Here is a 121,896-nt window from a genome sequence, read left to right on the forward strand (position 1 = left end):
ATTAAAGACTAAATTAATATTGAAATTAGTATTCATTCAATGTTAAGAAAATATAAAAAATAATAATAATAATTATTATTATTTTTTAATATAATTCAATTTTCAATTTTAATCCTTGAAAGCTTATAAGAGATAAACATCACATACACTCACGCAACACAAATGTAAAGCGTATTAAAATTTAAATTTTTGGATTGTTTTTATGGTCCAAGACCAAACTTTTGACTGCCTTTTTAATGGGCCCGGGGCCGAACTAAAAACTGTTAGCCCAAATTTACATCTTAAAGCATATTTAATATAAAAAATTCAAAACTTGGGGTGGGCCCGTCCGCATGTAGTTCCGTCTCTGGTCGGGCACCTGTCACAAGTTTTGAACCCAATAGGAAGGTTTTAGGCCAATTGTATTGCTAAAACTTTTCTCAAACTTACCCTGAAATGAAAACATTGAAAAGGCCTTGTCGAAGCTTAACCCAGCTTGGTTATAAGGCCATCATCAAAAGCCCGACAGAGCCCATGATATTGAACATGTTATGGGCCGAGTCTACGCTAATCCAAAATCCTTCAACTCCGTGGGCGAATCATGAAGGCCATTCGTTAAAAACACTAGGCCATCAACTCTTTTTACAGTAATCCCTCAAAAGTAAAAATTTGTAAGAGCTCAGAATTTAAGAAATCTTTCTTCTGACAAAATTTCAATCTTACCCTTACTTAATTATTGTTAAGATTTTATCATTTGAGTTAATTAAATATATTAATTTTAAAAAAATTTAAAAATTAACTTCACCAACCTAGTATTTGATAAATCATATATAATTTATTCCACTCGTCCCTCTTTTTTTTTTTTTTTTTTTTTTTAGAAAACAATATCCATGTAAGATCAGAAAAAGGCCAAGAGAAACCGTAGTATTTCTCATTAGATACACAAACTTTAACTAATCCTTATCCTAAAATAGATATTTTCGATTTCAAATGAAATAGAAAGGATTGGGATGAAGTGGACAACCCACCCCCATGGGGTATTATAGTCCATGGCCAAGCATATATACATCCAATAGATACCTAAATAGCAACATAATTAATCACATTGATTAATTGTAACCAAGTTTGGTTGCTCATAAAAAATCCCGAGTGTCCACATGGGTGGTCCAGCCGGAGCAGCCATTGACAGCTAATTAAAGATCACCAAAATCTTGTGAATTAGCACCTCCTTTTTCATTTACTGATAATGACTAAACATTTTGTGAGAGAAGGTTGAGAAGGAGGTGTCTGTCTCACCATTAATTCTAATGTCCACATTTTCAATTAATCTTCAACCACTACCTTCTTTTTTCCCCTTTATTGCAATTTGCATGAGAAATTAACTTTTCTTTACCAATAAACAGATTTTTCAACCATTTGCTTTATTGGACTCAAAAACATTTATGATTTCTTTAGCAATATGAATTAAGGCCATTGATCACCCAGAAAACGAAAAAAAAAAAAAAAAAAAAAAAATCCGACTCCAAATGACACCTCTTCAAATGTCTAGGTGTTTCACAAAGATTATATAGAATAAGATCTAACCTAACAGTTAATATTCAACCAAATACAAATATGAAATGAACATTCAAGAACACAGATATTTGGTTTCGAAGAGGAAACCATTTAGAGAACTCTGTAAATGTAAAACCTTTCCGAGGCAGCCAAACCCAGGAAATCAATCCACTATAAGAAGAATAAGGAATACAAGAAAGATTACAAAATATTTGCAATTGACACTTTCTTACACACGACAAGTGACCCACTTGACTTCTACCACAGTATCCCTTTTCAGAACATTTGGCACAATTCTTCTATATGATTTCCTTTTACCGGAACTCTAATAGACTTTTCAACCGTAAATTTATCAGAAGAATAACTAAAATTCTAAGAGATTCAATTTAATTCTCACCACATATGATCTCTCTTAGCATAGCCTCCGACGAATTCTTCGGGGTGAAAATTTGTGCCTCTCTCTTCTATCATAATGTATAGATATTAGTACATCAAACCCTAGACCTAAATCCACTAAAAACACGTTTTTTGGCATAATAGATACGGGGTGTCCGGACAGGTTAATGGGCTGTCCGGACAGGGCCTTGTGAAGCAAAAATAGAGTTTCTAGAAAGCTTTGTTGGACAGCATAGCACCGTGTCTGGACATGGCCTGCTGTGGGGAGAAAACAGCATTATAGAAATGTTGTCCAGCCTTGATCAACAGCTCTGATTAATGGGCGTTTGTGATCCGATTGAGTTAAAATTTTGCATTCATGACATATGAATCTACATTATGAACGGTGGAGATTGGATTCTGAGCATTCTATATCAGTGTTTGAGTCCGTGAACAGTGGCCTCTGCATTTTAAAACTGAATTAAGCCAACACAAAAACTAACAATTTTAAGAGCACTTAACTTAAAATAGGAAAAAAAAAATCTAGGATTTCTATAAGCAAGTTAAAGGTTGCTTATTTGAAAAAGTGCGAATTTAAACCAAAATCACGATTTTACATAATAAATATTTGATAAAAAATAATTTTTAACATGTTTTACCAAATGGCTTTACGATTTTAAAAAAACATTTTTTAAAATCACACTTATTAAAATCGTAGTCGCAAACAGACCCTAATTAATTTTTTTTTTTTTTAATTTGCTAAATAATAAATTATCTCTTACCTCTGTAAAAGTTAAACACGTGTATTGTCAAAATATTCATATAACAAGGATACACCCCGACCCATAGCTTGGCTGTGAGTCACAAGATGGTTTTGAACCCATAAGAGCTCTTTGTTCAGTAAACTTATTACAAATAAGGTAAACACATGTACTGAATCATAATGTGACCAAATGCAAAATTATGATCTTTCAATTCTCATCACCCAATTGCTGAACAGAAAACCCATTAAAAAAAAAAAAAAAAACTATAAAATAATACCTTTGAGTATCATAATTCATAAATACATAAAATTTGTTAATTATCATTAAAAAAACTCCCAGCTTAATCTCTTGGCTTGATCATGGCTCTAAGAGGATTCTTCATCACCACAGTAAACTCCAATTTCCCAGAAAAATCCAGCTTGCTATTTGGCGGGTAAGCACTCCATTCAAACTCCTGCACCATTCTCGCAAGCATCAGATGAACATGAACAGTGGCCATCCCCAAACCAGGACATATCCTCCTCCCAACCCCAAACGGCGTCATTTTCACCCCGCTTACCCCCGTAATATCCGCGTCCTCTTTACCCGAAACGAACCGTTCCGGGTCGAACTTTTCCGGGTTCGACCACAGCTTCGGGTCCTGGCTGATGGCCGGGGAGAAAAAGTCAACGTTTACGTCTGTCGGGATGTCGTACCCTGCCAACGTTGTCGGCTCCGTCGCCGCATGTGTCAGTAAAAAGTAGGTCGGCGGGTGCTTGCGCAGCAATTCCTTCACCACCGCTTGGAGATACGGCATGTTGTCGACGTCCTTCTCGTCCACTTTCCGATTGCCGACGGCGAGTTTGATCTCTTTGTAGAGCTTTTCTTGAACTTCCGGGTTCGCAATGAGCTGCGCAATCCCCCATTCAATGGCCGTGGCTGTCGTGTCAGTCCCGCCGTTGAGGAATTCCGAGCAAAGTGTCACCAATTCTGGGTCGGTAGGTGACGATTTACGCCCCTCGACCTGAAAAAAAAATATATATTTGTTGAATAATTAAATTGAAGCTTTTATACCAACAAGCTCGTTAAAAAAATAAAAAAAATAATTAAGGGTTGATTTTAATTATCATATCGAAATAACAATTTACTAAATGATTAAATTGAAGTTTTTGAGATAAGTTGTGATTTAACATGAAATAATGTTATACAATTGATATACAACTAGAATGACGTGACAGTGAAAATAAACTTTTAGACTAACTTGGATTTGTAAAAAAAAAAAAAAAAAATCAAATGATTTTTACTGTCATATTATTATAGTTGTATGACAGTCATATAAGAGTCTATTAAATAATTAAATTGAAACTTTTGAAATAAGCAATGATTTAACGTGAAATAATGATATTACAACTCGAATGACGTGACGTAAAAATATGCATTTAACAAAGGCTTATTAAAAAAAAAAAAATCAATGGTTGATTTTTAGTGCCACATCATCCTAATTGTATAGCAAGATTATATAACAGTTTATTAAATAATATTTTTAGCATTTTTCTATAAAATCATATAAAACCAAATACTTAACCATACAATTGACGGTGCCCAACTTTTAATTAATTTATTTTAAATAAAGGCTAATAATCTAATAGCTAAATGATAAAATTGAAGATTTTAAAGTAAGTGATAATTTAACATGAAATAATGATATACAATTGTCATACAACTGGAATGATGTAACAATAAAAATAAGTTTTTAAAAAGGGCTTGTAAAAAAATAAATAAATAAATAAAATCAATGGTTGATTTTTAATGCCACGTCATTTTAATTGTATGACGACAATCATATAACAATTTACTAAATAACAGTTTTCCATAAAATCATTTAAAACTAAATACTCAAACATAGAATTGAGTCTGCCCAACTTTTAAATTATATATATATATTTTTTAAAATAAAGGCTAATATTCTAAGAGCTAATAAGCATTGTCGTGTCAGCCTAGTTGTATGAGTATTATTCCATACTTAGAACTCGTGAATTTGAATTTTGACTCCATAATTTTTTTTTTATTTTAATTAAATATTTTAGGTATTAACTTTTTTTAAAATATATATATTTATTATTATTTTTTATTTTTTAGAAAATATATTTAATAATTTGGTTACAACTCGGAAGATAAACAGATATATGGCTACCTTGAGGTCGAAGAGGGTGTCGAGGTAGGAAAAGGATGTTGCAGTTTTATCGGAACCGGGGTTTTGGATTGCCATCCTACGCTTCTCGATCAAGGAGACCATAAATTCAACTTGCTCTTTTCTCACTTCCATTACTCTCTTCCTCTGTTTCGAGAAAAACACGCTCAAGATCGGAAGAAAATCGTCGATTCTCGGGTCCAGAGTGATCAACACCGTTTTCATCACCTGATCCATTTTCTGCACCGTCTCATCATCCATTTCGAGCCCGAAACACATGGCCAAAAGTATGCAGAAAACCGCGAACCGGGCATTTTTCAACACCCAAACGGCGCCGTCGCCGTTGGCCTTCGCCTCGGCTCGGAGCCGATTAACGAGCGTCTCCATTGCGGTTTCCCTCACGTGCCGGAACTCCTTCAGCCTGCTCGAGCTGAGCATGTTCTGCACCATGTTCCGCCTCAGCGACCGCCAAACGGGTCCGTAAACGGCGGCGTTTACGCTGAACTTGTTGCTGCTGAAGATGTTTCGGGTCGGGTTTTCGCGGGGCCGGGTGGCAAAAATCTGACCCTTTTCGATTAAGGCCTCGTGGACCAGTTTGGCGTCGGTCAAAATAATCAACGTTCGGGTTCCCATTCTTAAGGTGAAAATTGGGCCGTACTTTTCCCGGAGATCGTCTACATACTCGTAGAAAGGTTTTCCCGACCGAGCAACTTGGAAGAGATTTCCGACGATTGGCCACCCGGGTGGCCCGGGAGGAAGGTTGACCCGCTTCGACTTGGGTTTTTGTGTGAGGAACAAAATTAAGCAGGAAAGAATGAAGGCCAGTGCTGGGAGAAGGAGCTGGTAGGAAGAAGAAGAAGAAGAAAGGGAAGCGAAAGAGAAAGATAGAGAAGCCATTGAGAGAAAGAAGGCAGAGAGAAAAAGTGGGGGAGGAGGAAATGAAATAAAGATGTAAGCTTGGATTATGGTATTAAAATGAGAGGAGCATGAAATTTCAGTTGGGTTCAATAAAAGCTGTTCATGGTGGGTGCAATTTGTAAATGAAGAGATTTTTAGTAAAATTAGCTAAATATTTGTTAAGCGAGAGCACTCACATTCGGGTCAACAAAAATTATTTTGACTTATTTTATAGCAAAAATTTCTCATATAAGTTTTAGGTTCAGTTCAATTAAATGACTAAAAATTTGTTGAGTTGAAAGCACTCACGTTGTTGGGCTTTACGAAAGCTATTTTGACTAGCTTTGTAGTAAAAAATTTTCAAAGGACTTCACATTCGGCTCAATAAAATGATTATTTAACTAAAATGTAACTAAATATTTGCTGAGTGTTGAGCAAATAGTTCAACAATGCATAATTTATATCAATAAAAAGAATAAATCTGATTTTTTTTTAAAAAAAATAATTGTGAAAGTAGATAAAAAAAATATTAAATCTATATAAATAGTTAAAAATGAATATAATTTTTTTAAAGAAATTCACTAACTAAATATAATTTTTTTTTTCTCTTTGCCACTGTATTAGGCAAAGAGAAACAGTGGGCAGGAGTGGTTGTTAAGTGGAGAATGGCACTGACAGTTGCATGCAACTAATTAATAAATATGAAAATAAAAATTAGATTGTTAGTAAATTCAGAGCTGAGGACAGCAGTGGAAAAGAAAAGAAATCAGTGTGGCTCAAGGTCAAAGCAAGTAGAAATGAATTAAAGAGTAAATTTATTTTTTTAAGTACTTCTAGCTATAGTAGACTACTCTTTTTCCGATGTGAAATAATTTATTTGGATGAGTGTGGCCTTAAAAGATAATTATTTACTCAATAATTCAGTATCTTTTTTCACACGTGAGATGTTATGATTCATGGGTAAACTTTAATTTTAATTATGTGTATATAAATTTTTGAGTAGTTTTTTTTTTGGCAAACCGATTTTTAAGAGTGGGTTTTATTTAAAGTTTATCTCAAAAAAAATTTTTTGTGTCTCACTCGGGTTAAGTTTAATTTAACAATGTATAAGATTTTAGACACCATTTTCTAGCAAACCCGTTTTCAAGAATGAATTCTATCTAAAATTTTGTATCAAAGGATGAATTTTATCACGAAATTGATCCACTTTTACATGAGAGCATGAAGCACTCAGGGTATTGCCTTGTTTGTTAAACAACATGACAATATGGCACTATTTATTTATTTTAAATTAAAAAATAATAATAATGATATGTATAGAAAAGTGAAAAAGTGGTATTGAAAATTGAAAAAAAAAAAAAAAATTGTTTTGTAATGAATTTTTTTATTTGAACAGTAGTAAAAAGTAATTGATGTGATATAAAAAGTGAAAATATTTTGATGTTGATTTTTTTTTTGTTGAAAAAATTAGCTTTCTCCCTCTTGAATAAATATTATAAATAATTTACTGTCAAAATTGTTAATAATTTAGATAACACTTGTAAGAGTACTAGCAGCAGACTCTCTATAGGAGTAATTTTAGATGACCTATTTGTGTCCTACTAAGAATGATGTGGCTATTAAAATCATCATTGAGCTTTTGATTGATCATTATTGAATTTTGATCAAATGGTGATTTTAATAATCACATCATCCTTAGTATGACACAAATAGGCTACCTAAAATTACTCTCCCTATATGAGTAACTCTAGGTGGCCTATTTGTGTCCTATTAAAAATAATGTGGCTATTAAAATCACCATTGAACTTTTAATTGATTATTATTGAATTTTGATCAAATGGTGATTTTAATAACCACATTATTCTTAGTAGGACAAAAGTTGGTCACCTAAAATTACTCTCCCTATATGAGTAATTTTAGGTGTCCTATTTGTGTCTTACTAGTAATGATATTACTATTAAAATCACCCCGATAAAAATAAATAGTATTTAATTCATATAAAAAAAAATAAGGAAATCTATTGTGAAATGTTCATTTATAGGGAATTAAAAAATAATTTTATTTTATAAATAAAAAAAAAATAGTTAAAAAGCTGCTGCTAGTGCTCTTAAAATATGAAATATTGGGTCAAGATTTGCCTAAATTGTTTGCAATTTTAAACATTTAAAAAAAAAAAAATGCTCCTAACTTTGACTTAGTAAACTAATAATGTCACCTGACTGGCCTATAAATCAGTCACATCAGTCCTGACTCATCACCTCAGTTTCCATAAGTTGTCAGTCAAGAGAATTTAACAAATTCAGGCTCAGACAAAAAGGCTCTGTTTGCCAACGGAACGGGCCAGCACTGCACTGTTCCAGCTACAGTGCTGGCACTGTGTATCAGGAATTCAGTCAAAAAAATATACACACATTTCAAAAATAATACTTATCTTATTCACTTGTCAACCAACCGATAATTACAACTGAATTTTTTTTTTTAATATAAAATAAAAAAAAGAAAGAAAATGAAAAATATTAAAAAAAAAAAAAAAGAATAGGAGAATATCGGGGTGGTTCCAGCCACCCCTTGGCCAAAGTGGGGCTGGGGGTGGTCCGGCCACCCCCAAATGCACCCAATCTCTTTTTTTTTTTTGGCCAAGGGGGTGGCCGGACCACCCCCTTGGCCATGGGGGTGGTTCGACCACCCCTAGATCGGCCAGGGGGTGGCTCCAGCCACGCCCGTGGCCAAAAATGGGGTGGTCCGGTCACCCCACTTTGGCCTAGGGGTGGCTAGAACCACTCCGATATTCTCCTATTCTTTTTTTTTTTTTTTTTTAATATTTTTCATTTTTTTTATTTTATATTAAAAAAAAAAAATCAGTTGTAATTATCGGTTGGTTGGCAAGTGAATAAGATAAGTATTATTTTTGAAATGTGTGTATATTTTTTTTTGATTGAATTCCAGATTACACAGTGCCAGCACTGTAGCTGGAACAGTGTCGTTCCAGCTACAGTGCTGGCCCGTTCCGTTGGCAAACAGAGCCAAAGACAACGGCCTCACTATGAACAATTGAATATTTACATCATTTGGAAAAGTAAATACATAGAAGGTAAACAAAATTAGATGAGTTTTATCTCTTTGGAAGTGAGCAGGCAAAATAATTCTTTCCCGTTGAAGATGGGCATCAATCAATTGCTTACTTGCCTGTGTCAAGCTGATTTCTACCATAAATGGTTAAGAGAGGTTAATGCATTAGTGGTGTATCTCAATTTCTTCAATGACAAGGCAAGGCATAGAGATTTAAAAAAACAATCCTATTTAATATACCGTTATATAATTGTTATACAATTTGGTGATCTGTTAGTAAAATTCAACTTTTAGATCAGTACTCGTTATAAATAAATAATCACGACATCCGAATTGTATGACAATTATATATTAGTATATTAAATAGTATTAGTCCATAAACCCTAAACGTCGAATCTTTCTTTGTTGTGTTGTGCCGGGGAGCTTAAAGCATCCTTTATCATTTTTTGTCCATTCTCTTTAGCAAAAAATAAATAGAATGAAAGAAAAAAAGAGTCCCATCTTTTTTAAATAAATAATGTTATTTAATAGACTCACTTAAAATGCATTTGGCGTTGCGATTTTATAGACAAAAGTTCTAATTTAAAACCAAATTGCAAGTAAGGAGTTTTTTTTTTTTTTTTTTTTGGTAAAGAAATGCAACATTTTAAAGGATAAATTACGATTTTAAAGGTAAAGTTGCGATTTTCCAAACACTTAACTGCATATTTAAAAAGATATTTTCAAATTGTACATTTTAAAATCATTATTTCTTAATTGCACTTTTTAAAATCACAAACCCAAACAAACATTTAATAATCATCTAACGTGTACTAAACGAATTCCTCAAAGGGATTGCTTCCAAGCCTTCCATGAGGCATGAACTTCCATTCCTATTTTAGAAGCATTGTCAGTTATTCTCCCACTCTTCTAATCTTTGGTTTCACAACAAAAAGAAGTCTTACCATTTTCTCTCTTGCTTATAAAAAGCAATTATTAATTTTATTTGCACCACGTTTCAATTGTATGGCTATCAGATCTCAATTTATTAAATAGCATTAGTCGATAAACCTTAGGCACCATATCTTTTTTTGTTGTGCCGTGAAGCTTGAAGATTCGTCCATCACTTTTACGTTCATTTTCTTTAGCAAAAAAATAAATAGAATGAAAGGAAAAAGAGTCCCATCTTTTTTTAAATAAATAATGCTATTGAATAGAATCTAACTTGTAGTACATGACCTCCTCATGGGGATTGCTTCCATCAACTTCCATTCCTATTTTAGAAGCATTCTTCCCTCTTCTAATCGTTGGTTCTAAAAACAAAAAGAAGTCTTCCCATTTCTCTCTTGCTTATAAAAAAAGAATTAATAATAATAATGATCATGGTACTAGAATTCAATCATTTTCGTCTTCCTCAGACATTAATTAATGTTGCAAACCAACAATTACAACATAGTCAAACATTGAAATCATAAAACTATATATCTAGAACTCTATTAATTTATAAGCCTATTATATTTGAAGACTTTCGAGCATAGTCATCAAAGCTATTCCAACCATCGATCCATATGAGAGTTGATTTCGGTACGATGGTTTCAACCAATTAATTTGGTTGTCGGCTCAATGGTTAGTTTTTCTAGTTTAACAAATACTTATTTATTAATATCTAAAATAAATAAAAGAAACATAATATTTAGTTGAATGACTAAATTTATAACTTAACTTTAACTTTTTTCATAACTAATTTACATACCTTTTGAAGAGAAGTTCAAGTATATTAAAATGGTTGGGAAAGTAGTAAATCAATCGGATTTGACATAAATCCTGACGATTTTTCAATGGAGATTTCCTCTTAAAAAATCAATTGATAAGATTGTTTCTAGTGAAAAAATAAGTAAAGTTTTCCTCCAATCCACTAATTTGTAATGATACGCAAAAGCTATTAAAGGATAAAATCTCCTCAAAACAGAAATAAAATAAGGAAGTGGAATATAATAATTATGAGAGTACTTAGGTACAAAGGAAAACTAAAGATGTGAATTTTTTTTGTTGGGATTATCTCATATCGGTTGTGGAATGGGCTAATTGTTAGTTTATAAGTGTGAAAGAAAGTCTCATCTCTTAAGTTAGCTTTTGGGGTTAAGAGAGGCCAAATACCACCAAACACTGGTATCAGAGTCTCGGTTTACCAACAAATCTCGGCCCAATAGTCCACAGAAAAAACGGGTTATCGCTACTCCGACCCAAGGCCTGATGTATGAGGGAGAGATTGTTGAAGTTATCCTACATCGGTTGTGAAAAGGGGTTAGTGGTCAAATTATAAGTGTGAGGAAAAGTCTCACCTCTTGAGCTAGCTTTTGAGGTTGAGATAAGCACAAGACCACCCAACATTGGTATTAAAGTCCAGGTTTACCAAACATTGGTATTAAAGCCCAGGTTTACATGTTGCGTGGTCTTGGGCCTCTCTCAACCCCAAAAGCTAATTTAAGAGGTAATGATTTCTCTCACACTTATAAAGTGACCACTAGCCCATTCCACAACTAATGTGAGATAACCCTAACAATCTTTCCATCATACATCGGGCTTTAGTTTGGAGCAGCGACAACCCGTTTCTCCCATTGATTGTTGAGCTGAGATTTGTTGGTAAACCTAGGCTTTGATACCAGTGTTGGGTGGTCTTGGGCATCTCTTAACCCCAAAAGCTAGTTCAAGCATCAACAACCCGTTTCTCTTGTAAACTGTTGGGCCTAAACTTGTTGGTAAACCTGGGCTCTGATACTAGTATTAGGTGGTCATGGGCATCTCTCAACCCCCAAAAAAAGCTTAAAAGGTGAGGTTTTCCTTCATACTTATAAACTGACCACCAACCCCTTCCACAACTGATGTAAAATAACCCCAATACTTTTAGATGGGAAATAAGGAGAATTAAATAAATTTAGGGTTAAATACTAAATACACCCATAGGGTTTTACCTTTTTTTTTTTTTTTTTTCCCTAGGGTTTATTTTGTATTACATGAGGTCCTTGTGGTTTTGGTAAAAGACTAAATTAGTCCTTCCGTTCATTGACTGTTAGTTAACCTAACGGAACTCCACATGGACCAATTAAAAACTGACATTTGGTATAAGTGGCCACGTCATCATTGATGACATGGCACCTAATTAATTAATCTTTTTTAAAATTAAAATATATATATATATATAAAATTGCCTAATGAGTTGGCCAAAACCACTCCTAGTGGGTACTAGGGTTGGCCAACCCTAGTACCCACTGGGGGTGGTTTCGGCCGCCCCCATTTGGCCAGATGGGGGTGGCCTGGCCACCCCTACGGCCAAAGGGGGTGGCTCGGCCACCCCCAATTTTTTTTTTTTTTTTGAGCCACCCCCATTTTTTTTTTTTTTAATGAAAAAATATATTTTTTTAAGTTTTTAATTTTAATATTTTTTAAAAAATGAAAATTTTAATTAGGTGTCACGTCATCACTGATGACGTGAGAACTTATGCCGAATGTCAGCTTCTAATTGGTCCACATGGAGTTCCGTTAGGTCAACTAACAGTCAATGGACGGAAGAACGAATTTAGTCTTTTATCAAAATTACAAGGACCTCCTGTAATACAAAATAAACCCTAAGGAGAAAAAAAGAAAGAAGTGAAATCCTAGGGGGTAATTTAGTATTTAACCCATAAATTTATTATGCATAATATCTTCCAAATCACAATGGGTCAATTAGTCTCCTATTTCCTTCTTCGGTTTCAATCTTGTTAGCATTTAGCACATAACTAATTAATTAAGAGAAGTGTTACACATCCCAAATTTTCTTCTTAAAAGTTAGTTTCCAAATGATGTGTTGTCATCTCATGAGATTATTATTTTGGGAAGTGTGTCACCAACTCATAGGATAATAACACATTATTTGGGAATCAACTTTTTGAACAAAAATTTGGGATTAATTAAATACAGTCAGGCAATACTAAAGGGCCCAGTAGACCAGACAAACCATTCATCCTATCAACCCATATATATATATATATATATATATATATATATATATTTCTCACATACTCAAAAGACATAACTTTTTCAGAGACAAATTATTATTATTATTTTTTTTTCCAAACTTAATTAGGAGAAAATTTATATCCGGCAGGCGTAGTATCCCATGCAAATTCCTTCCTTCCTTAACCCAGCAAAATTTTGCATATTAATGGGGTATATTAATTATTAGCAGCACAAGTTGTTCGCTGACTAAATGCATCAAAAGTGGGCATATCCACATGTCATATTAGCAGCACAAGATGTCGGTTTGAATGTGCTATTATAACATGTAACATGTTGTACTTTCGATGGCCCTTGGGCAGCAATTCTTGGTAAATGTCTTGTATCCATGAAATTGAAATTGAAATTGAACATTTATGAATCTAGATGAAGTGACCGTTGGTAGTTAGATGTAACACGGTTCTATTAATTAGAGCTCAAAAGGACGTGGTATTTTCAAAGTTGTCATTTGTCAATTCAGTATTTTCGATCAAACAGGGCATTAAATAGGCTAACGGGTTTGAAAAGGGTTAAAGGACATTTTTGAGGTTTGTGTTTTTTTCGTGCCCCTTTTGGTTTAGTTTATATAAGATTTAGTTATTTTGTAGGAAAATTTTTGCAAGGTATTTTAAATTTTTACGCGTTTTAAAAATTCCTTTTTAAAGTTTTAAGGGTACGAAACTTTTAATTTATTTTAATTACTTTATTATATTAAAATTTTTTGTTAAATCTTTTAAAATTTATGAAATATCCATATTTTTTATTATATAAAAAAATTATAAAGATTTATACGTTTATTTATTTTTATATAAAAAAACATCTCTGTAATATTTTTGCATCTTTGTAATTTTTTATTTTATTTTTTTTATATATAAAAATAGGGTATTTTAAAAATTTTGATAAAACTTAACAAAAAATATTAATGAAATGATGTAATTAAAACAAATTGAAAGTTTGATTTATTTAATTGAGAATTTTTAAATTTTGAGGCAGGATCAAAACAAGGAAAAGTTGATCGAAATCTTGTGAAATTTCTCCTATTTTTTTATTATTTATTTGTAATTTTTGCACTGTATTTATGTTTTAGGTTTTTTCCTCGCTTTGGTTTTGATTCCAGGTAACCTTTTCCACGTTTTGCTTAGAAAAAAGAGAAAAGGAAAGTACTTTTTTTTGGAGAGAACCTTAGATTCTTATGGCTTCGTTCTCTAACCTCTCTAGACTTTGTTAAATCACATGAAAAAAAATTTCTTATAAACCACCAGAGTTTCGAATTGTGGAGCTACTATGTTAGAAGACAAATAGATTTTATGTTGGGTATAATTCAGGTTTACTTTAAAGGTTTTGTAAGCATATATAACTAATTGTAATTTTAATCTTGTATATTGAGTAAGTTTCCTGTGGTTTGGTTGCTTCTGGAATTGTTTTATTTGAAGAGTTTGTCAAAGCATTCTACTTTGTCACCAAAAATTTTATTTAATTTTTTTGAGAAAAATTATACTTTAACCCACTAAATTACTACCCAAACTACCAAGTGTGACACTTTAATATGTCAAACTTCCATATATATTTTTTTGACAAAAAAGCCCCTCTTTTAACATCACATTAAAATAAACAGAAAAGTCGTCACGTGTTTTTCTTCCTAACATATCTCATTTGTTTTCTCCTTAAAAATAAAAATTAAATACAACTAATACTAAAATTAATTTTTTTTTAAAAAAAAATTAAAAGTTTTTTAAGCTCATTTGAATGTATGTAAGTTTCTTAGCATTATTTGAAATATAGTTTATGATTCTCCCTTTTGTGGGCAAGTGGATTAACAGCCACCTTGTGGTCTTCACTGCCACTTCTGTTGTCTGTTGTCTCGAGAATCTTGACTCTTGGAAGCTCAAACCATGGCTTGTCAGCTAAACACCCCACCCCCCCCCCCCCCCCCCCCCCCCCCCCCGCATTCGGATTTTGTAGAATTTTTAGGAGAATTTTAGTTTTTGAATTTCATATCGAAGTCATTCATTTTTATTTAAGAGCTATTATCCTGCCATGTGTTCCATTATTTAATATCATTAATATTATTAAAATTTTATTATTATTTTATTAGTAAGGACATGTGGTAGGATAATGATTCTTGGATGAAAATGAATGACCTATATTTGAAATTTCAAAAACCATAATTCTCCTAAAAATTTTAGAGGATCCGGATCCATTGCATTATTGTTGCAGTAGCAACTTCTAGACAGTTAATTTAAGGATGATTCAAATAAGGCAAAACCAACTCCCATGTTGAAAAGTGTAAAAGAGGAAGCAAGATGGCCATCTTTTGGACAGCTCATCATCAATCTGTCCAAGTTTGCAGTTGAAGCGTTGGCTAACAAGTAATGTTATAAGGAAGATTAAAATTCTCGTAAAGTCTTCTCAAATCTGACATAGCTTTTAAAATACCTTTGAATTTGTGATTTTAAAAAACACGTTATACTTGAGAGGACTTTAAGAGAAATCTAATCTTCCTTATAGCATTACTCGTTTTCTTCAACTTTTTATTTTTTATTTTTTTTTATTTTTTTAATTTTTAATAATTTAATAATTATAAAGTGGCAATTCTAGACTTCTAGTATTTCAAGCGTCAAAAGAGGGGTGGGTATTTTGAGAAAAAAATTTCCGTCCATTTTAATGTCTGATGTTGACGTATGAATTTTTTGTCAAAATATTGTAGTTTAACGTATTTAAGTGTCACACTTAATAGTTTGGAGGCGCAAATAAAAAATGGGTGGTAGTTTAAGTGGCCCACTATTTTTTATTGCTTTATTTAATTTTGGTGATATTGTATGTGGTTGTGATTATTAAAAAACACCTATGTAACCATTTAGGTATTGTTCGGAGAATTTCAAACATTTTATTAATGCATTATATTGTGTAGTGGTTAAAAAAAATAAAAAATAAAAAAAATAAAAAAAACAGAAAAAATTACGCGGGTATGGTATTGTCTTTGTAATTAGTTAGTATAAACCTAAATGAGGGAAATGCATTTTATTATTATTATTCCTTGACACAAAGATATTTTTTTTTTAAAAATGATATGCAATTTAATGACTGCTGAGCCCTATAATTACCAATGTTTTAATTAATAAATAAATATGAGTAATGCTAAGTACCATATTTTTATCTTCTTAAAATTCTCTTAAAGCTGATGTGGCTTTTAAAGTCACAATTAAATTTGAGATGAATCATATTTGAATTTTGATTCAATGGTGATTTTGAAAGCCACATCAATTTTAAGAGGATAAAAAGATGGCACATAGTATTACTCAATAAATATAAACAAAATACGGGTGTGTTCGTGTGTCTGTTGCATGTGTTCTACATTTCAAATTAGGAGGTCTCGGGCAATCTATCTACTTGTTATAACAGGTAAACCTTATAAATATTTTCTTAGAGTCGGCTGCTCGAATTACTAACAATCAAAACAATGACTTATTAGAGTTACGAGTTCCTCCCAAAACTTGAGGGGTTGACACCAATAAATAATAAAGAGGGGCGGTTGCCAATTGGTTGGATAGGTGAAGAAAGGTGCTTAATTAATAGCTAGGTAACTGGAATTTGTGGTCCAACTTTAATTAAAAACTTCTGGATTTTGGTCCTTAATTCCCCCTCTCCTCAACCGAAAAAAAAAAAAAAAAATCTTACAAGTAGATATGACTAGTCTTCTTCTTCCATTTTTTTTTTTTAATATAATTTTTATAATTTTTTAAATATTCTTTTTTATGAGTGGCTAGTCTCCCTCACACACAGTTTTCAAGGTGCAAGACTTTTCTTGCCTCCAGAATTGTAAATAGTAACTCATGACATGATTTTTACCAAAAAAACTAATTAGTGAGTTATTAGGTATTGGTCTAACAAATATTAATTAGATTTACATGGTCCTCATCAAAATATTAAGGAAAATGCTAAGTGTTCTTTTAATATTTTTTTGGTGTCCTCTCAATTGTAATGTGACTTTTAAAATCACCGTTAAATTTAATACATTATTGACTTTTAATCTATTAGTAATTTTAAAAGCCACATCACAATTAAGAAAACACCAGAAGAACACATAATATTTCCCAAATATTAATTAGATGACAACCTTCAACTGATTCCTACTACATGGTTTCTTATTCATTGGAAAAACATCTCAAGAGATTCATGCTCCTAAATCCTGGAACAGGATTCTTTTCGGTTTATTTGAATTGGAGAGCATTGAGTTAATTATATTAGAGAAATATTTTTGTCTTTTCACTTTTTGAGAAGACAAATACTTTTCCACTATAAGATATCAAATTCCTAAATCCTGACTGTATTTGTAGTAGGACAAAGTCTACAGTTGACAGAAACCATTCAATACAAGTACTAGATAATTTAATGTGGCTTGGAACAATTCTGATTAGGGCAGAAGTAATGCATTGTAATTATAAGAAAATTCTTATAGCGTCCTTTTACGCTAATAATTGAGGAGGCTGTTCGAAACTTGTTTAGCCTAATGAATTTCATAGAGCCGCCAAATTTATTTGCAATCCGAACAATTAAACTGTTAAGAATTTGTATCCATGTCAACATCTAATTGTCCTAGTCTCTTGACAAATTTGAAAATCAATAAATGTACGAGGAGATAGATTTGAAAAAAGGGAAAGGACCTAATGTAGCAAATTATTGTAAGTCATAATTAGTTTTTTTTTTTTTTTTTTTTTTTTTTTTTTTTTGAGTAAGAGAATAAGTTTTATTGCAACTTCCTTATACTAGAGCTAATTGCTCTAGCAAAATGGTATCACGAATACATTCAGGAGGCTCACTCCAATCATTATCAATTCCCTGTTTTACAGCATACCTCGACAGAAGGTGTGCCACCATATTCCCTGCTCTCTTCACAAAACACATATGCCATTGGGTAAACAGTTGAAGCTTCACCTTCAAATCAGCCACCAAATGCCCCAGACTACTCCCATCATTCTCCTCACAGTTGACAGCATCAATAATACCTTTGGCATCCCCTTCCAACTGGACATGAGTAAAGCCCAACTCGTAGCAGGTATCAATAGCCAGCAAAGCAGCCTTGGACTCGGCTGCAGCGGGTGAAAGGTACCCCTGGCGCGAGATGCAGCTGGCCTTAATCAGACGACCCTGATCATCTCGAATGACTACACCACAGCCTAGGCGACCAGAAGCACGATCAATAGATGCGTCCCAATTGGCTTTCACCCATCCAGTACCCGGGGCTGCCCAACGAACCATACCTCCCTCGTCGTTATCCAGTGTAGGTGCAAACTGGTCTTCGTGCGCAGCCCTGTAGTCTTCTTTCGCCCGAACAGTCAGCTGAATCAACGTTGCAGGATGAGTAAAATTACCTCCATGCAGAACGTCATTACGCCTCATCCAAATTCGACGAGCTAAGCCCACAAACAGAGCCATCTCCTCTTCTGTGCATTTGCTGAACATATCTTCCACCACGTCCAGGAACATTGGGCCTGCATAGTGGCTCTTCTGGAATTTGACTGGCCCCATGCCCCAGACATCCATAGCCGCAGGGCACTGCCATAGAACATGAAATCCCGTCTCCACCATGAAGCCGCAAAGAGGGCATATTGGGTCTCGAAGGATTTTACGTTTGAGCAGATTTTCCCGAGTGGGTAAAATATCATGACAAGCCCGCCAAATAAAATTTTTCTCCGCATTTGGAATCGCCAAAGCCCATAATTTTTTCCATACCTCATTGGTGCCCCTGCTCGATGAATTCTCAGCCAGTTTTGAAGCTTCCAAGTCTACTTGCATATGGTACGCGCTTTTGACAGAGAACATGCCATTGGCCGTCCCTCTCCAAATCATAACATCTGGCTGATTTGTACTGCTAATAGGAATGGAAAGAATGGCTTGAACCTCCTCCTCAAGGAAAATTCTCTTCAGTTTTTCCAGATTCCACCCATGCTGCTCTTCATCAATTAGCTCTCGCACTGTCGCATCCGGACTTAGTTCCCGCATAGGAGAAGCCACATGGAATGTAGATGGTTTCGGTAACCACCTATCCTTCCAGATGCGCACAATGTCTCCATTCCCAATGCGCCATATAAGGCCCTCCTGAAGAACTCCACAAGAGCTATGAATGCTCCTCCACGCATAAGACGGCCTGTCACCCAATCTAGCCTCCAAAATAGACCCATTTGGATAATACTTTGCTTGCATGATTTGTGCAACAAGACTAGTCGGGGACTTCCACAAACGCCAGCATTGTTTGGCCAATAATGCCTTATTGAAATAGGTAAAATCCCTAAAACCCATACCTCCAGCTGCTTTGGCCTTCCCCATCTTTTCCCAGCACATCCAATTGATACGATTCCCGCTATCTTGATTGCCCCACCAGAATTTTTTCATTTGGGAATTGATCTCCGAGCATAGGCTTTTTGGTAAGAGGAATATACTCATACAATAGGATGGTATCGCCTGAATAACCGCCTTAAGCAAAATTTCTTTTCCCGCTTGGGAGAGAAATTTCAGCTTCCAGTCCTGCAATTTCCTCCATACCCTGTCAATGATACCCTTAAAAGCTCCTCTTCGGGATTTTCCAACCAAAGCTGGAAGACCCAAATAGTTATCGTATCTCTGAGTAGCCGGGATTCCTGCGTTTGCCAAAATTGCCTGCTGTTCTGCTGCAGGCGTATTTTTGCTGAAGAATATAGAAGTTTTATTACTGTTGAGTCGTTGGCCCGACGCCGCTTCATATAATTGGAGAATAGACGTTAGGCTCTCCCACTGTACGATATTAGCTCGACAAAATAGGAGACTATCGTCCGCAAAGAAGAGATGGCTTATACGAGGGCCCCTTCGGGAAGTTGGAACCCCCGTCAAGGCACCGGATCCATTAGCATAATTAAGCATGGAGCTCAGTGATTCTGCACATAAAAGAAATAAATATGGGGAGATAGGATCCCCTTGTCGTAGCCCCCTCTTCGGAATAATGTGCCCACATGGAGTCCCATTCACCATCACTGCGTATTCAACCGACGTAACGCACATCATAATAAGTTGGATCCATCTCGTAGCAAAACCCAACCGACCCATAACAGTCTCCAAAAATCTCCATTCAACCCGGTCGTAGGCTTTGCTCATATCCAATTTAACGGCCATATAACCCTTTTTTCCTTGCATCCGAGAGTGCATCGTGTGTAGCGTCTCATACGCCACCAATACATTATCCGTTATTAGTCTCCCCGGTATGAAGGCACTTTGAATAGGAGATATTACATGGGGCAATATCTTTTTAAGCCTATTTGCAAGTACCTTGGATATTATTTTATACGTTATGTTGCATAAACTTATTGGACGGAATTCAGTAACACAAGTGGGCTTAGGGACTTTTGGGATGAGAGCAATATTCGTCGAATTCAAACAGGAAGGCATCATACCCGAATTCAGAGTGCCAAGAATAGCTTGACAAAGGTCATTTCCCACCGTACTCCAATTAGCTTGATAAAACCCTGCCGGGAAACCGTCAGGCCCAGGGGCCTTGAGAGGGGCCATCTGAAATAAAGCTGTATGAATTTCCTCCGCAGTAAATGGTTTTAGTAAATCGTTGTTCATTTCCGCCGATACTTTCCTCTCCATATGTTGTACGCAAGGCTCCACATCTGCAGTGTTTTCAGAATTAAATAAATCTGAAAAATATCGAACAAAGCCCATTTGTACCTCCTCTGTCGTTACCCGTTGACAACCATCGGCATCAATAATATGATTAATCCGATTAGACTTCCTGCGCGAATTTGCGCATGCATGGTAATAACGGGTGTTACGATCCCCACCCCGCAGCCATTCTATTCTTGCTCGTTGTCGCCACTTTAGATTTTCTTGATCGAGCAGCTTCTGGAGGTCACGACGGACAGCTTGCATCTCAATCCCACTCCCTAGTTCATCGTCACCCTGAAGAGATGATAATTTGCTTCTCAAGGAATTTATGGGCCCATGTACAGTCTCGTGTTGTCTGCGCTGCCACCTCAACAACCCTTGTCGACAGCGAGTAACCCTTTGAATAAACGCCTCCCACCCATTCCTTTCTCCCACTGGTGACGACCAATTATTCTTAATTACTTCAGAATAATCCTCATGCAACCGCCACTTGTCTTCATATCTGAACCGTCTTCCTCCTTCACGCCTCCTACCTTCTTCCGTCAAACCTAATATAAGAGGAGTGTGATCCGAGCATGGCACCACCTCCACTGAGATGTCAGCCGACGGAAATAAAGTCATCCAGGCAGCGTTGGCGACTCCCCTATCCAACCGAACTTTTGTGAAATCCCCGCCATCCCTACAGTTAGTCCAGGTAAACTTTGGGCCAAAGAAACCCATATCCGACAATTCACAAAATTCCAATGTTTGTTGAAAAGCTATCATTTGGCCACTAGGTCGTCCCCTTCCACCCCACTTCTCCGATTGCGTCGTAATCTCATTAAAATCTCCCAGGCAAACCCATGGGAAAGGAGTGAGTCCAGCAAGGTGCTTCAATAAAGTCCAGCCTTCATGTCTTTTGGAAACCTCTGGATGGCCATAAAAACCGGTGAATTTCCATGGTACATCGATATCTGAACAGCTTATCACCCCATTGATATGACGTTGGCTATAATTCTGAATTTCCACCGAAGCTCCGTCACCCCAAAGCAAGGCCAAACCTCCACTCTTCCCCACACAGTCAACCACAAGCATATTTGGGAACTCCAATTTTTGTCGGATAGCCTCCATACGTTCACTCCGTAACTTGGTCTCCATGAGAAAGACCAAAAAGGGTTGTTTTTGCCTCACCAAGCGATGAAGCTCTCGAACTGTCCGAGGGTTCCCAAGCCCTCGGCAGTTCCAGCTTAGTATCCTCATTGCGGTCGGCGGGGCTGTTGCACAGCCGCCGCCATCCCCGAACCGTTTTGAGTTTCAACCTTCCCACTTAATTTCCGATTTTTGGATGCTTGACCAGACTTTGTTTGCTCCCCCAGGACTTCTCTTCGCTTCCTTGGTTCGTTAGCTTCAGAATCATCTTGAGCTTTCCGCTTCCAGGTCACCATCTCATTCCCATGATCTTTTGAAGCGTACGACCCTTCCTGGGTTGCTTGCATTGTCTTTTCCACCTCAGAAATGAGTGGGCCAGTAAAAGGAATCCTTGGGCTCCCATTCAATCCACCCAGGCCCAGTGAGACCGGCCCCACTACATTCTGACCGTTGGAGGTCCCAATTCCAGGTGAGTGACTTTTTAGGCCAGGTTCATTCAGAGGCGAAGTCGAAGCCTTGTTTGGAAACTTTCCCATACAGGGTTTCCGTGGATCACTCCCTCCTTGATTAGAGTAACGCATGGATCCACTATAATCCTCCGGATTCGGTGTCGCCCCTTCCTTATTCTTCATTCCATAACTGGAACCAGCTGGATTTTTTCTAGATGTCTCCAGACCCGAATCTCCTCCTGAGAACCCGCGCTTTCCCGAATGGGAATTAGGGTTCCGCCTCCGTGTGTGTTCTCCATCCCCGCCCTCCGCCCCCACCGGTTCAGCTCCAGCCGTCTTTTGATTTTCTCCCTGCTGAAATTCCCATGCACGTCTTGTTTTCTTCCCTTTCTCTGGTGGGGAGGGGTCACGGTGCCGCCCATGTAGATTCTGAGATTTCTCCAATCTCCTAGTAGGTGAAGCCGCCCTTAGCCATGGACCATACTGGGGTTTATCTCGATGGCGATAAACACTCTTTTGCACACATCCCCCTCTGCCATGCCTAATGGCTCCACAGGCAAAACAAAATTTTGGAAGCCTTTCAAATTGAAAGGTGATCCAGAAAATTTCACCTTGGATATTAATTTTCCGGCCGCGTGGGAGTGGTTTTGTTAACTCAAGAACGATCTTCACCCGTAGAAATTCACCCCAGCCAATTCCCTCATCGTCCGTATCTACCGCTTCCACAGCCCCAATCGTCTCGCCAATTTTTCGACCCATCTCAAGCCCCATGCAACCCAGTGGTAGATTATTCATTCTTACCCAAAAGGACGCCTTTTCAAAAGTGTATTTTGAAGCAGGTGTAGTGCCGTCAAAATCCTCTACAAGGAAGAGACTTTCTTCAAAGACCCAGGGTCTCCCCTCCAGTACACGCTCCTTATCTCGTGAATCAGTAAAATCAATGAGAAACAAATTCTCTCCGAGTACTTTGAACGCCAAATTCCCAAACGGTTTCCACCATTTCATGAGAGTCGTGCGGATAGTTTCTTTACTCACTAAGCGATCGGCAATAAGCTTACCAACAACGCATGCTCGACCTCTTGACACCACTCCATCTAACTCCGCTTGTTGAATGTGCACTTCTACGTCTTCATCTTCAGTCAAAGAGAGATGTACCCATGGTAGGTCCTCTGCCATCTTAAATCCTTTCACAGGTTTGAAACCTTGAAAAACCTTTCCTCCTCTACTAGTATAAACTAGAGAGAAAACTTTAATTGAATGCCTCTCTTGAAGAGACAAACGTAATAGGGAATTCGATCCTGCCAAGGCAAACCTCCGGCAAAAACCCCAATCTCTCCCTAATGGCCTCAACGGACAACAGGTAGCGCCACCACAAAGGCTACACCCCCCATTGCCCCCACTAGTTTCTGCGAGATCAGAATTTTCCGGTCACCGGAGATGTTACGAGGCCGTCGTATGCCCTGACAAGTCATAATTAGTTTAATTATAACATAATGCTATACGCTACATTTTTATCTTATTTTATTAATATTACTTTCAATCGGTCTATGTGTTATTCTTTATTTGAAAAAATAAAATAAAATTAAGGATTAATTGACGGTGTCAAATCAGTAAATGAGAAAAAAAGAAGAAGAAAGTATGAAATATAGAATTTATTTTTACAACTATATTCAGGATTATGGTAAAAATTAAACGAACTTGGGGACATGGCCCACATGTGGCCATGTGGGCACTGGATGAGGTGGCAAATGGGCAATGGTTTAAGGTTCAATTTTGATGATGTTCTGATAACGTAATGGAAATAACAAATTTTGAAATTTGCCATGTCATCCCGATGGGCCCGAAAGTCATTATATATTTTTCTCAGCGGCCCAAAAAAGTATTGGCCCAACGTTTGATGATAATCACTTTAAGTAATTGTTTCGCACATTTCACGTATATTTTGAATAAAAGAAGAAAATGTAAAGACAATTTTGCAACGTAAATTTTTGTTCGAGCTCGGTTTGGTTTCTAAACGAACAAAAATTTAGGCTTATGAATTAAACTAATTAAACTTGTAAAAGTTCGCTTCGATTTATATAGGCTTGTATAAGCTGATATATCTTCATTTTCATTATTTTTATAGTATTATTATTATTATTATTATTATTATTATTATTTTAAACTTTGTAATCAGAACATGTTAAGTATTTTGAAAAGATAAAAATATTTTTCTTCGTAATATAATAAATATAATTTTAATTATTTTAATTATGAGGATGAATATAGATATATATGTATTTGTGTGAGTTTATGTGTGTTTAATAATTGTAAATATGTACTATAAGATAAACATATAAACTCTGTTGGGCCATGGATCCGCTCCTAAAGCCCAACGGGTCCCAAACCCGTCCTAAGCTAAACGAAATATCCGACAAGGCCTGGGACAAGCTTTCCCCGAGGAGGCTTCGTATCTCGAGGAGGTCCCGGACACGAGTCCGAGACTACTCCTCGGGAGGTAATAGATGCCAAATCCGAGATGTAACTCCGAAAGCAAATAAGTCGAGCCAAGGGTAAAACTGTTATTTTACAACTAAGGATACGCAAGTATTCAAACTAGTCCAAGTGATCATTATCTCACATTCAAAAAACTCTACAACGTAGATGATTATCTACTTACAAACAATCCCTACATAAGCGGGATAAGCTGTTATTCAAATTCAAAAGGTTACCTAACCCAAACAAAAACCTTATCACTTTGTTCTAGGATTCCTACCCTTATCAAATAACTGCAAAACAGGAATTTAGGGATAGGAGTCCCGATACGTGCGGGAAACAAATTCTACTCCATGCCTATAAATACAAGTCCCGATTTTCATTGAGGGTAAGCGCAATCCTAACTCTGAAAACTTTGGTTGCTTAGATATTCTTTTCTCACATTATGACTTAGGCATCGAAGCTCCCCTGCCGGAACACCACCGGGGCTCTAATCCTGTTTGTTCTTTTCTGTGTGTAGCCTAAAGTTGTCAGCACCACCTCTAGGCGTGCCACGTCACCATCTCGAAAAACTGTGTAACAACAAACTCAATATTAGATTGTTTAAGATTTGATTTAATTTCTCCAACTACTTAAATAATAAATCTTAACCACAAATAAACAATTTATAATTAGTAAGAATTTACACCAAAAAAAAAAAAAATTGTGTTAGGGCTGGTTCCAAGTGGATGGAAGTAAAATTTTGGACTTTTCAGAATTTCCTGCTTGGGCCGAACGTTCGAAATGGGATAGAGAATGATCAGGACCAAATGTTCAAGGTTAGATTTCGAACATTCGAAGTCCGTGAGAGCTATTAACTTTGGCACCACAACTTTTATGTATGTGTGTGAGCTATTATAAATACCCCCTTTACACCCTTAGCCTCCATTTTCGTCATCTTTTGGTTGAGAAAGCCCTAGTGTAAGAGAGAAAGTGAGTTTGGAAAGAGAATGTGCTCTCTTGTAGCTTTGTTTTCCATGAGAGGTAATCTTTTAGTATAATCTCGATTCTAATACTGTTGTTAGCATAGTATATCATTATTTAGATACTGTTTAACTATATTTTTGTAGTTAGAGATTTGAGCATCTAGAATTAATATGCTAGTTTAGATAATGGTTATTGCTTGGAAAGTTTATGCTTAAGACCTTGATATCTTGTTGGTTTAATTTGCAATAATAACTTTATGCTTAAGAGCTTTTAAGGTAAACATGAATTATGATAAGAACGGTTTCAATAGGTAAATACTCTATTATATTTATGTTCCTTTTGTTTCAACGTAAAATATTTTGAACATAAATTTTTTTTCTTGAAAAATGATTTCTTGAAAGCATTTTCTAGTGCTTGGCGCATACGGAAAAATCTCAATTATATATATAAAAGCAATAATAACTTTATGCTTAAGAGCTTTTAAGGTAAACATGAGTTATGATAAGAACGGTTTCAATAGGTAAATACTCTATTATATTTATGTTCCTTTTGTTTCAACGTAAAGTATTTTTAACAAAAAATTTTTTTCTTGAAAAGCATTTTTTAGTGCTTGGCGCATACGGAAAAATCTCAATTTTTTTTATATATATATATATATATATATATATATATATTTGCAATAATAACTTTATGCTTAAGAGCTTTTAAGGTAAACATGAGTTATGATAAGAACGGTTTCAATAGGTAAATACTCTATTATATTTATGTTCCTTTTTTTTTTGACATGATATTTATGTTCCTTTTGTTTCAACGTAAAGTATTTTTAACAAAAAAATTTTTTCTTGAAAAGCATTTTCTAGTGCTTGGCGCATGCGGAAAAATCTCAATTATATATATATATATATATATATATATATATATATATATATATATATATATATTTGCAATAATAACTTTATGCTTAAGAGCTTTTAAGGTAAACATGAGTTATGATAAGAACGGTTTCAATAGGTAAATACTCTATTATATTTATGTTCATTTGTTTCAACGTAAAATATTTTTAACAGAAATTTTTTTTCTTGAAAAATAATTTCTTGAAAAGCATTTTCTAGTGCTTGGCGCATATGGAAAAATCTCAATTATATATATATATATATTCATTCAATCATAGTAAATTTTAAATTACGAAAATGTCTCGACCAGGTCTTAGTGGTGATGTAGCTTGGTCCTAATCGGGTCCCAAAGGTGTGCCGACAGTGTTCCGGTTGGGTCCTGGTAGGGTTTCGAGGTCTGTCAATTTGACAATGTGACGCTCAAACTCGAAAATTGGTTTACGGTTTTTAAAAAAGGTCAAATACTTTTTTGCCCCTTGTGATTTAATAACTTTATTTTTTGCCCCTACGGCTTAGCTTTTATCACAGAAGATACCTCAGGTTTATATAAATACGGAGATAATACCTCTGTCAAACTTTCGCTCAAAAGTTGACGGAACTTCACGTTAATGTTCCTAAAATCTTGACATGTGTATATATATATATATATTAAAAACATTAAAAAAATTAAATTAAATTAAAAAAAATATATAAAAAAAAAATTTAGAAAGGGGGGCCGGCCACCCCCATGTGGTGGCTGGCCCTTTTTGGGGTGGCTCGGGAAACCACCCCCAAGTTGCAGAAAAGAAGACAGGAGGGGAGTGAGTGATGAACGGTTTCTTTTTATTTTCTGCATTTCCCTCACTCCCCTCCTGTCTTCTTCCTCAATCCACACTCTATTTCCCTTCCACTGCTTCACTGTCACGACCACAGAAAAAGCCTTCAAATCCTTCTCTTCTGTCACATACCCAAATGAGAAATTAGGGTTGGGGTTTGATCGATCAATCTCTGCAAAACCCCAATTCATGGCGACTTCTCTACTTTTGCCTGAACTCATTTTTCTCTCTCCGCAAACCGTTCCACAGCGCCGGCTTTGTTTCTCTAAGCATTCTTTCTTTGTATAAAATGGGGGTGGCCAACCACCGTGGCTTCCGGCCGCCCCTTTCCAATTTTTTAATTTTTTTTAATTTTTTTTTAATTTTAATTTAATTTAATTTAATTTTTTAATGTTCTTAATTCCATTTTTTTTTTTTTTTTAAATTTTGTATGTGGACACGTGTCAAGATTTTATGGGCGTTGACGTGAATTTTCATCAATTTTTGGACGGAAGTTTGACGAAACTACCATTTCCGTCTTTATGTAAACTTGAAGTACCTCATGTGATAGAAACTAAAATTTAGGAAACAAAAAATAAAATTGTTAAATTACAGGAGTAAAAAGATATTTAACCATTTTAAAAATATAAACCATTTTTAAAAATTAAAAAATATTTTTTATTAACTATTATTTTTTGTCGCACAAAATACCAATATATATATTTGTTGAAAAATATTATTTTTTTTGGCTTTGACTTAAAAATGATAAGGTTACTCGTCTCTTTTCTTTTATACAAAGGAGAGAAATAGAATGATGGAAAAAGAGAATCTGATTTGTTGAGGAAAGTAAGCCCAAGCCCCGTGAGTAACATTACCATATTCCAAATCTTTACTACAAGACAAAAATATCCCAAAACGCAACTCTAAGAACTAGTTTTTATTTTGTAGTTTTGCAAAAGACAAAGACAAAATACATATTTATTAAAAGTTGTTATGTGTTTTGAGATGTTTATTAACGTATTTATTTTGAGAACATAAATAAAAAAAAAAACAAACAAACAAAAATATTGACAATCACATAACCTATTAAATTCCGACAAATGAAAAGAAGCTACATATGCTTCTTCAAGGGAAGGGGGTTTGCAAAGCTCTTCAAATAATTCTAGTTATACAACTGAAACTTACAAAACTGCCAATGCTACACACTGTCAAAGGGAGAAGTGAGAAAGGTAAAAACAAATCACTTTTTTGCAATATATACATTAACCCACAAGAGAAAAGTAGAAAACAATAAACTTCCTAGGTTACACTTCCAATGGATTCAATTCCAAATCTTCAGACATACCCATTTGAATCTCCAACTAATCCTAATTCCTGATTAATGCAGCAGCTTAGATTCCAAGAAATTGATGAATTTAGGGATTTGAGGGGCTTTCTACATGCTTGGTTACTGAGTCTTTTGTGATCTGATCACCCTCACTTAATGGGGAGATGTTTTCCCCAGCTTCAGCTCTATTACCCTCAGGCATACAACGATCCTCTTGAATTGGGTCCATCCCACGGCTGCCATGGGTTCTCAGTGGACAGTGAAAAGAATGGGAGTTGAAGGACTCCGCCCTGTAATTGGATCGAACAGCTGAACTGAACAAGGGCTGCATCAACCGTTTTCTCTCGGACAACTCACGCAATGATATTCGACAAACAGGACATGTTGAATGTTGCTGCAGCCATATGTCTATGCAGGTAACATGGAAGAAGTGCCCACAGTAGGGGAGGATACGCAATGTATCTTCACCGCGGAATTCTGCAAGGCAAACAGTGCATCTGCCACATATGTAAAATTTCATTAGTACGGTATATGAGCAGGAAATGCAAATGACTATGTTGAAGGAAAATAAAATCCCAAATCTAAAGCACTCCTACAAGCAACCAGCTTATGAGAATATCACAGCACAGATGTCTTCGCATAAGCTACCAAACATTTAACCTTCAACTAATTTCTGTTTTTTAATAAACCAAAAAAAACTAAATTTTAATAAACTGAAACAGAAAAGAATCAAACAGAAACAAAGAATAAAAGAGAAGATGCTAAAGAGTGCTTAGCAGATGAAGTCATATACATTATTAAAAAATATATATATTTCTCATTCTTCCCCAGAACTAACCAGATTGTCAACCTTTTTCTTCATTTAAGCTGTAATTTAAAGGGCAAGGCATCACGTTGTACCAAGAAGAGATAAAAACTGCAGTCTTTGATTCATCAAAACATATATGGCAAGCAATTATGAGGAAAACAAGAAGAAAGCATGAAGGAAAGAAAACCCTTAAACATTGAATGATATAACATACAAACCTCTAATGGTACCACCACATTAAAAAAAATATATATATATATGTATTGCAAAACCAAACTGAAATGACGTCATGGATTAATGCCAAGATTATTCTGCATGGCCAGACTTAAAGCATTATAAAAAGGTTTGTAAGTGAGTTCATCATACTTTGTGGTATGACCAAGAGATAGTTTCTTTTACTCAGCTTTGCCTATTGCATAGGGTCAATGGATTAATCAACATGCGTTTACAACACTGCTACATACAGAAGTGGATGACTTCTCAAAGGGATGGCCTTCGCAAAAGAGCCTATCCCATATTGGCGTTAAAAAGAATGGAAAATAGTGCACATGACCTACACGTGCGTATTTTGGACTTGAAATACACAAATTGCTCTAAACTACCAATTTGACACTAGACCCCTTTAAGCTACCATTTCATTGTGATTTGGCTCTTCCTTTAGATGTTTGCATTAATATGAACGGAAAATGCCGTATGTGACATACACATGCGTATATTTGATTTGAAATAGAGAGAGAGAGAGAGGGCAAAGGGGTGGTCGATTACCATTTGAAGTGACCAAACACCCCCTCAAGGCTGACAGGGTAGTCAACCATCCCCTGAAGGCTTTTGAGGTGAGCAACAACCCCTTAAAGTTTGATGGGGTGGGCGATCACCCCTTGAAGGCTTTTAGGGATGGCCAAATTAAGGTTGAAAGATGGTTCAACCACTCCAAAAAGCCTATGGAGTGGTCACCTCTTGTTTTGAGGGTGGTCGGATAGTAACACCCGGGTCTCATATTGGGAAGAGGAGTTGCCCACCCAAAAGCTAATGAAGGGGCTCTTTTGCAACAAAATGGTACTTTGAGGGGATCAAATTCACAAATGGTAGTTTGATGGTGTCTTTGCAAAACAGGTATGAGTTTGAGGTAAGTATATTTTCCCTAATTTGAATCATCAAGGTTAAAGACATTAAGTTACAAATTGACAAAGAATATTCTAGGAGATGTCAAGAATAATTCTTAAATATGAGTTAGCCGTCCTCCTAAAACTAGATTATCTTTTAATCCAACCAAATTCTTTCAAAAATATCAACTCACAAAATCAATAGATGTGTGTGTCAGAGAGAGAGAGAGAGAGAGAGAGAGAGAGAGAGAGCATCAAAGGTAGGTCAATCAATGAGAAAGTTGATGCTTGCTTTATGCAGTTAAATCTAGGTATGTGCATTGGTCTGCTCAAATTTTTCGCTGGAAGGAGTATTGACATAATTAATATAAGATATGGATGACTATATGCAACTTTAGTCCCAAAGATCAATTTTTAAGCAGCCATTTATTGTTACATTACAACTGCTCATCATTTTCTTCAATTTACCTTCATTGTCTGAATTATATTGTTATTGATTGCTCTGTCCTTTATGTCTCTTTCCATCTCCTTAAATTATCTATTTGATGGAGAATGCACTTTTGAAGCCACCTAACGACAAAAACTTGTCCAAGAGAATTTTTCTATGTACGCCAAATAACTACAAAATGTATTGATATAAGAAAACAATTGCCAAAAATTTGATTCAGACTATTATCCCAACAGTAACTCATTCAAACTCCACATGGCTCACCCTAATGCTAGATGAAGCCGAAAATGATGAAAGAATAATACAGGTACTATATTGTATATTTCACCCACACTTCACATGGTACATGCTTTTAGAGTAGGAAAAATAGCAAAAATATCAGAACTTGAAAATGCTAGATACATAACAAACATCTAGAGTGAAGAACATTCACCTATATATAATAGGATTTGAAAGAAACACATAAAAGCCAGTACATTGAGGAATTCAACAAGAAGACAAATAACATACTGAGTATTTTCTGAAGCCGAGAAATATTCATCGCTAAACTTCCTTGTAGGAAATTTTGCTACAACCACAGGTTCAAGACCATGCAAACCTCGCTCCAGCTGTACGATAAAAAAGTGAATGATGGCAAGTGCATGGCCAAGGCAGAGTAATCTATATAAGATAGTTGAACTGCTAGAAAGGAAACCAATCATAAATTATATTACAGACAACCCAATAATTCAAAACATATGGCGTAGCTCAACTAAAATGGTCGGTTAAGACTGTCGAGTAAAACACAAACTAGTATGAGACCTATAAATGCAAGAACTGTCAAAATGGCAAGATACCAAATTACATAAGATTGACAGCAAACACAAATAAAAGTTGAACGAAAACTAGAACCAAAAACCCTGGTAGTTCCTGTGAAACCCACATCAATGGTTTTCCAGAATACAGAAGCAAATTACCAAAGCCCTTGTATAGATAATCATTCTCTTTTTGCATTAATGGGATTTGGAATTCCAATTCCACCAACAAGGGAATATGCCAACATAAAACTCCTAGCTTGTACAACCAAACACGGTAATCAAATTACATAAGATAGACAGCAAAAGCAATAAACGTTCCAAGAAAACTATAACCAAAAGCCCTGGTAGTTCCTGTGAAACCCACATCAATGGTTTTTCAAATTACAGGAACAAATTATCAAAACCACTGTATAAACAATCTTTTTTTTTTTTTTCCTAAAAATTAAAAAATTTAATGGGAATTGGAATCCTCTCGCATTCCAGACTATGGAATATGCCAAAATAAACTCCTAGCTTGTGCAAGTAAAAACAGACTAATTCTTTTGAATACACCAAATCAAATAAAAATAACACAAAGACAGTAAAAAAGAAATGGCTTACGATACTGAGATCAGATCTATAAGCGACTGGTAAGGAGCGCCTGGTAGCATTCAAGTGAATCCGAGCGCAAACGAGTCGCGTGCATACGAACACGATGAACATGGTGCTCACCCCGAAACCAATCACCGTCATCACCAAATTTATCCCCGAAGATATCATTTTTCCCAAACAACAATAAAAGAAATTAATTCTTCAAAAACCCAACTTTCCCAATCCCACTTCAAAACCAAAAACGAAAAAGTCACAGAGCTATCATTATCTGACTTCTCTTCCCATAGAGTAATGGAACTTAGTCTTACAAAGACTAGAACAGTAAAAAATTTCACACTCCGAGAGCCAGAGCTGGCTTCACATAAACACCCAGATCAGACTTCTACCCCTAAGAACTATCATTCTTCAGAGTTGTTCAGAAGTGGGTGTTTCTGAAGAAAGGGTATGGAGGTGACTGTTTCATTCTTGCAGAGAGTAGAGAATCAGTGGAGAAGATGACAGCCATGGAGGGATTGGACAGAGCCAGTGAGTGAGAAAGCCCATAAAAAGGAAATTGTGGGATTATCAGGGAGATAGCGATAAAGAGGGGGAGGTGTAGATTTTTAGGCGTCTGAGAACTGGATTCATGGGGGAGAGATTTCGGAGTGTCAGATCCAAGTCCCTCTGTAAGCCTGTAATGTTCGGAATGGAGTCAATTTTGTTTATTATTATTATTTTTTTTATGTAATTTTAAAATTTTAGTTTGTTTTTTTGCAAGTTTACTTTAATTTATAACGAACTATAATATATCTAAAAAATATAATAGTTTCCTGAATTTATTGTACTTAATATCATCATAAATATTAAAATAATAGATTCTGAATTTTTTGAATTAAAAATATATCCAGAATGATTTGATGGATTGCAGTTTTTTTTTTTTTTTTTTAACGTACAAATCGGTATAATAAAGTTACATGTAATCTCTAAGAATTAATTTAATCGTCTAATAAAATAAAAATCATTAATTTAAATTATTTTACCTTTTTGTGTGAACATACCAAAAAAAAATAAATAAATAAAATTGCATGTATGGCAAAAAATACATGTATGTTTGTTTGTTTGTTCATAAATTAGCTACAAATGAGTTAGTAGATAATTTATGCGGGTATTTTTTTTATTGAAATTTTATGTAATTTATTTATTATTTTTTTTTTTCTTGAGGGGTGTAATTTGTTATTTAAATTGTTAGTAATTTAAATAATAATATAAGATAATTTTATGAGATTCACCTTCTCAAATAAATTAAAGAAGAATACCATGGTTTTTCTTGGTGTTTTCCTAATTTAACGTAAATATATATATATTTTTTAAATTAGAAAAAAACTTACTCCACTCGTTCCTCATATTATTATTGTTATTATTATTAAAAAGTAATATCTATATAAGATCAAAAAAATACTAAAAAAACACCAAAAAGAGCCGTAGCGTTTCTCTAAACTAAATTATCTAAAACATTTGGAACAAATAGTCCCATAAAAACTCTCATTAATTTTACTTGGATATTTTCTTACTTTTCCCTTTCTGGAGAGGTAGAAGTTACATTTTTTTAATACTAAAAATAGAATGGTGAGCAATAATAATAGGGTACAAAGAGGTATCTTTCACTTCAGATTTGGTTTAAAAAAAAAAAGAAAAGATTTTTCACTTTCAGATCCACTCTGATATTGGGTAAAGTAATCCACTCGAAATTTTGTCTTGTTTGGCAGGAGAAATAGTACAATTACATGATTAAAAAAAATTAAGGAGACCATTACCCAAATCTTCACTAAAGTCTAAAGCTATTGCTTAATGACGTATTTCAAATTATAAGCTCCTCCTCATGACAATGTAGTTGACTTAATAAGTTAAGTAAAAATCTTAGACGAGCAAAGATTCTATTCCCATCGTATTGGTTAATGTGCTGTATTTTTAAGTGATTTTTTTTATATTAATTATTTTTTAAAAAAATATCATCCACATGAAACAGACTATGAGTTGGTGTGAATTTAATGTGAAGAGTGACATTTTTTGTGGGTAAATGTAAAGAATATCATTACTTATAAGTAATGTTACTTTTTACATTTATTTATCACATTTATTTTATATAGGTTGACAACTTGACATGACGTATTTTAAGTGTAATATATCGGTCTCATATTAAGAAGATGAGTAATCCACATAGAGAGTAAATGGTTTATACGAGATGTTCATGGTGCTAAATCTCGCATTGTTTATTTACTATGTGAAATTGGGTTTTATAAGTAATTATAGGAAAACTTCAAATTGATTAATATTTTTGGGGTGATAACATAAATATAACTAACGCTTTTTCCTCGGTCGTTACATTAATTAAAAAAAAAAACATTCATATAAGCCAATGTAAAATAAGTACGAAAAATATCATTACTTATTAGTATATTGTTTTTCTTTGAAATTTAGTAGGGGTGGTAACTATATATATATATATATATATATATATATATATATATATATATTAGTGTATTTTGTTAGTACTGTTCATTTTGAACAAAGAGTTGAACATATATTTATAAAATTGCCATGAATTTCTTACTATGTGACAAATATATATATTTTTTAATCACATGTGTGAAGATCACGGGTTTTTAATAGCATTAAAAGAGTTAGAGAAAATTCTATTTAAAAAAATGTGTTTCTCACATGTTTAAGAGACGTGTGACAATTTTATAGAGTGAGTTGAAAGAACTTTCTCTAATCAAATTTAAAGGAAAAATTTGCCAATTTTGTTGAGAAGAGATCGAGTTATAACCCAATTAAAATAAATAATGATATTTTTCATACTCATTTTACATTAGCTAACATAGTGTATTTTAAGTGACTTTTCATGTCAGTCATTTGAAAAAAAAAAAAAAAAACACTTAAAATACATTACGCCATTTGATATAAAATATTATTTCATCAAAATACATGAACAAGTCAAGTCAACGGTATTTGTAAACTTGTAGGCAGATAAGTATAACACATAAGGTAGAGTGAGCCCTCCAGCCGTTAGATTAAAAATTCATCTGATCTAAAGTCAAAGAATATTTAGGTGAGTTAGCTCAATTAAAAAAGAAAAAACAAATTCAAAGAAAATGTCAAGTAAAATTAATTTCATGATGTTTTGTTTTTAACATGAAACTTAACAAATATTACAAAAGCAACCTAATTCAATTATTTTTGTAGTTTACCTGAAAGAGGAGGAAAGAATCACAGACTGATTCTAATCCCTCTATGCAATTAAATAAAAGAATATATATATATATATATATATATATATATATATATATATATATATATATATATATATATATATGCTTTGCGTAAAATAGTATTAGAGAATCACTACTTTTTTTTAACGAATTGGAATCATTCCAAAGGGGAAAACATGAAGGGAACAAAGAAATATGCTTGATTCTTATGATTTGTGATCAATTGTGTGGTTTCAAGTGTTTTTGTTTTTGTTTTGTGTTTGGTAAAATTTTGAAAAGTATTTTTTTTTTTTTTGGTAAGAAATTCTAAAAAGGGATTTAAAACATGTGAAATTAAGAAGTGTTTTGGAAGGGGCCAATTTTTTTTTTTTTTTTTAAATGCTATATGTAAAGTATATTCGTTTCATAAACTTAAAAAGTCTTTCTAAAAAATATTGAGAAGTGTTTAAAAAGAAATAGGAAAAAATTTACTTAACCCTCCTTTAAATTTAATCGCTTTTGCAATTTCTCTCAACTTCTTAAAGTTCAAAAACTTTCGATTTAGTGTATTAAGCTTTGCAAAATTTACAACCTCACCCCTTAGTTGGAATTTTTATTTTATTTTTTATATTTTTGTTAAATCCTAATGGAGTGATAGGAAATTCTCAAAATGCCCCCATATTTTCTTTTTTTCTTTTTCTTTTTACTTTTTTTTTAAATAAAAAATTAATTGTATTTTAAGGATAATTTTGTAATTTTATAAAGTTTATCTGGGTATAATGATCAATTTATCTTTTGACCATCTAACTTAACCCCAAACCCTAGTGGGAGGGGTGAGATTGCAAATTTTATAAAGTTCGATAAACTAAATTGATATTTTTTTAACTTTAAATGGTAAAGATTGCAAAAAATAATGATAATTCAGGAAGGTTAAGTGAAGTTTTTCGAGAAAAAATCAAATGAAATGGGCATGTATTAAAATAGGAAAATCATTCATTTTTCTTACACCTACCTCGGCATCATTCATTGGCTTTCCTAAGTTTTTAGTTTTGTAATGCGTACTAGGCATGAAAAATGGAAAGCCAATGAATGATGCCGAGGTAGGTGTATGAAAACGGACATGTATTGATGAGTCATTATACAACTTACGCCGGCGTGCTTCAACAGTGAAGCACGCCAGGCTAAATTTTTTTTGTTGTTTTCAAAAAAAATTAAAATAATAAAATAATAATTAAAAAAAAAATCACGGCCGGCGTGCTTCACTGTTGAAGCACGCCGGGCGTGCTCTATATCTTTACCCTGTATTGATTGGCAGCACGCGTCGTGCATGGCACGCCCACGCACGACAGTGCAAAATTTTTTTTTTTTTTTTTTTTTTTTTTTGTTAAAAAATTTTTTTTTGGACGCACGCCGCATGCTATATTACATTACCCTGTCCAATGAAATGGGAATGTATGAAAATAGAAAAGTCAAACTAAGGGGCATATGAAAAATCCATTTAGTAACTGTTATTTGAAAAAAAAATAGAAGTATTTTCAAGGATTTAAGGTATGTTTGGAATTGTGTTTGAGGGGCCTAAAAATACGTTTAATACTCAAAGTCCATTTTAAGACAAAAAAAATACTCGTTTAGTAAAAAAAATTAAAAGCTCTTTTAAGGGTCTAAAAAACCTAAAAATAGTCAAAACACACTTTTAGCAAACTTAAAAATGAAACTTTTGCCAAAAATCGTTTTTTGACTTAAAAGCTCTATTTCTGAAGCACAATCTCAAACAGGCTCTTAAAGCTTTTAATTGCGTTAGAGCCTATTTGAGATTGCGTTTGAGAAATAGAACTTTTAAGTCAAAAAGAACTTTTGGGCAAAAGCTTCATTTTTAAGATTTTGTCAAAAGTGTGTTTTGGCTATTTTTAGGTTTTTCGAACCCTTAAAAGTGCTTTTAATATTTTTTTATCAAATGAATACTTTTTTCTTCAAATAAATTTTTTGAGTATTAAAAACACTTTTAAACTATTCAAACGCAATTTCAATCAGCTCTTAAGCAAAGAAAGCCACCATTAAAACAGTTAAAGGGTACTTCACCATGAAAGTGAAATTGAAAGTGAGTGTGAAAGTGAAAGTTAAAGTTAAAGTGAAAGTGTCTCAGGTCCTTTCACGTGGCTACCATCTATAACTACAATTTTTTTTTATTTTTTATTTTTTTAATTTTTTTTATCATTGAGATGAAAGTGAAATGCCACATAATAAAGTGAGAGTGACGTGTGATTTTTCCCAACTTGAAGGGAAGCTCATGTCATTCCCCCCCTCCCCGAAAACAATGAAAGAAGAAAAGGCCAAAAGCCTAAAAATGATAGATAAATTGTACTTTGGTTGATTGTAACATTTTGCTTTGCCAAAAAAGACATACCATAACAGCACCTACCTCGGCATCATTCACTGGTTTTCCTATGTTTTAAGTTTTGTAATGCATATGAGGTATTGGTTCTGGCAGGACAATTAAATAATGAGTTTTGTCCCAAATCTCGGGTGGATACTTCCAATCACCTCGGGGTGGTTGGCCAACCACTTACAAGTGTTGGGAGGTGGTGCTATGTGTTTTTTTTTTTTTTTTTTTAAATTTATTTATAAATTTTGAGGGTAATTTTGTCATTGTACGTAAAAAAAAGCATGTGTATAACATGTGGTTAATATTCTATTTTTAACGATCTTGGCTTACTGAAGGGCTAGTTGAAGGGGATTGATTGTGACAATCAGGGCCGGCTCAATGGCTAGGCCGATAAGGCGGTTGCCTAGGGCCCCCAGTTAGTAAGGCTCAAAATTTTTTTTAATAAGACCCAAAAAAAATTTTAATAAAGCCTAAAAAAAATTTTAATTTTATTTTAACTTAAGGCCTATTTTTTTTTTTTTTTTTTAAATAAGGCATAAAATTTTTTCCCATAAAAATTTAAGGCTTCTCAAATAAGGCCTCAATATAATAAGCCAATTGTAAAATAAGGCCAATTAACTCAAAAAAACAAATATGCCACATCAATTTTTTTGGGCAACTAGGTTAAAGTTAAACTTAAAAGTCATAAAACAACAATAAGAATGAAAATAATAATAATATTATAAAAATATAAAAATATAATTAAAATAAATATTATTTAATTAATATTTAAATATTAAAAAAAAATAAAGTCCAACATTACAATTTCGCCTAAGGCCTCCAAATATATTGAGCCGGCCTTGATGACAATTGGTAGTTCACAAGGGCAACATGTAAATAAGTGATAGTATTTTTTTATTATTATTAGCACTCCAATTTCTAATAGCACTCCAATTTCTAATTTAATGACATTAAGATCATTATTTTGAATATAAAGCATCTTTGGTGGGAGGTTGCACAAAAGAGGATTTTTGTGCACCAATTAGAAGCTCACACATTAGCCAATTTCACAAAACTTATATTTAAAACAAAGACACAACCAGACCGTGATACACAGCACGCTGGCGTACCACACACGCCAACGTACTGTTTAGCTTCACCCGACACAACCACATCAGATTATACTCTATATGAGATTTTTTTTTTTTTTTTTTAAAACTAAACTAAAATTGAAATCACCCCTCCCCCGCCGGCCACCCCAAAAGGAGACAGGGGCCGTAGAAAGCCAGCCACGCCACCCCCAATTTGGTTGGGTTGCCGCGCGGGCCACCCAGCCAGATTTGGGGGGTGGTTCTTGCGGGCGACCCATTCAGATCTGGGGGTGGTTCTCACTGTTTTACACCTTCTTATGGAGATCTCAGCAAACATGAGTAACCACCAACCGAGAATAAACCCAATCGGCCACCAATTGAGAAAAAACCCAATTGGCCATCAACCACCATCAAGAATAAACACCCACAGAAAATCAACCACCAACTGAAACTCCAAAACCCACAATCAATCAAAACTCAGTACCATAGAAGAGTTCCATGTTTTCACTTTTTCATGTTTTCATTTCCATGTTTTCACTTTTCATGTTAGTTGCTTCCATGTTTCCCAAGACAAAAGAGCTATAATAACATACAACTTTATGGTCAATCGGCAGAAAAAAGAAAGAGAGAGAGACCTTAGAGAGATGGAGTCTTCAATGTGGAACCTTGGAGAGATACAATCTTTAATGTGGATAGCTGGAGAGTTGATTGTCTTAAAATCGTTTTTTTCTGCAAAAGCCAACACACAGATTTAGAAGATGGATTCTTATTTTTTTTCTAAGAATATGGGGTACGGTCTTGCTTTTTCTCAGAAGATGGAGAGAAAGGCTGGCGAGCCACCCCATGGCCTGCCGCCGCCCCCAACCCCTTTTGGGGTGCCGGCCACCCCTTCAATTTTGGGGGTTTTTTTTTTGTTTAAAATAATTTTTTATTTCATATAGTGTATAAATTGGTGCTTTTTTTTTTTTTTTTTTTTTTTTCTTTTCTTTTTTCTTTTTTCTTATTGTGAAATTGGTTGATATGTCAGCTTGTGAATGGTGGGCACAAAAATCCCCTTTTGTGCAACATTTTTATATAAGTTATTCTCTTTCGGATATTTTCAAATCAAGACCTCTATTTGGCTTGGACTAATTATTGTTAAAAAAAGAAAAAGAAAAAGTTTCACTAGTTAATTACCCATAATTTCCTTGGTCCTTTACTTCCGTGGTCATGGATACCTATAATCCTCGCCCACAATGGAGAGCTATATACATGGAGATTCATGGCTATGGAGCTTGATAAGGCCTTCAAATGTGGGTTTTTATTATTATTATTATTTTTTCTGAAATTCTAAATTTGATACCTCCGTCAATCTCTAATAAGGAAGATGGCTAGTGACCACCCCTGACCCTCTGTGCTTGCCGAGGGAACACCGTCAAAAGGGGCAGCAGGAGGTGGCTCCTAAGTCCTAGCCACCCACCCCCTGATGGAGACTCATGAAATTATGAGTTATTTTATGGCAAGCAAAGACATATATAAAAGAGGTCACCTTCATTATTTCCTTGTCATATTTGATAGCTCCCACTATAAAGCACTTTTTAAATGGAGTGGACTTCGGAAAGAATGGTACATATATATATTCCTTCCTGTAATGGCTACTTCCCATAGAGAAACGAACGTTTCTAAGTTGACCCAAAAAGGTTGTTATCTATTGCCAAAGCCTATATATTCTATAGATAACTTCTCTATGCTGACATGGTATCGCCACCAAAAATTGTTTCCAAAATATCTTAAGGTAATGGGTTGATGCATGCAATGACGTCATGATTGAATTTTTCTACAATAGTATATTTCAAATGGCAAAACAAAAATTCGTAAAAAAACTTAATTTGTGTCAAAACAACATATATAAAAGTTATTCTTTTTGTGCCATCTAGTGAAAGGTTGACACATTAATCTAAAACAAAAATATAAGATGTTAACAAAACACCAAATCGCTACCAAACCTCTCTTTTTTAATGTCTAGTGAAAGTCAATTAACTAGTAATTAAATTCATGGTTTGCCTCTCAGTTTTGTCCCTCACAGAACAAAATCAGAGATAGTAACATTTCCTAAGCGAGAGAATACAGTGGAAGACTTTCACCTACAAGAATAAGAAAGCAATAACTAAATACCACAATCATAAAAAATAGAGTAATGATAAAACATCATAGCATAAGTAGATCTTCAAATTGTACTGATCAAATACCGATCATCAAAATAGATTACAACCCAAGATAATTGTTTGAAAATAAGATAACAAAATCAACACCTAAGTTTAAGTAATGTCAGCATGATGACAATCTCAATCATCTCCGCCCGTATGGTTCCTCCATCGTCTCACATGGACTTTAGCCAAATTGGGTCCATGTCCTCAAAAATGATTTGAATCAAGTCCTTGGCCACCACCAGCTGGTTGTCCGTATGTATCATCCTCTATGCTAGCTAAACCGCGCAATTATACATAATATAGGGGGAAAAATAAAGAGTTAAGGCGTTAGTGAGTAAAAATGTACATAGTATTTATGGCATTTAGTGATGAACTCCGTTTGATAAACTATGCACCATTTTGACTATAACAGTTATTCATAAATGCAGTATAGGTATAGTACATGTTATAATTATGTGAATGAATGATAATTCAACTATATGATTTATCTGAAATATTACTCATTCTTAGCAGGGTTGACACTGTCCTGAGGGATCTGTAATACAATGCCAGTGCCCCGACTATTGTACGCTACCATCCATAACACTCGCAGCTTGACCGAGTCCGACCTCGGGTGGTGTAACGCCTCGAAAATTAATTAATTGGTAATTAATTCCACGGTTCGTCGTTCAACCTTATTCCACTTTGAACAAGACTCAAAGACCTCCACTCCTCAAAAATAGAGGATACCAAACAGCGGACAAAAAGATTCTATAAACATAATTGTTACAATCAAAGCATCCACCAAAAGATCATCAAGTAGCTAAAATCATACTATACAAGTCATCATCTTTACAAGGGATTCATGCTAAACCTCAATATGCAAGCATGAATAAAAGCTCTAAGTCTACAACTTAACCCACTAGCACTAGTTACCATGAGCATCAACCTAAGTTTGCAATAAGTCCTCAAGCATCTTTCGGGTCGAATCCTCCACAATGTTTGGAAGCTTCGCGGTATCCATCTCTACTAAACTATCTATAACTGTATAGTTGTACATATGAAAAAAAAATGGGAAATAATACAATAGTAAGTTCGACGATTTAGTAAGTATAAATGCACATGATGTACCTGTCATTAAATAGTGAACTCAGTTGTTTATAAAGCACATGCAATATTATGACAGTTTATCATAGATGTGATATAAATACAATATATCTTTATAATCATGAGTAACAGTAATAGTTCAACCATATGATCTACCCGAGATATTACTCATTCTCAGCAGGGTTGGCGCTGTCCCGAGGGACCTGTAATACAATACCGGTGCCCCGAATATTGTACTCTACCATCCATCCATTAGGGAATTGTTGCGCCTGGTCAAGAAACTATTGGATCCAAAGCTCACAACACACACATTTGACCATAAAGTTAACTTGCATAGTAAGCCCATGGCCATTATCCCGCATGTACCAGTGTATCATGTCATACGGTGCAATTAATCTTATCAATCTTTTACGTGCATAGTTTTACAAGCCTCATCATTATCTTGTTAATCAACATACGTTTTCGTAAAAGAGAGTTTACAGTAGTTCTAAAATGTATTTCAGGAGAGTTGCAAAATATGCATATTTAATATATATAAAATAGACGTGCAATGCGGAAAAAGTAACAACAAGCATCCATGTGAGTTTGTACTCACCCGGGTCGTAAAGTTCCTCCATAAAATTTCCTCGAGGCTCCATAACCTCCAACACTGAAAAAAGACCTATCATTAGTTCTAAATCCAACTAAAACAAACTTAGAACATGAAAACAATGGTTATCGGACGACTAGCCAAAGTGGCATTCCCTGGAACACTCCTGACTGTATGTCTGGGTCCGTGGCCGTACGTCTGTCCAAAAGGCTCGTATGTCCGGTCTCGTGGCTGTACGTCTGCTCAGAGAGTTTTAGGCAGAACCTCATTTGGTTCAACCGTCCTCCTATCCTCCTAAACTAGTTCTAAAGCTACCAAAAGGAGACCTAAGATCTCCTATCTTAAAACAACACCTCTATGCAAAAGGAATTATGCTCAACAAGAATTAAACGCTAAACATGCTTAAACCAAGATTAAGAGCAACAACATAACTAGAAGCTCAAAACTAAAAACTAAGCTAACTATGGAAAGCACTTAAACAGCATAATGACTAGGAAATAAGCTAAGCTTAGAAGATTACCTCATTGAAGCGAAAAACCTCAAGAATCACCTCTTCTTCTCCAAGACTCACAAAGCACTCACACAGGGGTTTCAAAGAGCTTAAGGCGAGAATGAGCGTAAAGGGTGAGGGGTAGGGAGTATTTATAGGAGAGAAAAAGCTGAGGGCACTACCAACTATTCTAAAAAGTAACAGACGCCCGTTACTATATGAGTGTACGTCCGGTACTATTTATCCAGCGGTCTAAAGGCTGTAGCGTACATCTAGGTATTATGCAGGGGTTAACCCAAAAGTAGCATACATCTAGTACTATAAGGGCGTACGTCCATGTACTATTTACAGAGTACGGCGTACTATTGCCAGCGAACGTCCGGTGGTCCCCATGTGTACGTCTTGTACTATTGTCAACGTACGTACGGTGGTTCCTATTAAATGCTAAAATATTCATATTTTCAGCCCTTAATTTGCATGTTTTAATCCTTTGGTTTTAGTTAATTATGTCATTTTAATTCATTTTTGTGTTTTCCACATTTTTGTAAGCTTTTGGAAGAAAATGAAGTAAATCTAGGAGCCCTTGACACTGCGATCGATCGCAGGTTCCCTACGATCGAGTGCAGTACTAGAGAAGACACAGCACGAAGCAGGCCATGAGCGATCGAGCACATAACAAAAAAGGATCGATCGCAGACCTGCGATCGAGTGCACACGGGCTGCGATCGGTCGCACCTGTGCACATGAGACATATCAAGTGGCGGCCAGAGTGTCTTCCTTTCCATATTAGGGTTTTCCAACTTTCAATTGTAATAGGTTTTGAAACCCTAAGAAATCCCTAGGTTTACTAGTTTGTCAAGGACTTCTAAAGCCTATAAATAGACTCTTAAGCCTCTAGAATAGGTATGCTTTGTAAGGAGGAGAATAAGAGCTCTTCAAGTTCAAGTCTCGGGTTTATTCTTTTCCTTTCTTTTTTTCTATTTTATGAAGATGTTTAACATCAACTTTATGTGTAGCTAATTTATTTAGTAGGACTAGATTGAAGCCCTAGTTATGTTTAGTTAATATTTCAATATTGGCGCCTTTGTAATAATCTTGTTGTGCTATTTAACTTGATTAACACCTACCTGCATGAATTCCTCATATGTGTGTGCCTGATCAACATATGCATGTGGTATGGACTAGTTAGTTAAATCAATTTGGATGGCCGAGTCCTGGGTTTAATAAAAGTAACAAAAGAATTCACACCGCGGTTCTTGGGTTAATCAACATGGGGAATCAGGAGTATACGCCCATGCCCTAGGCTTCATGTGTTTGTCGATTTCCATAGAGTATATGCTTTCCTAAGGAACAACTTAGTATACACCATGCTAAATCCCTTAGAAAAGAAAAGAGTTAGAGTATACGCCATGCCTAACTCGTTGCTTAGGGAGATCTATAGCTTAAGGAGTATATGCCATGCCCTTAGGTTGACAAACATTAGATATGCATAATATGATCAAAGCATTGACATATTGTTATATTAGCTGAATATAATTAGTGGTAGATATCAAAGCCATACCTTTTATTATCATCACTTAAAAAAATCAATCTTGTTTTACTTAAGGAATTTATTTTTAAGCAAAATTCAGCAATCCTCGTGGGAATGATCCTATACTTGCACTATATACTACTATGTTGACCATGTGCACTTGCAAGTAAAACGTACCATTATTTACCTACTAATTTAGGTAGATATTTGGCACAACAGTCCTCAGTGTACGTCCTCACTAAAGACAAGAGCGTACGTACGGTGGTCCTCAGCATACGTCCGGTTTGAAAGTCTAAAATTCTTAAAATGCCTTTACAGCTGTCCCTAGTGACCCAAAGTCCAAATTAACCCTATAACTAAGCTACCTAATCTTAGTTAAATGCTAACCCAAGCCTAAACCAAGATTAAAGACAACAACCTAACTAGGAGCTCAAACCAACAAATAAGCTATCTCGGAAAAGTGATATAACTACTACGTAAGGAACAAAGTAAGCTTAGAAGGTTACCTGCTCGAAGCAAGGCCTCCAAGGAATCAATCTTCCTCCTTCAATAATTCTCACAATTCACAAAAACACTCAGGCAATAGTTCTAGAGGGCAATAGGGTGAAAATGAAGCTTAGGGGTTGAGTGGGGAGGGGTATTTAATATTTATAGGGTAGAAAAAAGCTGTGAGCTTTGCAAGAGCAGTTCTAAAAAGCAGCGAACGTTCGGTACTACAGTGCCATATATATATAGCCTTCCTGTAATGGCTACTTTCTATAGAGAAACGAACCTTTCTAAGTTGACCCCAAAAAGTTTGTAATCTATTGCTATAGCCTATATAATCTATAGATAAGTTATCTATAGATGCTGACATGTTCTTTAAACCAAAAATTGTTTTCAAAATATCTTGAGGTAATGTGTTTTTTTCTTTTTTAGGAAAATCATTCTAGTTTCATTAATTGATGAAGGATCACGAGTAAAGCTCTTACATTACAGAGCAAAAGTTGTCAGAAAATCATAGCCGGAGCTACAAGGTTACAAGTCATAGATACATACATAATAATATGACATTCAAGACCTATCTATGACATAAAAATCCGCTAACCCATGACTAATCTTCAGTTGTAACAACAGGTTTGCTCCAGACAGACTCAATCTGATACATAGGTAGCAGCATTCTCCTACCGAAAATCATCCTTCTCAACTTGCAAGCCAGGAAATTATTCACATCCTCAACCCAACAGGCCAGGACCACAAAATACGAAAACGGGAAAATACAGGGAAAAATAAAAAAAAGCACCCACAAAACACCACCGGAGGAAGGCTGTCGGATAATTCTAGCCAAAAAGTGAAAAAACCACGCGCAGGCGCGTGTGAGTCACGATTCGTCGTGGGGTTGCTGGAATCAGAAGCGACAAGTGCCGTTGGAAGTGGATGAGGCTGGTGTGCGCGGTGGAGTGGCGCATGTCGAGGTGGGTCTAATAGAATGATATAGATCGAGCTTTGAACAGGCCGATCAAGAACCCTATCAACCCCAGAAAAAGACATGGCATAAATGGTGGATGGCACACCCTGCGCGGTGGGGCTTGAGCTTGTAACAAAAGAAAAAGGGGTAGAGGGGGGAAGAGTCGGGGAAGGGAGGGGGGAGGGGGAGAACCCCAACTGTGCGGCTAGGGTTTTTGTTTAGCTTTTAAGGTTTAAGGTAATGAGTTGATGCATGCAAAGACGTCATCATTGAATTTTTCTACAATAGTATATTTCATATGGCAAAACAAAAATTCGTAAAACATACAGTCCTAGTCTAAGAGCAGCATGCAAGACAAAAGCAGTGAACAAAGACAAGCAACAGAAGTCCTGCTAGAGAATAACTTCTATGTGATCTTGACACAAATTGAGCTTTTTGTGTCTTTCAGTGAGAAATTGACATATTAACCTAAAACAAAAATCTCAAATGTTAGCAAAACACCAAATCACTAACAGTGCTCTTGGCTTGGGCGACGGCAGTCCTGGGGCTGTATTTGGCCTAGGCAGCGATGGTCTTGGGTTTTTCTCAGAGATCCTGGAAGAGAGAAAACTTACCCGGTGGAGTAGCATCGGCAGAACTAGCGGCGGCATTTGACTTGGGCAACAGCAGCGTCTAGGCTAGTAATGGCAGTGGGTTCAACTTGGGTGGTGGAGATTTTCAGAGGTGGCTGCCGTGAGAGAGATAGAGGAGTTTGGTAGTGATTTGGTGTTTTGCTAACCTTTGATATTTTTATTCGAGGTTGATGTGTCAACCTCTCATTGGAGGGCACAAAATGCTTGATTTGCACCAAGGCCACATAAAAGCACCTCTTGTATTGCTATATACTATTAGTTTATTTTTATTTTATCTTTAAAGTTGATGTGACTTTTAAATTTACTATTGAATTAAAATTCAATACTAATCAATTTTAAATCTGATCATAATTTTAAAAGTTACAACAATTTTGAGGAGGATAAAAGAAAAATAGAATGTAGTTACTCACTTATAATATTTGACCGAAGTCTAGGTATAATTTTTGTATTTTAACGAATAAAAAGTAACTCTTTGATATGGATTAGCTTTTTATCAATGGAAATATATGTGTGTGTTTTTAATTTAGTAGAAGAAAGAAAGAGATAAATCAGTGCAGGAAGCTTGGTTGAAATTGGAGAATTTGAAACGGTGTCAAGTCCTTCAACGTTTCCTTTGAACGTTTATATGTCTGTATGTATCTATGTATGTATGGAGGTATCAGTGGATGGATAATGTATGCATATACAACATACTTATATAAAAATCGAGATTGATTGATTAAGATTATATAAAAGGTTTCAAGATAATAATAATAATAAATTAATCCAGTTCATGATACAAATATATGACTTATAATTATTAATATAAGGTTCGTAAATTTAATTTTTATAAATTAAAAAAAAAAAATTATTTCATTAACTCAAATGTCAAAATCTTAACAATAAGTAAATAAGTAATGATTAGTATGAATTTATGGAAAAATATAAACAATGATGACGATATTTGCTTTTATATAAAAATGAATAAGTTATAATTGAGTAATTTGCAAATAAGCTCAAGTCTCTTTGAAAAATAAATTAATTGAGTTTAAACATATAATCTTGGTCGATGTAAATTCAACTTTGACTCGAGCTCAAAGTAAAAATTAAATGAATCAAGCTAGCTTGAACATTTAATATTGGGATCCATTACAATCTTAGTCATTATAATCGAGTAGAAGACTTTATGTATTGAAGTGTAACATTGACGCAATACGGATGAAGAACAAAATAAAAATAAAGGATTGGCGTCTCACCAATTGGATAAATTTAGGGTCTCACTAGGCCGGAACATAGAGTCTCACCACAGAAAAATAGCAAACACAACTTTCATAACCACAAAATCTGTTTATTTCTTAATTATCGTCTCCTAAAATACAATTGGAACTTATGCTAAATAGATAAAACACTAAACCCTAACCTTCATATGACCAACTTTTGGGCTAAGCCCATTACTAAATACGGACTCTTTAAAAACATAAATTAAGTATGTTAAATTACCGATTATTTCAAAAGCTTAAACTGATAGAAAGATGTACATTTAATTTCTTAATCATTACTTTAATATTTTTCTATACCTTTTTAATAGGTGAAGCCCAACACGTAGAATATTTAATTTTAATGGAGGTGATTTGACGGAGTCAGGGTTTGAACCCATGACTTTTTGGCTTTAATACCATATTAAATGACTAATTATCCCAAAAGTTTAAGCTGATAGGAATAGGTAAATTTAATCACTTAATTATTACTTTAACAAAGTATAAAAAACGATTACAAAATAACACAAACTCTAAACTAATATTCTTTCTTTGTTCTGCATCAAACACACTAAATGGAAATAATTCATAAAACCCATGAAGATGGTGAGGATATCACAAGCCAAACAGGACTAGAAAGTTTAGATGCAATCCAACAAACACTAACCATAAATGCTTGACTCCTTTATGACAAAAGGCCGAAGGAAACCCCAAAAAGTGAAACCTAGAACAATTACTCCTACAACAGTTGCAGTGCCTCTCCAAAAATTGTGGAAATACGTACTTGTGAGGGATGCCACGATATGGTTCAAAGGGTAATCATAGTGCTCGTTAAGTTCTCGACCAAGATCATAGTAACATGATTTTCCTTCCACAATATGTTGTCCGAGTTTATCAATTAGAGTCGCAACTGTTGCATTGCTGCCGAGTTTGTTGACAATGACCTTTTTGTCAACAAGCAAAGCCACATCTTTTTTAGTGTCAATAAGATAATCCAACAGCAAAACATAATTGCATATGTAAGCTTTAGATGGATAATGACATTGTTCCATTGCAATGAGGTTTCGTAAAAGAGCTTCTGTATTGCCATCTACCTCAAAGGGTGGCACTTCCAAAACACGTTGCATGCTTTTCAGCCATGGAAAGCATTTCAAGCATGGCAAGCAAGCCAAGAGCCATGAAAAATCGAAGCATGGACAATATTTCAAGCACTTGTTCTTGGGGAATTTTATGTCAAGTAATCGTCTCTTTTCAACTGGTTTGAATTTCAATCCGGCCTTGTCGAGCTTTGTGGCAAAATAAATATTATCCAAATGTTGTGTAGGGTGAAGATCTGGTGGACACAACAAATATCTTATCAAATCTGTGAAATGTTTTACTTCCTCGCCAATGATGGACTCTTGCTGCCGATCATAGTAATCAAAGAAATTGCGGGAAAGCTTCACTAAGGGAGCATCTTCTTCGAGATGGTTGGAACTTGAAAAGTCATCAAAGGCGAACATATATAATTCCTCAAGAACAAAAAAAGGAAGCTGATTTTCAAGTAATATCAAGTCATGAATTATACCAGTTCTCAGCCATGGTTGACTTGATATGTAATCATTTTCCTTTTCACGGGTCCTTAGGAACAGCTCAATTATAAAAATACCATCCAATAGAACCATGTTTACAAACTCTTTGCTGCTGAGTTCAAAGGTCTCTGAATAACAATGGCGAATTTTTACTTCATTTTCTTCAATGATGCTTGCAAGTCTCTCTTGCTTCTTCCTAGTCCGATAGCAGAATTCCCTCAAATATCTTAGTTTTTGTATTTCCATGTTCTTCAATTCATCTTGGCGGTGATGAAATGGGCCGATTGAAACTAGTTTAGGAATGTAGGCTTCTTTGTTTACCCTACGAAGTTTCTTGGGAATTCTGTAGATACAACACTCAGGCCATTGTGCAGGCTCTAGGGCTAGTGGAATGTCAATGGCCAACTCTTCCAATTCAACTTCTTTTCCATTGGGATCACTAGCTGCGGGGTAGACCCTGTTTTCCATAACTCAACTTCCTTTTCCTACCGACAGATAAGCAATACTCAGTGGCAATATAATAGAATAATAACGCTATTTAGTAGAATGCTATACAATTAAAATCAAACTTTAGATCAACACGGGCTTGTAAAAAAAGAAAAAATCAATGTCTGATTTTCACTACCATGTAATACTAGTTGTATAACTGTCATATAACAGTCTACTAAATAAAATTTCTCATAATAGAATCCAATCAACTGCAGAGCTTATTTCAAAAGAGTAATGTTATATAATAGCTAGACTGCCATACGATTTTAATACAACTTGGATAACATGATAGTGAAAATTAGTCATTGATTTTTTTTTTCCTACAATTATTGATCCAAGACCTAATTTTTACTCTAACATTATCAAGTTGTATGGTAGTCGTATAACAGTTGGTAAATAGTATTTACAAGTCAATTCCATTCATAGTATTGAAATTAATTAATAAATCAATATTAAGAAAAAAAAAAAAAAGTGTCATTGCAATAGTTTTGATGTCGGAAAGAAAATTTAGATTAATTTTTCTTTAAAAAAAAAATCTCAAAACGCATGATGGATGAAACAAAGACTTCCATGATTGAATGGTGGGTACCATTAGGCTATGAAGGCCAATGGTAAAATTGTATATACTTTAGTTCATTGATATTTAATAGTATTATTATTGTTATAAATAAATAAAGTATTCTAGTCATCGTGTTATCTTTTTTTTTTTTTTTTTTTTTTGAAATTTCATCATGTTGTTTTCAAGGTCTACGAAACATGCTCATAAAAATATAGGTATAAAAGTATCTATTTATACAGAGTAATGCATGAGTCTCCAAGTATATCCCACAACTAGGGGTGGATTTAGAATATTTAGTTTGGGAGGCAAAATTTTTTTTTAAAAAAATTTGGGGGTGTAAGGCAAAATTTAATTTTTAAATGTATTTTTTAAAATTTTTTTGGGACCACCCCTTGGCTTGTGGGGGGCTTGAGTCCCCCAAGCTCAGGGTAGTTCCGCCCTGCCCACAACTCAATCAAGTTTGAGACATTGTTTTGAACCTAAGAGAGAAATAAAATAATAATAATTTTTTTCAGACAGTTATTGTCTTTAGAAGAATTAATGAGGTAATAAAACAGAAAATCTGGTTTTTAATTCTTAAATATTTTTTAAAAAGATCAAAATCATTGATAGTGAAAGGCTCTATTAAGAAAAAGTTTGAGTTTATAGATACATGAGAGTGTTTTAAAATATTAATTTAATAATTAAATTCACTATTTTCTATTAATTTAAATTTCTACGACAGTAGATAATTTACACAATTTTCACCTTGTAAATAGTTGAGGTATATAAATATTTTAGAAACCCAGTGTTGCAAATGTATTTCTGACAAATGGGGTGGCTTGTATTTATGATTGAGTCATATTTTATACAAAATTTCAATGTAGTCCTTGCAATTTAGTCCCTAAACTTTAAATTTTTAACAATTTTTAGTCCTTGCACATTACATTTATGACAAATCAAACATTTTGCTAATTGTTTTATAAAATCTAATATATATCTAATCATGTGTCCCATGTAAAATGCATATGATTTTCCATCACACCATCAATAATGGTAATGGTAAAATGACACTATTTATTCCTTTCCTCTAAATTTACATTACAAAATAAGAAATTATTTTCCTACGCTCTCTCCTTCTATTACCACTATCATAAGTTGCTACTTCCCATCCATTTCTTCTAAGAAACACTTTCGTATCCATAGCTAGACAGGAGGATCCATGGACCTAGCCCGATCGAAAAGGTAACGCACAAAAAGTTTAAAAAGAAGCCGTATCTACTATATCTTAGTCCCTATCATTCGTATTATTTGACATTTCATTATTCTCAGTGGCTCAGGAATGTGTGAATAAGGGAGGGGCCCACATAATTAAACCCGTTAGCCCATGAACCTCTCCTCTAACCAACAACTCGTTGGAAAACACACCATAAAAGAGAAGGGAATTGGGTCAAATTGAAAGATATGTTCAGTTTTAGTCAAACACTTTCTTCTTAAACTTTGGATGATATATTTTTTTTCAATCATCAAAATAAATTCTGATTTAAGCATCAGAGTGATCGACTCCCGCTGAACCCTCAGCAGGATACTTTAAGCTTGACCTCCCTTATTTTATTGGTGCTATTAGTTGAGAATTTAGCATACCATATCATCAAACTCATTCTTCAAACTAAAATCATTCAAATAAAAAAGTGTAGGACTAAACTGATCACCTACATCAAAGTCTAAATAAAGGCAACATTTGTATTTGTCATAAAAAAAAATAATTCAGCAAACTTTATGATGAATAACAAAATAAAGTGAAACGATGGAAGAAAGAACCTGCAAATTTTGCTTTAAAGAATGCTTATACTCTTGGAGCACCTCTTAAATGCCATGCATGCTGATAGCAAATCTTTCACTTTCTCACTAAAATATTGTTTCCTCGATCTCTTCTCGCAGTACTCCTACTTATATATATATATATACTATGCTCTCTCTCTCTCTCTCTCTAACACAACAATCACAAAACGCATATGCTTTCAATATCGTCATTCTCACAACATCCAAAAATTTCAGAGCTAAAATTTAATATTCCTTCTCTTTTGCGTAAAAGTTACTACTGATTTCCAACAGTAAATTAAAAATCAGAGTTAATGAAATATTTATAAAAACTGCTAAACGGTAAAAATTATTCTTTCAACCATGTTCGTATATTAAATGGATTAATTTACCATTGGATTTGTATGAGACACACATGAGTTCACAAATCTATAAATGTTAAAAATCATTCGTTCAATCATCTTTATCTCTTTCTGTTTCTTCCGGGACAAAAGCATTTCATCAGTTTCGTTCTAAAAGGATTATAGTCCTCCTTGTATACTCCTACATGTGAGGTGACTTTTAAAATTACCGATTTATCAAAATTCAATAACGATATTTTCAAATTCAATAGTGATTTTAAAATCTAATCAAATTTGAGAACACACAAGATCTTCTAACACTCATTTTCCACGCAACATATCTTATCTGATATCTCACCATGATTTTTTTTTTTTCTTTCTCTTTTACTTTTTCTTTCTTTCTTATTTTGGAAAAGCACGTAGATTGGTGTAGATAAAGTATCACATCGTGATTTTATTTTTGTTCTCTTTTACTTTTTCTTTCTTGTTTGGCAAAAGCAATAGGTACAATGCTCAAAATAGAAAGAAGTGGTGTAGATTGTACTTACAAGTTATGCTAAAAGGTGATTTCATTCCTCTATCGACTTCATTTGGAGGTAATAAAAAATACATATCATTGAAAGAAAAAGTAAAAAACAGAAAAGAAAAAAGAAAAAAGAGGCATGCAATATAAAGCTTTGTTTGGCTTTGATAACGCTTTTCTTTAATTAGTTTCACCATGTTCCCTGTAGTAAATTACTAAATTGTTCAAAAAAGCAACAACCAATAATTACCAAAAAGGAAGAGAACAATCTTAGCTTAGGGCAGAGAGTCAGAGACTATATATTATAATCTTCTCAGCAGCTTGTTCATTCAAAAAGCAAACATCAAGAAAAACCCCTATCTTTAACTCTTCTTATATATATATATATATATATATATATATATATATAGTAATGAGTTTGCTGATGTTCAAGTTCTGTTACCGTTTGTCTTCTCTCTAAATTTGCCTTCAGCAGCGATCTATGGGGAGGAGTGTTTTTTTTTTTTTTTTTTCTTTTTGTTTTTAGTTTTGATTTCCTTTAGTCGTTTTCTAAGGATTTGTTTACACAAAACCTTAAGAGTAACGATTATAGATCTCCCATTTGCCTTTTGTTTTCTCTCTATTTCTTTATTGAGAGCAAATTATTGATCGATGACGAAGGAATTATCAGACATATGGAAGAATCATCGCTTATGGTAGAGGCAAAATTGTCACTTATGGTAGAGGCAGCGAAGGGGATTGTATTTGCAAAAGCACTTGTAGCGGAGATAGAAAAAACCAGAAAATTATTGTATAGTTGAGAAAGTTACAATGGACCCAGCAGTGGCCAGAGACGTAATTCGCCAAAATATGGTGCATATTTGGAAACTGATTAGGACAGTGACATTCAAAGAGTTAAACAAAGCATAGATCAAATTTGGACGAAAGAAATTTCTCATTATATCTATGATATTGTTTTGTTAGAGTAACATGCCCTATTTTTATAAAATGAATAGAGAAGACCCATTGTTATAAAATTAAAAAAAAAAAAAAAATTAAACCAAAAAGCAATCAGTAGGGCGGAGATGAAACAATATTTTTCTCTCTTTCTACAGAAAAATGTTGCGCGACGATACTTAGCTTGTGAGACTTAATTTGCAACCTATTTTTTGCCTGATGAAATTTTGGTCAATCACTATGTATACTACATAATAAATTAAGTATGAAACATACTTTATAATTTTTATTATTAAGTATATTAGAGAGAGAGAATCTCACTTTTGCTAAATAACACTTTCTCCCTTTTTTTTTTTTTTTTTTTTTTTCATAATAACATCTCCAAGTTTGAAGAAAGAAAAAAACAAGCCAAGTCTTCAACATAGATTGTGTCAGTTATCGACAAATAAGTAATAATCACCTTCAAAATTCAAGTGACATATCCCTTCCTCTTACCAAAATCTGAAGGAAGGGTATTATATATATATATATTGCTATACATCAATACATCACCCCTCTCCCATTTCCTCTTATTCCCTTAAAGTCAATGTGATGCGGTGTTGCACATCATTTAGCATATGAAGATTGATTTTTTGGTGGGAAAGAACTACGCGACATAGGCTTTGAAAGATAATGGGGTGATGCATGTACATCGATCATTACTCTCCCTCTCTATTGATGATGTGTTTTTTTTTTTTTTGAATAATGCTATACATCCCGAACTTCTCTAGTTCAAATGAATTGGAGAATATTCAGTTAGTTATATTGGAAGCGTATTTTTGTCTATTCCAAAAGTAAAAATACAAAAATACTCCTCAAATTCAAATAAACTGGAGAAAATTTTGTTGCCCTAATCCTATGTGGCGTGGTCCTCCGATCCTAGCATTAAGTGCACGAAGTTTGATTTTTTGGGGTTGTAATCACATAGGATTGGGAGATGAGAGAAGAAAATGGGGGTGATATATAGATTTTTTATTTTTTAAGATATAAGACACTTCAGCCACTAGGCGTGCTAATGAAAAGAGTAAATAGATCTGTGTTTAGCCAGATCGAAGGCCGTGTATTAGCTGTTAAAGATAATTTTTTTTTTAATTATTAAAAAAGGGGTTTTCTCATAAATAAATTATTGGCAGCATCATTCTAAAGGGCAAGCTTCTTCCAACCAAAAGAAAAAAAAGCTTAGGGGTATGAACCCTATTGTGAATTGTCCCACCCATAAGACATTAATTAGAACTCATTTAAGCTGATCAATATGATATATATTAAAGTGATATATATATATATACCAGATACTTCACTCAAAGCTTCACTCAAAGAACATTTCTTTTCTTATATATGTTAATTAATAATTGCATTCTTTTAAAATGATCAGATATGGTCGGTCAATTCAATTCATTAAACCCTAATTTCGTCTTATTTTCACTCTGAATGATCCCTTAATTCTACTAATTGGTTGAATCAGGTTGAAACTTGAACTAGATTCAACCAATCAATAAATCAATAAGCCGGTTCAGTGAAATATGTGCTTTGGGTTGGGTCTAGTTTATTCATGACAACATGAATTGGTTAAAACAAAAGAAAGTGCATGAACTACGATACTCATTCAACGTATATAACTACTTGTTGTGCCAAAAGTCATTATTATGGTAAAAAAGATAATAAAAAAAGATTACACGCAAAAACTCAAGTCATTATTACAGATAGAATACAAAATAGTGAAAAGAAAATTACTCAAAATCTAAAATCTCAATAAATTAAGTTAAATCTTATTATCACACAAAAGAGATTATTTTCAAATGAAAAAAAAAAAAAAGGGGATGAACATTTTTTTTTTCCTGGAGCAAACAGTGGTTGGTCTCTCTTTTTTCTCTTTCACCGTGTGGCCAAAACATAGTTAATTTCTTTTTCCAAGTAATTGATATATGGAGTGGGTAAATTGATTGTAATTGAAAGTTCAGGGGTCAAAATTAAAAGGTTTTAAGGCTCGAGGGTATGTTAAATTGTGTGGTAATTTAGGAATTTAAAATGAAGTTACCACTTTTTTTAATGAAATAATTATTTCACATACTAAACACAACCGTAGTTTTTATTTATAACCACGGGGTTGGTTTCGAACCACTTCGGTGGCCAAGAAGAGTGGCGGAACCCGTACTCCTTTTGGCCAGGAGGTGGTTCCTACTATGAGTAAATCGCTATGTCCTTCCTCATCCTCCATTGGAAATTGCCTAATCACTGATCCTCCTGTAGGATTGGAAAAACAAAAGTACGGCCATTGTCTGCATATATGTTAGCTTGGAGTTCTGCTGTGTATCTTTTTTGGAGGCTGAGAAATGATATCCGGCATGGAAATCAACAAAAATCATAGAAGAGGCTGCTGCAGGGATTATATGGGAAGTGAGAAGCCGAATTAAAGGTAAGGAAAAATGATTTGAATGTAGAGATATGTAATAATTGGCGTATATTGGTACATAATGTTATGTTTTAATCTAATGGAAAAAATAAAAACAAACTGCAATATAATAAAATAAACACAAAAATTTTAGTAGTTTTGTCTATGACCTACATCCCCACAATAAAACCATAAGACTACATTATACACTTATTCACTTGATTGATTTTAGAATACAAATCATTCCCACTTATAAGAAAAATAGAATAGGTGAATACACGACAAATAAAATAATCAAATCACATAGATTTGATTATTAATAATAAGGATTTGATAATCAATATAATCACAAGGATTTGATCGATATGCAATTGTAACCATTTGATTGTAATCACAAATATATGGAAATATACTCTTAACAAATATTCGATCTGTTGGGTTATTATCATTGTATTTTGATTTGTTTATGGGGTAGATAGGATGTGTTTAGGTTTTTTTATTGTTGTTTTGTTCCATTTGTAAAGTTTGTTCCAGCCTTTTGTGTTTTCTGTGTAAATCATTGTAAATCATGTTGTGTTTTCTGTGTTTGTGGTCATAAAAAATTCATTCATTCATCTATATATATATATATATATATATATATATATATATATATATATAATATTTTATATTATTCTCTAGGAGTTATTCTGATGCAACGTGATTTAGTGGGTTGCAGCGGATAACAACATTAAACAGCGGATAGGTATTTCTAGATCTTGATTCTATCAAAGGATCTAAAAAATCTTCTTGAAAAGTTAGATACTATCTAGGTTTTGAAGAAAAACAAAGAAGAAACTCAGCTCTGAGTAATTCTTATTAAACAAACTCAATAATAATCCAAAACTACATTCTTAGGGCTATAAAACATGTATTTATAGACCTCCAAACCTTAAACCTAAATGAAAATACGAATTAAAGTTGGAATTGTAAATCTACGAAGGGTGTCCGAACATGACATACCCCGTGTCCAGACGTGTAAACAAAATGTGCATAAAAATAACATAGAAAAGTCATTTTGCCATCTTGTCCGGACACTCCAAGGGCCCTGTCTGGACACTAACTTTAGTAACTCCAAGATCGCAGCCGTGTTCGGACATGAGGAAAGCCTATCCGGACACCAAGTCCAAAAACACCTTTTTGGTCTGCATCATATTTCCTACCTTAATTAGCATAGGATTTCTTGCTTATTACTTGTAGGTTCTCTGTAAATAGAGGTCTATATAATATTACTCAATAACTATTTGATACAATGTAGTCCATGCTTCCGCTTTCTTTCTCTTCTCTCTCTCTCCTTCTTCTGCTCTCCAATATATTCAATAAAGGAAAATGTTAGGTGCTCTCCTAGTGTTCTCCTTGTGTCCTTTAGTCGTAGGTGGATATTATTTTTTAAAAAAGCAAAGTGGCCCTTATGTCTTTCACTTGGTTTTTAAAAAATAATATCAATATAAAATCCGGAAGATACGATAAGAACACCAAAAAAGCACATAAGAATTCTCTTCAATAATATATTTAACATATATAAAGTAAACACCCAATTGTTGGGGGCATGAAATGAAACAAATCAATGCTCTCTCTCTCTCTCTCTCTCTCTCTCTCTATATATATATATATATATATATATATATATATATATAGCCCGTACAAACAAATAACCAAAAATATTTAATCCACCCAAATTGCACTGCAGATGAATTTACTGAAATCCCATGATATATATATATATATCTTCTGAAGCAAAGAATATTCTACACATTATTTTTCTCACGCTGACCATATCTATTTCCCTTACTTTTTATCACCCTGACCTTCTTTGCCACCTTCTTTAACATCACCACCGACAACTACAGTCTTTACCTTAAACCTTTCGAGCTTCAAATCATCCCCGGATATCTCGCGCGACGATCCAACGCTCGAGCTCCTCTGTACACTTTTCACTTTCCCTTGACGACCGGATGATTTTGCTTGGGACAACTTCGCGCCATGCTTCTTAAATATCTCATCAAACTCGCTGTGAAGATCCGGAAAACTTGTCTCGAACACTTCCCGTCGCCGCACGTAGAGTTGTCGGAAAAATTCTAGCACGGTCAGCAACCTCGGATCAACTGCTTTCCCAGCCGCCTTCCGATGAATTCTATAACAGATGTCACACATGTCGCCTGCGTTTTTTCGAAGCAGATGATCTCTTCTTACTAGCGATGGAACAATCATTTGCTCGTCGGATGGATTCCGGTGGCGGTGGCGTTCCGGTGCTTGATCAGGTTGTGCGTTCAGCGCGTCGTCGCCGCCGTCAACTTTGGAGAAGTTGTTCTTGTTGAGAAGGTTGCCCATGGAGCCTTGGAGGAGAAGATGATGATCTTGTTTAGATGGTTGAGAAAATTGAAGAATGAGATTGAGGGAGTCGTGTAAGGGCAGGTATATGACAAATTGACAACGAATTTGTTTGTAATATAAATTGTTTGGCTTTAATATATATATAGAGGTGGCTGGAGGTAGATGAAGAGAATTTGCTATTATTATATAGAGGTTGGAAGGAGATTAAAACATGTTGAATAAATATTAGCGATTTTTGGCCACTAAATTAGACTGGGTGGATCCTCAGCAATTATCTTGTAAGATAATGTGAGAGAGTTCATATGAAATTTAGATATTCAAATAAATTTTGGACTATTAGACTGCTTATCCAGACATATAGGTCTTATATGAGAGTAATGCTATACATTACCCCATTATTCCGCTTTCATCCCTAAACCTAATGTGGCATGGTCTGTAGTATTTGATACATGAAAATTAATTTTTTGGTTAGAAGACTACACCACATTAACTTTGGAGGATGAGAGGGGGACAATGAGATTATATATATATATATAGAGAGAGAGAGAGTTTGTCTTACAGAAATTAGACCAAATATTTTTGCTCAGCAAGTACAATATTCTGGATGCACATGAGACTATCCTCCATCCAGACTTGTTCTATAGAATGTCCAAGAGCTAGTTTTGCTAAACAATAAGCTGCTTCATTCGCGTCCCTCTTTACATGCTTGACTGCCCAAAACTACAAACTATTGAGAATAACTCTTGTTTCAAATTATTCACAACTTCATATAGGACCGAGTATATAGTCAAAATTGATATGACATTTAAAATCTTCATTTATTAAATTACCATTGAATTTTAATGAAATTATGATTTTAAAAATCATATCAATTCTAAAAAATAAAATGATGATATATAGCTTTACTCTACTTGATGTAACCTATCATATTACCTGCCTAACTTATTATTAAGAATAAAAAAATTATGTTAGATCCTTATCCTCATCCAAATTAAGTAGACACTAAAAGAAGATAAATGTTGTGAGATTGCCAAACAATATTGAATGTAGCTACAATAACATCACAACCTTAGTTAAAGTGATAACAGCCAATCATAGCAAAGATTGAAATCAAATTTTAGTCAACTTCATAATCTTGCTGTCGCAATAGGGCTGTCTAAACATTTGCAATTCTATCAGCCTGTCATAGAAGTTCCTTGGTTTCTTGAGAGATTGGGTCACTTGAATTAATTGAGGACTTGGGTTAGAAGGACCTCCCTCAGATTGTCAATATATATTAATGGCTAGAAAACATAAATAGCTCCCACGTCTTCGTGTTTATAAAAAAAAAAAAATTATAAAATAGTCCAAACAATATAAACTATACAAGCATTGTACGTTGTTGTCCCGGATGAGACCGTCACCAAAAGTTTAGAACATGTAAAAATAGCCAAAGTCATTAATATGTTTTGGGTTAAATATACTTAAAACTTTCAACTATCTTCTACTTTTAAAAAAGTTATGCGAATTAACTGTCTAATCGGTGTGACATGCACTTAAATACATCAAACTACAGTTTTGTTGCAATTATACCATTTTTTTGTCATTCTTCTAAAAATACCACAATCCTCTTTAAAAATAAAAATAAATAAATGAGTTCAGACAAAAAAAAAAATTAAAATTTTGATTAAATACTAAAATACATAGAGTAAGGTTGGATTAGTATAGAAAGAATTTGTTTGATTTTTTATTTTAGTTTTTCTAATTAATTTTAATTTTTTAAAAAAGAATATTGATATTTTTGGAAGAATGACATAAAAATAGGTTAATTGTAAAAAACTGTAGTGTAATGTATCTAATTGTTTGGGATTGTGTTTTTAAAAATTGTGATTTGAAAATACATATCAAATCATAGGTAAGAAGGTTTTTTGTTTTTTTTTCATAATATAGAATTTTAAAGGTTAGACTGCGATTTTAAAGGTCAAACTACGATTTTGCCATCGTTTTAAAAGTTACGTTTTCAAATTTTTATTTTTAAATCGCACTTTTTAAAATCACAAATGCAAACGACCCTAAGCGTCACAACTAACTGTTTTTAAAAGTTCTTTCTTTTTTCTCCAGAAAATTACACGAAATTGATCATCACCTATTCAAACTAAACAAACAGAACAGAGAAAAAGGAAACTGTTACTGCAGAAACCACCCTTTTACAAACAAAAACAACACTACAGAATCCCAAGAAGATTTTAGCCAACTAAAATTTTCCATGAAACCCGGCCCGACCGGTTCCGGTTCTGGGCGTTGCTGGCCTATGTGAGTTTACGGCTTGGAGAGGTGGATGAGGCCGAACTGGAAGAACTGGAGTCTCCAGACCCGGGTTTGATAAAATGGAAACCCGTTTTTGCAGTTTTGGTTCGGGTTTAGGCCCATCCATAAAGAATTCTGAGAAAGCATGGCGCACCCTCATCCACCTATGAAAGAAAGTCGACGGCCATTCCAGGTCTGCTAAATCATTCACCTATGAAGAGAGAAGTTACCCTTTTCTTAGAAAAGAATGATAAAACAAAGCAAACGCTGCTTAATATTTATCAAATTTCATAGTTTTCACAATCATTCCTTGAAATTTAAAAATTTTGTATAGTTAATTTTAATGTCATTCATTTGATAGAATTTTCTGTTAAATCCTATAAGAGGCAGAAAGATGGCATTCCAAGCTTTTTAAAGTTTTGATACACTTATTTAAAACTTTTTTCGAACTTTAAAGGTCGATTACAAAAGCAATAAAAATTCAAGAAAATTAAGTACCCAAGAGTTACAATAAATATTTCTCTAAAATACAATGCAGTTTAGAAATTTTAGAGAAAATATTTCCCTTTGGCCCCAAGTACTCTACAACCTACTATCCCACACTTGTATGCATAATGTACTTTGTACCGTACTAAAGTATACATACAATTTCATACTAGAGTTGGGCTTTATAAATGTCAACTTTTTTTTTCTTTTTTTTTTTCGTGAGAAAGTTTCTTCTATCTTTAAAACGTTTCCAAACAACAAGCGTCGCCATTTTGCCCATTTACGGCATCCCACATATTTTCAAAATCCACTTGTTTGATGGATTTCGAATTCACACAAACAAACAAACATGATAGGTTAATTTGGAAGAAAGAGATTAGGAGAGAAGTGGTGGGTGGAGGCTGCAAAGGTGTGGAATTTCTAAAGAAAACGGGTGGCCTGTTTAATTTCCCTGGTCAAACCGAAATTAGTAGGTTGTTTATTATTATTAATCAGCACAAGATTCATTCAAGGCCGTTGGATTATGACTGACGACTTTATGTGAGTGGTAGATCCAAAGAAGATGAAAAATGAATAATGCCAACAAGGTAGGCATATCTTCTTTGCCGGATCATCCCTTAGAGCATCTCGATCTCCAAATGCTGTAAAGAGTAACATCACAATATTCCATCCTTTTGTCTATGAATGTTGAGTTGGGATGGATTATTATTAAATTTTGATATAATAATAATTTTAAAAGTTACATTAATTTTAAAGAGTTGTTTGTTAACGACCTCCCCATCCATAAACACTATTCCCTTCATTTTTCCAAAAAAAATCAACATTAAATATTTTCATTTTTCACATTACATCATTTATTTTTTACTACCATTCAAATAAAAAAAATAACTAAAAACAAAACTTCTCCACTTTTTTGTACTTTTTTTTTTTTAACTTTTTTATACCAATCATTATTATTATTATTTTTTTTTTTAAAAAAAGTTGTACAAAGTCGTTAACAAACAACCCCTAAAACATATAATAATGATAAAATAATGGTCTTGTCTTCTTATCTAAAACGCATTTTGCTTTTTTATTAGCAAGTACTTTTAGGTAAACAATATATATATAGCTTATGTACTCTTCTCCATCTTCTCTCTCTTTTTATTACCTCTTCTCACCGGGTGCTAATAAAAAAAAAAAAAAATTACATATAGAAAGGGCAGAAGGAAATTAAGTGTCCGTTTGGATTTGCAATTTTAAAAAGTGAAATTTTAAAATGTTATTTTTTAAAAACACAATTAAGTGTTTGGCAAAATTGCAGTTTCACGTTTAAAATTACATTTAGCTTTTAAAATTGTATGTTTTCAAAAAAGCAAATCCTTACTTGTGATTTGAAAAAGTAGAAAATACACATTTTCAAATCACAATTTTTTTTTTTTTTTTTTTTTTTTTTCAAATGCAATTCCAAACAATTCATTTTCTGGGATTTGATTTAAAATCATATTTTTTGTTGATAAAATCGCATTGCCAAACACACCCTAAAACATGGTGAATAAATATAAAAGTAGCTATTATAATGTTAGATTTGCCCGCTGAATTAGACCAATTGGAATGTACAATAATTACTTATCCAAATTACTAAAGGTAATATGATCGAGTTCACCTCGAATCCATCTATCCAAACAAATGGATTTTAATCTCATATGAAACTTTTCATATTATTTGCCCATATTACTTGACCAAATTACTAATAATTTGAGAAAAAAAAATGCAATGGACCGTTTTCATAATTAGACGCAAGAGAAAATATATATTGGTAAATTGCCAAACAATATTAATACTGAATGATTTGACTGACAATAACATCGCAATCTTAATTAAAGTGATAACAGCCAATCAAACATTGGTTTTTAATCTCATACGAAACTTTTCATATTATTTGCCCATATTACTTGACCAAATTACCAATAATTTGAGAAAAAAAAAATGCAATGAACCGTTTTCATAATTAGACGCAAGAAGAAAATATATATTGGTAAATTGCCAAACAATATTAATACAGAATGATTTGACTGACAATAACATCGCAATCTTAATTAAAGTGATAACAGCCAATCAAAGCATTGGTTGAAATCAAAATTTGGTGAACTTCATGATCTTGCCGTCGGAATAGGCCAGGCTGTCTTAAGGCTGTATCGTGATGGAAGTTTCTTGAGGGTTTGGGTCGCTAGCTTGCATTTCAGGACTTGGGTCAGAAGGATCGACCTCCCTAATATTGTCAATATTGGCCTGAAAAACAGCTTCCACGTCTAGCTTGGTGTCTATATAAAAAAACTATAAAATAGTCCAAACAATATAAGTTATATATACAAACATTAGAACAATATTTAAGACTTGATCAAAGAGCACGTGGGGGTTGTTGTCACGGAAGAAGGTCACACTTAATATATGTATATATATTTTGATCGATACTCAGTCAATTGTAGAAAATTTTATTGTTTAGCCAAGTTACCTCTTTAAACCGAGGTTTCATGCTATTTATACAAGCCTATTGAGGCATGATTTTCAGAGAGAGAGAGAGAGGGTGCAGTACTGATCATTACATATATTTTTCGAGAGAAACAAAATACTTTGAGCCTAAATAGAGATTAAGGGCACGTTAAATAAATCCCAAGAATAAAATGACTAATTGTATAATGTAGTAATTCTTTTTTTTGGTGGTACATTATGCTTTGCAATATGCATTTTCATGGAATGGCTATCCTGACATTTTTTTGAGCTTTAATTTCTAGGAGTTTAGAGCATAAGTGTATCTTATAGACTTTAGTAGTATGGTACAATATAGATAAATATACACAACTTATACAAATAAAATCTATATATACTAATATGTGCAAATAAATATTATACTACACATACATATATTACATTTTATACACATATTTGTATTATAACAAAATAGTCTATCTAAATATATATATTATATACATACTATAATATGAACAATATATATAACCGATTTGATAAATTACACTTGCTTTTAAACATTTTAAAAAAATAAAAATAAAAAATTCTCAGCTCCTTCTTTGAATAACTGAAAATCCTAATCACCAATTCAATTAGGTCTAATTCCCCACCAACAAAGAATATTCCTTTTTAATAATTATAAAAAACAAAATAAAAAATAAAAAATAAATGAAGTTAACATCCACGCTCTTCATGTCTAATCCAAATCCAATGCTTTTATTTTGAGGCACCGGAACCCTGCTGACCGCCGCCGCCTCCTCCTTTACCGCCTTGTCCAACACCGGCAGCAAGAATTACAGTACGCACCTTGAACCGCTCGAGCCTCAACGGTGGTTCCCCTCGTTTCCCCGACGGCGTTGGCGGCGATCCGACGCTCAGACTCCTCTGCACGGTCGTCGGAGCTCTCCTCCTATTCTCTTGAAGTTGCGCCACAACGCCGCCGACTTTCTTAGACACCTCCACAAACTCATCGTGAAGCCCCGGAAATATGTTCCTGAACATCTCCCGTCTCCGAACAAAGAGCTCCCTGAAGAACTCCAGCAACGACAACAACCTCGGATCAACCGATTTTCCATCACCACCCACGTAATAATCGCCATATTGTTTCCGAAACAGACCACTTTCCAGCAGTTGCATGTCGTCTACCGTGCCCAGAAATGGCAAATTCCTGGAGCTTGATGCCACGTCGTTCATTCCTTCATCGGACGGACACCCGTGCTCTACTGCATATCTTCCCCATGCATCTTGATGGTTATCCATGGAGATTTTCTTCTTTCTTTTTTTCGAAGATTGAGAGAAACAAAAGATGAGATTGAAAAAGATGTATAAGGCTTTGGGGTATTTATAAAATTATAAGCATAAGATGTTGGATAACTTGTTGGATAATGAAAGATGAAAAAATCCGAAGTTTCCATGCTTGTCGTGCTCAGTACTCCAATCTACGCGTTGCTGACCGGAGGCGAATTTCTGGAGTTTTTCTGAAAACGTTACACACTTTGTGTTGTCACCACCTGTCCGGATAGAAATAAACAAATCAGTCTCATGCGTCCTTTAGGAACAACAATTAGTTTGAATTAATTGGTTTGTAATTTTTTACAAATTAGTCTAATAAAAAGAAAAGTGTTTTAAAAATATACGAGAAATACATGTTTTTTTTTATTATTATAATTAATACTATTGAAAAAACGAGAGTCCCTTTTATGAGGATATAGTGTAAAACTTTATTTTACAAATTTCAATAAAAATTTGACACATCAAGTAATAACATCAAATATGATGGAAATAAAAATACTAATCTTTAATTCAAATTAATTCTATGGACTTTTCTATTCATTCTAATCCAATGTCTACCACCCATCACTGAAACCCTCACCCACCTTCGAGCCTTGAACTCTAAAATTTTTAAAACCAATTAAGACGGTGGCTCTGGTTGTTTTATCAATTATTATTTTGCCTTTGAGGTATTTTATCAAGATAATGAAAATTATTTGAATGAAGGGTTATATTATTTTTTCTGTTTCAAACTAAGATGTTTGTTTCTTATTAAGGGTAAAACACCCATTTTGCACCATCTCTAGAAAAAAAAAAAAAAAAAAAGAAAAGTGGAAGACACATACTATTAAAAAGGTATATATATACTCTTTGCATATATATATATATATATATATATATATATATATATATATATATATAACATGTATTTATCACATATTTTAAATATGTGAGACTCATTTTACTAAACTGATTTGTATGAACTTATAAATTAATTTGTAAGAAATTTCTATTTTGATATAAAATCTGATTACAATCATGTATTCCATTAATATTTCCAACTAGATCGTATAACAGGTGTTTACAAATTAAGTTAGGGCATGAGATATGGTCATGATTGACCGTAGCTAGCTTTCTTGGAGGAGGGGATTTATCCAGCTAGATATATGGAAATTAGGTTAGGTCCACGTCTTTGTGTTGACTAATTAGAAGCTTCAGAGTTGTCCATATCCATCTGGCCGGGTATCCAATTAATTTCGTGTTGGCAAATAAGTAATCAGCAAAATTCGAAACAAAGACTTTTGCTTTCTAGGGGATCCTACCCCCTATGGCTTGGGAGTTCGAGTTATTATTATTCACTAGAAAATTGGCAAAAAAATCATTTAAATAGGATTGGAGGAAAATTTCTTCAACCCAATCTATAATATTGTCATGTATCATTCGAACATGTAAGAAACACAAATGATTTTAGTAAAAAATCATATGCTTCTCACATTCTAAAAAACACGAAAAATTTATAAATTAGATTGGAGAAAAATCTTCCAACTGAGTTTGGGATAAGAAATTTCTTTCCTTAAAAGAAAAATCTATTGAATATGAAGTTTTGAGGAAGTTTAAGCCTTCCTTGATTCATATGAGATCGTTATCCTTATGTTGTGCATTAGTACTAGTAGTACTGCATGCATACGTAATTTAAAGTTTTGACTTTGAGCAGCCTCTTTTTTCTCCTACTCCATATCCAAGCTTAATCCTGTTTCATTGTAACCGGATTGGGTGGAATATTTAATATGATCAACAAGCAAATTCAAACATCTCATTATTAGGTAAATTACTAATGAACCCTCTCAAGCAGATAATCAAGTTATCAAAGGTAAACAAATCAAAGACTTTCATGATATATGTTATCCACATGAAAACTATACATTAATTCTCATGGTCATTAAAGCTACCTACAAGGAAAACCATATTTTATAAGAAAATTCACATCTTATATCGGAATCCAATATTCTACCATATTGAGCAAGGAGCCTTTCTTAAAATTAAAAAGGATACACTCCCCCTATACAAGACTTTTTATTTTTTATTTTTTTTTTTCATATTCTCTGTTCAGTTTTTTTCAGAGAACTTTACTAAGTTAAACATCCTTTTTCCCCATTTGCTTAGAAAAATAAAAATAAACATCATAGTATCTGATCATTTTGAGTACTGATAAACATCAGTCCAACGGTTCTAAAAATTCGTGTATATCAACAAATTAATAAAAGAATAATAACAAATAATAAATTTTGCTCTACATGTTGAAGGAATTAGCAGCTAGCTCCATTCTTTGACTATGCTTTATTTGGAGCCGCCGCTGCCACCACCACCACTGCCTTGGTCACCTTGTTGACCGATGCCATTAATGCGCACAGTCCGCACCTTGAAATACTCGAGCCTCGACGCCGACGGCGACTCCAGATCTCCATCTCTACACAGTGTTCGCGGCGACCCAATGCTCAAACTCCTCTGCATCGTCCGAACCCTCGTTCGATCCGATTTCACTTGGGATATCGCCGAACCGAATTTCTGAAGCAACTCGGAAATCTCGTCGTGAAGCCCTGGAAATATCTTCTTGAAAACTTGCTCGCTCTCGACAAAGAGCTCCCTAAAATATACCAACAGCGACAGCAACCTCGGATCCACTGGTTCTCCGTGTTCTGCTTGAAACCTGTAGTAGTTGTCTCCCATGTCGTTCATATTTCCTTGCAGGAGGCCGCTCTCCAGCAGTGACATGTCATTGTGTGTACTGAAAAATGGACTGTTCCAGATGCTTTCTGAAGTGGTGCCCGCAGAGACCTCCATTTCCTCGTCGTCTGATGATGGATACCCTTCTGGCTTCATCATCTTCGTCATCGTTTCATGATGATCATCAGTACCATTGGCAGCCATTGCTGTAGAAGAAGAAGAGCTTGAGAGAATAAAGAATGACAGTTTTTTTTTTTTGAATTGTTAAAGAAAGAGAGATAGTTTGGTGAATATGTTATTGCAATGTTTGGGTATATATAGATGGGACCGCAGACTGTTGTTGAACAATTCAAAAATTAAAAAGGATGATGGAATTTTTCAAGGCTTGACTGGTTCTTCTAATCAAAGTGACGCGTTTAATTAAGTCGTTGTTCAGAACGAAAGAACAAAGACAATTAGCCACGTGTGTACTGACTTTATACTTCATTATTTGACCCAAGTTGTGACCACTAAGAATAAGAGAACACAATAACGTAATCATGGAGCAGTGATCATAAACAATTATACGCTTGTGTGATTTAATTACAAAATTTAATTAAAATGTTATATTTTAATATTTTAATTATAAAAAATAAAAATAAAAATTAAACACGGTCGTGTATGATTATTCATGCACGCTCGTGTGATGTATATTACTGCTATGTAATCATGATATACTACAAGTTTACAAACACCTCAAAGCCTCCAAGAAGATTTAGAAAAGTGAAAGCCACTTGAAAATGCAGCTTTTGACGATCACGGCCCATTAGGATGAATAAACCCATCGAGAGTACAAAGACCCCTATGAATTTAGATTAAATCCGACTTCTAAAGATGATAAACAGACTAAAGGATGAAAACTTAGATCTAGTCTGAGCCGCTTTATATATATAACTCATTTGTTGATTAGGAGTCTTTACAATATAACTCATTTGTTGAAATTATAGACTAGAAATCAAAATTCTTGAATGGCATATTATAGTTAAGAATTTAATATATTTCATCATATCCTTACTTTCTATGTTATATAAAAGTTTTGAGTCAAAACCTGTCTTTTGATTTTTTGAAGATGTATCTTTGCAAAAAAAAAAAAAGCATTTTGGAGGGGAAAATATTCCTAAGTACTTGATAATATGCAACCTTTTTTAATAATCGGCATTTTTCAAACGTTTTGATACCTAAAAACAGTCTAGATTTCATAATTTTAGAATCTAGAATTTGTAGGGGATCCTAATGTTTCGTTTGACCAAATATATTTTGGGTTGCCCAACTATCTATCCGAACATAATGAATTTCATATAAGGTTTCTCACACAAGTAATGGTAAGAACCATTTTTTATTCTTTTAAAGTTTATGTAAATTTTAAAATCATCATTAAATTAAAATTTAATGGTGATTTTCAAAATTACATCAACTTTAAAATAATAATAATAAAAAAAAAAGTACACAAAAATAACATAATCCGTTTCAAATTATTTATCTAAATTACTAGTAATTCAGTTAAATAAACAGTTGAGTACCAAATAAGGATCTACAGTATTATCTGTCGGAATTAATTAATCATGGTCTTAATCAGGAAAGAGACTGATCACGATCTGTCTAATTAAGACTTCTTTTGGGGCGGCTGTTTGGTCTTTTACAAGTTACTTGAAGAAGTTGGTCACTTGTACGGAACAGTGTGGTAGAAAATGATTGGGATGAATTCCTTGTTGCCACGTATGACATCTTTCTGGTAACATTTTTCAGATGAGAAATATCTATCCGGCCAGTTCATGAAACAGATAGATATTAAACTCTCCAGGAATAACAGGGCTGAGAAGTGAGAACCACATATAAATTATTTTCTTCTGTTCTGACCTCCCCAAAAAAAAAGTCTTTATTTTTACAAATAAAATTAGCTACAAATTAGTTTAATAAATTGATAATTGTCCTTTAACATGTGAAAAACACATGTAAATGTTTAGTGTTTTTCTTGTGTTCGCATGATATTTTCCTAATTTTAAGTGAATATTATTTTTTAAAAAACCAAAAAATAAAAATAAACTGACATTTATTTAACAACTATTATATATATATATATATATATATATATATATATATTACAACGGCCACCATTTGATAAGGTTTAAGAAGCAATTAGACAAAGTAATTATAATAATGGTAGGCAAATAATTATATTTAAAGAAAATAGTAAGCTGTCAACAAGGGCAATTAGCATTGTTGACATAATAAGTCAAGGGAGTAGATGAGTTTAAGAAGCAAACGATTGGGCAGTCAATAAGCTTCTCTAAAATACATGGACAACACGCACACTTTATTATCATATTCCTGATCATGTTTATTTATATCGAAGACAAACACATTTTTCTTGTGGTTGAAGGCCTATTTAACAGCTTAGCAAAAAAAAAAAATCAAGTATTTAATAATTAAAAAAAAAAAAAATAGCGGTGGCGAACAGGTGAGTTACGTGTAACAACCTACCCTTAGGAAGGGAACAATAGCTGTAGATAAGAGAAGGAAATGGGAAAGAAAGAAGTATACGTATAGTAAGGAGTCACCCCCCAACATGTTCAGATTATCTAGTGTGCTTTCCGAGGAAAATAATAATAATGATAATTGTTAGAATATAAATTAAATTGTTATATTCATTTATTTCAATTAACTTAAGTTTTTGGAATAAGTGGTGATTTAACGTGGTATCAGAGCATATGTTTTGACTTTGAACATTGTCTCTATCAATTAACCTCCCATTACAATTAAATATTTAACATGTTAGGTCTTACTTATTAAGAGAAAGTTTGAGCATATATATAAGAGGGAGTTTTTTTTTTTGGGAAGGGAAAACATTCCATACTCATTCATTGATGAAAAGATCGCAAGCAAAAACTCTTACAAACAGAGCAAAAAGCTTTGAAGCATATCATAGCCGAAGCTACGAGGTTACAGACATCAAAGATACAAACATTACAAGTTAACAATCAAGACCTATCAATGACATCAACATCCACTAACCCATGACTAGTCATCAATTTTAACAACAGATCTGTTGCAGACAAACTCAATCTAATGCATAGGTAGCTCTTATTCCTCAGTCTTGAGAGCAGAAAACCAGTGCCGAAACTCTTCCTCCTCTACCTGAAAGCCAAGATACTGTTTACATCTACAACCCAAGGGTCAGGACCAAAAGCAGATACCCCACAAAACACCAAGCGGGCAGATTAAGAGAAAGGACACAACCTTATTACAAGTAGCAAGAAATACAGGCAAAAAAACGAACAGGAAAAAACTAGAAAAGAAAACAACAAGACAAGAAATAGAAAGATTACATGTAAAAACAAAAACCCCCAAAGCAGAAGCCAAGTCGAAAACGAAGGCTGACAGGGGAAAACTGGCCAAAACGCGAGGACACAGTCGCGGCAAATGGTATTGGACCTTAATGACTTAGGGAAAAGCGCTAGCCACATCTGCGTTATTATTCCAAAAGGACTAGTTAATTTGGAGCTTCTCTAGAATTCATTATAAATCCAGTTTTACCTAGTAACTAGGCAATGTGGGACTTAACACCCATGACTATCTTTATAAACATCCACTCTACATGGAAGTGTGTTTTTTCTCATCTTCCCAATATGGGACCGGGGTGTTATAAACTCCCCTTCTTAAATTCTTTACATCCTCGTCAAAGTCACGTCATGCAGTGCTCCAGTACCACATGACCTAGCGTTACTAGGTGGCTTTGATACTACTTGTAACAACCCAGGGAAAAGCGCTAGCCACATCTATTCTATTACTCAAAAAGGACTAGTCAATTTGAAATTTTCCTAGAATTAATTATAAAACCCAGTTTCACCTAGTAAATAAGTAATGTCGGACTTAGCACCCATGACTATCTTTATAAACCACCCACTCTATGTGAGAGTGGGCTTCTTCTCATCTTCCAAATATAGGACTGGGGTGTTACAAACTCCCCCTCTTAAATTTCTGATATCCTCGTCATGGCCACGTCATGCAGTACTCCAGTACCACATGATCTGGCGTTAGTAGGTGGCTTTGATACCACTTATAACGACCTAGGGAAAAGCGCTAGCCACATCCGCATTATTACTCCAAAAAGACTAATCAATTTGAAACTTTCTTAGAATTCATTATAAAGTCCAATTTCACCTAGTAAGTAGGCAATATGGGACTTAACACTTGTGACTATCTTTATAAACCACCTACTCTATGTGGGCTTCTTCTCATCTTCCCAATATAGGATCAGAGTGTTTCAAACTTCTCATCTTAAATTCCTGACGTCCTCGTCAGGGAGACGTCATGCAATGCTCTAGTACAACATTCCCTGGCATTACTAGGTGGCTTTGATACTGTTACTAGGTGGCTTTGATACCACTTGTAACGACCTACTGAAAAGCGCTAGCCACATCTGCACTATTACTTCAAAATGATTAGTCAATTTGGAACTTCTCTATAATTCATAATAAATTACGGTTTCACCTAGTAACGAGGCAATGTAGGACTTAGCACCTATGACTATCTTTATAAACCACCAACTCTATGTGAAAGTGGGCTTTTTCTCATCTTCCAATATGAGACTGGGGTGTTACAAACTCCTCCTCTTAAATTCTTGACATCCTCGTCAGGACCCAGGGAAAAGTGCTAGTTACATTTGCACTATTACTCCAAAATGGCTAGTCAATTTGGAGCTTCCTTAAAATTCATTATAAAGCTCAATTTCACCTAGTAACTAGGCAATGTGGGACTTAGCGCTCATGACTATCTTTATAAACCACTCATTCTATGTGGGTTTTTTCCTAATCTTCCCAATATAGGACCAGGGTGCTACACAGACGGAGCCCAAGAACCTGGTGGTGGGGCGCCCGACGATGTTGGTCTGACAAAGGACGGTAGATCGAGATCTGACAAGACCGATCCAAGAGCCTAAACAAAAAAAAAAAAGGGACAAAGGAAGGGAAAGAGGCGGAGAGAAAGGGGAGAAAACACCACGTTAGGAAGCATCAACTAAATAGACTAGCTCACAAGGAGAATACAGCGAGGGGAGGGGGGAGGCAACAAAGGATGAGGGGAGGAGGGGAGGGGAAGAGGGGGAGAACCAGCGGCGCTCTCTGCTAAAGATGGAACCCTAGGAGTGTTGGAATATAAACTAAATAATTAAATTCATCTATTTATATTAGCTTAAACTTTAGGGAGAAGTGGTGATTTAACTTATAGATGTTCACACAATGAAGTCAATATTAAATTGAATTATTCTATCCAGTAATAGTTGAATTTTAGCCTTTGATTAATTAGGCTAGTTCAAAAATATGACATATTTATTGTCATTATTTTTCTTCTAAAATCGAAACCGACAAGAATTTCTTGAGTTTTTCTGAAAATGCTAGTAATTAAAAGAAAAGTAAAGAAAATAGAGATAGTGATATACCTGTGGTTTGATATTACACACTTTGGGTCACCACCTGTCCGGATAGAAATAGACAAATCAGCCTGATGGGCCCCTTGGCGAACAAAAATTAGTTAGAATTAATTGGTTTATAGTTAATTTTATACAACTTGGTCTAATAAAATTATATGTGTTTTTAAAGGACATGAGAAGTGCATTTTTTTTTTATTAATACTATTAAAAAAACGAGAGTCCCTTGTACGAGGATGTAGTGTAAAACTTCATTTTATAGTTTCCAATAGAAACTTGACACAGTAAAAATACCAAAAACAATGAAGATAAAAATATCATACAATTAATTCAAATTAATTCGATAGATTTTTTTGCATTCATTTTAATCCAATGTACCTACCACCCGCCTCTGAGCCTTAAACACTGGAGTCTCGAAAACCAATCAAGACGATGGCTCCAGTTGTTTTATCAATGAGTATCTTGTCTATGAGGTATTTTGTCAAGAAAAAAAAAATTATTTTGTGTCAAGGGTTATATTATTTTTTGTGTTTCAAGCTGAGATGTCTGTTTCTTATTGAAGAGTGCAAAACATTCAATTTACACCACGACCTGATTGAAATTATTTTCTAAAAAAAAATGTAAAATACACATGCTATTAAAAAAATATATACTTCTTGCAAATTAAGAGACACATATTATGTAATAAAATAAGATAAAATAAAATAAAAAACATGTATTTTCCACATATTTTAAAGACAGATGTCATTGTATTAAACTAATTTGCATGAACTTATAAATTAATTTGTAAGAAATTCCTATTTTGATCTAAAATCTGATTACAATTATATATATTCCAATTTAAGTTAGGACAAACCAAACCAATAGGGTTTCGTGTAAAATAAAAAAAAAAGTATGTCAATTTATGAATAGGGTCATAATGAGATATGGTCATGATTGACCGTAGCTAGCTTTCTTGGAGGAGGGGATTTATCCAGCTAGCTATAAGGAAATTAGGTTGGGTCCACGCGCGTCCTTGTGTCTACTACTTAGAAGCTTCAGAGAAGACAATTCGGACTTGTCCCTATATATCCAAACTGGATATCCAATTAACTATTTCGTGTTGGCAAATAATTAATCAGCAAAATTCGAAGCAAAGACATTTGCTTCCTATATACTTAACTTATTAATGATTTGTAGCATTACGTAAATAACACGAACAGAAGCTTCTAGGCCCACAAAATTGAGAAAATAAATTCAATAACACTGAACATTTCTTAATAACATGTAGAGTCATCGATTCTAGTTGCATTTTCTTAAGGTAATTATAGAAATTAATAATAAAAGAGACGTGTAACATATAATTTTTTTAATTATTTTTTAACGATTTTTTTTTTTTTTTTTTTTTTGCAAATTTAATAGATTTACCGTATTAGATTTCTAGACTCATGTGAATGTCAGACAAATTCAATAGTAAATTCACCCATTCATTATACGAATATGGGAGAAAGATGGAATGAAAAATAATTTTTATCATTTCTCATAATAAAATAAAGAAAAATAAAGGAAAGAGAATACACAAATTTTAGGTGGTTCGGCTTATAGTGATCTACATCCACATGGTAAAACCTTCTCTAGATCTTGGCTATATTTTAATTGATATGTGATTTGAGTACATGACTATACAAAACCGGATCCTCTTCGTTTTCGGTTAGTACAAATTTGAAGGATAAAATTATTTTTTAGACAATTTTACCCCTAAAGTAAAATGGAGAGGATCACGCCCCTATTTATAGAGCTTTAAGACCATCTATCCTACCAGTATCAATTAAAATATATATTGTATTTCATTTTGGCCAAATATTTCATTTAATATTTGTGGCTGTCACTGATATCTTGGCGTGGTTGTCATGACTTGGGGTTCGAGTTATTATTATTCACATATATAGGAAAGTACCAGAAAATTGACAAACGAACATTTCATTTTAATAAGATTGGAAGAAAATTTCTTTAACCCAATCTATATAGTATTGTCATATATCAGTCAAATATGTGAGAAACACAGATGATTTTTACTAAAATAATCTGTGTTTCTCACATGCTAAAAAGCACAAGAAAAAATTATAGATTAGATTAGAAAAAAATCCTCCATCTGGATTTGGAAGAAATTTTTATCCTTAAAAAAATCTATCGAATATGAAGTTTTGCTTGATTCATATGAGATTGTTATTAACTTATTATCCTTATGTTGTGCATTAGTACTGCATGCATATGTAAGGCTTAATCCTGTCTTATTGTAGCCGGAATGGGTGGAATGTTTCATATGATCAACAAGCAAATTCAAACATCCCATTATTAGGTACATAATCATCCTAGTTTCTTTGGTTTGGAGTCCCTAATGTTGGTCTCCTTACGTACCTGGAAATCTAATTATCGCACATTGTAATAGAGATGTGTTTGGTGTCATTTTTTAATACATCTCTTATCTATCCCTTTTTTTAAAAAAAAAATTCATCATTGAATATGTATGTGAACTTGTGGGTACCACAAATTGAATGAAAGATTTGCTTATTTCTTGTTTGGAGATGGACGAGAGATTGATAAATTAAAAATGAAAACCGAACATATATTTCTTATAAAATATTGATCAAATATAAAGTTATAGACTCATATCAGAGTGTTTCTAGTCCTTTTGAGAACCGGCAAACTTTCAATAACTATTTTTTCTATTTTACAACCGGCTTGTCGCCGGTCCAACCGGTCTAAAAATTCGTATATATCAACAAATTAATAAAAGAATAATAACAAATAATAAATTTTTTGACTACGCTTTATTTGGAGCCGCCACCACCACCACCGCCTTGGCCACCCTGTTGACCACCGCCGCCATTAATGCGCACAGTCCGCACCTTGAAATACTCGAGCCTCGACGTCGACGGCGAATCCAGATCTCCATCTCTACACAGTGTTCGCGGCGACCCAATGCTCAAACTCCTCTGCATCGTCCGAACCCTCATTCGATCCGATTTCACTCGGGATATCGCCGAACCGAATTTCTGAAGCAACTCGGAAATCTCGCCGTGAAGCCGTGGAAATATCTTCTTGAAAACTTCCTCAGCGGCAGCAAAGAGCTCCCTAAAATATACCAACAGCGACAGCAACCTCGGATCAACTGGTTCTCCATGCTCTCCATGAAACCTGAAGTAGTTGTCTCCCATGTCTTTCATGTTTCCTTGCAGTGACATGTCATTGTGTGTGCCGAAAAATGGACGGTTCCAGATGCTTTCTGAAGTGTACGTGCTCGTAGAGACCTCCATTTCCTCGTCGTCCGATGATGGATACCCTTCTGGCTTCATCATCTTCGTTTCATGACGATCATCACCATTAGCAGCCATTGCTGTAGAAGAAGAAGAGCTTGAGAGAATAAAGAATGAGAGATTGTAGGGTGAATATGTTACTGTTTGGATATATATATATATATATATATATATATATATATATAGGGAGGTTTGAAGATGGGGCCGCAGAATATTGTTGACCCAATCAAAAAGTCAACAGGATGGAATTTTTCAAGGTGTGAAAAATTCTTCTGACGCGTTTAATTAAGTTGTTCATAAACGAAAGAACAAAGACAATTAGCCACGTGTCTACTAATTAACTTCAGGAAAAACTTCAGTAAGTTTCTTCGAACTTTCAACCAATTTGACAAATACCTTCTGAATTACCAAAATTCTCACTTAGGCTCCCTGAATTTTAGTTTGCTCTCACTTTGAACCCTTATGGTAGTTTTTAACGTTAAAGTAAAATTTTATGCCCATTTTACCCTTACCCCAAAATTACACAGTTTTGTGCCTTAAAACTAAAACACCTACCTAGCCCAAAACGAAGTCGTTTTAGGCATTAATTTTTTTTTTTTTTTAAAAGCAAAATATAAATAATAATAATAAAAAGGACGAAATTGGGGTGGCTGGAGCCACCCCCTGGCCGGTCTAGGGGTGGTCGAACCACCCCCATGGCCAAGGGGGTGATCTGGCCACCCCCAAAAAGCCAAAAAAAAAAAAGAAAAAAGAAAAAAAGGGGGTGGTCCGGCCAACCCCAAAACACCTGATCCCCCCCTTCCTTTTGTTTTTTTGGCCTTTTGGGAGTGGCCGGACCACCCCCTCCCCCTTGGCTATGGGGGTGGTTCGACCACCCCCAGACTGGCCAGGGGTGGCTCCATCCACCCCCTTGGCCAAAAATGGGGTGGTCCGGCCACCCCATTTTGGCCAAGGGAGCCACCCCGATTTCGTCCTTTTCTTTTTCTTTTTTTTTTTCTTTTTTTTTTTCTTTAAATATGTTACTTTATATATATATATATATATATATATATATATATATATAGGGAGGTTTGAAGATGGGGCCGCAGAATATTGTTGACCCAATCAAAAAGTCAACATGATGGAATTTTTCAAGGTGTGAAAAATTCTTCTGACGCGTTTAATTAAGTTGTTCATAAACGAAAGAACAAAGACAATTAGCCACGTGTCTACTAATTAACTTCAGGAAAAACTTCAGTAAGTTTCTTCGAACTTTCAACCAATTTGACAAATACCTTCTGAATTACCAAAATTCTCACTTAGGCCCCCTGAATTTTAGTTTGCTCTCACTTTGAACCCTTCTGGTAGTTTTTAACGTTAAAGTAAAATTTTATGCCCATTTTACCCTTACCCCAAAATTACACAGTTTTGTGCCTTAAAACTAAAACACCTACCTAGCCCAAAACGAAGTCGTTTTAGGCATTAATTTTTTTTTTTTTTAAAAGCAAAATATAAATAATAATAATAAAAAGGACGAAATTGGGGTGGCTGGAGCCACCCCCTGGCCGGTCTAGGGGTGGTCGAACCACCCCCATGGCCAAGGGGGTGATCTGGCCACCCCCAAAAAGCCAAAAAAAAAAAAGAAAAAAGAAAAAAAGGGGGTGGTCCGGCCACCCCCAAAACACCTGATCCCCCCCTTCCTTTTGTTTTTTTGGCCTTTTGGGAGTGGCCGGACCACCCCCTCCCCCTTGGCTATGGGGGTGGTTCGACCACTCCCAGACTGGCCAGGGGTGGCTCCATCCACCCCCTTGGCCAAAAATGGGGTGGTCCGGCCACCCCATTTTGGCCAAGGGAGCCACCCCGATTTCGTCCTTTCCTTTTTCTTTTTTTTTTTTTTTTTTTTTTTTTAAATATATTACTTTATATATATATATATAGGGAGGTTTGAAGATGGGGCCGCAGAATATTGTTGACCCAATCAAAAAGTCAACAGGATGAAATTTTTCAAGGTGTGAAAAATTCTTCTGACGCGTTTAATTAAGTTGTTCATAAACGAAAGAACAAAGACAATTAGCCACGTGTCTACTAATTAACTTCAGGAAAAACTTCAGTAAGTTTCTTCGAACTTTCAACCAATTTGACAAATACCTTCTGAATTACCAAAATTCTCACTTAGGCCCCCTGAATTTTAGTTTGCTCTCACTTTGAACCCTTATGGTAGTTTTTAACGTTAAAGTAAAATTTTATGCCCATTTTACCCTTACCCCAAAATTACACAGTTTTGTGCCTTAAAACTAAAACACCTACCTAGCCCAAAACGAAGTCGTTTTAGGCATTAATTTTTTTTTTTTTTTTTAAAAGCAAAATATAAATAATAATAATAAAAAGGACGAAATTGGGGTGGCTGGAGCCACCCCCTGGCCGGTCTAGGGGTGGTCGAACCACCCCCATGGCCAAGGGGGTGATCTGGCCACCCCCAAAAAGCCAAAAAAAAAAAGAAAAAAGAAAAAAAGGGGGTGGTCCGGCCACCCCCAAAACACCTGATCCCCCCCTTCCTTTTGTTTTTTTGGCCTTTTGGGAGTGGCTGGACCACCCCCTCCCCCTTGGCTATGGGGGTGGTTCGACCACCCCCAGACTGGCCAGGGGTGGCTCCATCCACCCCCTTGGCCAAAAATGGGGTGGTCCGGCCACCCCATTTTGGCCAAGGGAGCCACCCCGATTTCGTCCTTTTCTTTTTCTTTTTTTTTTTCTTTTTTTTTTTTTTAAATATATTACTTTATATATATATATATATATATAGGGAGGTTTGAAGATGGGGCCGCAGAATATTGTTGACCCAATCAAAAAGTCAACAGGATGGAATTTTTCAAGGTGTGAAAAATTCTTCTGACGCGTTTAATTAAGTTGTTCATAAACGAAAGAACAAAGACAATTAGCCACGTGTCTACTAATTAACTTGAGGAAAAACTTCAGTAAGTTTCTTCGAACTTTCAACCAATTTGACAAATACCTTCTGAATTACCAAAATTCTCACTTAGGCCCCCTGAATTTTAGTTTGCTCTCACTTTGAACCCTTCAGGTAGTTTTTAACGTTAAAGTAAAATTTTATGCCCATTTTACCCTTACCCCAAAATTACACAGTTTTGTGCCTTAAAACTAAAACACCTACCTAGCCCAAAACGAAGTCGTTTTAGGCATTAATTTTTTTTTTTTTTTTAAAAGCAAAATATAAATAATAATAATAAAAAGGACGAAATTGGGGTGGCTGGAGCCACCCCCTGGCCGGTCTAGGGGTGGTCGAACCACCCCCATGGCCAAGGGGGTGATCTGGCCACCCCCAAAAAGCCAAAAAAAAAAGAAAAAAGAAAAAAAGGGGGTGGTCCGGCCACCCCCAAAACACCTGATCCCCCCCTTCCTTTTGTTTTTTTGGCCTTTTGGGAGTGGCCGGACCACCCCCTCCCCCTTGGCTATGGGGGTGGTTCGACCACCCCCAGACTGGCCAGGGGTGGCTCCATCCACCCCCTTGGCCAAAAATGGGGTGGTCCGGCCACCCCATTTTGGCCAAGGGAGCCACCCCGATTTCGTCCTTTTCTTTTTCTTTTTTTTTTTCTTTTTTTTTTTTTAAATATATTACTTTATATATATATATATAGGGAGGTTTGAAGATGGGGCCGCAGAATATTGTTGACCCAATCAAAAAGTCAATAGGATGGAATTTTTCAAGGTGTGAAAAATTCTTCTGACGCGTTTAATTAAGTTGTTCATAAACGAAAGAACAAAGACAATTAGCCACGTGTCTACTAATTAACTTGAGGAAAAACTTCAGTAAGTTTCTTCGAACTTTCAACCAATTTGACAAATACCTTCTGAATTACCAAAATTCTCACTTAGGCCCCCTGAATTTTAGTTTGCTCTCACTTTGAACCCTTCTGGTAGTTTTTAACATTAAAGTAAAATTTTATACCCATTTTACCCTTACCCCAAAATTACACAGTTTTGTGCCTTAAAACTAAAACACCTACCTAGCCCAAAACGAAGTCGTTTTAGGCATTAATTTTTTTTTTTTTTTTTAAAAGCAAAATATAAATAATAATAATAAAAAGGACAAAATTGGGGTGGCTGGAGCCACCCCCTGGCCGGTCTAGGGGTGGTCGAACCACCCCCATGGCCAAGGGGGTGATCTGGCCACCCCCAAAAAGCCAAAAAAAAAAAGAAAAAAGAAAAAAAGGGGGTGGTCCGGCCACCCCCAAAACACCTGATCCCCCCCTTCCTTTTGTTTTTTTGGCCTTTTGGGAGTGGCCGGACCACCCCCTCCCCCTTGGCTATGGGGGTGGTTCGACCACCCCCAGACTGGCCAGGGGTGGCTCCATCCACCCCCTTGGCCAAAAATGGGGTGGTCCGGCCACCCCATTTTGGCCAAGGGAGCCACCCCGATTTCGTCCTTTTCTTTTTCTTTTTTTTTTTTTCTTTTTTTTTTAAAATATATTACTTTATATATATATATATAATACTCAAAACGACGTCGGTTTAGTCTAGGTGGTGATGTAGTTTTAAAGCTCAAAACGGTGTAGTTTTGGAGCCCAAAACGACGTAGTTTTGGTTAAGGGTATAATGAGCATAAAATGTCGGTTTAACGGTGAAAGCTAACAGAAAGGTCTAAAGTGAGAGCAAACCAAAGTTCAAGGGGTCTAAGTGAGAGTTTTAAAAATTCAGAGGGCGTTTGTCAAATCGGCTGGAACTTCGGGAGGGCTTAGTGAAGTTTTCCCTTAACTTTACTTGATTATTTGACCCAAAGTTGTGACAAGTAAGAATCTAGAGCAAAATTAACTCTTTCAATTATTAATAATTTGGACTAGTAAATTGAGCGCTCTATATAGAACTTATTTGCTGTTTATTAAAAATTTAGCATGTTATAGATGAGAATATAATATATGTTCGTTACATTCTTGCTTTTTATGTTATAAAAAAGGTTTAAACAAAAAATTGGTTGATTTTTTCTGAAGAAAAAGGGTCTTTGCAAAATTTAAAAAGCCATTTTGGTAGGAAAATTCTTTGTGAGTGTTGTGGCCATCTTTTTTATATGTGACATTTTTAAAGCGTTTCAATACTTAAAAATAGCATAAATTTTGTAATTTTAGAATCTAGGGAATCCTAGTGCCTCATTTGCCCAAATAAATTTTGAGCTGCTCAGCCACCTACTGGATATAGTGAGTTTAATATAAGGTCTCTCACACTAGTAAAGCTATATATAAACCTTTTTTTTTTAATTTATTTATTCTCCCAAAGTTTATGAATGTTAATGCACAGTTTTCCAAAAGATGACGTGGCACGCCTGCCGAGTTTGAGTTGGACCAACACCCGAACAATTTGACTGCACAACAAAGAAGAAAGAAGTATCGAAGTGATCGGGGGTGAGCCGGCGTGGGCACTCCGATGCCTAAGTCAGAATGGGAAAGGATGCTAGTAACAACTATAGAGCTCAAATTATGAGAGTTGTGATTACCTTTGCTTTGATCATATGACTTGTATTTATAGGCATTGGAGGGAATTTGATTTCCCACTTATTAAGGAATCTTATCCCTTGATATCGGCTAAACAAACATTTGAATGAAAAGATCATGTTTGTTAGTTCTTCCACGATTTGAGCGACTTGAGATCAGAGGATCAACTTCGTAATCTTTTAAGATATCAGAGTTATCCCTTTTACTGCGATTTAAATGTCCTGAGTTATTCTCGGACTTCATGGTCTCGGCTAGGGGTTGCCTCGGATTGGAGGTCTCGGATCTCATGAGTAGTCCTCGTCTCGGATTACTTGAGTAGGTCTCGTCTCGGATCACTTGAGTAGGTCTCGTCTCGGATCACTTGAGTAGGTCTCGGACTTGGGCCTCTTCTGGCTGGGCCCAAGGACTGCTCAATAAATGGTAAGCTAGTTCATGACCCAACAGTTACCCCCCAATTTCGAAGTTTATAGAACTAAAGAAATTTCATGTCTTGATGGAATGAACCGAGGCCAGCTTTTCTTAAGAGAGATTCCAAGACAGTCAACGTCTTTCCGACTCCGTCCCGGATAATAAGGCGGCAAAATTTGAAATTTAAATTTCAGATTCAAAATTTAAATTTCAGATTCAAAATTTAAATTTCAAATCTTGGAGGGTAAATTCAAATTCAAATTTCAAATATTAGGGGGAATTTTGACTCTCGACATTCCAGGTGTCGGTTGAAATTCCGAGACCCTATCGCTTCATTAATGCTGGCTCACACGTGTCATCTGCAGGCGGCGTCGGTTGAGCTTCCGAGGCCCCGTCGCCTCTTGGCATATTTAATGCCCCTGCCATCGAGTCATATCCCTTTAAATAGGCTGTTAGCACTTATCTTACTCATTCCTCTTTCGTCTCTTTAGAACTTATTTCTCCTTTCTAGCTTCTTTTTCTTTTGCTTCCCCTCTACTGAAAATAACTTATCATCATGTCTGGCGATGAAGGATCGGGTTCTGATGGTCTCGGAGGTAACACTTACCCAACTTGCTGGCGGTCGGAATTAACTAAGGCTGACGAAGCGAGAATCCGAGAGGAATGTTTCATTCCCAGGTCAGTGAAACTTCGGTTTGATGAAGAGCAAATGGGTGCCATCGTGCGTGGTGACGCACATGAGGTTTGCTTATACGAGACCATGTTTCGCTCGGGTTTCCGTCTGCCTTTCCCAAGGGTAGTGAGGGAGTTACTGGGTCTCATAAATCTGGCTCCGCACCAGATTGTGCCAAATAGCTGGAGAGTTCTCTACGCTTGTATTTTGCTCTGGCCTCTGGCCCTTGGCCCAAACCATTACCTTTCTGCCAGAGAGTTTTTGTGGTTCTATCGGCTTCAGAAGAACCCAAGGTGTGAGGGTTTATACAACTTCCAGTCTCGGCGGGGAAAGTTTATACACATGGATGGCAAGTATTCCAGTAATCACCGGTGGAAGGCTAAGTACTTCTTCGCCACTGGTCAGTGGGAATTTCACCCTACTGAAATCGCTGAAGGTCCAAGGGTACCACGGGAGACAAGTGTTCCTGCCAGGAATGCTCCTAAGGAACCGACTCTTAATGAAGACGAACTAAAACGTGTAGATAAAATCGCAGCATGGGCCCGGAGACATGAAGGCTCGATGTTCTACACCAAGTTAATGGAAACCTTTTCTGAAGGAAAAGGTATCGAGGACTTTAATGGAGGCGCTGGTGAAAAAAGAAAGAGACCTGCCTCCGTGGTCGTCCGAGACCCAAACCTCGCCGCCTCGGGTCCACCAGCTGCCAACACTGGAGGCGCTACCCCCCGGAAGTCTCGTCTTGAGAAAGGCAAGGGCAAAATGGTTGAACAGCCCAAGCAGAAAGATATCCCCCTTCAAACAGGCGGGGCTTTAAAAATACGTGGGGATCCAGTCCCACCTATGGTTCTTCAGTTTCGGACCACTGGCCCCTTGAAAATGGATGCCAAGGCTAAAAAGCCTAGCACTCCTCCTCGGGCAACCAGAGTTTTGAAGTTGGTCGATGAGCCTGAGGATTTGGAGGTCCCTCAGCCAGAAAGAAAGAAACCAAAAAAGGTGGCTGAAATGAAAGTGCAAGACCAGCTTGCTAACTTTCTGGCTGCCAGGAGAAAGGCGGGTCCTAAGCCCGTGGTCAGATCCGCTGCGGAAGTCGAGGCCTTCCTTGCTAACGAGCCCATCTCGGTTCGGCCGCTAAACGCTACACCTCTCGGCTCCACAGGAGCTGCTGCGGATAATGCTATCCCTATTGGGTCCTTATCATTCCAGCCCCTTGGTTCAAACATCCAACACATTTTGGATGACATAGAACTGGAGGAAACTTCTGAGGCCTCAGTAAGGACGGTTCAGGAGGGGACCAAGGAGCATACTGCCACGGCTCAGGAAGGAGGAGTAAGGGTGTTATCACCCATCGCTGAAGCCGAGCACATGGATCAGGCTTCAAAGCCTGTCGAGGCCTGTCAGCCGACTCCTTCCAATGCTAAGAAGGCCTCTACTGCCAAGACGGCTTTCAACGCCGAGAAGGCCTCTGCGGTAAGTGCCGAGACCTCCTCTTCGTCCGAGACGCTTGTGAGACCCGAAAGGGTAGATTGGACAGTTGGCGGACCCCTTGCTACGTTTGGTGGCGATTTGAAGGGCAATCCTTTCCAGGCCTTAGTGGATTTGATTCCTCATGAGGGTCTCATAATGGAACGTGACACCTCTGCTCGGGGCATGGCTGAGCAAATGCTCTTCAACCAACTCGTCGTAAGTTTTCTGATTCTTACCTTAGTTCGTTTTCCTTGATATGCATATGCTAACTGAATTTTTCACAGGGTCTCATGAGGTCGTTGATACAGTACTGTTACTTCCGAAAGACAGTGCAGGATTCAGCTTCTGAAATTAGTCGCCTTAAAGACAAGGTCACCGAATTGGAGGCCAAGAATGCAGAACTGAAGAAAGTCACTGTGGCGCAAGACGAGGAGCTGTTAATCTCTGGCCAGGAGCAGTCTAAATTGCTGGCCGAGACCTCTGAAGCTGCTGCGGCTCGGGCAAAGGCTGAATTAAAGATTAACGATCTGCTGACTGAAATTGAAGGCCTCCGAAATAAAGTGAACCGCCTGCAAGAGGATAACTCCATTGTTAAGGAGGACTTCAATCAATTGGAAGAAACACTTGCAGGGGTCTCGGATCAGCTAAAATTGGCCCAAAATGAGGTCTCGGATTTGAAGGGTCTGGTGGCCGAGACGAATGAAGCGAAGGTGGTGGCCGAGGAGAAGCTCAAATTCTTTAAGGGAAAATACGCCCAAGTAAGGGCTTAGCTGAAGGAGGCTAGAAACCGAGCTGCTGATTACTTACATCAACTGTCCTTTGCCTCTTGGGTTAGGAATTCTGCTTGGGCTGACGGGCTCATTCTTGGCTTTGAAAGTTTTCGAGCTTGGGCTACGGACTCGACTCGGACAATAGATCTTAACAAAGTGAAAGTCGAGGACATCCCTTGTTCGGACGCAACCATGGCACAACTGGTCAACCTGGGTCAAGAACAAATGCCTGATGCTGCAGGAATAAAAGATTTCTTCTACGATCCCTTTTTAGATAAACAGCATCGAGGCACTGAACCTGCTCCTGATGATGCCCATTCTGCCGAGGCCAATACTGCCGAGTCCATTTCTACTGAGGCCCCTGATGTTACCCTTAAGAAAAAATAATGTAATATCTTTTGTACATACCTCAAGTTTTTGTTAATAAAACGAGTTTTTGACATTTGTATGATTCTCAGAATAACCTTTATTTATTTGCTGCTTAAGGTAGTCAAAAGTTTATTATATCTCTCTGAGTTATATCTCGGAGATTTCGATTGCTACTCTGAGTTTTAGGTCTCAGGGAGTTTGATCGTTACTCCGAGTTTAAATCTCGGAGAGTTCGATTGCAACTCCGAGTTTTAGGTCTCGGAGACTTTGACTGTTACTCCGAGTTTAGGTCTCGGAGAATTTGACTGTTGCTGCGAGTTTAGGTCTCGGAGACTTTGACTGTTACTGCGAGTTTAGGTCTCGAAAAGTTTGACTGTTGCTCCGAGTTTAGGTCTCGGAGACTTTGACTGTTACTCCGAGTTTAGGTCTCGGAGAGTTTGACTGTTGCTCCGAGTTTAGGTCTCGGAGACTTTGACTGTTACTCCGAGTTTAGGTCTATGTGAAGAGAATGCTCCTTTCGGTTGCATCATTTTTGGGACTCGGAAGAGCCTTTTCAGCCGTCTTCTCGGAGACTAATAAAATCATTCAATTTGTACACATGAACCTTATATGCTGCATAACACCGAGATACTTTTATTTATTGAAAGAAAGTAATGAAATAACGAACAGATTACATATCGCTACCTTTTAGACATAATATTTTTTAAGATGCTCAGCGTTCCAAGGCCTCGGTAGCGCCTTACCTTTGGAATCTTCCAAATGGTATGCTCCTGCTCTTCTACATTCAACCACCTTATAAGGTCCTTCCCAATTAGGAGCCAGCTTTCCCTCAGCTGGGTCCTTGGTTGCCAAAGTAGCTTTACGTAGAACCATATCTCCAACTTTGAAGCTTCGAGGCTTGACCTTTTTGTTGAAATAACGAGTTACTCTTGCCTGATATGCTGCCATAGCCACTTGGGCTTGATCCCTCTTCTCTTGTAGCAAATCCATGTGCAGTTGTAACCCCTCGTGATTAGTCTCGGATTGGAAGGTCTCTACACGGTAACTGCCTGAGCCTACCTCGGCTGGAATAACTGCCTCAGTTCCGAATGCTAAGGCATATGGTGTCTCTTCGGTTGGAATTCTCTTGGTCGTTCGGTATGCCCACAATACTTCTGGCAGATCTTCTGCCCAGTTTCCTTTCCGATCATCCAGCTTCTTCTTCAAGATCTTGAAAATTGTTTTGTTGGTGGCTTCTACTTGCCCATTTGCCTGGGGGTGCCCAGGAGACGAGTAATAGTTCCTTATTCGCAGCTGGGCACACCAGGCTCGGAATGACTCGCAGTCAAACTGCTTGCCATTATCTGTGATAAAAGCATGGGGAATGCCATACCGACATATGATATTCTTCCATAAAAATCGCTCTATTGCCTTAGCCGTGTTATTTACCAAGGCTTCAACCTCTACCCACTTGGTGAAATAATCTACAGCGACAACTGCGAACCGCACACCTCCCCTGCTCCGAGGCAGTGGTCCTACTATATCTACCCCCCATTGGGAGAAAGGCCAGGGTGAGGATATTGCACTCAAGTCTTCAGGAGGTTGATGAGTGATATTCGCGAATCGCTGGCACTTGTCACAATTCCTGACTATATCTGCCGAGTCTCGACTCATGTTGGGCCAATAAAAACCTGCTCGGACTGCTTTATGCGCCAATATTCTGGCCCCAGAATGGCTTCCACAGACCCCTTCATGGATCTCTCTAAGGATATAATCTCCTTCATCCTTGGAAACACATTTTAAGAGTGGCAGCGTGAAACCCTTTTTGTAAAGGACTCCATTTATCATTGTAAACCTTTCGGCTCTCACCTTCAACCGGGTAGCAAGCTTTCTATCTGAAGGAAGTACTCATCTTTCCAGGTATTCCATGATTTCTAGTTGCCAATTAGGTATGGTCTCGGCTGTCGAGACCGACACCGCCTCGGTAACTGATGATCGTGGAAGAATTTGGATAGGAGTCTCGGATTCAATTTCTTCACTGGCTGTTGAGGCAATTCTGGCCAACTGGTCTGCTTTTTCATTCTCTGGTCTCGGAATTTTCGCAATGCTAAACTTCTTAAATAAAGCTTGCAAATCCTGTACCCTAGATAAGTACAGCTTCATCTTGTCTCCCTTGGCTTCAAATTCCCCTCAAATGTGTCCTACAACGACTTGGGAGTCACTCCGTATTTCTACAAATTTGGCTCCCATTTCAAGAGCTAAACCGAGTCCTGCCAAAACTGCCTCGTACTCGGCCTCGTTATTTGTGGTTTTGAACTTTAACTTTAATGAACTACATAACTCTTCCCCATCGGGAGTAATCATTACTATTCCAGCTCCGCCATGCTTCTTTGTAGATGATCCATCTACGTAGATTACCCAAGTCTCATCACTTGGCCGGCTGGTAATGTCTGGCAAATTAGTGAATTCTGCCAGAAAATCAGCTAGTGCCTGGCCCTTGAGAGAATTCCGAGGGAGAAATTCGATGTCGAATTCTCCTAGTTCAATAGCCCAATTGGCTAATCTTCTTGAAAGATCCAGCTTTCTTAGTACTTTCTTTAGAGGGTATTCAGTCAACACCCTGATAGTATGAGCTTGGAAGTAGGGTCGAAGCTTTCTGGATGCTATAACCAAGGCAAAAGCCAATTTTTCCATTTTGGGATATCTTTCTTTAGCGCCTCTCAAGGCCCTACTTGTGAAGCATACGGGCTTTTGAGTTCCCTCTTCTTCTTGAATTAATGCCGCACTGATAGCCGTTCGGGATACGGCTAAATACAAATATAGTACCTCCCCAGGTATTGTCTGGCTCAGCAAAGGCGGGCTCATCAGGTATTCTTTCAGCTGTCTGAAGGCTTCTTCGCATTCGTCTGTCCATTCAAAGGCCTTTCGCAAGACTTTAAAAAACGGAAGGCACTTATCGGTTGATCGTGAAATGAACTGATTTAGTGCCGCTATTCTTCCTGTCAATTGCTGGAGCTGCTTCAAGTTTCTCGGAGACTGCATATCCAAGACAGCTTGTATTTTTTCAGGATTGGCCTCTATTCCTCGGCTGGACACCATGTAACCAAGGAACTTTCCTGATGAAACTCCGAATGCACACTTTGAGGGATTTAACTTCATTCCATACTTCTTCAAGGTAGCGAACGTCTCTTGCAAGTCAAGTATGTGGTCCTGTGGCAACACACTCTTGACTAGCATGTCATCAACGTATACTTCCATATTGCGTCCGATCTGGTCTCGGAACATTTTGTTTACCAGTCTCTGGTATGTTGCCCCTGCGTTCTTCAAACCGAAGGGCATAACTTTATAACAGTACAAGCCTCGGTCAGTTATGAACGCAGTTTTCTCACGGTCTTCAGGATGCATGTATATTTGGTTGTACCCAGAGAAGGCGTCCATGAAGCTGAGTAAACCATATCCAGCTGTTGAGTCCACCAATGCATCAATGCGAGGTAATGGAAAACTATCTTTTGGGCAGGCCTTATTGAGGTCAGTGAAATCCACACACATCCTCCACTTTCCATTGGACTTTTTGACCAATACTACATTGGCCAACCAGTCGGGATAATATACTTCTTCGATGAAACGTGCCTTGAGAAGTTTCTCCACTTCTTCTACTATGGCTACATTCCGTTCAGGGGCGAATTTTCTTCTTTTTTGTTTCACTGGTTTCACGGCTGGATCCACATTTAGCTGGTGAAGGATGTCTTCAGGGTCAATTCCTGGCATATGTTCGTGAGTCCATGCAAAAACTTCTAAATTTCTTCTCAAGAAAATGATAAGGCCGTCTCGGACTCTGGGACTGAGCTGCTTCCCAATCTTCAAAGTCTTGTCCCCGCTTATTACCACATCCTCCAGAGGTTCAGCTGGTTCCCCCTTTGGGTCATTCCTGTTATTCCCACCTACTGTACCAACTACAATAGGAGTCGGATCCGAGACCCTCTTGAGGGACGTATTATAACATCTTCTCGCCTGGATTTGATCTCCCTTTACTTCTCCGACTCCTTCTTCTGTCGGGAACTTCATCATCAAGTGGTATGTCGAAGTTACAGCCTTTAACTTATTCAAAGCAGGTCTACCCACAATGGCATTGTAGGAACCTGGTCGGTCAATAACCAAAAAATCTACCATCACAGTTTTTTGCTTAGGTGCTGTTCCTGCCGTTACAAGGAGTGAAATAAGACCAATCGGCTGGACCTGCTCTCCTGCAAATCCAACCAGGGGAGAGCTAAACGGTGTGATCCTGTCACGATCGATACCCATTTGTTTAAAAACTGGCCAGTACAGTATATCAGCCGAGCTTCCATTGTCCACCAGAATTCTGTGGATCATATGGTTGGCCACTGTTACAGTTACTACTAGGGGGTCATCATGGGGCTGCATTACCCCCCTAGCGTCCTCTTCAGAGAAAGAAAGGATCACTGAATCATTTTTTGCACCTTTGGACGGTCTCTGCACTGTAAAGACTTCCTCGGCCTGAGTCTTCCTAGCATGGGCTTTCCTGGCCGAGTTAGACTGTCCTCCACCAGCTATTCCTCCGGCAATAGTATGGATTTCCCCTACTACTCCTTGATCCCGAGGGGGTCTCGGATCTTCTCTAGGACCATCATCCCGATCACGTCTCGGCTCCCGTACCCTTTCAGCTCGGTTTCCATCTAATAGGAGAGGCTGTTGGTGCACCGCTCCTTGATTCCTTTCCCCTGCTAGGAATCTCACAAGTAGGGGTGTAAACGAGCCGAGCTTGAGCGAGCTTCCCTTGTTCAAGCTTGGCTCGTTTAAATTTTACTCGAGCTCGAGCTTGAGTCGAGCTCAAGGGCGAGTCAAAATAATCGAGCTCGAGCTAATAATAAATCGAGCCGAGCCAGCTCGCGAGCTAGCTCTTATATTTAATGTTTTTGTTTTTAATTTTTTTTTTAACTTCAAGTACTCTTAAACGGCTTAAGAAGTTAGTTTGCATATGAGTATTTGCTTAGCCTGGCTAGTCGAGTATGGAGCCTAAGTCAATATAGCAAGACATTTGATTTCAAAGAGAGAGGATATGCATCCTTTTATAGATAAGCAAACTTAGAGATTGATGTTTTCTTAACAATGTGGGACAAGTTAACAGGTTGCATTCAGACTGCATTGGGGCAACGCCCCCTACAAAAAAATATTTTTTTAACGTCTCTCTCTCAATCCCCCTTGCCAGTCACAGCGAATCTTCCACCTGAACTCTCATTTCCCACTCTCTCACTCTCGCTCACCAGACAGGTAGTGATAGTGTTTGAGTCTGTTTGATTCTTCAATAGTTTATGCCTTTCACAATCTCCGTCAATAGTTTCTGCTTGGTTCTTCTTCCTTTCTTTTGGGTCTGCTCTAATTGAATCGAGGTCTTTTTAATGATTACTCTCTCTCTCTTTGATCACGAAGGGTCTAGAATTTTTCATTCTCTAACGCTTAAATATAAATGCAATTTGAAGGTTTTAATAATTATGAGATTTATAATTAATTATGTATTACTTAGTTTATATATATATACACACACACACAGGAGCTTATACGAGTTGTTCACGAGCTTAGCCGAGTCGAGCCGAGCTTGCTTCGTTTAATATTCGAGCCAGAATTTGTGTTCATGAAGTGCTTCATTTAATATTCGAGTCGAGCACGAGCCGAACTTATGTGAGCCGAGCCCAAGCTTGCTCGCGAGACGCTTCGCTCACTTAACAGCCCTACTCACAAGCCTTCCATTTCTAATGAAAGTTTCAATTTCCTGCCGCAAGGTTATGCAATCTTCCGTCAAATGTCCATGATCATTGTGGTACTCGCAGAACTTCGTCCGATCTCGCTTCCTCGGATCACCCCGCAACTTACTTGGCCACCTGAAAGTTGGGTCTCTTCTGATTTCCATAAATACTTCGTTGACCCTGGTATTCAAAGGTGTAAACCTTCGATCTTCACGTCGCCGGGGTTCTGTCTTTGGGACTGATGGCACAGTCTTCTTTACTACTCTCTTCTGCAATCTTTCTTCCTTCGGAGCGGACGCTATAGGTGGCTCCTTTTTGGCGTCCTCCTTCTCCCGGTCTTCTTCCTCTTGACCTTTCGTGAGAGCCTTAATCATTTCCTCCTGATTAATATACTCTTCTGTTTTGGCGATAAACTCGGGAAGAGTTATTTCTGTAGAACTTTTTGATACTTCGGCCATTAGAGGCCCGTTTGGCCTGACTCCATGCCATAATGCAGATAATACCGTTTGATCCCCCGGATTATCTACTAACAATTTTTCTTTATTGAACCTATGCATGAAATCCTTCAAGCTTTCTTCCTTCCCTTGACGTAATGACAGTAAGCAAGCCGAGTGCTTCCTTCTCTTCTTGGTAGCCAGGAATTGGCTTAAAAAGAGACTTCCAAGTTCTTTGAAACTATCTATTGACTTGGCAGGCAATCTGGCAAACCAATCCTGAGCAACTCCTTCCAACGTAAGAGGAAAGGTTCTGCATGCAATTTCATCTGGAAATCTATGAAGGGAAAAGTGAACACGGACGCTTTCCATATGTTCAGAAGGGTCACCACTACCATTAAACTCCTTGATGCGAGTCATCTTGAAGTTTTCAGGCAAAGGGAAACTTAACACTCGATCAGTGAAAGGCAAGTCGGTGTTATCCATAAGCCCCGAAGCAGGGGTTTTTCCATCCTTTTCAGCCAGCTTGCGAGTTAGTTCTTCGTACTTCTTCTTTAAATCTTCCATGTCAGCACTCATCTGGGCCTCATTTCGCCCTTGAAATTGCTCCCTTCGAGGCCTAGTATGCTGAGACCTCTCTGGGTTCTGCTGCTCACGATGCTCCTCATTCTGGACAGTAGTATGATGGCTAGCTTGGACTGAACTTGCTTCCTCATCGCGATGGGAACCTGTTGTTCGCTTCCCATCACGAATCTCCCTTCGCCTTTCCCTCTCACGCCGTTCTTCACGCCTTCGTGTTCGCTCTTGATCCCTCTGACTATTCCGGCCTTTAGCAGCTGTGAGCCTTGCAGCCAAGTCTTCATTCTGCTTTTTCAGAACCTTCATAGATTCAGACATCTGCTTCATGAATTCGGCTAGATCGGATGGTGGTGGTACGTTGGAAGCTGCAGCAGTGGAACGGGTAGTCACCATTTTAGATTAGTAGAGAACTGATGAAAATCGAAGTTCCCACAGACGGCGCCAAACTGTTAATGCACAGTTTTCCAAAAGATAACGTGGCACGCCTGCCGAGTTTGAGTTGGACCAACACCCGAACAATTTGACTGCACAACAAAGAAGAAAGAAGGATCGAAGTGACCGGGGGTGAGCCGGCGTGGGCACTCCGATGCCTAAGTCAGAATGGGAAAGGATGCTAGTAACAACTATAGAGCTCAAATTATGAGAGTTGTGATTACCTTTGCTTTGATCATATGACTTGTATTTATAGGCATTGGAGGGAATTTGATTTCCCACTTATTAAGGAATCTTATCCCTTGATATCGGCTAAACAAACATTTGAATGAAAAGATCATGTTTGTTAGTTCTTCCACGATTTGAGCGACTTGAGATCAGAGGATCAACTTCGTAATCTTTTAAGATATCAGAGTTATCCCTTTTACTGCGATTTAAATGTCCTGAGTTATTCTCGGACTTCATGGTCTCGGCTAGGGGTTGCCTCGGATTGGAGGTCTCGGATCTCATGAGTAGGTCTCGTCTCGGATCACTTGAGTAGGTCTCGTCTCGGATCACTTGAGTAGGTCTCGGACTTGGGCCTCTTCTGGCTGGGCCCAAGGACTGCTCAATAAATGGTAAGCTAGTTCATGACCCAACAATGAAGATTTTAAATTTATCGTTGAATTAAAATTTAATAATGGGATTCATTACAAAATTTTATAGTGAGCTTAAAAGTTAAGTCAACTTTAAAATGGTTATGAAAAAAAAAAGTCTCACATTATTTATTTAAATTACTAGTAATTCAAATAAACAATTACTGTGAATTTCAATAGGTGGCCAACAAGGATCTATAACAACATAACCTGTCCGAATTAATCATGGTCTTCTTCTTTTTTAATATATAAATTGAACTAATCGAGGTCTTTGTTTATTTTTTTGTGAGTAAACTAATCATGGTCTTAATCAGGAGAAAGAACTAATCACGGTCTGTCTAAGGGATCCTGTCAAACTTGATGTCCACTTGACTTGTTCTATACTTCTATATGCTTGGTAAGCTCCCATTTTCAATAACCAAATCTTTAAATTATTATTTATTTCAAAAGTTTAAATTGATAGAAAATGATAAATTTAATCTTTTAATTAATATTTAAATAATCTTATTTAAGAGCATATTTGAAATTGTATTTAAAAAATCAAGCTTTTAAGCTAAAAAGAGCTTTTTGACAAAAGTTTCATTTTTAAGCTTTTGTTAATAGTGCATTTTTGCCATTTTTAGGCTTTTTAACCTTCAAAAGCGCTTTGAATTTCTTTTATACCAAACATTTTTTTTTTTAACGCACTTTTGAGGTATTAAACGCACTTTTGAGGTCTTCAAACGCACACCCAAACAAACTCTAAATATAAGCTACTTTCCCTTAATAAGTGAAACACAATACATTAATTGAAATAAGAGGTGAATTAATAGAGGTAAAGTTCGAAGTCAGGACCTTTTTATATATATAGTCGGTATAATATATACAAGATTTAATTAAGTTCTGTGATATAGTAAGATTTATTTTATTTTATTTGTTTGCAACAGGAGACACTGTTTGATCCAGTTTCCCTCAGGTGCGGTCACACATTTTGCTGTATGTGCGCCTGTTCAGCTGCGTCTGTGAATACTGTTGATGGACTCAAAACAAAAATGCCCTCTCTGGCAAGGGGTAATTACTTTATATAAATTAAATTATTAAATTATTTTTTTTAATTTAAATTTTGAGATAAATAGTAATTTAACATGGTATAGAACAAATATTTCACCTATTGAATCTCACTAATTATTAAATACGAGTTTAAAACAAGGGAGAGTGTTATAATATAAATTAAAATTAATTGATTAAATTCATCAACTCCTATCGGTATAAGCCATAGGTCATGAGTTCGAATTTTGATTCTATAATTCACCCGTAATTTTAATTAAATATTTCACGTATTTGACTTCACTTATTAAAAGGAGTTTGAATTCAAACGTGATGCCTAAAGGAAGTTAAATATCCTTTATATAATCTTTATTGAGAGAGGATAAAATATTAGAGATTAAAAAGTGTATTTTATTATTCTTATATTTGGTGAGTTAACTGTGTTCATCAAATTTAATCAAAACACAAGCTATCAGCTAATCTTTTACATTAACCGATACAAGCAGCTTACCAATTGTTTTTCAAAATTGATGAGCCAAATACAACTGTTTTTGCTCTTATTTTAACATTCCCGTTAGCTAAATATTAATAGGGGTGAAAAGGCGAGCGATTATTAACCGCACACTAACTGCTAACCGCTTTTTGAAGGCAGTTAGAAAAAACCACTAATTGTCTAGACGGTTCCGGTTAGCGGAACCTAAATATATATATATATATATATATATATATATATATATATATATATATATATATATATGTTTAAACCGCTAACTGTCCACACCATAAATTTTATGTTTAAATATATATAAAAATTTAGAAACGATATCGTATGTAGTAGGGTATTACGTCTTTTTGGGTTTTTTTTTTAAATTTTTTTTTAAAAAAAAAGCGGTTAGCAGTTATTAGGGTTATTAACCGCTAACCGCCGGTTAACCATCTAGGCGGTTAGTGAATTTTACTAATCGCCTAAACAGTTAGGGTTAACGATTTTAACTAATAACCACAACTACCTTTTCACCCATGGAGGAGAATGCTGCACATGTGCAAGTGGAAATGTCAACTTTAAAATTCCTTGTGTTGATTTCAGAGACGAGTATTTTTCGGTGCTTTCCACTTGGATGAGCTTACGCCGAAGTTTCGTTTGTCCAATAACTCCTTATTTCTCATATTGAATAGAGAAAATAATAATAAGAACAAGAATAATAAAAGTTAATAATATTCTGTGAAATTACAATGGCAAACACACCCTAAATATATACTGCCATTGTTTTTGGCCCCCATGGAAGCTCCTTATTATTGCATGCATAATTGAACAGCTGCCCTGAATACTGGGAGCAGAGGCTTCAGAGAGAAATTAGAGCAGAGAGGATTCAGCAGAAACAATGTCAAGCTTTTATGGGAATTTAATTAATTGAGTAATTCATGTAGGGTGAAGTTGAATTTAGATAAAAGCTGGGGTGGGATCATTTCTTCACCACAGATATGGGGTGCATAAATTCAAAAATAATGAAAATTCACTGACCTTCACCATTTAATTCTGTTCCATTTTTTTAAAAATGTGATAGAAGAAAATTGGTTTCTATGTCTAAAATTCCTTTTCACTCAAAAATAAATGGTCAAAACGAGTTTGCTTTACCTCCTCAGGCTCCTGTAAAAACAATTACCAGAGATTTTTTGTGTAAAAATAAACCCATAAGATTTTCTCTAGTGAAAAAATAACTAAATTTCTTCTTCAATCTTACCATCTTCACCATTTATTTTAAGACAAACTTCACCATTTATTTTAAGACAAACTTTAGTAACTTTTTTACTTGAGGTAAGTCAAATTCATTCAAAAGAATATGTGAGCCATGCATAGAAACTTTTTCTTTTATCCGCGATTTAACTATTTGATATGTTTCCACAAATACTTGAAAATCAAATTCTAGAGCAGGGAAAGAAATACAACAAACTAAGCAGGAATACCGCCAGACGAGAATTTGACTACGGCCTATTGTGCTGCATTATAAGCGCAGAAGTTTGTACTTCTGTTGACTTTCCTAGCTTCTTATGAGGAAGATGCTGAGACTGAGCCGAATATGTCGGTGATAATGAAAGAAATCCTCCAATCTTTAGATAGGTAAAGCTATTGGAGAGCCAAAATAACTATATGGGAGTCACCTTTAAAGATGAAGTGATCAAGATTGAGTCTAGAGGTCAGAGATACAGCTGGGAGAGCTGCCAATGCTTCCCCAGAATTTGAAAGACAAGGGTGGCTAATATGAGAGGACCATGTAGATTGTGGCCCAGACAGTTTCGACAAACAGCTGCCTGCGGAGAGAAAGAATTTTGAATGGCAGTATCAAAGTTAACTTTATACCAATGATGAGAAGAAGAAGAAAAAAATGCCTTATTTGAGCTAATTTATATTTTGTTTACTGAATCACATGAAATTTTACCCAACTTTATATAGGTAATGCATTAAATTCGTACGAAGAGAGGAATCAAAAGAGAATTGTATACATAAAATTGGATTTTGCAACATGCAGAACTAACACAAATGGAAAGGAATTGATGAATTACACTTGAAACCTTTATGGAGTTTTGTATAGAAGACTGAGCAGAAATGTTTCTGAGCAGAAATTTAGAATTGCTAGAAAAGAAAGATATGTGTGAGATACAGAAAAAAGAATATGGTTCCTCCTCTTTACAAGCTCTGTTTCACTTCCACTCACAGAACCAAATACAGTGTACACATAATGTTTCCTAGAGGCACATCATTACAACAACATATTACACTACAAAACCTGTATACTGTAATCTTGGTGAAGCTCTACTTTTAATAACCTAACAGAACTTCAATGGCATGATACTATCTATACATATTTGGTCTAATATGATCATCATAAAAATAGTTATCTGCGGGAGCCGGAGGTACCCCAACTGCCCTACTAGAAAAGCTTCGCGGAAATCCTTCATTAGAAGGCATCTGTGGCAGCAACTCAGGATAGGATCGATACGAGGGATAAGTGGCATTGACGGGATACGTGGGATAGGTCGGATTGGTGTATCTACTGGAAGAGGATTTGATTGTATCCAAGTAAGAATCAAATTGCGGCCTCTCAGTATAAACTCTTGACAAGGTCGTCCCATATTGGCTAGGGAGATACGGATCAGAGGTAGAAATACTAGACCTAGTCTCGAAGTAAGGACTGGTGCCTATTCGATCACCCGCAGTTAATGCATAGTTTGTTGCACCTGAGCCTGAACCGAGGAACTCGGCCTGGGTACTGGCTTCAATCAAATAATCTGTTGGCAGCCTAAAAAGCCCAGCATATCCAACAGGAATCTCCATCGAGTTCCCAGTGTTTGTGGCAGGGACAGAAGGTTCAACAGCTTTACCAACAGATGCACCTTCAATTAAAGGCACTCGATACATTTTCTGTTCCAGGGATACCCTTGCTTGTTTAAGTGCCTCCAGCACACTACCCAAACCGTCAGATGGTTCATGCGGCACCAATGCATAAAGGTCGTTTCTGCTTGCTGAACTATTTCCTTTTTGGAAACTACTGCCCACATCAGATGAAGACGAATGTGCTAACTGGTTTCCAGGGGATCCCCGTGAATGCGGCTCATGATGGAAGCTAAATGAAGGCTGATGCCTTCCTGAATGTGGCTCATGATGGGAGCTAAATGAAGGTTGATGCCTTCCTACGCTCTCTTGATTTTGCTTCCACTTGTTCGTAGGGAGTGCAGATTCCTGAGCCACAGGTTCAGAAGCAAAGCTACTACTGGCATTCTGATTCTGTGTACCTCCCATATGCAAAGGTGGTGGAACACCATTGGGCTTGGTTTTGGGCAGTTCTTTAGAGAAGCCAACACCTGTTGCCTCAGTAGTATATGGAGCTTGTGGCTTGACCTCATCTTGGGCATTGGAGGCAACTGTCTCAGCAGGATATGGAGCTTGTGGCTTGACCTCATCTCTTTCCTCAGTAGTATCCGAGTGGTTCCCAGGATCGAATGAATCCTAAGTAATTCATGACCAAGAGACCAGGAAGTTAGGATTTGGAGCAAGAAGATTTCAATAGAGGGGAAAAACTAATAAAGGAACTACTCAAGTACAAATCTAATTCATATATAAAAACCAGAAAACCAATACTACTGGGTGATATGGATTGCAACTGAATGCTGCATATACCAAACAAAAATATCACAAGGAGAATGATACTTACAACTTGTCCATCTTGAGGCAGGGATAATATGAAAAACTTCTGGAGGCTAATGGCTAATAAGGAAGTATACATCTCATGCAAGTCGGTCCAATATTACAAAAACATGAATATTTCATAGTTATCAGAACTGAAGTGGACACTAACGCAGATTAGTGACTGAGTCACTATTACAATGGTTCAACTACCAAACTGGTATTTGTTCCAGTGGTTAAATAAAAGTATATATTTATCCTGTGGTACAGATAATTCTTAGAGAATTCAGAAGCTCAAATTACAAAAGGATGAAATAAAATCATAATAATGTGGTTTTCTAATTTTATTAATACTAAAATTTGTTAAATTTGACTTCTTATATATACTAAAAATGAAATGCTAAAGAAGATTTTTAAATATGTTGAAAAAATGGCTAATATAGGATAAGGCAACATAGCTTAAGGGTAACGTTTCCACCCATTTGATTATCCCACCCCAATCTTGGCATTCCAAACTGATGCATCCATTGCCTTTATAACCCAGCTCTGGACATCCGACCAAAATTAACAAATAATGAACTGGTTTAGCCATTGGTTTCACCAGTTCCGAAGAAAATCTTTCCATTTTAACTAGATTCATTAGAACTTTGATGGGTTCTGTTACTTATTCAGCCATATAACAGCACTGAACTTCACAGGGGACTTAGCAGCTGGTCTGGTCCAGATCTGAAACTTTCCTTTAATTCATTTCACCTTGCAAATTTTTCATATTGCAAGTGTCAACTATTTATTAAATTGGAATGCAAAAAGAAAAAAGAAAAGATTTAGACCTTTCTATGCAATTGTTAATTAGAAAATGAAGCCTCAAACTCAAGAATTTCTTTAATTTTTCTCTTTTTGGATTGATAAAGCTTCAAAACTTAAGCCTATAGCAATTTGATATCAAAACATCCCCCGCCTTAAGCTTAGGCCACTTTGCATTGAGACAAAGTGAAACCTTCAGAATGTTGGAAAACAAGGACAAGTGAATGAAATAACAATACTCAGAGGTAATGAGCTAGTTTCAATGGCAACACTGCTAATTTTTTCTAAACCGAAAGAATAATTCTGGTCAAACATATCCTTAAACTACAAGCATTTTCAGGAACACACCAACTTAGAATCTTTGACACCTATCCTTACTAAAAAGGAAAAACTAGAATGAAATTGTTTAAAGTGCTAGATTTAGAGCTTTTAAGCAAAAGCGTACCATGTCTGAGATTCTGCAATATGAATTAGATATCATCTCTACTATTCCCTAGTATATTATTAGTACTTTTTGGTAATCAGTAACGTTAATCTATTCTTCATCTAATAAAACAATGGTATATTAGTATATACTCATGAGAGTAGGCATGCTGAGAGCATACAAGCTGATGAAATACTTTATTTTTATAAGTAGTCGATATGTCATTAAAAGCGTAAAGCGCCCCAAGGTACACAGGAACAAGTTGATGACATACTTAAGTATTCCATTGGATATCTGTTTCTTTTCATTATTCAATAAATCTCATAAAAGATTCAATTTGTATTCTCCATGAAATAATCCTCTGCGTCCATTGGACTTGATATCCTTCCATACTTTCTTCATACTGACATCCCTTGGCTTTACAAATTAAAATCCTAGTGGTGCATCAACCATAAGTTAAAAAATTTGAAGAGAGTTCCAAGTATGGGTAGTCACAGTTTCATTGTGCTCAGATCAAAAGAAATCAAACAATGACATGCAAGTAAATTGGTATAAGGTAGATGCTAAAAGATTTCAATTAAAAGAGGATGGCTTCACAACCTTTTTGGGGCCATTAATGGCATTGGTCAGGTACTCATTAAGTGCATGGACTAGTAGAGGTGGTAGTGGTGCTAGCAACAGGGATGGGTGGTAACAGTTTGCAGCAATGTAGTGGTCATCAAAGCTGTAGTAACTGGTGATGGTTGAGTTAATGTAGTGTAGTAGCAATGGTTGTGGTTGGGGCAAAGGTTCTACCCACGCTTGTTCTATATATACAAACATGTGCCTCCTAACCATTGTGTGTTATCTTTTGTTTATAAAAAATTTTAGAAACCCCTTTTTCATGTCCCTGGATTCACCAAATTTTTAGAAATTGCTTCACAGAATTTAAAAACAGAAATATGCAAGACATGTTTTTCAACCACTTTACCCATATTCTGGAACAAAAGCACTACCTATGGCAAAAGGGTCCCATATATTTTGAATTAAATTCCTATCACACACATATATGAACCTATGATTTTAACCAAAAAATAAAATAAAAGTGACCATATTAGACCAACACTAACAAGCATGTGTCTGAGCACAGACACAAACAATGTCATTAGTAAAGCAATTTTAAACAATGGATCTAAAGCTTTCCTTAAGCTTTTCTCATTCACAGTGTCAGTCAGATACGGTCTATATATATCATTTGGGGCTGACGGCGGCGTGGTCGTTTTTGGGCTGTCGGCGATTCTAGTGTATTTGGGGCTGACAGCGGCGTGGTCGTGAAGGATTTGGGGCTGTCTGCGATTCTGGAGGAGTAGGGGCTGACGGCGGCGTGGTCGTTTTGGGCTGTCGGCAATTCTGGTGTATTAGGGGCTAACGGCAACGTGGTCGTTTTGGGCTGTCGGCGATTCTGGAGGATTTGGGCAGACGGCAGCGTGGTCGCATGATCGTTTTGGTTGCTGTTTCTGTTGGGTGAAGACGTGAGGTGCTATTTGGGTGCTGTTTGGTGGGCTTGGGCTTGACTGGTAGCTGTGGGCTCATATTTTTAGTTGCTGGTAACTTTGGGCTTGCTGGGTTTGGGCTTTGTTGCTGTTTGGGGTTGCTGATTGGTGTTTGACTTGTGTGGACTTGGGCTTGCTGTCCAACAGGTCTGGTGGGCCTATTACTCCTTTATCAGGTGTTTTAATTTCTAATTTTCTTATTTCATCATGTCTTCTAGTGAGGCTTTTGGGGTTCGTTTTACTGGAAAAAATTATTCTGCTTGGGAATTCCAATTTCAATTATTTGTTACGAGAAAAGAGTTGTGGGGCCATATTGATGGTAGTGATCCAGCTCCTACGGAAACTAAGGAGTTGGCTAAGTGGAAGGTCAAGGATGCACGTGTGATGTCTTGGATCTTAGGGTTTGTTGATCCTCTTATTGTGCTCAATCTGAGGCCCCTATAAGACTGCGAAGACTATGTGGGAGTATTTGTTGAAAGTTTATCATCAGGACAATACCGCACGCCGTTTTCAGCTGGAATATGAGATTGCTAGTTACACTCAAGGCAATCTCTCCATTCCAGAGTATTTTTCTGGTTTTCAAAATTTGTGGGGAGAATTTTCTGATATGGTTTATGCGAAGGTACCTTCTGCATCTCTCTCTGCTGTTCAGGTAGTTCATGAGCAAAGCAAAAGAGATCAATTCCTGATGAAATTGCGCCCTGAATTTGAGGTTATTCACTCAAATTTAATGAATCGGGATCCTTCTCCATCTTTGGATGTTTGTTTTGGAGAGTTACTTCGCGAGGAGCAGCGTCTTCTCACACAGGCTACGTTCCAGCAAGATTCCAACCCAAATCCAGTAGCCTATGCAGCCCATGGGAAAGGGAAGGGTAAGGATATGCGCAAGGTTCAGTGTTTCAGTTGCAAGAAGTATGGTCATATTGCTGCCAACTGTGCAAAGAAATCTTGCAACTACTGTAAGAAACAGGGCCACTTTATCAAAGAATGTCCCATTCAATCTCAGAATCGTCAAGCTACTGCTTATCAGGCTGCAGTGAACACCTCTTTTGCTCCAGTGATGTCCTCAGCTTCTTCTACGGCCGGATCAGCTGTTCTTACTCCTGAAATGGTTCAGCAGATGACTATGTCAGCCTTTTCAGCCTTAGGGCTCCAAGGTAATGGTACTATTTCTTCTAAGTCTTGGCTTATTGATTCTGCTGCATCCAATCATATGACCAGATCGTCCGATACTCTTTGCAATGTTCGTCCATATCATGGTTCATCCCATATTTAAGTAGCTAATGGGAGTCATTTAGCTATTACTGAAGTAGGAGATATCAATCCTTCATTCAGAGATATTTATGTATCTCCTGGACTTTCTAGTAGTCTTATTTCAGTTGGCCAGTTAGTTGAAAAAAACTGTGATGTCCATTTCTCTCGTGATGGTTGTCTTGTGCATGATCAAGTGTCGGGGAAGATACTCGCGAAGGGGCCTAAAGTTGGCAGACTATTTTCACTGCACTTTTTAATTCCTAATTGTTTATCTTTGGCTTGTATGACAGTTAACACTCCGAACGAAGTATGGCACAAACGTTTGGGTCATCCAAACTCTGTTATTCTGTCTCATATGTTAAATTTTGGTTTGTTAGGCAGCTTGAACTATTTGATTATTACTCGGCCCGATATTTCCTTCGCTGTCCAGCAGGTTAGCCAGTTTATGCAAACTCCACGCCATCTTCATTTAGCTGCTGTTCGACGTATCATTCGATATCTTCGGGGGTCCCCTGGCCCTGGGTTGTTCTTTCCAACCGGCTCTCCTCTTCGCCTTGTTGCTTATAGTGATGCGGATTGGGCAGGATGTCCTGACACTCGGCGGTCTGTCACTGGTTGGTGCATGTTTCTTGGTGATTCTTTGATTTCTTGGAAGAGTAAGAAGCAAGCTTGCGTTTCTAAATCATCTACTGAATCCGAATACCAGGCAATGTCTGCTGCTTGTTCTGAGATTGTCTGGCTTCGTGGGCTTCTGACTGAGCTTGGTTTTTCTCAAACTGATTGTACTCCTCTTCATGCTGATAATACTAGTGCCATTCAAATAGCTGCTAATCCTGTTTACCATGAATATACGAAGCATATTGAGGTAGACTGTCATTCTATTCGGGAAGCCTTGGACACTCGTGTTATCTCTCTTCCTCATGTTTCCACTGATCTCTAGATAGCTGATGTCTTCACAAAGGCTATGACACGACAGCGTCATCAGTTCCTTGTGGGCAAATTGATGCTTCTTGATCGACCAACATCAATTTGAGAGGGGATGTCAGTCAGATACGGTCTATATATGTCATTATATATTTAGCCATAATTAGTCTTTCTAGTTATGGCATGTTCTTGTATTATAGCTATAGTATATTGTAATTAATAGGTAGATTTTAGTTACCTTATTTGTTTCCCTAGATTGCTATAATCGCTGAGATACAACCTGTAATTACCTAGACAATTTCTATATAATACAAGGAACCCTCACATTGAGAGGTATTCAATACAATTGACACACAGGAGAGTGGGGTCATCTTCCATAAGAAGAAATTGAAAATAATGCACCAAAACATATATGTTACATGCGACCAAAAAAGTAAATCCAATTCATCAGCAGATATCCACATTGATAAGCACTGATTAAAAAATATAGCATATTAATACAAGTAAACCAATAAGAAATGTTAAACAAATGGAAATAATTAGATCTAGAAAAATTGACTTGTACATGATACAAGGTGTTGCAAAAGCTTCAAAAGCCAATGCAGATGAAATTCTTACAGTTCTCATGAGTAAAAAGGGAAGATGACACATAAAATCAACCAACAGTAGCAAACTTTTAGTGATCTATTTACGAAATATTTTGTGTAGCATGCTAGTGACACTGCTAAGTTGAAGCAGAAGCAGACAATGAGCCCTAGGTCAAATGCCACTTCCAAAACCGGGCTAGAGCGTGATGTTATGGGTTCAAGATCCACTAGATGCATGTGTAACTTATGAATTAATTTTTTTTTTTTTTTTTTAAAAAAAAAAGGTTGAATCAGCTGTAATTTAATGGTTAAAAAGGCTCTGATGAAGCATACCGGTGTACTGCTGTTATTTTCTCGGAACTTCTCTTCCCATTCCCTTTGAGCTTTTTCCATTGCTTCATATCGGCCAATGAGTTGTGCTTGATCTTCTAGTGCTTTCTCCATGTCTTTGTCTCCTCCATATTCATTACAATCAAGGCCATTATTTCCAACATTTTTCTGATTTTCTAAGAAACCTGGCAGTGCACCATCCAGCAAAACGTTCTCCTGGATTTTAGAACCTTCTTTCAGCCCACCATCTGTGCAAATTGTAAAACCTTCTGAATGGGTTGCCACTCCATTTTCTTCACAACCACCCTTGACAGGCTCTGTTTTAAAGTCCTCAACAATAGACCTAAGAACACCAACAAACAAAAAACCCATAAGTTTCTTCTGTACACAGGTATAAGTGTTGAGAAGTAAATAGGAATAAGCAACTCTATTGTGTACATGCATTGCTTGACATGGCCTAAGAGAGTTGAAGCAGAATCTGACCAGAGATGAAAGAAACTAGTCAATCTAACAACCATCGTCTACTGGCCCAGAAATACTTCAATTTTAAGTAATATTATTTTTGCCAAAAAAGTAATCTTGTCGTAATCTGCTTTTTTTCTTTTTCTTCTTTTTTACTATATGGTTTTCCTCATCACGTATCACTGTCCACAGCTGTCAAATAGAAACTTTATGAGAAGGATGAGGTTGAGACTGATTTTTTTTTTTTTTAAGTAATCGAAAAATTTATAAAAAGCATAAGGCACCTATATACAAAAGAAAATACCTAACTAGAATGCGCAATGCACCAACTGCCCCCCCACCCCCCCCCCCCCCCCCCCAACAAACACAACTAACTTCTCCACCACCCTAAAGTCCTACAAAAACCACCTGAAGAGAGAGGCACCTCATAAACCACCTGATGAGGTTGAGACTGATGAAATGTTTTAGATGGGATATCAGGCTTGTGTCCAAGTTCTTTCCCCAGAACTATATGCTAATAAATGCATACACTGTTCACCAAACAGATAGCAAAACCAGAATACCTCTCAGGTTTACAAAGTGAGGAAAAAGAAAATAGGTACGTCATATTATCAATTGGAAGCGGGGCCAAAAAAAAAAAAAAGGATAAGGAAAATGAACTAACCCAGCCTCACTGCGTCTTATCCGGCGGCATGATTTACCTACGGAGTGTTTTGGGGAAAAAGAACGCGTGGAAGTTACACTACTTCTTCTCATTGAAGAGTTCTTGTACTTCTGAAGAGAACGTGGGGAATCATTACGGCCTTTCCAAGACAAGCTTCTACCACGTACTGGGGAAGAATCGAGGTCAGAACCTGAAAATTCCTCTGATTTGTTTCTGCTGACTTTTGAATTGATAGAGCTATCCTCTTCTTTTGTAGAATTATTACCCACTTTGGATTCATAAGGGGTTTCTTGGTCTGAGCTCAAATCATATTCTTCAGAAACATCACTTAAACCTTGGTTTTCCAGAATGGCCAGAACATCTACTGTTGCCTTCTCAGCTCTCTTTCTTTGAAGAGACACAATCTTTAGCTGTTCCTCCAATTCTGTTACCTAATTCATGTACATAACCAACATTTAAGATTACTAAAGGATATTGTGGGAAGGGGGATGGGGAAAGAGAGAGAGAGAGAAGAAGAAGTTCTTCACTAGATAGATTAAACAAGTCAATCACAGATTGCAGAAAAATACATTAAAACATACCCTTTTCGCCAATTCATCAGCTCTCTGTCTTGCACTTCTTGAGACAGTTCTTTCTGACAGCAACCTTGCCCGAAGGTAGTCAATAGTCATTGTACGTGAGTCCTCCATGACGGAATTTTTCCTGATAAACAAGGACCCCCCAACCAAAAAAAATAATCAATAACAAATGAAACAAAATGCCAAGACCTATTTACTTAGTAAAAAGCACATACATAATCACCTCATTACAGTTTACCTTCAACTTTAAAGGGGCGTACACACGGACTTGTGTGCCTATGTATCTACATATACATATCAAGCACTGGAACAGAATTTACCTAAAAAACTAAAGAAAACCATAATTCACTTTTTTTCATCAATTTTAAATCAAATAGAATCAAACCAAATTTCAGTTTATTAAACAACCCAACGAGGGGTTTGCAGTCCTTGCTGAAATCATTTTACATACCAAAAACAAAAACAAAAAGCCAAAAAAAATAAAAATAAAAATAAAAAACCTCATCCAAATTCCAAATGCATGTCAGAATTTGTTTCCATGGGAAATACTTCAAGAAACTCCCATATAGCTGGTGTTTAAGAATATTCTTTCCATCATGAAGCTAACAGAGAAAACATGATAAATTTTTCTAAAGCTTCACCTTATGATTTTTTCCAATTACCAAGATAAAATAACCAATGATGCTCGTGACTACTGCTTTGGTACAAGCAGAGCCTAATCACCAGCTTTGAAGACTATATTATAGCATTATCATTTGAAAAATTCCTACCATACCAAAATTAACAAATTTCACTAACCCTCAATTTATGCTTGAATAGATACATGCACCAATCCTCTATCAAATAGTCAAAATTGAATTAGAAAGCTGAAAAAAGTAGACTTTCATCTAATCAAGCCAATCAGTAGCATTACTCAGCTGATTTATATCCTAAACAATAAAATTCCGTGATTCAAAAATTTAATTCTTTTATTTTTCTACATTTCCTTATCGATCAATCAATGAGCAAGCAATAACCACATATACTGGCACTCCGAAGATATATGATCATAAACAATTAAATCAAAAAATTACACAATCCGAGTTGATCCTTCAGTTCAAGATTTTCATTACTTAAAATTCTCGGAAACCAAACAAAAGGACAACCAACAGAAACCTAGTGTAAACACTTCCTCCAAGCAACAACAAGAAAATATATATAAAAAAATAAAAAACAGAAAACCATAATCCAAAACTACTTCAAACATTTAAAACCCTAACTAAAAGCACCAAAACCAAAGAAATGGAAAATACCCAGATGATCATTACCTCTGATCTTGCTTGCCCAGGTCAGGATTAGGCATTATCAAGAGATATAAACCCCGAACCAGCAGAACCCCAACTTCAAAATTCACTTATGCAACAAAGAAAGAGGCAGAATCGCTTTGAGAAAGTGGTTGTCTATCATCCAAAAGAAGAAGTTGAACAGAACCCAAATGTGTGATTCACACGAAAAGTAGATAAATGAGACAATTTGAGGAAGCTTGGTCCTACCTCAGAAGGAAAACTCCATGAACCATAACAGAGGACTTTTCCTTTCACTGTTAGAGAGAGAGAGAGAGTTTGGTCTGTTGGGAATGAACAGGGGAAGCTTCATTTACTAGGCCAGTCGGACAACGACGGGCCAAAAGCCAATGACCCCTTTCGTCCACTAGCCAATAGGGACTTTTTGCCTTGATTTCTTTCTTTGTTTCCATTTTCGAATCAGTTTCCTCATTAATTATCTTTTTAGTTTTTTTTTTTTTTTTTTAATTTCTTTACTTTTTATTTATTATTATTTTTTTTTGAACTTTTGTTGAATTTAACTGGGATTTTGAATTTTTCTTGTGAAATATGCACAGCTTAAAAAAAAAAATGATGCAAGAATAGAAATTTGAGAAAATTGCAAAATTAGTTCTTTTAGTTTAACCTTGTAGCAAATAAATTCCAGTGATTTAAAAATGATATTTCTCTATAATAAAATAATTCCTCCATAAAAATTCAAGTCATTTTCCTATCAGAGTTTTAATGAAATTATAAATTTACTTTCAAAAGAAAAAAAAAAAAAATTGAGAGAGTGGGGGTGGAACTAGCCTCACATTTGGTTAAACGAGAGATAGCCAAACCACCCCTATAAGCCTTAAAGTTGGTTTGGCCACCTCTAGAACTGATCATTAGGATTGAACTCTTATGACTTGTGTGGATGATTTAACCAACTTCTCTCGACGATTATGGGGTAACTCTTAGGCTCTTGAGGGTGGTTTGAGGAAGTGGTTAAACCGCCCCCACCCCATTTTTTTTATTTTTTATTGAAAATTATTATTATTATTATTTTTTATAAGGACGATGTAAAAAGATTTGCGGAATTTGTTATGATTTATCATTTTATTACATAGGCATATCTCACGGATTTTTAAGTTCATGTAACAACTATATATCGAGATTTATTTATTAGAAGGTCAAACCATATGTACCAATTTAACAATTTTCCATCTAAACAATTTAAGGGATGAAGCTATCTTCTTTCTTTCTTTTTTCCTTGGCATTTTCAAGGGATCTTCCATCCTAATACTGTTTTTGTCCAAGCATATTTAGTTGCAGAACTCTTAGAAGATCCAATATGTTTCTTGCTTGCCCTAAGTTGACTTGCCCTTCTATATTAAGGAAAAGGCCATTTTATGTGTTTCCCCAAAAACAAATGGCTTAGTTTCCTCTTAGCCATGTTGAACGGTCGTCAATTGATTCTAATATATGCTACCAAATCCAATGAAATAAGTAATTTTGGTCTTTACAGAAGAAAAAATATAAAACTACTTTTACTTTATCTCCATTAAATAAATATATCTTCATTAAATTCAACCCTCATAGAATTTGAAAGTCCTAGCCAATCCCATCGTTTGATAAAATTTTACTCCATATATATTTTTTTTACAAATTCATGAACTTCTGTCATTACAAATTTTATTATGATAATTCACTTATTGAATTGTAAAAGATAATCACTTTGACTGCATGAGACAAGATATACTTATAAATTCATGAAATAGAAAGATGACAAAAAGAGAGTGGTTTTTTTTTTTTTTGAAGTGAAGAGAGTATGGCTTTAGATAGGGAAAAAGTCTAGAAAGAATACAGACAAACAACCTACTAATTGACAAGAATCCATAGAATAGACTCCAATTTACTTGGCATTAAATTTTATGTAAGTTTAAAGAGCTTACATTAAAACATATTACCACTTATGGTGAAAAAAAAAAAAAAGAGAGAAAGTATTATTCACTTTGACTTCTGCTTGAGCTCATGCCTAATGGGGAGTTCTGTTTTGCTCTATGCCTTAGTACTTTTTCTTGTGAGAGAGAGAAAGAGGTGATCTTTATTATAATTGGGTCGGAAAATAAAATTTTTGTCTATAAACTAAAAACATCAAAAAAGGGTGGCCCCTTTTGATATTAGGCTCCTTAATTTTTGTTTTCAAATCGTTATATATATATATTTTAATAACTTCAAAAGTATTTTGAGGAGAAAAATGCAGAAGTGTCTAATTTGACACGTGTTGGTAGAATGGAAAATGTCACTTTTTAAAGATTTAAAGTGCAAGTGTAAAATAGGTAATAGTTCATAGAGTTAAAGTGTAATTTTTTCCAATTTTTTATATACTAAAATTACATTTTAAGCTTCTTAATATAATCTCAAATAGACTCTAGATGTGATTTTTCTTATTGGAGAGAGAGAGAGAGAGTACTTTACTTTGTAGTACTTTATTGAGCAATAACGTGTGTGAGCTTTCATTCAAAGCAACCAAATTTTGTTGCTACCAAATACACAATGAATTGCCACAATAATTATGCCCTATTTAAGAATCATGAGCATTAATGGATCTAAACAAGCAACAGGCATCATTCCACGTAGATGACAAGTCATAAAAATTAAGGTTGTAATAATTACCAATAAAACTAAATAAAAGCCTCATCCCTAAAATACAAAGACATTAATTATTCAAGTCTAAAAAAGATAAAAGTATTTCATGGGGTTGGGGAAGTGGATATTAATATGTGTCGAAATATCAGTAAAAGTATTGAACATTTATTTAATTATGAACTTTTGACATATAATTTTTCATAATTGAATACAAAAAAGAAAAAAGAAATGTGGGCCAAGTGGCTTTATCTTATTGTAACTTGTAAGCGATACGTTTTGAACCCAGGATTGTTTCCACCATGATTATATTACTTTTGGGCCAACTCACATGAGTATTATATATACATATGAAAATAGTTTGAATGGCCACTAGAGCTATATTGTACTCTCATTTAACTTATTTTTTTACAATATAAATTCTCTTAATTTGATTACAATACTAAGATTTGATTTCGATTAACTCGTAAATAATGAATATTTCAATATCATGTTTTCTTCCATCGTGGTATCTTAATATTTCAATATCATATTACAATACTAAGATCAGATTCCTACTGCTGTCACGATGGACCACATTTGGTTTTGTTTGCCAAAAATCATCTCATTTATAATGCAGTGCAGCCCATGATCTCTCTCTCTTCTAGAGCTCACATTTTGGCTTGGCAAGATTTTTCCTTTTCTTCCATCTGGTCTCTATCTCCCCCTCCTAACATTATTAAAGCTAACTTTGATGTAGCCATTCGACCATAATCAGTGGCTACACATTATTTAGGAATATTTTGACAGAACAAGTGCTTCATTTTGCAGAGTATGATTTAACTTATACTATTTTAAAAAGTTAAAAAAGAAAAAAGAAAAAGGCCACTCTTAATGAATGAGAGGCCGCCTCCCCTCTCCTCCATCCACCGAAGGTGGCCACACTGCAACTATTTTTTTTTATATTTTGGGAAACGTTACTTATCTCTTGATGCTTTAGTGTTTTTGTAATCACATATTTAAAGTTTAAAAATTTGCAATATCATGTAGCCAAGTTTAAAAACTTTACAATACCACGCACCCATTAGGATTTTCTATAATTTTTAAACTTGGTTACCCAACATTGTAAATTTTTAAATTTTGAACGTATGATTGCAAAAAAAGCTGAAAAGTGAAGGAGGATAAGTGAAGTTTCCCTAATAGTACAGAATTGTCCCTACTTTAATTTAAGTTTTTTCAAAATAAGCAGTTATGCTCCATAGAAAACATTCTCTCAAATGTGAACCCAACAATATAACACTTCTATATATAACACCTATCACCCTAGCTTACTTCATATCATAACATTTTGTTCAAACAAAAACCAAAAAGCACTCACCCAAATACACTAACAAACAGTCATTAATGTTCCCCTAAAATATCCTCAACTAAAAACAATTTTTTTTATCAAAACCATTTTATATAAAAAAAAATGTCTAATAATTACCTACTTCAAATATCAAAATATCGTGTGTTGAGTTTAAGTCGTGTTAAAAGATAGATATAAGACTATATATGTCAACTATAATTCAACCAATTTAATTAAATGAGTCATACTCATCGACCCTAATTCACTAATTTTGTACTAAATTCATAAATCGCTCTCATCACTCATGAGTGGAGAAGTGAGTCAAAACTGCAGCTTTTTGAGAGAGGAGTCATCCAACCAAAGGAAGTGAATTGAATGAAGTTTCTTCACACTTCTAACATATATTTTCCTACTCTTCTTTTTTTTTTTTTTTTTTAAGAACTCGTTTAGTTATTTATACTCACAATATTGCTCACTTGATGAGTCCTTCAACACGAGCCATCTAGTCCAGCTTCCACCTCCTCACCTTTCCCTCTCTACTCTCTTCTCTTCCGCCACGTTACTCTTCTCATGCATTCTTATCTCTCTCTCTTTGACGCTTATCTCATCTCCTCCACCATATCTCTCCCACAAAACAAAACCCAATTAAAGAGAAAGCAAATTGATCAGAAAATGGATGCTAGACATGGCAGCATCAATGTCCTCATGCTTCCATGGATAGCTCACGGCCACATATCACCCTTCCTAGAGCTTGCCAAGAAGCTCACAAAAAGAAACATTCACATCTTTTTTTGCTCTACACCCATAAACCTCCGCCCCATCAAAGAAAAACTCCCTCAAAAGTATTCACATTCAATACAACTAGTGGAGCTCCACCTCCCATCCCTTCCGGAGCTTCCTCCACACTACCACACAACCAATGGCCTGCCACCCCATCTTGCGCCAACCCTCAAAAAGGCCTTCGACATGGGCAGCCACAATTTCTCCTCCATTCTAAAAACCTTGAGCCCGGATTTGCTTGTCTATGATTTTATTCAGCAATGGGCGCCGTCGATTGCTCTCTCACAAAACATCCCAGCCGTTGAGTTCTTGCCAACTAGTGCTACAATGACATCTTTCCTTATCCATGTCATCAAGCACCCTGGCGTTGACTTTCCTTTTCCGGAAACTTTTCTACGAGACTATGAGGTTGGGAAATTCACCCAAATGCTTGAATATTCTGCCGACGGCATCAAAGACGTAGATCGAATGATCGAATGCTATGAACGGTCTTCTGATGGGATTGTGTTAATCAAGAGTTTTAGAGAGATTGAGGGCAAATACATTGACTATCTATCAACTTCGACGGGAAGAAGATCGTGCCGGTCGGTCCGGTTGTTGAAGAACCCGTCCACGGCGATGAGAAAACGGAAATCATTGAGTGGCTGAATAGCAAGAAAAGATCATCGACTGTTTTTGTTTCATTTGGGAGTGAGTATTTTTTGTCGGAGGAGGAAATAGAGGAGATTGCTCATGGGCTACAACTTAGCATGGTGCCTTTCATATGGGTGGTGAGATTCCCTGCAGGCGACAAAATCAGTCTAGAAATGGCACTTCCCGAAGGTTTTCTTGACGAGGTTATATTAAATTACCATTATTTGTGATTAAATTTAGGAAAAAATTTACTCTCTTGATATTTCAGTGTTTTTGCCATTACATTTTTCAAAGTGTATAATGTCGGATAGCCAAATTTAAAAATTTTATAATGTCACTCTTCCAAAAGTTAAATTATTCATGATGTCGTTTTTCAAAGTTTGTAACGTCGGGTAGTAAACTTTAATTTTACAGTATTACTGTTTCGTTGCGATTTTTTATTAAGTTAAATTTTAATGGAAGAGGTAAAAACTCTCAAAATACATATGTTTTAAAAATATTTTATAGGGGTATAAGACACATTTTACTATTTTGATTTAATCTCAAACTCTAACCGTATTAGTTGCTGACATTTTAAAGTTTTTAAACTCAATCTGACCTTGCAACCTTGCATTTTTAGAGGTGTGATTGCAAAAACCCTTAAACATTAGGGTAAATGAAGTTTTCTCTTAAATATGGGAAAATTACAGTTTCCCTAAAGTTGACAGCGTTTTTCAATTCAAACATCAAAGTTTTAATTTTTGCAATCTACCCCCCAAAGTTCCAATTTTTTGCAATTTGACCAATTGTACCCAAAACTTCCCACATTACCCCTAATTTTTATTTTTTTATTTTTTATAAAAAAAAAATTAAAAAAATTCGGGGTGGCCGTAGCCAACCCTTTGGCCATTTGGCCATTTTTGCATACCCACATTTATTTATTTTTTCATAAAAAATAAAAAAATAAAAATAAAAATTAGGGGCAATATGAGAATTTTGGGATAATATTGGTCGAATTGAAAAAAAATTGGAACTTTGTGAGGGTGAATTGTAAAAATTGAAACTTTGGTGTTCGAATTGAAAAATGCTGTCAACTTTGGGGGGTAAACTGTAATTTTCTCCTTAAATATATATTATTATACACCTTATGTGTGGGCTCTAACACTCAAGTAATGCTAGAAGTCTCTTTTGTGTCTATCATGTGTCACTTTAAAAATGATGTGATTTTTAAAATTATCATTAAGCTTATGATTGATCATCATTGGCAATTTTAAAAGTTACTTTATTTTTGAAGTGACAAAGTAACTTCTAAAATTACTTTGTAACTTCTAAAATTACTTATAACACGCACTCTTCTAGTACATACTCACTTAAATAAGTAGTGTTCAACACGTGAATTTTTTAATTGAAATTGGGTAAATTGCTGAAAACAATGTTCAAATCAGAACCTTTGTTTCGATACTATATTAAATATCCATTTATCCTTTCAAAAGCTTAATTAAACTCATCTTGAACATTGAAAAAATGAATTTAACTATATTTAATTCATATTCCTGCAGGTTGAAGATAGAGGAATGGTGGTGGAGGAATGGGCACCACAAACAAAGATTTTAGAGCATCCAAGCATTGGTGGGTTTGTGAGTCACTGTGGATGGAGTTCTGTGATGGAGAGCATGAAGCTTGGGGTTCCCATTATAGCCGTGCCCGTGCACCTTGATCAGCCATTAAATGCTTGGCTGGTGGAGGAGGTGGGTGTGGGTGTAGAAGTCAAGAGAGATGTGAATGGGAAGCTTGAAAGTGAAAAGGTGGCAAAGGTGATCAGAGAGGTGGTTGAGGAAAAGGCTGGAGAGGGTGCAAGGAGGAAGGCAAAAGAACTGAAAGAGAAGATAATAGAGAAGGGAGACGAAGATATTGATGGGGGTGGTGCAGGAATTGGTGCAACTTTGTAGGAGGAAAAATATAATTGCAGTGTAAAAAGAAATAGGCTTAGTTGTTGTCAAATCACATTCTCTTTTTTAACCAATATAATGAATATATGGCCTTTTTATAGTTACTTTGTTTAATTTTTAACACTTTTTCAGTATAATGAAAGAAATTAAATAGGGTTCCATTTATATGAGAAGAGCAATATAATATTTAATAACATGGCAAATAAATTGACGGATTAAGTACTACTAAAGATAACCACAAGTGATCTTTAATTATTCTCCTTACTATATGATACTGAAATTTAACACATATTTTATTGGAAAATATTGCTCAGTCTTTCTTCTGGTGTGCTCCTCGTCCAAGGTGGATATTATTTTTTAAAAATCGGGTGAGAGAAATAAAGGACTAGTAGAGCCTATTTCTTTTTTATTTTTTTTAAAAATAATATACACTTAGGACCAGAAAAACACCTAGCATTCCCCTATTTTATTTCTTCTTCCTTACTTCAGAAATTCTTCTTTAAAACTTTATCTCAAAACTTGTTCTTGAAATTCAAATTTTATTTTATACCTATTGAAATAAAGATGATGTGGAAATAATAGCGAAAACAATATAAAGAATGAACATAAAGAATTTACAGGTGGTTCGGTGTTAGACACCTTCGTCCATTACTCGAAATACCTCTAAGGGTTACATTGTACTCATTAACTTGATTTGTCTACAATACAAAGGTCTATATTTATATGGTAATATCTAAATACAATTATTGTAATCAAATCCACTTGATTTGATTACAATCAACCCACAAATAGTGCATAATTATGGAATATACGGAAAATATTATATATTTTCCATATATTCTAACATCCCCCATCAAACTCAAGGTAGAATATTCTAGAACCCTGAGTTTGAAATCAGAAACAATGATGACGGCAGTGGCGGAGGCTGGGAACAAGCCACAGATGGTGGTGACTGCCGGAAGAGATAGAGGCTGGTGGGGCGGCCAGCGACGGTGGCAGGTGGGTGGTGAATGCATATGCAAAAGGGCCAACAACGGGCCAAAACTCTAAAAGGGGCATGTTGTCGGCTCCTTTTGGATTTTGGCGAAATTCGTGCGCCTAACTCATCTCATAAAAATCGATTCTACAAGAGAAGGTTGCTAATTCTTTATAAACATGCCAAATGTCTTGTCCATAGGCAATGCGAGATTATTTCTCAACACCCTCCCTCACGTGCAGGCCGGTATTTTTCTTGGTCCTTGTTATGTGGGTAAGTAGTGTGGGCCTCATTCTTCTTGTGGTAGGTTTTGATACCATATTGAAATAAAGGTGATGTGAGAATAATAGCGGAAGCAATATAAAAAATGAACACAAAGAATTTACGGGTGGTTCGGTGTTAGACATCTACGTTCACCATTCGGAATACTCCTAAGGGCAACATTGTATTTATTAACTTGATTTGTCTACAATACAAATGTCCCTATTTATAAGGTAACGTCTAAATACAATTATTATCTCAATATTTGATTACAATCAACCCATAAATAAAAAATATTTAATATTAGCATAATTATGGCCATATATGAAAAATATTATATATTTTCCATATATTCTAACCATACCAATCATAAAAGTGGATGTATAATTCAATATCATGTGAAAACTATGTAAACACATTGGGCTCATGTCGTAATAAACAACATTTCATGCTGATTTTTTCTACTATAAAAATACTAAAAATACAATTTCATGCAAGTACAAACTTTACTTGTTTGAAAGTGAGTTTACTTACCATACTTGCTTAAATCCTCATTAATTTCTTCGACACGTCGCGTTGTTGTTTGGAAACTATCATACTTATTGCGTTAAACCCTAGACTCCTACATATGTCACCTCTCTGAACTACGTACACTCTACAAAACCTATCTTGTCTCAAGACGTAAAATATTCCCTCTCCTCATCAAATTTCTTCATTTTAAACGAGGCACTTTGTATTAGGCTCGTTCAAAGGAATTACCCTCTCATTCAAACAATTAAACATACTGCCATGCAACTTTTCCATGTGAGGACATCAAAAAAACATCATTTTTCTTCTATCATTACACCACATATATCATCGACCAATTCAATACCTCCATTTTATTCATTCAAAGCACACCTTTGAGGCTATAACTCAATAAAAATTCTCCATTTTAAACAAAACCCTAGTTTCATTTTTCTCCAAATAACAACACAACTACAACTACAACACTTTAATCACTTAAACAATCACAATCACCATTTCAAATCTCAATTAAAACACTCCATTAATCAAAATATCAAACCATCAAAACAAAGCGATAACCAAAAGCTCACTTCAAACTTCACTTTAAAACTTCAAAACACAAAACACTCATAACTTCACCATCACATTAACAACTTGGTAGATCTACCAAAACTTCACCAACAAAACATTCAAAACATCCAATGACTATTAGTTATAGATGGTAGTGTACAATAGCTGGGGCACCAACATTGCATTATAGGCCATTCGGAACAACGTCAACCTAATTAAGAAGGGGTACGTAATATCTCGGGTAGACCATACATGATAGTTATGACCTATTAAAAGCATTAATTTTTTGCATTAAAATTTATAAGTGCAGTGATTGTCGTTGGAATTACACATAAGAGTCATGATTCAGGGCACGCCTGGCGTGCTTCAACAGTGAAGCACGCCAGGCTAAATTTTTTTTTTTTTTTCAAAAAAATTAAAATAATAAAATAATAATAAAATAATAATAAAAAAAAAAATCACGGCCGACGTGCTCAATATCTTTACCCTACACATAATCTCCTTGCAAACCAAAACTATATTTTTGGGTATAATAACAAAGACAACACCTCTTTCGTTTACAATAAATACATGTTTACTTCTACACATAAATAACAATCTAATTTCATACTTGACTGTAAGATTTACTTACTAAGTTCTTAAGACTTAAGAAATTATTGCGGCTTGTATGTTACCTATTTTAAAAAGACTTCCTTATGAGAAGAGGCCAGTGGTGTGTTCGCCACATCAGGTTTGATTAGAATGATTTCCTTTTTATATAGTAGCTCAAAGTCTTCAAATGATGATAATACATGCATATTTTATGATTTTAGATATCTCACATATGTCATTTTCACCTTCTGTTTGTATTTACTCCGAGTATGTTAGGCCAACAATCCTTTCAGTTAGTTATGAGTTAATAATTGAATTGAGAGAATTGCCAGTAACCCTACTATTGATCAATTTAGGGGCGTTACAAATTCATCCAATCGAAGGAAGTGAATGGAGTTTCTCCAAACTTCTAACGTTTATCTACTTCTCTCTTTTTTTTGGTCAAAGAACTGGTTTATTTATTTATACTCACATTGCTGACTTGATGAGTCCTTCAACACGAGCCATCTGGTCCAGCTTCCACCTGGCCTCCTCACCTTTCCCTCTCTACGCCCTTCTCTTCCGCCACGTTTCTCCTCTAACTCGTCACCTTATCTCTTTGACCCTTGTCTCATCTCCTCCACTATATCATTCCCACAAAACAAACCCCAAAGAGAAAGGAAATTGATCAGAAAATGGATGCCAGCCATAGCACCATCAATGTCCTCATGCTTCCATGGCTAGCTCACGGCCACATATCACCCTTCCTAGAGCTTGCCAAGAAGCTCACAAAGAGAAACTTTCACATCTTTTTATGCTCTACACCGATAAACCTCCGCCCCATCAAAGAAAAACTCCCTCAAAAGTATTCACTTTCAATACAACTAGTGGAGCTCCACCTCCCTTCCCTCCCGGAGCTTCCTCCCCTCTACCACACAACCAATGGCTTGCCACCCCACCTCATGCCCACCCTCAAAAAGGCCTTCGACATGGGCAGCCAAAATTTCTCCTCCATTCTAAAAAGCTTGAGCCCGGATTTGCTTGTCTATGATTTTCTTCAGCAATGGGCGCCATCGCTTGCTCTCTCACAAAACATCCCAGCCGTTGAGTTCTTGCCAACTGGTGCTGCAATGACATCTTTCCTTATCCATGTTACCAAGCACCCTGGCATTGACTTTCCTTTTCCGGGAATTTTTCTTCGCGATTATGAGGTTCGGAAATTCACCCATTTTCTTGAATCTTCTGTCGATGGCATCAAAGACTCAGATCGAGCGCTGGAGTGCTATGAACGGTCTTCTGAGATCGTGTTGATGAAGAGTTTTAGAGAGATTGAGGGAAAGTACATTGACTATCTGTCAACTTCGACGGGGAAGAAGATCGTGCCGGTCGGTCCACTTGTTCAAGAAAGTGTCAACGACAATGAGAAAAGGGAAATCATGGAGTGGCTGAATAGCAAGAAAAGATCATCGACTGTGTTTGTTTCATTCGGGAGTGAGTGTTTTTTGTCGGAGGAGGAAATAGAGGAGATGGCTCATGGGCTACAACTTAGCATGGTGTGTTTCATATGGGTGGTGAGATTCCCTGCAGGCGACAAAGTCAGTCTTGAAATGGCACTTCCAAAAGGTTTTCAAGACAAGGTTGTATTAAATATTCCTCAATTTAGGAAAAATTTAACTTACCTTTTTAATTATACTTTTAAAATTTAAAAATTTTGTAATGTCATTCATCGGTAAGATATATATACATTTTTTTTGTGAGTCAAGCTTTTCTATTTTGTATTTTTTAAAAATAATAGTTATTTTTTATTTATTTTTTATCTAGGACATTTTTAAAAATTTACGGGACATTTCATTTTTTTACTGTCTTATTTAACTTCCATGTGGATTATTATTATTATTATTTAAAAAAAAAAGAGAGAGAGCGAAAATTCTTCACCAAATTAAAGCCGTGGGTTAGCCCAAAGCTTTTGTTTTGTTTTGTTTTTGTTTTTGTTTTTGTTTTTTTTTTTTTTCAAATAATCAATTTTTTTTTTTGGCATTTTGAGCACTTTAACAAAAAATTGTAAAATTAAAAGGGTTTGAAAGTTGGAATACCAACATTGTAGATTTTAAAACTTTAAGGTTTGTAAAGTCGCTTAGGGGGTAGTAAGTAAAGTTTTTTTCTTTTAATTTATATCAAGCGTGGACTCAAATTTTTACTTTAATAAATAAGAACAAAAAATGTAAGTACGCTTAATTAGTAAGTAAGACTTAACACATAGAATATTTAACTAGAATATAATGAATTGATGCATACAACATTTGAACTCATGACATTTACTTTAATACTATGTTAAATTAACATTTATTTTTTTAAACTTAAAATCCATAAAAATGGATAAACCTATTCATTTAATTTAATTTAATTATATTCTTGCAGCTTGAAGATAGAGGAATGGTTATGGAAGGATGGGCACCACAAACAAAGATTTTAGAGCATCCAAGCATTGGTGGGTTTGTGAGTCACTGTGGCTGGAGTTCTGTGATGGAGAGCATGAAGTTTGGAGTTCCCATTATAGCCGTGCCCATGCAACTTGATCAGCCAATAAATGCTCGGCTGGTGGAGGAGGTGGGTGTGGGTGTAGAAGTCAAGAGAGATGTGAATGGGAAGCTTGAACGGGAAAAGGTGGCAAAGGTGATCAGAGAGGTGGTTGAAGAAAAAGCTGGAGAGGGTGTAAGGAGGAAGGCAAAAGAATTGAAAGAGAAGATAAGAGAGAAGGGAGAGGAAGAGATTGATGGAGTGGTGCAGGAATTGGTGCAACTTTGTAGGAGGAAGGATAGAATTGCAGTGTAATAATCTTGTCAAAGATCTAAGTACAACATATTTTCCGAAGTGCTAAGAAAAAAGAAGTATTTTTCCAAGATAAAAAAGAAAATGCTTAGTTGGTGTCCATATAATGAATATATGGAGACCTTTTTAAGAATATATGGCCTTTTATCGTTTCTCTATTTAATTTTTAACACCTTTTTAAGAGTTCTATTATATTGGAAGAGCAATATAATATGTGTTGTGAATGAACAATATGTGTAAGTACTGCGTTTCACGTTGAGACAAATTAAATAAAATAAATACTTAATCTACTTAAATGGATTAATTAAGCTCATTAATTTGAACTTTTTGATTAAAATAGTGTTCAAATACATATAGTAATAACTTTAAGGGGTTGGCTCAGTGGCACCTATTGAACCATAAGTCCTTGCCTTAGAGGTTTGCGGTTTAAAACTTACTGAGTACAAATTGCTTCTTGGAGCTACACCCTTCTAGTGAATAGCCAATGAAGCACCATGTTTCGTGTAGGAAATTTTTTGGAGGTACAGTGTACGGAACCGAGGTTTACTCTATAGGATCCGAAAGCTCCACTTTGATGGGTTTCCTGTAAAAAGAAAAAAAAAAGAAAAAAAAGAAAAAGAAAAGAAAAGAGTATAATAATTTATGTACTGTTG

At 35.7% G+C, this 121,896-nt stretch overlaps 11 protein-coding genes and 1 pseudogene across 16 annotated transcripts; 3 read left to right on the forward strand and 9 right to left on the reverse strand.

The window, feature by feature from the left end:
- Positions 1–2,727: 2,727 nt before the first annotated feature.
- On the reverse strand, positions 2,728–5,863 carry LOC132188165 (cytochrome P450 77A3). Its single transcript, XM_059602572.2, has 2 exons — positions 4,846–5,863; positions 2,728–3,675 (listed from the first exon to the last, which is right to left on the reverse strand). Exons 1-2 carry the CDS (start codon positions 5,737–5,739, stop codon positions 3,013–3,015), a joined length of 1,557 nt encoding a protein of 518 aa, XP_059458555.2. The 5' UTR covers positions 5,740–5,863; the 3' UTR covers positions 2,728–3,012.
- Positions 5,864–28,225: 22,362 nt separating this feature from the next.
- On the reverse strand, positions 28,226–32,910 carry LOC132167732 (putative RING-H2 finger protein ATL61). Of its 2 annotated transcripts, none has more exons than XM_059578756.2 (3): positions 32,252–32,910; positions 31,365–31,462; positions 28,226–28,992 (listed from the first exon to the last, which is right to left on the reverse strand). In XM_059578756.2, the coding sequence occupies exons 1-3, from the start codon at positions 32,408–32,410 to the stop codon at positions 28,584–28,586; spliced, it is 666 nt and encodes a 221-aa protein (XP_059434739.1). In that variant the 5' UTR covers positions 32,411–32,910; the 3' UTR covers positions 28,226–28,583. The 2 variants fall into 2 exon arrangements, with proteins under 2 accessions (XP_059434739.1, XP_059434740.1); XM_059578757.2 differs by having other exon boundaries at positions 31,365–31,532; positions 32,252–32,402.
- A 15,873-nt stretch (positions 32,911–48,783) lies between these two features.
- Positions 48,784–50,160, reverse strand: LOC132171678 (UPF0481 protein At3g47200-like). The gene has a single exon (XM_059583054.2). It carries the CDS (start codon positions 50,158–50,160, stop codon positions 48,784–48,786), a length of 1,377 nt encoding a protein of 458 aa, XP_059439037.2.
- An 8,410-nt stretch (positions 50,161–58,570) lies between these two features.
- On the reverse strand, positions 58,571–59,777 carry LOC132174782 (uncharacterized). The gene is made up of 2 exons (XM_059586461.2): positions 59,701–59,777; positions 58,571–59,143 (listed from the first exon to the last, which is right to left on the reverse strand). The coding sequence occupies exon 2, from the start codon at positions 59,136–59,138 to the stop codon at positions 58,596–58,598; it is 543 nt and encodes a 180-aa protein (XP_059442444.2). The 5' UTR covers positions 59,139–59,143; positions 59,701–59,777; the 3' UTR covers positions 58,571–58,595.
- A 5,162-nt stretch (positions 59,778–64,939) lies between these two features.
- Positions 64,940–65,708, reverse strand: LOC148587367 (uncharacterized). The gene has a single exon (XM_088513991.1). The coding sequence runs from the start codon at positions 65,679–65,681 to the stop codon at positions 65,139–65,141; it is 543 nt and encodes a 180-aa protein (XP_088370117.1). The 5' UTR covers positions 65,682–65,708; the 3' UTR covers positions 64,940–65,138.
- Positions 65,709–68,030: 2,322 nt separating this feature from the next.
- On the reverse strand, positions 68,031–68,650 carry LOC132171667 (uncharacterized). Its single transcript, XM_059583045.2, has one exon. The coding sequence runs from the start codon at positions 68,619–68,621 to the stop codon at positions 68,031–68,033; it is 591 nt and encodes a 196-aa protein (XP_059439028.2). The 5' UTR covers positions 68,622–68,650.
- Positions 68,651–76,691: 8,041 nt separating this feature from the next.
- LOC148587368 (uncharacterized) lies at positions 76,692–77,255 on the reverse strand. Its single transcript, XM_088512568.1, has one exon. It carries the CDS (start codon positions 77,253–77,255, stop codon positions 76,692–76,694), a length of 564 nt encoding a protein of 187 aa, XP_088368694.1.
- An 11,255-nt stretch (positions 77,256–88,510) lies between these two features.
- Positions 88,511–93,488, reverse strand: LOC148587369 (uncharacterized). The gene is made up of 2 exons (XM_088512569.1): positions 92,072–93,488; positions 88,511–91,059 (listed from the first exon to the last, which is right to left on the reverse strand). Exons 1-2 carry the CDS (start codon positions 93,486–93,488, stop codon positions 88,511–88,513), a joined length of 3,966 nt encoding a protein of 1,321 aa, XP_088368695.1.
- Positions 93,489–97,760: 4,272 nt separating this feature from the next.
- LOC132186616 (transcriptional regulator ATRX) lies at positions 97,761–108,583 on the reverse strand. 4 transcript variants are annotated; one of them, XM_059600611.2, is made up of 6 exons: positions 108,463–108,583; positions 108,238–108,322; positions 106,934–107,054; positions 106,353–106,783; positions 105,230–105,569; positions 97,761–99,194 (listed from the first exon to the last, which is right to left on the reverse strand). In XM_059600611.2, the coding sequence occupies exons 2-6, from the start codon at positions 108,270–108,272 to the stop codon at positions 98,040–98,042; spliced, it is 2,082 nt and encodes a 693-aa protein (XP_059456594.2). In that variant the 5' UTR covers positions 108,273–108,322; positions 108,463–108,583; the 3' UTR covers positions 97,761–98,039. The 4 variants fall into 4 exon arrangements, with proteins under 4 accessions (XP_059456594.2, XP_088369647.1, XP_059456587.2 ...); XM_088513521.1 differs by having other exon boundaries at positions 108,238–108,369; XM_059600604.2 differs by having other exon boundaries at positions 108,238–108,583.
- LOC148587370 (uncharacterized) lies at positions 102,495–104,747 on the forward strand. Its single transcript, XM_088513523.1, has one exon. It carries the CDS (start codon positions 102,589–102,591, stop codon positions 103,405–103,407), a length of 819 nt encoding a protein of 272 aa, XP_088369649.1. The 5' UTR covers positions 102,495–102,588; the 3' UTR covers positions 103,408–104,747.
- A 4,234-nt stretch (positions 108,584–112,817) lies between the features above and the next one.
- Positions 112,818–115,596, forward strand: LOC148587371 (UDP-glucosyltransferase 29-like; annotated as a pseudogene). Its single transcript, XR_015911520.1, has 2 exons — positions 112,818–113,805; positions 115,141–115,596. The product of XR_015911520.1 is annotated as a UDP-glucosyltransferase 29-like (transcript).
- Positions 115,597–119,078: 3,482 nt separating this feature from the next.
- Positions 119,079–121,401, forward strand: LOC132167765 (UDP-glucosyltransferase 29-like). Its single transcript, XM_059578790.2, has 2 exons — positions 119,079–120,051; positions 120,833–121,401. The coding sequence occupies exons 1-2, from the start codon at positions 119,110–119,112 to the stop codon at positions 121,244–121,246; spliced, it is 1,356 nt and encodes a 451-aa protein (XP_059434773.2). The 5' UTR covers positions 119,079–119,109; the 3' UTR covers positions 121,247–121,401.
- Positions 121,402–121,896: the final 495 nt, after the last annotated feature.

The sequence above is a fragment of the Corylus avellana genome, chromosome 2, assembly GCF_965113065.1.
Source record: "Corylus avellana chromosome 2, dhCorAvel1.hap1.2, whole genome shotgun sequence".
Taxonomy (NCBI): Eukaryota; Viridiplantae; Streptophyta; class Magnoliopsida; order Fagales; family Betulaceae; genus Corylus; species Corylus avellana.

What these genes read in the sequence shown, in the direction of transcription:
- LOC132188165 (XM_059602572.2), bottom strand. Translation starts at nt 5,739, where the DNA reads ATGGCTTCTCTATCTTTCTCTTTCGCTTCCCTTTCTTCTTCTTCTTCT. An exon ending in ACACCCTCTTCGACCTCAAG is followed by an intron (nt 3,676 to 4,845) that starts GTAGCCATATAT and finishes TTTTTTTTTCAG; the next exon opens with GTCGAGGGGCGTAAATCGTC.
- LOC132167732 (XM_059578756.2), bottom strand. Translation starts at nt 32,410, where the DNA reads ATGATATCTTCGGGGATAAATTTGGTGATGACGGTGATTGGTTTCGGG. An exon ending in ATAGATCTGATCTCAGTATC is followed by an intron (nt 31,463 to 32,251) that starts GTAAGCCATTTC and finishes TTTATCGTACAG; the next exon opens with CTGGAGCGAGGTTTGCATGG. An exon ending in TCGGCTTCAGAAAATACTCA is followed by an intron (nt 28,993 to 31,364) that starts GTATGTTATTTG and finishes CATATGTGGCAG; the next exon opens with ATGCACTGTTTGCCTTGCAG.
- LOC132171678 (XM_059583054.2), bottom strand. Translation starts at nt 50,160, where the DNA reads ATGGAAAACAGGGTCTACCCCGCAGCTAGTGATCCCAATGGAAAAGAA.
- LOC132174782 (XM_059586461.2), bottom strand. Translation starts at nt 59,138, where the DNA reads ATGGGCAACCTTCTCAACAAGAACAACTTCTCCAAAGTTGACGGCGGC.
- LOC148587367 (XM_088513991.1), bottom strand. Translation starts at nt 65,681, where the DNA reads ATGGATAACCATCAAGATGCATGGGGAAGATATGCAGTAGAGCACGGG.
- LOC132171667 (XM_059583045.2), bottom strand. Translation starts at nt 68,621, where the DNA reads ATGGCTGCCAATGGTACTGATGATCATCATGAAACGATGACGAAGATG.
- LOC148587368 (XM_088512568.1), bottom strand. Translation starts at nt 77,255, where the DNA reads ATGGCTGCTAATGGTGATGATCGTCATGAAACGAAGATGATGAAGCCA.
- LOC148587369 (XM_088512569.1), bottom strand. Translation starts at nt 93,488, where the DNA reads ATGGTGACTACCCGTTCCACTGCTGCAGCTTCCAACGTACCACCACCA. An exon ending in TAGAAATGGAAGGCTTGTGA is followed by an intron (nt 91,060 to 92,071) that starts GTAGGGCTGTTA and finishes GATTCCTAGCAG; the next exon opens with GGGAAAGGAATCAAGGAGCG.
- LOC148587370 (XM_088513523.1), top strand. Translation starts at nt 102,589, where the DNA reads ATGTGGGAGTATTTGTTGAAAGTTTATCATCAGGACAATACCGCACGC.
- LOC132186616 (XM_059600611.2), bottom strand. Translation starts at nt 108,272, where the DNA reads ATGCCTAATCCTGACCTGGGCAAGCAAGATCAGAG. An exon ending in CTGGGCAAGCAAGATCAGAG is followed by an intron (nt 107,055 to 108,237) that starts GTAATGATCATC and finishes CTTGTTTATCAG; the next exon opens with GAAAAATTCCGTCATGGAGG. An exon ending in ATAAGACGCAGTGAGGCTGG is followed by an intron (nt 105,570 to 106,352) that starts GTTAGTTCATTT and finishes TGGTGTTCTTAG; the next exon opens with GTCTATTGTTGAGGACTTTA.
- LOC132167765 (XM_059578790.2), top strand. Translation starts at nt 119,110, where the DNA reads ATGGATGCCAGCCATAGCACCATCAATGTCCTCATGCTTCCATGGCTA. An exon ending in CAAAAGGTTTTCAAGACAAG is followed by an intron (nt 120,052 to 120,832) that starts GTTGTATTAAAT and finishes ATATTCTTGCAG; the next exon opens with CTTGAAGATAGAGGAATGGT.